The sequence below is a fragment of the Tenebrio molitor genome, chromosome 6, assembly GCF_963966145.1.
Source record: "Tenebrio molitor chromosome 6, icTenMoli1.1, whole genome shotgun sequence".
In the NCBI taxonomy this organism is placed as follows: Eukaryota; Metazoa; Arthropoda; class Insecta; order Coleoptera; family Tenebrionidae; genus Tenebrio; species Tenebrio molitor.
In genome coordinates, this window is record NC_091051.1 from 9,055,069 (window position 1) to 9,157,218 (window position 102,150).

At 32.1% G+C, this 102,150-nt stretch overlaps 10 protein-coding genes across 19 annotated transcripts; 5 read left to right on the forward strand and 5 right to left on the reverse strand.

Moving 5' to 3' along the window:
- Nucleotides 1-37,694: 37,694 nt before the first annotated feature.
- Nucleotides 37,695-38,566, reverse strand: LOC138133474 (uncharacterized). The gene is made up of 4 exons (XM_069051410.1): nucleotides 38,425-38,566; nucleotides 38,182-38,367; nucleotides 38,009-38,125; nucleotides 37,695-37,956 (listed from the first exon to the last, which is right to left on the reverse strand). The coding sequence occupies exons 1-4, from the start codon at nucleotides 38,477-38,479 to the stop codon at nucleotides 37,799-37,801; spliced, it is 516 nt and encodes a 171-aa protein (XP_068907511.1). The 5' UTR covers nucleotides 38,480-38,566; the 3' UTR covers nucleotides 37,695-37,798.
- A 5,615-nt stretch (nucleotides 38,567-44,181) lies between these two features.
- On the reverse strand, nucleotides 44,182-46,262 carry NO66 (Bifunctional lysine-specific demethylase and histidyl-hydroxylase NO66). Its single transcript, XM_069051671.1, has 3 exons — nucleotides 45,472-46,262; nucleotides 44,908-45,420; nucleotides 44,182-44,563 (listed from the first exon to the last, which is right to left on the reverse strand). The coding sequence occupies exons 1-3, from the start codon at nucleotides 46,260-46,262 to the stop codon at nucleotides 44,245-44,247; spliced, it is 1,623 nt and encodes a 540-aa protein (XP_068907772.1). The 3' UTR covers nucleotides 44,182-44,244.
- A 215-nt stretch (nucleotides 46,263-46,477) lies between these two features.
- On the forward strand, nucleotides 46,478-49,424 carry LOC138133721 (putative leucine-rich repeat-containing protein DDB_G0290503). Its single transcript, XM_069051661.1, has 12 exons — nucleotides 46,478-46,624; nucleotides 46,677-46,991; nucleotides 47,040-47,134; nucleotides 47,418-47,503; nucleotides 47,564-47,832; nucleotides 47,895-48,013; nucleotides 48,088-48,304; nucleotides 48,393-48,478; nucleotides 48,529-48,725; nucleotides 48,769-48,928; nucleotides 48,981-49,216; nucleotides 49,271-49,424. Exons 1-12 carry the CDS (start codon nucleotides 46,478-46,480, stop codon nucleotides 49,348-49,350), a joined length of 2,007 nt encoding a protein of 668 aa, XP_068907762.1. The 3' UTR covers nucleotides 49,351-49,424.
- Nucleotides 49,425-51,136: 1,712 nt separating this feature from the next.
- Nucleotides 51,137-52,363, forward strand: LOC138133730 (thioredoxin, mitochondrial). The gene is made up of 3 exons (XM_069051679.1): nucleotides 51,137-51,422; nucleotides 51,479-51,687; nucleotides 51,740-52,363. Exon 3 carries the CDS (start codon nucleotides 51,886-51,888, stop codon nucleotides 52,300-52,302), a length of 417 nt encoding a protein of 138 aa, XP_068907780.1. The 5' UTR covers nucleotides 51,137-51,422; nucleotides 51,479-51,687; nucleotides 51,740-51,885; the 3' UTR covers nucleotides 52,303-52,363.
- On the reverse strand, nucleotides 52,304-57,348 carry LOC138133727 (tRNA pseudouridine(38/39) synthase). Of its 4 annotated transcripts, XM_069051676.1 has the most exons (8): nucleotides 55,328-57,348; nucleotides 55,150-55,274; nucleotides 54,891-55,092; nucleotides 54,499-54,841; nucleotides 54,300-54,447; nucleotides 53,939-54,082; nucleotides 52,490-52,623; nucleotides 52,304-52,438 (listed from the first exon to the last, which is right to left on the reverse strand). In XM_069051676.1, exons 1-8 carry the CDS (start codon nucleotides 55,355-55,357, stop codon nucleotides 52,377-52,379), a joined length of 1,188 nt encoding a protein of 395 aa, XP_068907777.1. In that variant the 5' UTR covers nucleotides 55,358-57,348; the 3' UTR covers nucleotides 52,304-52,376. The 4 variants fall into 4 exon arrangements, with proteins under 4 accessions (XP_068907777.1, XP_068907774.1, XP_068907775.1 ...); XM_069051673.1 differs by having other exon boundaries at nucleotides 52,304-52,623; XM_069051674.1 differs by having other exon boundaries at nucleotides 54,300-54,841.
- Nucleotides 57,349-57,497: 149 nt separating this feature from the next.
- LOC138133723 (KIF-binding protein) lies at nucleotides 57,498-59,881 on the reverse strand. The gene is made up of 3 exons (XM_069051662.1): nucleotides 59,721-59,881; nucleotides 59,424-59,664; nucleotides 57,498-59,367 (listed from the first exon to the last, which is right to left on the reverse strand). The coding sequence occupies exons 2-3, from the start codon at nucleotides 59,629-59,631 to the stop codon at nucleotides 57,788-57,790; spliced, it is 1,788 nt and encodes a 595-aa protein (XP_068907763.1). The 5' UTR covers nucleotides 59,632-59,664; nucleotides 59,721-59,881; the 3' UTR covers nucleotides 57,498-57,787.
- A 512-nt stretch (nucleotides 59,882-60,393) lies between these two features.
- Nucleotides 60,394-72,587, forward strand: RhoGAP71E (Rho GTPase activating protein at 71E). Of its 7 annotated transcripts, none has more exons than XM_069051668.1 (11): nucleotides 60,394-60,469; nucleotides 60,655-60,840; nucleotides 64,260-64,531; nucleotides 64,959-65,160; nucleotides 67,327-67,546; nucleotides 68,789-68,863; nucleotides 69,182-69,342; nucleotides 69,395-69,538; nucleotides 69,601-69,766; nucleotides 69,818-69,959; nucleotides 70,013-72,587. In XM_069051668.1, the coding sequence occupies exons 2-11, from the start codon at nucleotides 60,676-60,678 to the stop codon at nucleotides 70,227-70,229; spliced, it is 1,764 nt and encodes a 587-aa protein (XP_068907769.1). In that variant the 5' UTR covers nucleotides 60,394-60,469; nucleotides 60,655-60,675; the 3' UTR covers nucleotides 70,230-72,587. The 7 variants fall into 7 exon arrangements, with proteins under 7 accessions (XP_068907769.1, XP_068907768.1, XP_068907764.1 ...); XM_069051667.1 differs by having other exon boundaries at nucleotides 60,399-60,536; XM_069051664.1 differs by having other exon boundaries at nucleotides 60,402-60,568; nucleotides 60,618-60,840.
- A 418-nt stretch (nucleotides 72,588-73,005) lies between these two features.
- Nucleotides 73,006-79,559, reverse strand: l(2)k09913 (lethal (2) k09913). Its single transcript, XM_069051677.1, has 6 exons — nucleotides 79,409-79,559; nucleotides 79,261-79,348; nucleotides 78,934-79,206; nucleotides 74,304-74,572; nucleotides 74,075-74,252; nucleotides 73,006-74,023 (listed from the first exon to the last, which is right to left on the reverse strand). Exons 2-6 carry the CDS (start codon nucleotides 79,345-79,347, stop codon nucleotides 73,874-73,876), a joined length of 957 nt encoding a protein of 318 aa, XP_068907778.1. The 5' UTR covers nucleotide 79,348; nucleotides 79,409-79,559; the 3' UTR covers nucleotides 73,006-73,873.
- Usf lies at nucleotides 78,938-83,265 on the forward strand. The gene is made up of 5 exons (XM_069051678.1): nucleotides 78,938-79,076; nucleotides 80,287-80,476; nucleotides 80,633-80,802; nucleotides 80,857-81,101; nucleotides 82,680-83,265. Exons 2-5 carry the CDS (start codon nucleotides 80,331-80,333, stop codon nucleotides 83,037-83,039), a joined length of 921 nt encoding a protein of 306 aa, XP_068907779.1. The 5' UTR covers nucleotides 78,938-79,076; nucleotides 80,287-80,330; the 3' UTR covers nucleotides 83,040-83,265.
- A 517-nt stretch (nucleotides 83,266-83,782) lies between these two features.
- On the forward strand, nucleotides 83,783-98,178 carry Cka (Connector of kinase to AP-1). Its single transcript, XM_069050224.1, has 8 exons — nucleotides 83,783-84,290; nucleotides 93,734-94,157; nucleotides 94,394-94,597; nucleotides 94,656-94,781; nucleotides 96,246-96,585; nucleotides 96,638-96,902; nucleotides 96,956-97,319; nucleotides 97,532-98,178. The coding sequence occupies exons 1-8, from the start codon at nucleotides 84,060-84,062 to the stop codon at nucleotides 97,702-97,704; spliced, it is 2,127 nt and encodes a 708-aa protein (XP_068906325.1). The 5' UTR covers nucleotides 83,783-84,059; the 3' UTR covers nucleotides 97,705-98,178.
- Nucleotides 98,179-102,150: the final 3,972 nt, after the last annotated feature.

Consider the following 102,150-nt stretch of genomic DNA (forward strand, 5'->3'; position numbering starts at 1 on the left):
TCAAATTTTGTCGGCCTTCGTAATTGTTCTCTATAATTCAGTGATTCTCTAATGGTACAAATAACTGCACCATCCGTCGGTTTCTTTGTTGATCACTGCTCAATCGTAATCTGATTGTGTTATGATAAGATTCAAGATCTATATAGATTTTATTTTTTCTGTGAATGTACACATAAGTAAATCAAAAACTAATCTATAAAATCTGGTATAAAAAAAATTAATTGTTTAATCCTATAGTAGAAAGATAAACTTTGTGAAGTTGATTTCATCTTTGACACATGATGTTCCTCGTATTTCATGTTTTTCCCTTTCATATTTGTGTTCAAAATAAAAAAAAAAAATGTTTTGCCTGCTAATCAGATCTAAGTGACGACAATTCGATTAGAAAATTACCATCTGTAGCTGCATATTCAGGTTTTCTTCTAAGAAATTCGCTTACCTTTCACCTTGACGCCTTACCTTTAAATTATCACTTGAAAAGCAAGTGCTGTTCTTATTCCTGAAAGTTATCAAGAATACAATATTCTTAATGAAAAATAAAATTTTTGGTGGCGCATTTTATAGATAGATAAGAAGAACTCGATTGAATTTTATTGTTGTGCCTTTCTCTTGAATATAATGAATTGTTGCAAACACAGAAAATCTAAATTATACCGGGTGATCGTTGGAAAGATTCGTTCATTTCTGATGACACATTTTAAATATTAGGACATAAATTAGGATATAGGAGAATGAAACTACTAGTTTAAAATAAAATTAATAATTTACGTCCTTTAATTTAAATATGTAATAATAATAATGATAATAATGTTATTCAGAAAAATACACCCTGGTGTTTGACTTCATCCACAAAGATACCATACCAGATACGATTACGATTACTTTAATAAATATTCTACTCTTTTAAAATGTGAATGGGCCCATGGAGCTGAATTAGTGCTCCCTGAATATGGCTCTTAAAATGGTAAATCAAGGATTTTCAGTTGTTGGCAATTCTTTATGTAAAATACATTCGTCTCATGTCTTGTGCACCTTTTTTCATTGAATCTCTCATACATGAAGACGTACTACACATGCCATGAAACTTGCATATTTCACAATGCAAGCTTCAGCATGTGTGATGCATTATCTTCAGCTTCAGTTAGTCGAATTTGAATTTGTCTGCGAACATCACAAAGTTCGGTGTAAAGATGTTCATGAATCACATTGATATAGTTTATTTGAAAAATACAAGTAGGTAGGTAGGTAGGTAAAGGAAGTGTGATGATGTGGAAAAATTCAGTAGTCTTTCGTTACTTATAGTTTTTACAGATAAACTGAACCAAAATTGAATTGCTTAAAAGATGAAATTGTAAGATAATGTAAATAAAAAATTAATAAAACACTATGTATTTCGAATTTCAATATGCAAACACGCAAAATAGAAAACATGAGCGATATATATTCAGGAACAAACTCTGCATTTGGAGAGATAATAATATCAACCCGTCTACTTCCCAGGTCTAGCTCACAGTAACTTTTGACAAAATGAAATGAAGGCCATTGTGATATGCAGTGGCGGTCATGTTATTATGTTTCTATAAAGGCGGTTTTTTAAATTTGGTATGGAAGTTGGTGTTGAAGAGTCGATTGTGAATGAACCAGTCGTCTTACAAACACTGATTTTTCAAATTGCAGATTTTAAAAACGCCAACAACGCAAAAAATGAGGTTAGATTTAAACAGCTGATCAACCCCTCGTTTAAAAAGACTGAATTTTCAAACTGTATATTAAAAACACGCAAAAAGTGAGGTTACATTTAAATAGCCGATTGTCAGAGTTGTAATCCGATGGTGCGTTCACAATCGAGTCTTCAACGCCAACTTCGACGCCAAATTAAAAAAAAAAACACCCGTTATGAGGACAATACATAATCAACTATCCTCAGACATTACTCGACCTGAAAAAAAATGAATTGAACAATTAATATTGAATATTCAAATAATATTAAATTGATATATGTATTTTACTGGGGTATTGATAACATCCCATAATAGTAAATAAACATTAAAAACAGTGACTACATTATTCAGTCTAATATTGCACGAGTGGAACATGGCTGTTGCAAAATTTATTGAGATATGTTGTTTTAGTTCAAATATAACGTATCATTTTGTCCACATAAAATAAAATGAACAAAGTTTAAAATTTCTACTTACTCTACAAATTATTACCACATCATGATTTGTAACTTTTACTTGAAGTAAAAAAAATTCTCTTGACTGACATAATTATGGATATTGAATCTTGACTTAGAGGCTTAGTAATAACAGTTAGCCCCTTAACGTTCCAACCATGTGTTGCGACTAGCATATAGGTAACATACGATAGTTTGCCCCGACTTTATACATAATCGTAAAGTTTCCTTTGGATACTTACCAGTCGCCAAACACGAAAGCAAGACCACAGGATGTCGGGGAAAACTTTCGAGGTTCCAGACACTCCCTCTTGGGAATTTCTATGGATCTATAAGCAATAATAATTATCTTGTTTTTAGGAGAAACTTCAAAGCTCCCGACATTAGCAACTGTTCAGACAACCTTAAAATGGTATTCTGCTCAGCATCTTTCACCGTTTTTAGTTTCCCTTACTACGGACAATATAATCCAAGAAAAAGTTTTAATTAAACTGAACATTTTTTGTGCGGTATGACATTAACGAACTGTAATTAAATTACGTCTGCAATGGCATAATTAAAAATCTGCGCAATAGAGAAAAAATTAAGTAAATGTCTGTAAAACAATAAGAAATGCTTAAAGAAATATTCCCGTGCCTCATTACAAAATTAAAAGCATCTCAAGTAGTTCAATTTAATTAAGCAAGCGAGCACTTGTCACAAGACACGGAGAACACGATGGAGAGTGAAAGAGGTAAATCGTTTCTTTTTAACTAAAGCAACTGTTCTATTTTTTCCTTGTTCCCACGATTTTATTATTAAAAGTAAAGTTTGTGGGTAACGTGACATAATGTTTTCGGAGAAATTAATTCTCTCCGTGCAGCAACTCTTACGTAAAATAAATGCAATAACAAAGTATAACATCTAATTACGTTCTGTTTTAAATAAACAAAACACAATTGTTTCAGTTTAAAAGTAATTTCTTACATAAAAATGAACAAAAGTTAGTAATAAAGAAGAATATTTATTTATTGCTATCACAGTAAACATTAAGATATAGCAAAAACTAGCAAATCAATAATTTTACATTTTAGCACCTATTACCATTTCCGCAAAACCTGAACACCGTGGGAGATTCTTATTCGCAATACTAACAAGTTAGTAAACATCTTCACAACATTGACACCTAACGTTTCTAATAAAATATTTTAATGAAATGCCTTTTTTCACATAAGCAAACTTGTAGGAGTTAACATATTCGCATCATTATTCGTCTATAAACAAGCTAAGTTAAAATAAATTACAACTTCAGCTGAACTTCCATTTTAGGTCTTTATTTTTAGTTCAATAATAGTATATTATGTTATTAGGAGCAAAAATGAAGTTTTAAATAAACCAGGCAAAGTATGTACATGAAATAATTTTTGCTCCGAATAACATATACATACTATTTTGCACACGGTTATAACAAATTATTTAAGGAATATTAGTAAACCAGATTGGGTAGACTGATAAATTAATGTAGCTTGTTTTGGAAAGCGTTTCTATGACTACCATACGTATATGTATAATATAAGTGAATGTTTACTTTATCTGCCGCTCGTCAGAGGAGATAATAACTTTGTCTGCCGCTCATCAGCTCGTCAGATGCGATGGGAATGAAGTGATACTTTAGCGTTATCAATCCAGCAATATAATATCACATTTTACTGACATCTGAAGAAAAAATATTTTAGCAGCATTAACTGATTTTTTAATCAATAATAAAATTGGAGTAAACTTGTGTTGAGTTGTGATAGAGCTCTCATGAGAGATCCGAGAAAATAAAATTCAAGTGTTGGTTGGTTTACAAATTGTAATAGTTTGTGTAATTAATGCTAACTCTGAGTTTCAGTGGAAGTTGCCCAAGTAGGTTTCGTCAATCCCCAGATTCTATAACTTGGTAACCACTGTGGTTATTTAACGACTCTCATTATCACTAAAGACATGTACTACGATCTACTTGAATTGTTGAACGTAAATAATTGTAATAATATTGTTAACGCAGGAAAGTTTCAGTAATTATTTTAATTTAACTTTTAAATACGTCTGTTTTTTTATTGTCAACGATCAATCTACTCCCATTGAAATATTTATACACACAAAACGTATTTGATCATAAATCAAAACGACTTTTCATATAATTTGATAGCAAAGGTCAATATCAATTTCCTGATTTTCTTGACTTCTAATAACCTCTGCGTCGGGCGATTTAAATTTCAAGAATAATATTTCATGTCGGTTGAGAAAAATTGTTGTATCGATTGTTGTTTCACAACTTGTGTCCGGCAGTGTCGCAATTTTTCATTTCATTAGAACAGCCAAAAAAGAGAATTATTGGCACACGTCGGTGTAAGCAAATTTAAGCTTTTTGGACGAAATTACACGTTGCTATTAAAGATTGCATAAAAAATAATTACAGTGACAAAAATGGAGCGAACTTATCGCACGATCGAAAATATCGAAGAAAATCTGAAAGTTTAATAATAAGCGTGCATAAATAATAAATATCTGCACATTTTAAACAATCACCCGGTCTTTACAATAGAAAGTGTGACACATACGTTATGGTTAAGGTCAAATAGTATTGCTGAAATGTATGAGTATGCATTTTTGCAAGAATTCGATAATAATAAGATTTATATCCATATTTTTTTCAGCTGTCGATAAAATTAAATTATCCGCTCAGGATGGGATAGTAAGGTCAAGTAAAACTTATATGAAAATATAAATCATGAATCGTAGTGTGCGGTGAGCTTCGATAGTGATCTAATAAATTTCAATCCATGTGGAATCTAATAATGTAAAGGCGAGCAAACCATATAATTATAGTGATATATCAATTCCTTCACTCGAGAATGCAATATGAGGAAACTCCATAAACCTGCCAACGTTCATTACTCCACTTTTAGTTTTCTGACTTTATAATTTAAACTTTTCCGAACAAAAAGCTCGATGCGCCATCCCGCAAGCGATGGACCCAAAAATTGACCCACATCCATTCAGGATAGACGCCTTCAATTTAACTTTGACTTTTTCCGAATAAAAAATTCGTTTCCCCTCTAACAAACCATAAAATACCGTCTTTTCTTATAACACTTAATTAACGCTCTCTTCGAACAAATAAATTGTGCAGGTGTCGAAAAAATTGCTGCATCTAAGCACGTAGGCGTACTCGACATAATTCATCACGCATATCTAGATGTAACAAAGGATTTATTTTACAAAAAGTTATAACCTCGTTCATGGTGCAATTTGAAAAAATTCGCCGACACATTTACATGAGACTGAGGATCGAGGAGGGCGTTGCGGTCATATAAATACCGTAATTATCATTCCTTTATGAGCTTTTTAATGTTTTTACAAGATATACAGCTGTAGTTAATGGCACAGGAAAAGATTTAGATGTCAACCGTCTGATAGAATTAGATCTCGATAAATTTATACGACTTATCTTGATTGCGATCGTGCATAAAGAATCTAACCATAAAGCCGGATGGCTGACTTTTGTAATCTTACAAGTCAAAACAAGAAAAGTTTGACAAGAAGTAACAATACAAATTCAGATTAAACCAAGAATTTTGTGTAAACGTTAAATTCCTAATTCTTCGTTAAAACTTGCTGGTTCTTACGAGTATGTAGGAATGAAAGGTCTTTTACTGTATTGACTACATCACCACCTGGATTGCTGCTGACCGTGTGGCCACGAAGAAGTATCGAGAATATCAAAGACAGCCGACCATAAACGTCACTTGAATGTGCAATTTATATTTATCACCTCCTTAATGAAGCGAGGTTTAGTAGATTGCGTTCGGAATTTGTGATTTCCTCTTCAGTTACAACAAGAAAGAGATGAGGAAGGCGACAAATGAAATAATTGTACTGTAATCTTCGTACGTATTTACCTAATTTTCATTTATTCCAGTCCCAACAGTAGGTAATTGTTTTCTCCTCAAAGTAGGCTTTCTAGAATGCACCGCGGCTTACAGATGACGGATCAGCAGTTTAAATCTAACCTCACTTTTTGCTTTGTTTGTGTTTTTACTCTGCAGCCTCTCCTTTAAGTTTTAAGATTGCCTTGTAATTAGAAAAGAATAATGTATTAAGCAAAAACAGTAATAATAATAATATCTAATAATAATTCCTAAGGAATTAAGGAGTTATTATATTTTATTAAAATGACGTCAGTGTTACAATTACAATAGTCAAGACAAGTTACTAAATAAAATGAAAACTACATATGTAATTAATTGGTTGTCTAACAATACAGCGACTACTCCTTTTGCATGAATTAATTAAGGACAAATCAGGATAGGATCCTTCGCCTCTCCATTCACTCCTAAACCCTGAATCGGCTAAACATTAAAGGAAAATAAAGTGAAAACACGAAGATAAGAAAACTGTTATTTATTTTATAGGTGTGCAATTAATTTTACGTCAAAACATTTAAATAAATAATGGAGAGTAACTCGTTCATGCGAGTAGTTCCTATAAATAAATGAGTAAATCCCCGGAGTGTTGTAATTATTTATTAAACGTGTGCATGGAGCGCAATTACGTCGCCAATTCAAGGTATCACATAGCAAAAACGGTTAAACGATTAAACCGCAGGTGACAAAAAAAAACACACTGCTTCATAAATAATGTTCAAAAATGACATAGACATCTTTATCGGAATTGTTGCATTCAATCACGTAGTATGAAGTAGATTTTTTGTTGTAAAATTTGTGATTTTGAGATAAGTAAGTACGTCAAAAGTTTCGCGTTCTTCTCAACTTAAGTAATTTTACAACTATTCTCGCTGACAAAATTATATCCTTTGAATAACCCGAGACAACAAAGGAGAACGTGATTGGAACGCGACACGTCTTTCGCGGGGCGAAATAGGCATACCTAATACACGTCAAATTTTTGTTACATTCTCTTTTTGGGGTGCGGCGTATTCTTAATGCGATATTGTGAGCCAAAATTATATGAGGTATCTAAGTAAAATTTAATCAAAAGAGCTAAGTGAAATTTAGGGCTTGCGAACGGCCTGAAGGCTCATATAAAATAGATTTTTATAGTTTCTCTACTACCCTTGTTAGCATATTTTTGCTCACGTGAGCAACCACGAGACGAGATTTTTTAGTTCGTGTCCCCATTTTAAAATTAACCCGGAAAATTAAAACAGATAAATTTACATAAAGTGCCAAAGAGTAACAGTGAATCTTTTATTAAGGTATTTTTAACCAACCTTCATCTGTTTAACAGTTTCTGTAGTTATCAGTAATGTGGACAATATACAAAAAATAAATTCTTCATTATCTAATTTTATTCCAGTTCACGTCACTGTCTACTTCTTATCCTTTCAATTTTCTTATCTTCTTTGCTTATTTTTTTAAATAGAGACCTACCTTTTATTGTCACCTCTTCTAGTCATTTCTTTTACTAATCAAGCTTACCCCTCATTTAGAGACACCTTCAACTTCACAATTTCTTAAGATTTTTTCAACAAGTTTTCATTTACACTTTTTTCTTTCTCTTTTGGTTGGTCTTAAGAATTTTTGTAGTTTTGTTTATTATTTTATTATAGATAATTCGTTGCTATACCTAATTATTACATTATTTGCATTCCAAATTCCACAACTATTCATGTTATTACCATTGTATCCGGTGTTCATTTAAATGTATCCTCAAAGTTGGCGCGCTGAAAAGTCGATTGTGAACGCACCACGGATTACGGATCACGGATCAGCTGTTTAAATCTAACCTCACTTTTTGCGTTGTTTGTGTTTTTGCTCTACCGACTGACGAGTGGTGCATTCACAATCGATTCTTCAACGCCAACTTTGAGGAGAAATTTAAATGAACACCCGATACATATTCGAAAAGTTGCGCTCCCTTTTCCATGTTTCAATCAGTTCAGCCTTTTTCCTAATATAGCGTATAATGTACCTACATACTAGCACTACAACACGTCAGACATAATTAAAATCTTGTTTCACCACTTTTTGCTAGAATCTAGAAGCCAGACAGACAACTGAGTCAAGAATTAGCGAGGTTTTACTGTTTCAATGTAATTGACTGCAGTTGAGTTTTTCATACAGGTAAGGTGTATGTTCATAAAGAGTTCAAGCAAAATGTGAAATTGCAGTGTATAAAATTATTAGTAGATAAAGAATAATTATCCATAGAGAAATAATATAGTTCCTAAATGAGGACGATGAGATACTTCAGATATCAGTGGTATATCTGAAACTTTAACACAAATAAGCCGGTCAAATCACCATTAAGCCATTCAAATAATGGACTTGAGATTACATATTATTGCAGTTGAACTACAGCAAAAGCCGTAGATTGATCAATGTAGACCGCATAAATCCAATTGTCATCCACAATAGATTAGTCTCATTGTCAGTAAAATTACGAGAATAGCTACATTGCATCTGAAGTAAAAATATTATGTCATAAATAATTTGCTCTCAAGGTATTTTACGCGACTTACGGATTGCAAAAACTTAAAAAAATATCATTTTTCCATGATCATTGGATTTTAGTGGTTTTTGCTCACTGAAAATAGTTAGCAAAGATGTCAATTGAATCACTAGTGAGGAAATAATATTTTCTCACTAGTGAGCAAAGTGAATGTTTTGAGAATTTGTAGATAGAGGGTGCCAAATACATATGTTATGTTGTACTGATGGTTTTTAAATCTGTTTTTAAAATACTTTCTGAATGTTAGTAACTAAAGCTTGTTTTTTTTTAACTTATTTAAATTTGTATCCTGTTATTTAGATTTCAATTGACGAAAAAACTGGGGTAAACCTCTCGAAAAATTCGTGCTAAATGCATTATGTGTTGGTATCACTAATTAAACTAAAATCAGTAAACCAATCACAAACACGCAAAGCCTAACAACATAACCTCCTTAGTTTGGAATAATCCAGCAGGTGAAAGCGATGATTTAAATACACTTACTGCAATTAACTCAAAATTCAAAAAGTGACAAAAAAATGCTGCCCGAACACGCATGAGCAAACGTGCATTTAATCACCGACACGGTTGGGGTTCTCGCCTTCGGCTCAGACGCCCAACTTCCGTACTCGTGATTAAATGCACTACTTTGCTCACTTGTATTGAAAATAGCTATTACACATTTATTCTTTTGTTTCTTTATCTTCCAGAAAAGTGCAACAACTATTTTGTCAACGAACTTTTTATGATTTTCTGTCCTTTCTTTGTGAATAAATTTAAATGAACACCCGATATAATACCCCAAAGTAAATTTTCGAAGGGAAAGGAGAGTTGTTGTCTAAAATTATTATCAGCTGGAATAAAAAATATGTTATGATAGAAACAAAAAGTTTAATTAATTATTTTTAGCTGACTCACCCCGTAAATGCTTATCTGACCTTAAACAATTACGAGAGTAAATTAGAATACAGTTACTTAATTCCATATATGTAGATAAATATTCTAAATATTTTGAAAAAAATTCAGCAAAAACGCGTATTTCTGTGTGCTTCGGATGTTTGCTCCGAGATTTTAGACTATCATGAGCTTCATTTAGAGGTGTAGTAGATTAATTATGTAAGGTTGCATAGTCATTCCGGGCTGGTGGAAGCCAGCGCAACTGAAAATTCTTCTGGAGCTAATTGTGCAAGTCGAGCATGCTCGTCTGCATAAGATACACACTTTGAAGCTGGAAAGAAATCGCTGTGCAAGACGAAACAGGATGTGGGTTGTGGATAAAGAGGGAATTTGTTGCCATCAGCACCGTATAAATCGAAAGTTCACAAAGGAAACTAGGTAAGGTTATAAGAGCTTTGAAGTTTAATGCAGAAACGGTTAGATCGCGATCTCTGTTCCAAACGGTTTGCATAAAACGTCATCTCGAACTTTATGGTGCGTATTGATTACAAGCGACTAAACTGCTCGAATTGGGATCAACCGACAATAAGTTCAGATCGTTATCGTGCAATTTGTTTAGTGTGTCATGTGTGTACAGAGACCACCTGCTGGCAGTTTCAAGTAGACAATTTGCGGGAATATTTCGCAATCGATCCTGCAAATTCCACTTTTATTTCTTGTGAACCGATAAAGATTAAGGATCGGTCCGTGTAATTTCCGCACGTCGAAAACGATTTAAATTATTGAATTTTTGCCGGCCGGCTTTTAGGGAAATTGCAAAATAAACGAAAAACAAACTGTTAAATAAATATCAGTGCGCCTCCCAGGAAGAGACACGAATATTTATTTACGCTCGCAAAATAAACACACAGCTTTAGGTAGCGTATTTATTAAACATTAAAACATAGCACGGCTCTCAAAGAAACGGAAATTCGCTGCAATTATTACACTAAATGCGTCTCTAACTGGATTTCATGCAAAATAAATATTTTTCCGCTGAAACGAAAAAAAACCTGAACGAAAACGCCGCCAAGTCGCGTAAATTACGCTCAATTTATTGTTATTATTTTTTTCATATAAGAGTCGAGCCGGTGTTGTCCATATATTTTTGTTGTGCATTTATTTCATCATGACATTTACTTTTTCCCATACGGCCGTTACAGATTCAATCAGTTTCGCATGTCAACTGAAAGCACGCAATGAAATTTTAATTACTGAAAAGTTATTACACTGTGAAAAACACTTTACCCGACATATTTTTTGAAAAGCTTCATAAAATTGATGATGCGATATTGCATGCAACCTATAATTATTTCATAATACCCATGACTCCGAGCGATATTTGAATATCTGAATTTTATTGCGGGATCATATAACTATTATTTGGAGACGATTCAAGTGGTATAATGCCAGAGGGTTAATCTCAAATCTAAATCTAAATAAGTTTTTTGCCCTAGTTGGTCCCGTTATAATCTCAAGTTTTTATCTGTCTTGTATGTTTTCTTGTCGTTTTATACGATCCTGTATGGCGCCACGATTTAGACATTCCGATAAAATTTAATTAAAGCAATAGCGAAATTTGTTTGCTCTGGTCCTAAATTGCCTCTAGTGGTGCAGGAAATGCTAATCGATTTAAAGTCGGTGTTTAAGATGCAAATTTGATATGCAATAACTATAAAACTCAACAAAGTAAGTAGATTTGAATTTCCCCAGTAAAACAATATTTCACAACTTTCCTTCAGCTTTAATGTTACCAACGTATTTTTCATTAAATGGTAAATATCATAAACTCGTACTATCAAGACAACAAGTGTCCACGCGCACATTTCTTGCATATCATTAATAAGAAAAGATTAATTTATTGATTTTGACAATGTTTAAAATTTAAAAAAATAGCGTGAGATCGAAAAAAAAATTAGAGTTGGCTACGACCAAGAATTTCAGATCAGATGTCAGTCTTAAAAGTTAGGTTAGTGAATTTGAGAACGTTGAAATCTTGATTTTCATAAAGGTGTGCATTATGTGTGACCTGTCGGTTGTAAAAGAAACATGAGGAGCACCAACCGTTTTTACGAACTAGAGTAAGTAGTTCGAAATGTCTGCCTTCAGCTTCCAAACATAATGTTACTCTCTTCGCTTTATGTTTTCAAATGACCTTCGCAAAGTCGGGACCGGGCGACATCAATTAAATTGCAGTTATCAGTAATTGCATTAATTCGGGAATTGTGCCAGGCCTGTTTTTGAACACGGTATGGAAAAACAAAATAATCAAGCCAAGTTGTTGATAAGTGCCTTGAAAGTTCGGAATGACAGTTACTATTGTAATTAATGACATCTGATGACATTTGAATTAAATTTTTACGTGCTGCCAACTGAAATGTATTAGTCATGGCCATCTCGATTTTTTTTTTCGATTGCACGGTACCAAATAGGACTATTTATGTTTATGAAGTGAAAACATCTTTAGGCTTACCACGACATTATTCCCGGGCAGTGAATTAGTTTCATCGTCACGCGTCAGGTCACACGCTCCGAGGTGAAAAGCTCATTCGAGTTAGTTCGGGGGAGCCGAGTTTAGCCGAGCGAGCATGAAACAGTTAGATTTTGAGTGGAGATTTTAATATCGATTTCTCGACAGAAAAATCAACGCCCTTTATTGATTTTTAAAAACAACGTTGGATTTAAATATGTCAAATGACTTTAACTGTTTTTTAAAAAGAAGGTGGTCGAAAATATGTTTTTTATTTACTTAAACTTGTGTCTTGATATAAGCTACAAATATTCTAAATTTAAGCAAGGCTATGATAGTGAATTCCATTATTAATTTTTTATTGGCTGATTTTATGTGGAATGACCGACTATAGAAATAAACTGCTCCTTTTAATACCATAAAGGTGCCACAGAGATAATTGCAACGAGCTTGGGAAGTGGTCCCCCAGGAGCAAGTAAAACACCTCACTTTAACCACGTGAATAGGAATATAAGCACATATTCCATTCTATCACGATATAATATAGAATATTCTATTCGGTCTTTTTGGTATTCCCTTTAGAAATTTTTAAAAAATTATCAAATCTTAAGGAAAAGCTGTTCACCCAGAATAAATAAGTACACGCAAAGAAACGCTTTTCATAAATTTGAATTGCAGGATAAATTTTAATAACACGAGATAATAATAGAAAATAAAGTTTTTGTCAAAATTCGTTCCAACATTTATTTTTTAGTATGAAGATTCCTAAACTTGTGGGTTTTCTACGTCAAGAGATATTATTTCAATTGCAGTTAATGAGTACTGTAATATTGTAAATATTTTTGGAAAATGTAAGATTGTTTCAAATTTTTTCAAATTAAAAATATTGCACAATTATTGTCAACAGTTGACTAAGCAGTGGCAGAATATTCTGAAAGAATATTTATCCAATGTCGTAGACATTGAATAAAATATAAACCGACGCCACCACATCAGAAAATAGTGCAGGTGGTAAAATACAAAGTATTCATGAAATTTACAAGAGCTAGAGTTTGTCAGAGAAATAAAAAATTTGATTTAAGTAATGCATGTTTTGATCATAAATGACAAATTCTGATGTCTTTTAAATGTGAAAAGCGATGTTTTAAATAATTTCTCTTAAGTATTTTTGAATTTGATAAATATAATTCTGACATTACAAATGTGTTAGAACTCATTAAAAAAGAAAAAAATCCTTTAGAGTGAAAGGTTACACAAATTGATGATAACAATCGTTAAAAAATTCTACATTCATCGCCAATTTTGAAATGAATATGCTGTAGTTATTAATTCATCTGACGACGAGACATTCAAGTAGAAATTTAATGTTCTGGATGAGTAAAGTTCAAGTTGTTTGAATTCAGAGGATTTGACTTTAGGGACTTCGGCGAACGTGACAGCGAGGATTCGGAGAGCACATGTCAGACCATAAAGATGCAAGAGAAATGAAATATGATCAACAAGACCACATATGTAACAAAAATGCACCTCACTTTATTAATATTAAATGCAACACTGATCGGTAACTAAAGATGAAGTAGTAGAGTATTCGGAAAACTAAAAAGTGCTAAAACCTGACAGGAATGAATTTACTATTTCAGAAAGTAATCAGAAGTAGAGAAGTTTGAATTAATATAATTTGTTTGTTTGTATCAAGCAAGCGAGAACAGAAAATTATTTAATAAAATATTTCTCCATGAACATAATTGTCTGCTTCCTTCCAACCACGGAAGTAAGCAATTTTTCCCCAGAACAGTAAAGTAGCACACTTATTTATCACTTCTATAAATATAAAGATTGCATTCATTGTTTAAATTACAGGGTCGTAATATGGGAGATTTATAGTTGAAAGTTTCAGAAGGAAGTCTTAAAAAAGCTATGCAAAAGTAAAGTTACTGCACGAGATAATTTTCATTCCAAGATAAAATAAAATAAAACACATCGTAATGACTACATCTAAGAATTGCCAATAAATAATGCAGCAAACCATAAGTTGTGTTTAAGCAAGCTCTAATATGAATAATATGACATTTATACTGCCATATTTTAGAACAACTGTAAATTTTTAAGAGTTTTTCTGAATTAGAACCCGTGGCTGTGTTATTACAATTCGCGTTTTACCTGGAAACAAGTTACAAGTGCTTTCATATATCAAGCTTTGTTTGAAATTCTCGATGGAAACAAATTATCAAACCACTAGAAACTTTTCTCTATTGATACAAAGTTTATCTACGAACCAAGCAGCACAGGCTTCATGTATTTACCTCATAACGAATACATCGGTAATTAAATTTCTTGTGATATTGTCAAAGTTTCCTTCCTAATAAATCAATTTCGAGCACCCCTCCTTGGTAACTTTAAAGAAATTTGATCGTCTTGCTTCGAGATATTTCGTCTCTAATAGCACGCCAAAACGGGGTTTCAGCTTCCACTATTTAAGATCGCGTTTCCGGTTAAAAACCCTCTAATTTTTTTCACATTTCCTAGCTAGTCGTTAATGATAAAACCTGAGCAAAAAAGATTACAGTATAACGAGTAAGCATATATAAAGCTTTGCAAATTGCATGCGGATACAATTACGCAACTAAAAAGGAGCGAGGGTGGAAGTGCACGAGTTGGATAGAGACGAAAAGAATAATTGCGATTTGTGTGTACCGTACCTAACATACTGTGGGGTTGTAATTCTTAAAACAAAAACAAAACCCGTTGTAAATTCCCCGGATTTGGAAAATATATGATATCTGGCTAGAAAATGTAATTATCATTAAATAAACACTGAATAAATTTTAAGGAAAACGAGCTTTTAATGAAAAGTGTTTAATTTTGTCCCGGTTTTTTGTTTCTCGGATATAAACAGCCCAACCAATACATCATGTTATTATGAAGATTTAATTTCAGCGGGCCATTTCCTGCACAACCACACAACCTGCTTGTTACTGAAAATTAATTTATTCGAGATGTATATTGTGTATAAAAATTTACTCTTTTTCAAATTTAAAACAAAAAGAAAAAACAAAAAAACAGCACCGCATATTTTCTAAGACCATAAGTTATTCATCATAGTCATCATGGCCTTATGAGCAACCATGAGAACACTTTATGTTTAGCTAAAGTGTTAGGTATAAACGTATAAGCTGGCAAATGAGAAGTCGTTGTGTTATAATAACAATGGTTGTTACGTTTCTTCATCCTTTAAGATCTCTTTATGCAAGTGAACAATTATTTGCCAGTTATGTTCAATTATTCATGATTTTTTTTAGTTAATCCTTTTACCTTGACTCTACAAACATCAAAACTCGTGGAAGCCTGAAGCAAAGATATTTATATTGCTAACACTTTCGAAAGTAAGAGTAGATGCATCATTAACTTACAACTGTTTGCCTTTTAGCAAAGTTACATTGCTTCATATGGAAAAAAATGGAAATAAAAAAAATTGAGTGTTCCATATCAATTTACAAGTATGGACTCGGTATAGTAAGTACAGTAAATTCAAAAAACTACTGGACTGTCAAAATTAAATTTTAAATAAACTGCTTGTTTTGACTGTACTTGGATATAAAAAAATTTCGCTAGAGTGTACCGACATCAAAATCTAGTTACAAAATATATTTAGGTTATGTTTTCATTTTTAATCATTGAACTAAAAATGTTTTGAATCATTCATTGCTTCGAACAATTGAAGTAAAATGCAGCAACTAAATGAATTAGAGCAATTTAATAAAGTTTATAAAAAAACACGCAACAAACTGAAAACAGGTAACAAATTAAACAATCAAAATCATCCAAAATAAACTAATCTGTTTCAATTATTCAGAAGAAAATTATTTAACACTTGATTAACACTTATCTCTCCAAAATTTTGATTTGTGAATCACAAGAACGAACACCAATTCTTAGTTAACAATACTGGAGCGGCTTTGGTACAAATTTGTAATTTCTTTCCGTTATTATCAGTTTTTTGTTTGTTCCTCATAATAATTTCTTATGACCCTCTTCTATCGCGCCAATAGAACCACCCTAGTTCGTTTTGAACTTTCCATTTAAACCTTTTTACAAAATACACTTAAATAATTTTGCAATTTATTTGACAATGTCAATTTAAACAAATGAATTGTTTGAAAAATTAAAAAATCATAGATAACAACTCGGCAATATGAAAATAACTAGTGATTTAACCAACATAACAACTGCAATTTTCATTTTGACAGTCCAGATGTTTATTGAATGGACTTTAGGTACATACAATGAAACAATTTTATACACAGCAGACAGCATAAAAATAGTAATAAAAAGTTTTATCCTAGAACATGAAACTAGAAAACCTTTAAGTGTATAAATTCGAATAAAATATTTATGATTAATCGAAGAAAAATTTCAAATGTCAATTATTTGACACTAATTTACTGAAATTTTAAATGTTGTATGTTGTATTTATCACAGTATAATATAGCGTTTTTTTTAAATTTGGCGTCGAAGTTGGCGTTGAAGAGTCGATTGTGAATGAACCACTCATCTTAAGAACACTGATTTTGCACATTGCAGAGTAAAAACACAAACAACTCAAAAAGTGAGGTTAGATTTAAACAGGTGATTAGAGTTATAATCGGGTGGTGCGCCCACAATTGACTCTTCAACGCCAACTTCGACGCCAAATTTTTAAATCATCCGTTACAATTAATACAAAAAATACAAGATCTGAAAAATAAAATAGGTATAATGTTTTTCGTCGAAACAGCCGCTGCTCGGCAATTGTTTTTTGAAATTGGAGCGCATTCTTTTGTTTTTCTAATTCATCCCATAGAAGTTTTCTGTGTTAGAGGCTTCCAATCCTTCCAGATATTTTTTACAAAGCTTAGAAGTGTGGTTATCTTTCATAAATATCTCTGGTTCAATTAATCTTAGATCGAATGAAATGAAAATGAAACTTTTTGACAGCCTACTTTTTTCGTTATTGAATCATTATGAACCAAATCAAAATCACCAACCTCTGCATTTAAAAAACAACCCCAAACCATGTACTGCTTGCTTCGACACTCCCTTGGAGCATACATCGAAAGATAATTAGTGACTTGCGAGAGGGATCACTAAATATTTTTTGGGATAAGAGATCTCTGTTTGCCTATCTACCTATCTACCTGTTCCAGATCGTCCTGTATCTCCCTAGCAGCTTCCACGAATTTCCTATCTCCCCCAGGTTTATTCCAAATGACCCGTATATCACATACAGCGTCTTACAGTTCCTTGAAAGAGGACTACTACGAGTACGTCAAAAATTATAGGAAGGTTCCTGTACACGTGCGCCAGAAAATTATTTCTGAAAGGAATGAATCAGTTCAAAGGTGAGTTTTATCCCACGGTCTGGTTTTATACAGGGTTAGTCAAAAGTATGGAATGGATGATTTATTTCCGTAAATATGAACTTTATAACAAAATGTCTTTAACAAAAGTTTTTTGACTAATTATTCTCCACTTTTTAGCCTACTTGTTCTTTTTGTGTGTCAACGCATTTCCATGGAAACGAAAAAAACATATTTTTTTAAATGGCAACCAAGTGATTTTTTATTGATTTTTATTCCTCATTTTTTTCTTCAAATGACTTGATAGTTTTTTCCTTTAATAACAAAATTTTAGAGAAAATGCTCCTAATACTTTATGCACTCAAATAAAACTTTGAAGAAAAAAAGGAGGAATAAAAATCAACAAAAAATCACTTGGTTGCCATTTAAAAAAAATTTTTTTCGTTTCCATGGAAATGCGTTGACACAAAAACCACGAGTAGGCTAAGAAGTGGAAAATAATTAGTAAAAAAGTTATAAAGTTCATATGTATTTACGGAAATCAATCGCTCATTCCATACTTTTAACTAATCCTGTATATATTTTTCCCATGGGGAAGAGAAAATTCCAGGAATATATGTTTCTTAAAACGAATTTTCAATCGATATGCATATACCTAGAATTTTTTTACACTTATCTCCTTGGATTTTCGCGTGTATACCAGTTGTTCACTTCTGAAGAAGTCAGATTTGAATTCATCCCACCAGGTTTCTCTAGTCTTCTATGGTTCGATTTTGGTGGTCTTCTTATTTAATTTCCTCTTCTCTTGTCCAATATTTTTCCTCGTCTTCTTTTACTATTAGCTGAATAGTCCTACCCTTGATAGTTATTTTCCGTTATAATCCTGATTCTTCTCGGTTGTGGTGACTTACCTTTTCCTTAATACATATTTATATTTGTATCTGCTACCCTTGATTTAAAATCTTTCAATTTTTCGTAATTCTGCTCACTGACTACCCTTCTTCACGGAGCGTTACCACCTAAACATACGTGATTTGACCAGTTTCATTATTTATCAACCTTTCATCTCACACTAATAAGTAACCATTTTCACCCTCTTGAAATCTCTCTTGAAATCATGCAACCCTGAGTTTCATTATGTGAATTTTCTAATAGTTTGAAAACGTAATTGCAAAGGAAAGTTTAAATTTGTTTCCCATTAGCGCAATTTAAATTTTATGAGAAACAGTACACAGGGTAATTGCCACCCTGCTAAGCGCCTATTAGCAATTTCCAATCTAACAAAACTTTTAAATGTTACTCTTACACTTCTTTCAGGGATAAATTGTGAATACAGCAAACAACTAGATATGCTTAATAATTATGTACTATAAAATTAGAAAAATTATTTTTTTATATGTAATGTAATTTTTTAACCTCTACAAAGAGTGTTATTCTAATTCAGATCTTCAATTAAATCAACAGTTTTATTGGAAATATTTTTTAGCGAATTTTAGATCTAAAAATTTCAATTTTTATAAATTCATCTTATCCACTATTGTAACTCCATAAATGAAGAAAATGTTCTTTACTTTTTTCCATTTGTCTACAATGCGTCACATGTGTGTTACATTTCTGTCAAATACATGAAAGAGGTTTGCGAAACAGTTATAATTTTTTTGATAAGCAATATTCCATTCTCGAATAAGTTGGACATATTTTTCTAAAATTAATTACTTCACAGACACCAGAACGAATTACCATTGACTACCTTGTATAGTGCAGACATTCTAATCTTTAGACATTATGGTATTAGTTCTACCTATCAGTCCATTTTAATTTTTTATGGAAAGTTTGCACGGATATTAAATTACATTATGCTAAATTCAATTTAATGTAAATAATTTGCATTCTATTACTGTAAATTCTAAAACGTAAGCTTGAAAAAGTCTTGTTATATCGCGATAATTAAAAAAGGAACACACCATTGGAAATTCAATAAAGACTAAATTTCCCTTATACTGTGCAAGTCATGTTAATGTAAAAAAACTATCATCGTGTACCTAGTTTCTGAAGTATTTACATTATAAATTGAAACAGAGCATGCAATAAAAGTAGATTGCATGTGATAAAATTATTGTAATAATGTTAAAAATAATGAATATCCCACATGTGAGGCGCGACAGCACAGTTATGAAAATACAAAAGAAAAGAACATAAATATCTACACACAAGAAGACTAACTTATTGTTAAAATCAACCTATGCAGCTCAGTTTTTATTTATAGTTAAAATTAAAATTCGTTCAAATATTCTGATATTGTTAAAAGTTTGATGTTCCAGACGATTTCATTCAAAATCGACAAAGTGATTTTCACAATGGCATTAGTATAGAGCCATAATCCTACAATGCAACGAGATAATATCAATATAATTATGTTGTTGCAGAGAGAGATAATAGTGAGACTTAAATCACCGTTTAAAATGACAATAGAGGTTTAAAGATAATGAAGGTAAAATGTTAGGTATTGAAGTGTTGTCATTATTTTGTATAACTTTATAGGGAAAATAGTGGCAACAGCTAATACTGTTGGCTTTCGATTCATCTGACGGGTCATCAATGTCACGCAACCGCCATAAATGCTTGATTTATTTTATGAATCGTGGGAGTCCAATAAAGGCCAAGACAGTGCACAAAGAATTCAACAACTGTATTTATTGTTCTCTGATTTACCCGCAAATGGCTATGGCAAGGTTTCAATTCTTGATCGATTTATCGATGATCTAGTTTAAAAAGAGCGAAGCGTCTCAAACAATAAATTGCAAATGTCTCACCGGGGCAAAAATAATAAATCCACGTGGTCGGTCCAAGGGGGTACGATAGTGAAGGACATAGTGCGAAATCGTGCTTTATCTTACTCACAGTTTCTTATTTCCGTGACATACCGTCCTCGTAAATTTCTAACTATCACATTCAGCAATCTTGCAGTGTTGTACTGATGGATGAGGTGGAAGGGTACTATTTGCTAATCCGTCGCGTCTGCCACCCTTAACATCCTTTTAAAAGTTATCAAGTTCCAGGTCGGCCTGATATAAAAGACCAACTATATTAAGTATAAACTCGCGAGAGTGTAACAGTTCCTATTCAAGTTTAAATGAGGTTTAAATTTATAACACGATGGTGACAAAAGGATTACAGTCTCCGAGACCGCTCTATAAATATGTCTTTACATTTGCAATGCTAATATAGCTTCATCTTGGTGCTCTCCAGGCACGCATATTGCTCGGCGAAATAGTAAACCCGTTGGGTGTCCTTTAAAATCTTATAGCCCCATCCTATTTTTCATATCGCAGGGATCAGAACTCTTATATGAATTCTTTTATAATCGGGAACTTCATTTTTCGCAGTCTTTGTATATTTTTTAAGAAAAAATGTCAAGGTTCGAATTTATATCTCGAGATACACCTTCCTTAAGGCAATTTTTTATATTTCATAAAACACCAAATACAAACTGTAGGTACCTTTTATATTTATAGCCGCCTACAACTTTATATACGCTTTTAAATGCTACGTGCCTTGTACTTTATCCGGGCGATTTTTTAACCCACATCAAATAAGCACCGTCATATTTCACCCCGTAATACTTAACATCAAATAAGAAGAAAATAATTACACCAATCCACGAGAAAGTGGTTTCACACTAATCCGACGCTAAATACAAATTCAATTTCGCGAACAGCCCTTTTTGCGCTCTTTAATTTTCTTTCCACTTAAAGTTTAACTTTTACCACCGTTCTACCTTCATATCAATCAATAACCACTGGAACATACTTAAATATAATTGAAAAATAAATTCATATCAGGAATTCATACACTTGCTTTGTCGGGTCCAGTTCTAAGGATAATTATATCTACATACCGCATATGTAGTATTTAATTATAAATTTACTAGTGGAACAAATAAGTTTTGCGTAACAAAAGAAAATAAACTAGCGTTAGAAATTCTATGTATTGTAACAACGCGGTAAGAATGATCGGGAAGCATCCAGAAGCAACACCTTTTCACAACCCGCTTCGATGAGCCATGATCGGTCCACTGCAAACCGCCGAGGCCTACCTGGAATGTTCGAGATAGGCATCGGGATAAAAAGGCACATCGAGTGTTTTTGCAAATTTTCAAATTTGTTGATAAAGATAATGCTCATTTAATTTGTTATTCTTTTCTACAACGAACTCTCATTCAGAGTGAACTTTACTATATCTTCACTTATTTCGATTTTGGCAGAGTAGAAGAAATCTTAGGCTACACACACTGGACTCTGTTATGACTTGAGGGCTTTTCGGACTAGAGACCGTTATTGAGCCCATATAACCCTGGTCCGATCACCGATGGAGACTCCTCGTTAAGAGAAGTCTCCCCCGGGTGAGAAACTGTCAAGTCAAAGTCAAATGCTTGAATGCGGCCACTGTAGCAGCATTCGCTTCCTGTGTATGAGTCCACAGGACTCGGTGAGGAAAACGTCTGAAAAAAACCTCTTCCGACTACAGTCCGGCCAGGGATTTGAACCCCGAACCTCCGGAATTTAAACCGGGCGCGCTTGTCACGCATCCACGGTGCTCGGCTACAAAAGTTCTTGGAATTAGACTTTAAAGGTTTTGATTGCTAAATTTATATCAAAAATTTTAGCACCAGACCATAACAGAGCGTAATAGGAAGATTTTATGCTAAATTTATTTCTAAAGTATGCCGCGCTAATTATGAAGAAGAAGCGAATTTAGGAGGAGAAAAATTGTTTTCGAAAATTAAAGGATCATCAAGAAATGTATGTTGATGTCCAGTCTAAAGGCTCAACGGATTCTTCATCTCAGTAGTATCTTCAACAAAATGAAAAAAAAAGTAAGTCTCACCGGAATAATTTGCTTTAACCGAAGGAAGAATCTACAATATATTTTTACTAGAATTAATTGCAACGGAGTCCTCACTTGTTACACACCCTTTCTTCTCCCACTTCATAAAATCCTACGTGATTTAATGGTATCTCAAACCAAATCACAGGTATCACAGTATCAGAACCATTTTCTTCTGGAAGCAGTTCAGCTGATAGCTTAACAACCCGACATTATACTGATGATGTCCTTAGCCTAATGTGTTGGTCTGTTCTTTGTAATGATTTTCAACCAACACTCGAACACATTCCAACCAGTAAATACGTTAAAAAAATAAAAAGTCGTAAAGTCAAATTGAAAAACATCTCGCGATGATCTTGACCGCGCCATAGTTAATAAACCCATCAACGAGGTCACTGCGGCAAGACGTATCTCAGAAATAAATTAAAAGCCTAATTGACTGACTTTGTTACAAGAGTTTATGTAATTGGCATTTTGTAATATCTGTAGGTATTAAGTACTAAAAAAAATTACAATTAACTATATGATAAAAAATAACGTTGTTAAATTATGAAATAATTAAAATACTGCCACATTTTTGAAGTGAAAACTTCTTTAGGCACATCACGACATTATTCCCGGGCAGTGAATTAGTTTCACCGTGACGCATCACGCGTCACGTCACACGCTCCGAGGTGAAAGGCTCAGTCGAGTGAGTTCGAGGGAGCCGATTTTAGCCCAGTCAGCGAGAAACAGTCAGATTTTGAGTGAAGATTTTAATATCGATTTCTTAGACAGAAAAATCAAAACCTTTAATAGATTTTTTAAAAACAGCAATGGATTTAAATAGTAGGTATGTATGTCAAATGCCCCAAAAGAGAGTACAACAAAATATAAACTATATTTTTGGATATTATTTATCATTTTTTTAAAATATTTTTGGATGTGAGAAAACATTTAATATATTAATTTATGCTTCAATTCCGGAAAGTTTTTGCAGCAACAGTAAAAGAAACAGCGTAGGTCGTTTGAATTTAAAATTTTATCAGAACGAGCCCTTCTGTGAAAACTCGTAGCCTCCTCGAACGTGGTGCAGTAAATTTTTATAACAGCGCACCGCCCTTTGTAATTCTTGACCAATTCCAGTCCTAATAACCCACTTCCGAGCGGCATCAGAAAGTAAACAGGACCATCAAGAGATAATCCAAGTAGTTATATAAATGCGAATGCCTATCCCCTGCCATCAATTTCCACATTTAGATTAGTTTCGGTAGGTTGGCCCATTTTACTAAGATGCGATTCTTGGAAAATGACCATTTTCATCAGCATGACGGGCAATATTGGGACAATTCTCGTTCTATCTCTCCTCCCTTGTCTTATTATTTTCCTCACGGACAATATGACCGGCTTACAATTGACGTCGTCGCGTGATAACAGACAGCCCGATCCAAGTGCAAATTCCTGGACGTCTCTCTTAAAGTGGACTAACACCATTAAGCTGGCAATTTCCTCACAAATTAGAGCACGTCTATGCAAATTTGACGATGTGTTGTATTCATTTGAGACCTCGATATTGGCTCCATATTATGGAAATAGATTTTAATGAGAAGTAAACTGTTTTTTGTCCTGCCCATATTACTCGTTTACTCACCCAACCTTCCATTATTCCCTTGAAAATACGGTTATGCGTTATTCAAGATGATATCTCTGAGTTCTTTCAATTGATGATTTAAACATATACGTGACGGTATTGAACTGCTGCACAAAAAGACATTGAAGGGATGATTGATTTACTGCAAGCTGTAAATCCGTCGATTCAGAAAGCAAGTAATCTCCCATTCGTCACATACATGTAATTGCAATTGTAATCATTAAACATCCCTCTAATTATATACATTCGCTTCTCTGTTCCTCTCGAGCATCATAAATTTGTCGTCATAATTTTACAATCTGAAACTTAATTAAACGGCCTTAATTAGTTACTGGTATAATCGTTAATTGAATGTAATTATCACTAATCACAATGTAATAAAAAATGATCAACACTTTGTTCTTTCAATGTTTCAGAAAAATAAATTAAGTGAATTAGCCCAAAATACCCCCCAAAGCGTAATTAGCCAAGCCACTTAGAGCGCCAGTAATTTGCATAACAATTATATCAAATTAGCTTCTGAAAAAGTTTTTTTTTAATTAAAATTAATTATCTAAATCCTTGACTATAATCACTTTGCGTATATTGCTTACCAAAGAAATGAAGAAAACTATTAATATGCAATACGAATGTCAAATTTATTTGTCATATTTAACGAAACAAAGAAGGTATCATTTAAATTTATCTTCAAAGTAGGTGTTGAAGAGTCGATTGTGAACGTCTGTGTTGTGAACGCATCACGGATACAGATTTACAGATTATGGATCAGCTGTTTAAATCTTCTAACCTCACTTTTTGCATTGTTTGTGTTTTTACTCTGCACAGTGACGAGAGGTCGGTAAGAATGAATCTTTTATTATTTAAATAATTACAATAATACGTTAAAAAGATGTGTATGCAGTATCAGAGCAATCTAAAAATTATTGTCGAGGAGAAGAAGGAACTGTCATTGATAAAATGTATTTTTTTATAAATACGAAGAATCTTCATAGGACAACATTTTTCATAAGTCTAAAACTTAAAGCATAAAGGTTAGCTTTGTAAAACTCCCCAAACATCTGAAAACCTTTCAAAGAAGTTTCCACGAGAGCAAAAAATAAAATTACTATCGCTGGCGTGTTCTTTCGTTGCATGACTAGATACACAATAAGCATCCGACGCCGAGATCACGACAAAACGTATCAAACTTAACAGCGATGAAGTTTGTGTAAATCCAGAAATTAAACTTTCGCAATAAAAGTCTGTTATTGTGTCGTCTCACATATCGACAGAAATTTCAATTAGAGCGCGGATGACAGTTCCAGATAGGAAACGGCAGAACCTCATTACACGATGTTTCCCTGGGATTTTATGGAAGTCGTGAGCGCCTTCTTGAATGCCGAGCGAAGTGTCGACAACGTGTCCGACTATGTTACATACAGAAGGGAACACAGCCAGAGGCCCCCTTCTAATGAACAAATTTGACCAGCAGGACTAACAATGTCGACGTCTTTCCTACTCCTGTAACGGCGCCGAAGAAAAAGCGAACAAAAGAGGCTCAACAAGTAAACCCAAAAGCTGGACTCGTCCGCCTCTCCGGAAACTCCAAAAATAATCAACTAACGGTCTTCCTCTTCGCTTCGCTCACGTACTACTTTGATTTGTTCGCCAAGTCGGACGAAATCCGCTTTTTCGTGATTATTTCTTTTATTATGAGCCTTCACTCGATATTACTATCATTGTCAGAGCCCACCCTTTATACTTCGAACGCGTGTTCCGTCATAAATCTTCCTTCCGCCCTCGAACAACACTAATTAAAATATATGGAGTCGACGAACACAATTGAAAAACGCAATCGCAATTTTATTAAGACGCTGAATCGTAGTAAGCATATTCCAAAAAAAAATCACTTTAATCTTGAATGTGATGAATAATTGAGTACCACACAAATGAAACAAAATGATAGCCATCTTGAGTTAGTAATCCCGTCAAGTATGCGTGACAACAGGCATTAGTCTCACGTTACAGAGTGTAGGTGGAAATAAACTAATAATTTAATCTAATACGTGACGGAAAGCTGTGAAAACACATCATTAACACCTGGAAATTCGCACAAAAAGCTTCCCACACCAATAAAGAAATCCGGAATTTTATGCCTCCAATGTGTCATAAAGTTTACAATTATGACGACAAAAACAATAAAATGCGGACTGGGTAATATCGCGTCTTGCTTGGGATCGTCCGATAATAAAGAACTTAACAATTGCTACTCCTGCTGTGAAGCAATAATGGAAAGGAACTGGAACAGATACATCTTCGCAACATCTTGTGAGACAATAGTAAAAATGGAGGCTTTATGGGGCTTCAATATGTCTACATGCAATGTCTTACCAGGGAATAAATTTAAAAAACAACTGATTGCATACCCATTATATCTAATACGTGACTCATCCCACATTGCGATGAAGCTCTCTCATACAAACAACCTTCATAATGTACGAAATTGCGCTTGCAACGAAAAGTAGGATTTTTAACTAGCGCTGCCAAAAAAGGAAACAATATGATCGTTACGAGCCTCTCTGTAATAATAAAGTAGGATTTTATGTAAACGATTTTTTTACGTCCCACATTTAGTGAATCCGTATAATCAAAGCAGATTGATCCAAGGACGACTCAGATCTTATCTTTTCCATCGAAGTCCTGGTCGAGGGGAAGTGACCGTCTTCGAAAACCTACAAGAGAGGTAACTTTGTAATAAACCTTTTTCGTTCAACAGAGATGATCTACGCATTTGAGATTTTTAAGGTTGTGAAGTTAGAAACGAGCCAAGGGTCAATTATTAAATGCTGATTCATTGCACTTAACACAAATCATAATTTATTCAAACGCAGTCTTTAAAAATAAAATTTTAATCAAAAAAGGTAAGTACTTTCTCTTTGTTAATTCATACAATATTCTAGATTCTGGGTAGAACATAAGAAGAGATAACCTTAAATAAATATACTTTTTGTGATATTAGACAAGACATTAAAAAAATGCCTCTAAAAAGCAAAATAACGAAATTATTATCCAATATTTAACCGGTGCCACTGTGATGTAACACGAGTCACTCATGTGCATGGATGACAAATGTCAAAATCAAAAATACCAAGATGGCCGTTCAACGTTAAAAAATAAACTTTAGACTTTAGTAGACTGTACTAATATTATTGAACCTTAAAGTACTAATAATGTTGCAACAAGAGAACTAGGAATCACTGGTGCCTTAAAATTTGAAAATTGTAAGTTTGGAAATTGTCATTTTACTGTAACTGCAGCAAAAGGAAATAAATAAGTTCGTGTCCGATTTTTTTTTTGTGATCAGCTTGAAGATAAAATAGTATAGGTACATATATCAGTCAGAGTAGATGGTGTTTTTGTGCTTCGGCCAGTTGGCAACCTCGACTTCGTCTCGGTCTTCAATCTCTGGGCTTAGCACAAAAACTCTCACTTCTACTCTTAATGATATAATCTACTATTCTACAAGCAAGTGTACAATTCTGGCAACTGTTTGTGCCATTTATATTTATGTTTAATAGTAGGCTGCAAATATTTATTAATTTCAAATTTCGGTACTGTCGCGAGCAAAAAAAAACTGGTCGTCGAAATCATGCTTTGACGCAATGGAAAATGCTCCATTGTAAAACGGTCGTAAATATCATGACCTATCATCATGTGGTATGACATTAATTGATACTGATTAATTAATTTTTTGACACTTTGTTGACCTGGGCATAATCAGGCAGGGACATTTTTTCATTTGTGACAATCTAACCAAATTTTGAAATGACATTGACGACCAGAATTTTTTGCTCGCGACAGTACTTTTGTCGAAGAGTGTAGGTGCAAACATCTAAAATAAGTATGTGTTAAATGCAGCACAATTTGCAAATCATATTTTAGCTATGTGCAACAGTTATTTATAAAAACCGCAACTTTAAATTATGCACTATTATAATACTTTTTACGGGTTCGTTGTTCTTTTTATCGCATATTGTATAATTTAAAAGATTCAAATCAGGCAGTTGAGAAGCTATTCATAATAGTCAAGATATGTGTCGTGCGGTTTACAAGGCAAACAAATGTAGGACACAATATAACACACAATTTAGGTAAAATAATGTTAATCAAGCTCTTTTCATCATACAGATTACTTTAGTTAATTAATTAATGTAGTCAGTAGTGACCAACATCTAAAGTGGTCCAGTAGATAAAAAGTAAGGTTGACATAGATATCTTTCGTACTTTCTGCTTTATACGGTTGGTAGCTTTGATCTTTGTCCGGAAAACATTTACCCAATTTTTATATGTTTGAGAGTTACTACAATTACATCTAAAGTTCATTCGCATTGGATTTTCCCTGTCAAATTGTTGTCACGTTGCAAACCTGCGCCTCCTTTCCTAGTAATTTTCACATTATCGTGAGTGTAACGTGTAAAATAAGTCACAGATTTTCCCTTGAAATTCTATTCCTAGCCTATTCCTGGGTAATTTTACCTTGGCGGAAAGAAAAAAGAAGATTTTGTTCACAGCTAATTTGAAAATTGCATTAATTAAATGTAACCAAGAACTGAAAATTAGTTGGGTATTGTAAATTGACATTTTTGACATTTGACACATTCAAAACACAACTTACCCCACCACCCCACTCGATTTTGTAAAATTTACACTTAGAAATGGATAAACAGTAAAAACCCCAGGTAAAGGTACAGTCAAATGCAAAAAAAGTAGACAAGAAGTTTTCGGCTGCTTGGTCCAGTCTTCCAGTTTTTCGATTTTGGTTGGCAGCTGACTACGACTGTATTCTTGGTTGCCTAGCCGAATGCAAAAAAAGTGAGAAGAAGTTTTCGGTATCAGAAAAGCCACATTTATACAATAACATTTTGAGGAAAAACAATTACAGGAAACTGTTTTTGTCTACTTTTTTTTGCATTCGACTGTGTAAAATAAATTTTACAAATTTTCGAAACACTGGAACTAAGATAGATAATTTTTGATAGATCAAAAAGTGTAGCAAAATGCAAATATTTAATTTAATTTTTTTTTAAACCTTGTGCTAATGATGTTATAAAAATGTAAATTTGATTTCGGCGCTAATTTAAAGAAGGAACTCAGTGCATAACCACTCAACAGAGTAAAGTGCATAAAAGTTTTATGAAAATTGTCGGTTTTATTGGAACAGTTAAGTTATAGTGCTCATCTCAAGTTTATGGAAACTAAGAGTTGCCCTCTTGCATCGCTGTAAATTAATGCCGTAAGGGATGTCAGGCCGTTTCCATAGCTTCATAAAATAAGGGAAGGATCAATGAACCCTCGTAACTTAATAGTATAGTTTTCAGTGCCCTTAGATGGCTTTAATCGAATATTAAATTACAACATTAGAGTTTCGTATATTGCGAAAATTTTTGCCCCCGCAACGAAGTTCGTGAACGATCCGAAGTTGAGTGCAAGAGTTTTAATGTCAATACATCAAAGCCCATTTAAGAGCAATTCCTGCTCTGCATTACAGTTTGATGTCAAAATAGAACTCGATGAGATCCGGACGGTCAAACTCCGAATTAATTGGCGCACGACTCTGGAGTTTGTTTTAATAAAAATTTTGTTTCGGAGTGACGGTGTTGAATACGGTGAAACATCATATGCAAATACGAATTTCACTGAATAACTCAGACTTATTATAAACGTTTGTGTGAAATTCTAACCGGTGTCTGAAATTAAGTCCCAGGAATGGGAGCTGAAAGAGTCACCCCAACCATGATTACGACATCTAAAAACGTATGTAAATCTCACTGCAAAATGGTATGCATATAGTGATATTATGCAAATAGCAGTAGTCTCCTGGCTCGTAGCACAATTTTCTGTATTCTTTGTGTGCTATAATAAGTGTGACTGCTATACATTCAACCTTAAGTTCATTAATTTAACGACGTCGTAGCAAAAATTAATTCACAAAAATAAATCTCAACCTGACTCAGGAACATAACAAAAGTTGAAAAAAGTTGAAGTTACTTAAGTGAAAAATTACGGAACCGATTTCCTGCTATTTCAGGAATTGTTGCCAGGATTTTCAACATAGATAAGCTCGAGAGGAACGGAATGAAATTTAAAACCGTAGCTCGTGTAATACTTCCAAAGGTAGGAAAGCTTAGAACAGACAATAGAAAATAATTTGCTTTCATCTGCCTTTGTTGTACTTAATACAAAATAATGTGACAATGACAATTTAAATCCGGAGATTACAAGAAATAAGCTATTTTGTTAAAACAGTTAAATTCACCCAATTTCCACTACTCTCGACTGAGCTTCTGCAATTCTAAATCAATTTTGTTCGTTCGCGAAGTAAGACGAAAGCCTTGGAATATTTAGATCCAACCACACACCAAAGACACGTCAATCACTTTAAATGTCTCTTTAAAAGAAAGACAAACGAAATTGCGGCAAGGTTCAAATTATCATGCCCATTGTTCATGTGGGACATCCAGTCGTGTGATGACATTTCACCAGAACCTTGATAAATCAGGTCGTGATGAAAACTCAGAATATTGATCTTCGATCACACTGTAATTACGATACGTCAGAATTACACCTTTGCAAAGACAATAATGATAGTGGTTGGGGTAAGATTTAAAATTTAAAAGTGATCTTAGGTGTGACCCAGGCTTGACGAGGTCGTTAAAACAATAACGCATATTAAAGGTTCACATGGTCTAATCATTATTCGATCTGCCTACAAGTGTGCCCGAAGGATAATCGAAAGGATCACCGCGACAAAAATTTGTGCACTAGGAAGTGTCATGTCTGGTGTCACGCTGACATCCTGCTGCTACTTAACGATTCAGCAGCGAATCAATTACCTCCTGTTGAAGCCAAACAAATAATAAAAGGTTCGGCCATTAATTTTAAAATATTGGAGCGGATTGCCCAACGCCGATAAGAAGCATTGCTCTATTTTGATTTATTTTTCACAAACTCCTTTCTATGCGACTATTTTTCTTTGTCCTTGGCAAGCTTTCTACAATGAATTAGTGCGATTTGCATTCTACAGCTGGTTGTAAATTATACGGTAAACTATAAACATGGGGGCAAAATCGTTAGGTAGTGGTGTGGTAGCTATTTAGGTTAAAAATTAACTGCAGAACAAAGCACGCGGACGTGTTTTCAATGACTTATCAATTATTGACACGATATTATGCGGACAATATTTTAATTTTTTTACAAGTCTACCTGTCAGCCTAGTGAGATTATGATAGTCATAAAGATAAATAACTCCCTCGAGTTCCATTCCACCCACATGATAATAAAGCGAATTACTGCGGACGTACACTAACAAGCAACACAAGAAGTGAAGACATGTTTTGTATCAGAACAAATTAACAAATTACTTGACCATGGCAACTTATTTTTTAACCGACGTTTTTAATAATAAAATGTACGATAAACACGCATTTCAAATTTAGAGACCTCCCTCTTAAAAAATTCTAATTCCGACAACTTCATCTCCTTTAATAATAAAGTTACGGGGATGAAATGTGACAGATATATTCTTGTATTTGATTAAAAAAAACTGTTGATATCATGCCTCTGCAACTTTTAATATTTAAAAACAGAATTAAATTTTAATTTATTTTTTATTACCGCAAAATTGGAAGAGGCGATTATAAGATTGAAAGCTCTTGAAGAAAGCGAATTTATTTCGAAGTCGCCATTCTCTTACATTTCTTTTTTTTTCAGAATTACACCGAAACCATCGTACTGCTGTGTTTCTACAAAGTGTCTATAAGAGAACGTATATCAAGAGTTCTCTGAAATTCTCTATTATTCTAATATTCTAATGTACAGGTGTCCCAGAGTTGCGAAAAAGCTCCATAACTTATTTGTTATTATAGATATAAAAACACTAAAGTTATGTTTTTTTAAACGGAATCTACCCAGTTTGATTTTATTTTTAAATTCTATGCTAAATTATGAATCAAATTTATACAGGTCGTTTTTACTTATTTGCCATCATTTTTGATCAGTGGCGCTTTTTTTTTACCAGAATTTCGAATTACAGGGGTCCCTTCGAAAATTCGTACCTTTCAAATCGTTGCACATAAATTAATTGACGCTGTTTGATTTCTGAATGTTTGCCGCATCTGCTAAGTGTTTACTCAACAACCTGCTCAGTCGCATATGCCTACTGCGATTTTTTAAACATAACGAACTAAAAATGTCAAAAACTCATTTTTTTCAAATGGTGCCCCGTATTTATTATTGCACTGGTCGAAAGCTTTTTTGACAAGCTTTTGAACAATAAGGTACCTGTTCCAAATATGGCCCGCTCGAAAATAAGGCCCACTAATGATATTGACTTAGTTATAGAAATCTCCAAATATACGACAACATAAGGGCTTCGTTTAGCATGAGTGCATAAAATTCGTACAAATGACCGTACCAGATATGTTCAAATTTCGCGGTAAAATAACATTGCAAAGTTCACCCACCAGTGTTGTTAAAAAGCGGGAAAAGTAAATGTAAGATTTTAAGGTATTTACAACAAATTTCTGTTTGAAAATAGCATTGCAGTATTCCTTGGAAAGTTCTTTTTCATTGCATGCATTTATTTCAAATCTGCTTTTAGCTTCTTTTCGTATCATATCTTATACCCTTTAATGTGAGTTGGTTTTAATAAGGCCCTGCAAAGGAGTGGGCCTTATTAACACCGTAGTGGGCTTTATTCTTGAATTATTATTTTGACAGAAAATCAAATAAGGGAAGTTGGTATCGTCCCTGATGTGACACCTGTGAAATGATAAGTATGCGTATGTGCAAGAATTGTTCCGTTTGGTACCACGAATCTTGTATAGGCCTAATAAAAGATAATCATTTGGATTATTTGTGTGGTTCATGCAAGTGAAAGTTGTTTTTATTTAAGTATTTATTCTAGAGGAAAATGATATTTTATTAACTTTTATCGAAAATTTAATGGGTGGGCCTTATTAAGCACCTCGTACGCAATAAAGCCCACAAACAATGTTTTTTTGAAAAAGGAATAACTTCTTTGTTATTTTTTTTTTTATATATATGTTTATGCTATTATGTTAGGAAAAAAATAAACTTTCATTTACAACCCGCATCCAAATTTCTTATTTGTTTTTACTAACCGATATTTGAAAACAAAAATTAGGTGGGCCTTATTTGGATCAGGTACCTTATAAGGTTTGTATAGTCGAATCTGAAAATCTAGGGTGCTATCCTAAAATCGATAAATTTTGTGCAATTTTTCCGTTAAAAAGACAATACAAAAATCTAGTAAGCCTAACAAAAGATAATCACACAATATGGTCACTCCATAAAGATGAATCTACCAACAAAACAGTGTTTAACAATGAAACATTTAATTATTTTAGTGATTTTTAGTGATTTTAAGATAGCACCCTAGATTTTCACATTGGACTATACAAACTCTATACCGTTGGAAAGCTTGTCAAAAAAGCTTTCGACCAGTGTAATAATAAATACTAGGTGCCATTTGAAAAAAATGAGTTTTTGACATTTTTAGTTTGTTATATATAAAAAATCGCAGTAGGCATATGCGACTAAGCACGTTATTGAGTAAACACTTAGCAGATGCGGCAAACATTCAGAAATTAAACAGTGTCAATTATTTTAATTTATGTGCAACTATTTGGAAGGTACGAATTTTCGAAGGGACCCCTGCAATTCGGATTTCTGGTAAAAAAAAGCGTAGCTATCATCTAGAAAAAAGAAAAAGTTGATATCTTTAATAACAAACAAGTTATGGAGCTTTTTCGCAACTCTGGGAGAACCTGTATTTGATTTTTGCCGTTCTGTAGCATATTGTGGTACCACATAGAAAAACAGGTTATGTAAGTCCATTAATGACAGGCTTTTCATAGACTGTTGTAAGATGAAAAGTATTAATTAGAATATAGGTACAAAACTGGAAATCACAAGCAAAACATCTAAGAATTCAACTCACAACTGACGCTAAGAATTAATAATTTGACATTTGACTTTTGACATCTGATTTGACGGCTTTAACGGCTCGACCTAGTTCTTCATAATAAAACTGTAGAGCCGCATAATTCCACAAGACTTTTGATATGCATACGTTCTTTTATAGACACTTTGTATTATTTGTACGGAGAATGGACATGTGTGACTTTTTTCTCTTTTAGGTTGTTACACTTGGTACCAATTTTTAATAATACATTTTTTGGTAAATTCAAATTTAGTTATGTACAGATGCTGCAAGCAGTTTTGCACTCACTGTACATCTCTAACAAGCAGTTTTCAACTTATTTCACTTTAAATTGGGCGAATGCCAAAACAAATATAAAAACAGAAAATTTAACTATACCTCTCGAATCGTTCTTGTACTGTTGTCAGAAAACTCGAAAACATCACAGTACAAGATTATCTTTAAACAGCCACCACATAACAGGTGTTCAATTGAAAATTTCATCAAATTGGCTTTGTCGCTATCTTTGTCTAAACAACTTAATTTACAATGTTGTTGTCTTTTTAAAAATAAAGTCAAAGCCAACTCGATGAACTTTTCAATTGAACACCTGTTATGTACGGTCCATTATTTTATTTTATTTTGTAATAACAATAATACATAAATGTTCATTAAAGAGTGATTTCTTTAAAAACGGATTGAGTTTTCAGTCATATTCAAACAACTTTAACCAGACATCACCTTTTAAACTGAATTCTAAAAATTTGCAGCAAATATGTTTATTCAACATAAACATTTATACATAAATAAAAATAAATATAAACCTTGTATTATATTTTACTTTATCTGTCAATAATCTATTTACAGCAGGAAATTTAATAGTAAATTCAGCATTTTACCTCTTAATATTTTATGGCTTAAATACCCCATCCTCTGCCATAAAAACTCTTACTGCTAGCATATTATTTGATAATATGAAGTTTCATTACTATTTTAAAACGTACATTTTATCTTTTACATTGATATTATCAGCTGCAAAAATATGTTATCGTCATATTTCTCTGTAAATAATAAATCAGATTAGATTTCACTTTTAAAAAGATAACAAGTATAACAAGCACATTCGAGACTATTGAAAAAATAATGACTCAAGTTAAATGTTTGCGTTTATGCTTTATTCATTATTATTGTTAATAAGTTATTCGAATTTTCTTTGATCTAATTATTAGTATTAAAGCTTCTACATTTCGATAATTACCATGGATACAATTTTCAGTCGCTTTTCAAAGCGATTTAATTTTTAATGACTTATTGTTTCCGAAGTTGACAAATTAAAATTTTATGCAATCTAAAACACGCAGCAATTCATTATTAATTTAAGGCTTCATCCAGTTGTACTTGCTACAGCACAAAATTTTAATTTGAAATAATTAAACAGCGCGTGAAATGCGAATTGTATACCAACTTGACGTTGCTTGTATACTCTAAGAACCAAAAAAAAAATCTGCAAAAACACATGTTGGCAACATTGATTTAATTATCACTAAAGACTAAAGACCGTTTTTTCCTTTAGAGTGCTAGAAAAATCCATTCCGATGCTTTTTCTAATGAGGGTTTGGAGTAAACGATGGTATTGGTAATGCAAGTATTAATTAAAAAATTGGGGATTTTTATGCAATTCTCTGCACCCACTTATTTCACCTGATCCTAGTCTCTTTGTTCTAGAATCTAAAAGAAAATCTTTTGGAAAAAAAATCAAGCTTTATTCGCTTTTAGAATAAATTTTGTAGAAGACCAAATCTCGTAATACAACAATGCAAGACACTTGGTTCTTTTTATCAGGCAGCGTACACAGATATTCACAGTTTCCATGATTGTGAATGTTTTTACAAGTTTATTACGTCAGCTGCCTGCAATTCCACTATTTAAATGACATCTGCAGTCTGTTTCAATTCTGAAATAACAGTAAGAATTAAGATCTGAAGAAACTTTGGAATATGTGGAAAGTGCAAGAATACGTCTTGTGGGAACACCAGCTGGGACTATTCTTGAATTTAATTAACTACCACAAATACGTGTTTTATCTCAACTAATAATTTTCACTTAAACTTTTTTCACCTTTACCTTTTTTTACCTTTTGACAACAAAATCAATTAGCACTTCATAATCAAGACATTTATTTTTCCAACAATTATGAAAATCATTTGTCGTCCTTTCTATTTTATTTCTTTGTATTCTGTGTCATGACAAATACGACAAAACATATTAGGTAATATAATTTCTTATTCGTCATTTATCACAGCTTACATATAAAAGTGTTATAGGTCTATTGAAGCGTAAATTGACTTATTAAAATAATTCTAAAGGACTTACCATACGCGACAGAAATATTTTTACTACCGCTGTCATTAAAATAAACTAAATTGGTATTTACCGATTATAAAGTAACAGAAATCAAACTAATAACTAAAGTCTAATTTACATTTTGTCAATGACAAAGTACAAGGTATCTAGAAATGTTTGTCAGGTCAAGCCAGCTTTGGAAAAAAATATTATTGTGCCGCTTTTTTGAAACAAATGCGCAATTTGAATGTTATATGTCACTTCTAACATTAACGGCGTTTTATTCGCGCTTTTCAATACAGTTTTCGTTCCTTATATTACTTTTATCACAGTTAATGAACAACCAAAAATCTGTATTTTTCAATACAAATTGCAAATACGTCGGGTTTTAGAGCTAAACAAAATTTGTGAGGCTAGGATTTACCCAACAACCTAATCTTAAAATTTGACTTCACAATTTACCTAATTTATCCTAGATATAAAGCGGCACATTTAAAATTTGACAAGTTTTCCTAGCAAGCTGGACCAGACAATCATTTATAGATACCCTATATAAAGCTGAGCTTATTACTATAGATTTGTCAACAAAAAATTACTCCCTAGGATTTGACAGTTACTGAAAGGTCCACAATAGTATATTAAAGACAACCCGTAGGGGAGTTTTGTATGGGACGAGTGCGCCAATGCCCTTATAAAACGAGTTGTTTGTGTTATTTTTTAGAATTTGCACCCTTGTTTTAATTTTTAAATAAAAAAATTAAATCTTCAAATTCTAGGGAATTTTGTATTAATTGGTAATGCAAGGTAACCGATGCAACTACATCTGCAACATATGTTAAAAAGTAGAGTTTGAACATTAATATTGGAAGTTTTTTTGGTGTAAATGACAATAATACACTGAAATATTGATAAAAATTTTCTTAGCCTTAAACCTTAACCTTAACATTGAACGACAGAGACGCAGATTTTAAAAATTAATTAAACGCAACTTGTACTTAATGGCGAAGTAGTAAATATTCTAGGGATATGGAGTTATTAAAAGAAAGCAGCATTAAGTCTATACGGATATTGACAAAAAATATGTACAAATGTATACATCGAAAAGTTGTTCGGCGAATGTATCAAAGCTGTAAAAAGAGAAAATTATATTATCTTATTTTGTTATTCATAGTCGTTCTTCGTCCATTAAAACTTGAGTCTCGCGGGCGTATTTTGCAAAATAAAAGAGCAGTATTTCTGTGGCCTCTACTACGGTTTGTATTCGCAACCGCGGTTTTAAGGGGGTGGCCGTACTCCCTCGGGTAAAGAGCTTCCACGCTTATCATGGAATATCAAAAAGCATGATTTCTAAAGGGAACTACTCACACGACTGATTGGGTTTATAAGCCGGCTTTTACACATTTTCCGTTCGCATGACTGCACAAGTAGAACCTTTAAAGATCTCATAAATGGAACATAAATAAAACAAATCAATTTACTCAAAAGATTCAAGCATAGAAATACTTAATATAATACAAATAAATAACCACAGACAATGATGATAGTGTTGCAGATGAAAATCTCTTCAGAATTTACCGTTGCAGGGTAGAGACAAACCATAATCAGACTTGCACACACACAAGTCGATATCGTAACCTTCCACGGATTGAGTGTAACATCCTGAGGTAATTGCTCCTGATCCCACTTCTTGCACTTTTGTGCACATATAAGTTGCGTTATTTACTGCGGAAGGTTTTGTAAATGTTTTGATTTGAAACGACTTCGAAGATCTCACCTACGCCAGCGTATTTGTAAGTGTAAGTTGCACAAACTTGGTTTTCGGTTCTTCTGCACAACACATTGGGCCTCTTATTTTCGAACATCCAATCAATATCAGGCGGAGTACCGTCCTCTGTGTTTCAGAATGATGACTAATGTTACAGTTCCTGTAATTACTTAGGTACTCACCTGATATTACTACGGGAGCACTACACGGGACGTTTGTGGCTCTTGATGAGTCTAGGTAATCCGCACAGGTACCATTATACATGTTTCCTTTTTCGTACTGAGGACCAAACCATGTGAATTCAAAACAATACGACCATTTTGGATCCAAGACTGTGTCGTTGGTCGCTGAGCTGTCAGTACTTTGAGCTATTACAAATATCTAGATTTAGTACACGTTCTGGTTTAATTACTCTTTGTACTTACAAATCACTAAAAAGAAGAAGGAGAAAGCAACTACTAAATTTAAAAGAACCCTCATGGTGCACGTCTGTGACTGTCACAACCGAAAATATGTCTGATTAGATAAACAATTTTAAAATTGTTAGCTATCAAGGAAATTGATAATGATCGAAGGAAATAGATAACATTTGATTAACTGGTGACGCAGTAGTACTGACAACTCTCTATTCACCTTTAAATAAAAATCTTTTACAAATTGGACTATTAAGTTAGTCAAGAATAAAATCTCCAGGTGTTAGCGTTTTGAAATTAAAAACGAAACGTCCACATCGTATAATGCACCGCTTATTACAGATGTGGGTGTTGTACAAGTTAATTTCACTTCTTATTACTCGGGATTTCTGTTTTAATAATACAAGCGAGCATGTGAAAATAAAATGTTGAAAAGAGATTTTCCTCCATATCTTTCATGTATTTAAAAATATTCAGTTTCTTACAAAATCCGTGGGTACAAAGTTTTTAAATATTCTGTTTACTAGTGGAAAAAATTTGCCTAAATGGAGTTTTATCAAATACCAATTCAATGCAAACACCTACAGCGTGACTTATCTTTTATAAATGTGTTTTTTAAATAGTAAACCAAGCAAAATACGTTGTCGCCTTGCTTCCGAATGTATAATTATATTTCGTGGATTAATGTATGAAAAGAAGAACATTTTATTTTGTTGTGAGAGATACATAATAATGAAGTGGCACAACAGAAGATTTGTTTTGTTTGTTGTAATCTTGAGAGAAAATAAATAAAACTTTTAATCGACAAATTGGCTTAGAATTGTCGTAAACGGGGTCGGCAATTATTTTATTACCAAATAATTGTGCCATTTATCGAAAAAAACACACTGTTTTCAAATTCTGACACAAAATATTAAAACAAACAAACATGCATATTTCCAATAACGCAACTGAATCCTGTGACAAAAAATCGAGATTAAATTCACTTAACAAGTGTCTCAGAAATGAGTACATTAATTTTAACCAGTGACAGATCTCGTCAAGAACAATACAATTGTTATGTAGGTACCATTTTTTCGAAATATAATTTTCATTTCAGTATTTTACCCCCCATAAATGTACAAGTTCTCTATTTTCTAGTTATTTGACTCAATGACAGAGACCGTTATATAATAGTTTTGTAAAATCAGAGGAAAACATTGTGTTTTTCGAATAAAGTTTTTTCGCTCTGCGGCCGAGGTAGAGAGGATTACATATTTAGTTAGTTTTATTCGACTCCAAAAAGCAGGTGTTTACGTGTTGCTTCTGTGATTTAAGCTAAAATTTTGTGAAAATCGCGAGTTTATTTTCGAATAGTGAATACATAGACATTGTGCAGTGTATGGTGAAGCGTGCGGGAGTGCTCCTCGAGTCCAGAAAATGTCCGTGAGACTTCTTCTTGTAGGTACATAAAAGACTTGGTATATTCGATCCCAATTGATACAATTGAAGTTTTAAGAGAACGGGTGGAAAATGCTGCCACAACAATTCGCAATAACAGAGGTACTGTCGCGAGCAATAAATTTTGGTCGTCAATGTCATTTCAAAATTTGGTTAGATTGTCACAAATTTAAAATATTTCCCTGCCTGATTATGCCCACGTCAACAAAGTGTCAAAAAATTGAGAAAAAAATTACAATTAATGTCATACAACATGATGATAGGTTATGATATTTACGACTGTTTTACAATGGAGCATTTTCAATTGTGTCAAAGAATGACCTTGACGACCAAAATTTATTGCTCGCGACTGTACATACATATGTAGAAATTTTCATTTAATATCTACCATATGATTCTCTTTTTTCTCTTCCACCCTTATCATTATAGGTCACAGAAACGGGCGCAGCAGTTAGCGGCTGTGCGTAAGTTAGCAAAAAACAAGTGAAAGTTTTCTTGCATTTGTTTTTTCTTCTTCGCTTATCAGCATCGGCGAAGCAAATAATCCTCACAGACGAAATTTGTGCCAAATCTTTCAATAATTTTAACTGGATAACTTTAAGATTTAGGAAAAAAATGTATCTAAAAATGTATATTGTTTCAATTAACGAGTGCTATTACCAGTTAAAATTAATGTACTTATTTCTGAGACACGTTGTATAATTAATAATTAAAATTACTTAACTATATTACTCGGAAGTCGGAACAATGTAATTTCCGCTAGATTTAAAAGGATTTAAATTCAGTGAACTTTACAGTGACTGTCACTATTCTGTCGCTGTGAATAGATGATACCTGAATGACTTTCATAAATTATGGGGTTGTTCGTCTTGACTAAACATAATACATAGCTGAATTTTTCATATGAACAGACGTATTTATAAATCAATCAAAATTTAGGATCATCATAATATATGGTTTGAGGTGATCGTCGAACAGTTTGCTTATTAGGAATCCACTTATTACATTAAACTAGTGTTTCCCAATAATGCAGTGCATTCTTCACGACGGCGACGTTATTATTAAAACAGAAAAGTTTTAAAATATCACATAAAAAGTAGAACACATTGGAACACACCTACGCAATTAGGAGAAGGATGAATATTTCTTTAAAAAAAATATATTTACGCTGCATGCGTTTGTAAATTTATATTTCTCTTATTTGCCAATCTGTCTTATAATGATCTGTAGCTCTGAGCATCATTATCTTGTATTGAATCAACTCAATTAGTGAATATTTACCCAAAGATTCACAAACGTCGGTTGTTAATTAAGAATCAACCTTTAACAAATATAAACCAAGGTTAATAGAAAATGAAAATTATTGTCCAGTTCTTGTTTTCCACCTTTTCCTAAAGCTTTCAAGATTCATTCGTTAAAGCAATCGAAAGGATCAGATAATAATATAATCTCACCGACTGGTGGCGCTACGTCCCTCGCAAAAGTTGCAACCGGTTACTGCTTACAGTAATCTGTAAAAGTTGTATTAAAAAATGGCTCATGTTACTTTCTTCTACGCTTTCTGTACTTTTCTCAATTCTTAATTATTTATTTCCATTTTGCAGTTAATAAAGAAAACTACACTGCACAGGAAATGGTCCGTTTATTTGAATCACAAAACGGCAGAAATATATTTCATCAATTAATATGTAAAAAAAATTAGAACAATCTTTTATTTAAAAAAGTAAAAAAAGAAGAATAGTTATTTTTATATTAAGTGCGCGAAGAGAGTGTTTTTTGTGCATGAAAAGGTCTTTTACGCCGAGACGAAGGTCGAGGCAGTATAAGCCTTTGAAACATCTTCGCGCACGAAATATAAACAATATTTTTTCTATAATTGATTCAAAAAATTGAAATTAAAAATTCAAATTTTTGAAGGAACTCTGAAGTTTCAATGCAGTGACCATGTTGCTAGGTAACTAATAAAAAACAGTGCGTGAAATGAAAAACAGAAAGTCGTATGCGTGAAATTGCATTTCACATACTGTTTTGTATGGTTTCTATCTTACTAACAATGCAAAAAAAAATACACGTCAGAAAATGACCCACTTCAGGCACAAGATAACTATGCGTGAATTTCAATTTTTTGAATCAATTATAGAAAAAATAATTTTTCCTAGGCTTTCGGTCTGAGTTGATATGATACCGGCCTAATGGCTTCCTTTGAAAAATCCTTGGGGATTCTTTCTGAAATTACTAATTTTTAAAAGGTGTTAAAATTGTTCCAAAACATCATACAACAAATACAAGGAAGAATTCGGTCCCTCATGTGACAAAACAAATTAAAAGCACGTACAATCGCGGCCATCCAAAAGTGAACGATAGCTTGCGAGAATTTCCGTATTTTTCGTTAGATTAAATCAGGCTGTATTCATTGGCGTTCGTGCAGCAGGCGTTACTATTTTAATAATAAAAAGTTGTAATAATAAAAATGAGACTCAGAAGTAATTAATACATTATTAAAGTGAAAGTAAACTTTAGTAAAGAAACCTTTCCAACACCTATTCGCATTGGCCTCTCAAGCCTGTTTTCTTGCCAACCCCTCTTTATATTGAAGATGCAAGTCTTACTGCAATGTTATTCTCTCGCCAAAGCAGCCAACGACCAATTTTCTTCTAGCTTTGCAATAGCCCTAGCGGTCTGCATCGGAGAGATGTGGCATTTAAAAAAAATAGTTTCAATACATTTTTTAAAGCTAGTGTCAAACTTTGACATTTCAGGACGCCTATGATTTAAAGTAAATATCAAACTATAAAAAAAAAAGTTCACTTTTGGATGGCCGCGATAGTACGTTTTATAAAATAAACTTTTTTTTAAATCCACATAATCAGTGCAAATGTAATGTTGGTTGCATCACAAATTTCGTTAAGCTCATTATTACTCGTAAATCACCCTGTTTTTTTTTACATATTCTTAATTTTTTTAAGGCCCGGTTTATTCACCTTCAAGTAAATTTATCTGGCTAGTAGTTGCTATGATTTAGAATCTGCTATTGGTGGATCCATGGTAATTACCGTTCAAATAAAGTTATTAGAAGGTGAATAAACCGGGCCTTAATCGAATAATATTTTCTACATTATTCTAATCCTTAATTTGACAAGTCCGCTCATGGGATGATCATCAATTGAAACGAAAGAGTGAATGAAAATGTTTTTGTGCGACAAAAACTTTACAGTTTTTTGAAGACAAAACGACCACTCTTCTAATATTAACAGTTTTTATTGTTTAACGTTCGAGTATTTTCATCGAGTAATTTTTTTTCGTGCTTCGTTATCAACGGATGTGTATACATATTATATTTATACATATTTGATTTTAACTTTCAGCAGCTCATAAACTCTTCAATTTAATTTTGTTAATAAAAATTATTGAGCACAGAGAAGAGATAAATCTAAAAAAAAACGCAATTAATTACAACGGGTGAGCACGCAAAAAGCTGAACGTTACAAATTTTAATGATGAATTATTAAATTTTACACTGACTTTAATTATTATTATAACCACGATATATTATAATCTAAATTATTTGGCAATAAATAGCATGACAAGTTATTAAAGTGTATCTTTTCATCTCGAAAGCACGCTTACTGCACGAGTGCAATAATTACACTAAAGACAAAAAAGCACTTTAGTCCCGTGATAGATACCCTATCGTGCGATCAACAATTACTTTAGATAAGGGGCAGCTACGATTTTGACAGTGTCAGATTTTTCGTATCTTTGCTAACTCAGCTAATAAACGTCACTATTAATCGAATTTTAACGCGAAAATGATTTTTACTTCAGAATCATCATTGAATCGTAATGGTGTTTTCAATAACGGAGAATGAACATACAGTGTTATTGCCTATTTGTCCGAATTTCGGCAAAAAATTCCAAAATTAAATTGAAACAGGTATATGCAACCAAAAATATTTCCATGCATTCAGAGCATCTGAAAGTTCGTCGAAATTTCAAAGGCTTCTTTGATCTAAATAATTATTGTTGCACGGTACTTTTTTCCCGATCAACTGTGTTTAATCGTGAAAAAAACTTATGTAACAAGACAGAAAGACTACAATAAAACTTTATATGTACAAAGATGGTGCAAAAAATAATTTGAACATGGCCCTACCTCCAAAAAAAATATTTTTGAAAGAATGAGCTTCCGGCTCATCTTGAAAGGACCACGACACAATGCAGCAAATTCAATTTTTGTACAAGGGGTTGCGACTACTCTGTGCGGACCTGGTTACACACTTATTTGTATAAAATAATATAATAGATGATTTTATCAATATGAAAAATACGAAAGCCTACGAATATTTATTCATTATTATATGTATGTTAGTTTTCACATTACAAAAAAAGACCTTAATCATCTATTGATTCTAAAGGCTCTTCAGAAACTAATAATCCGCGCTCCCACAAATCTGCAATAAGCTGCATTTTTACAGATTCATCTTCCATCGGCAACTTCTCCACTTCTATGTAACATGGATACGTATTTTGAAGCATGGAAATTGTAGGGATCATGCATGGATCTAATTCTAGCCACTGTTCTTCTTCTCCATGATAAACTGAGGCATTTTCTGTGTTGTAATACAATTTGGGCATTGCATATGATTCATTTACCACACGAATACAGTAATAGCGGAGTAAACGTATTCTAGTATCCGGGTTAATTTCCACTCTACAAAAATAAATGCGATATCAGCGAACAATATTCCGTCTGTCCCATTTACTTGAAAATAGTGTATGGTGTAACCATCAACAAAAAATACTCTACAGAAAAACTACCAGACAACATTATTTTAATTTTATGGAAATTTCTATTAAAAATGTTTTTTGGATGTTGTCATTATTTCATGTCATGTTAATTTAGACGATTACATAATAAAACTATATAACAAAAATTGTCTTTTTCATTTCTATACTATAGCATTTAAATGGAATAAATTAAAATCACAAACTGCAAAATTTAATTTGTGATATTAACACTGAATAATTAAAAAAATTAGGTATCAATGTTTTTACCTGTTAACAACTTTACCCTTATCCAAATATGGCCCATCTTCTTTTGAGGTACGCCCCATTTCACTCTTTGACAAGATAGGTGGCATGGAATCATACATAAATTTTCTACCTAACAGATCTGCTGCAATATCAATGTCCATATAGTTCACTAATGAACAAATCAAATCCTGAACCTTTCTTGTGACTAAATTTCTGCCTCTAGAACTGGTAGTAACTCCAAATTTTTTTAAATAATGAAGAGGCAACCCCTTCCTATATTCAACATTATTTTCAGCAGCTTTCTTTAATGCAGCTGGTAAAAGATTCTCAAGTAAATCAGCATATGCTGTTCTCTGATACACTGAGACTGTGATGTGTAAAGAATGAGAATTCTCATCTGTACAACCTTCATGTATTGTCCCCCTTGGGAAATACAATACTTCACCTGCTTCTAGAGTTAATTCCATAAATGGTTCACCAATATTTTTACGACGCAAATTGGGGCTTGAATATCTTGCTAAGACATCTTTCTCTCTAAAATAAAACAACTAAAATATGAATAAAACAGAAAACTAGGATTTGTACTTTGGCTGGTACAACTTCCAGTGTTTGCGCCCTTCTAGTTGTATAACAAAAGCTTCAATATCATCATAATGTGGAGCAAATCCTTGACTTCCTGGTGGTGTCAAATAAACATTTGAACCAACCATCGTGCCAAAATATTCTTGAAGTGTTGCCAACAGCAAATGAACCTTGTGGTTATAAGTCTGGGGATTCAATATGCGAATACTGCACCCATTAGCATAATAATCCCATAAAGCAGATGGTGTAGCTCGTCCTTCTTGATTGTGTACTTCCTTTACACCATTTTCATATGACACCACATCCACATTTTTTGTATAATATAAGTTATGATTTCTAAACATCTTATCTAATGCAGATGAATTTAATATGTGACTATAATAATTTCTGTTTGATCGTTTTATGTGGACTGGTTTTTCTTCCCAATATGTTTTAAAAAAAGATTCTGGCAGAAGCGGTGAGATCAACCATTTATATAATTTGACTGCATCTTGTATTGGGTCGTCACCCACACTCAGCTTTACTAAACCATCAGATTCTTCAATATTATTTGCATCAACAGAGTAATCAGCCACTATTTCCTCAGGAGAAACAGGTTCTTCAACTATTGATTTTTGTAAATTTTGCTTATTTGGTTTTAATACTTTAACACGTTTTTCTTTCTTTATTGATTTCAAGGCAGTTTCTTTTTTCGGCCTTAGTTTCTTTTTCTTAATAATTTGTTTATTTGTTGTCTTTTTGTACATTAAAAATGCAGAAATTGGTTTAACCCTGTCATGAAAATCTTTGGACATTGTTTATGTAATAAGTTTATTACAAATCTTCAATCGAAGTGAAATTATTTTTATTATTCTACTTTCTTAGTACTTAGACCTTAGACAAATAAAACACAATTAACCTTACTTTTCAACGCGTGGATACTAGTTTTTTTTTGTCTGTTGTAAACAAGAACTGACAAGTGTCAAGTATACGAAAATTGTAGGTTATGTAGAATGACGTTAGTCAAAAAATGAAAATGTCTAAACGCAGTATAATTTCAAAAAATGTACCTCCAAAAAAGCCGCGTTTGGACGAGCTCAATGATTTTTGGGACGACGATTTCGACGAAGATCTAATTGATGACTGTTTTGAAAGGGCGACTCAAGCTTTTAATGAAGTGAAATCATAATTTTATTTTATTCTTACAAATGTGCAATATAAACTTTTAGGAAAAGAATGGCCAAAATAATGATGTTACGTTATTAACGTCATACAGTATTTTTAAAGAACGAGAAGGGTTAGTTGCATCCACTCAAGTTGCTCAAAACTCTACTAACAACCCTGACAATTTACAAAGTAAAATAAAAGAATTACAGAATAAATGTGCAGAAAAAGAAGGGGAGGTTTCTATTTTAAGAACAAATTTACACAATTTAAGGGCATCATCACAAATAGATCAAGAGAAAAAACAGAAAGAATGGAAAGAAAAATTCAGTACTATTGAAAAGGAAAATAAAGGAGTTAAAAGTGAATTAGAATTTAAGGTGATGAACCAAATTTGTATTAGAGACAACTGAGTATTTTTTTTTTAGAATCTTGAAATTGCAAATCTAAAGCAGCAAATTGCAGAACTCTCAAAATTTGTTAAGGTAGAACAAAATGCAACACAAAAATCTGCAGTTGTAAAGTAAGTATTGGTCATCATCTGAAAGACTTACAATTAATATTTTAATATCTAGTCTGCATTACTGCATTCGAAGATTATATAATATATTCTTTCTGACAACAAAAAATTAGACTTCGTAAGATTCAAAAAAGATGAAAATGTTTTTTTATAACTTTTACTTGTTATATATTAGTGTCTGTCATAATTCCTCAGTGATAAATCAAATATAAGCAAAAAGGGCGTTTTTATGTTAACATAAAAATATTTTGTAATGATTAACTAATTGAATGAATTTTAATTTTAGTAAAACTTTAGGACTATCCTCTCCAGCAGAACATGCAAATGATCTTAGAAATGAGAATTTTAGAATCAATATAAGTTCCAAAAAATGTAATAATCTTCATTTACTTAAGTTGAATTTAAAAATAATTAAAAAATATTTGATTTTAGATTTCCCTCTAAAATATAAAGATTTTTCATTTTTATTTAAAATACCTCTAGAAAGTTACACAAATATTAATAAGCACAAATTATGTAAAAAACCGAATTCTTATTTATTCAAACAAGTTGTAAAAGAAGAAAATCTAACAACTGTCAATAAATCAATAACTGAAGAAAAACATGTTGACTTAGGTTCAGTTTATTCAGAAATATCGCATTTAATTAACTTATCCCAAGACGATTTAGATTCTGAAACATCAATTTTTGCTATAAATAAGGTAAGTTTGTTATTAGTTGATTTTTTTTTGTAGACCAGTCTCAACTTCTTTTTGTATTTAAGGTTTTATGTGCCTCAATGCAATTACTGAATGATTTTCACAGTTACATGAAACAAATTGAAAACAACATTCAGTTACAGGACGTGCAAGAATCAGATGCACTTTATTTACAAAATTCTAAGTGAGCTTTTCTTTAAATTTTTTTTTTTTTTTTTATTACTTTTATACAAGTGTTTATCAACATTCACATTTTAGTTGGAGTAGCCCAACAGAAATAGGGCTTGAGTGTAGCGAAATTCTTAGATTTCTTGCAGAAGTGTTACCATACAGCACATTCCTAAAAAAATATTTACTGCAAGACCAATCAAAAACAAATACAAAATGTTTATTACAAAAGATTGAAACAGAGACAACACCAAAACTTTATTATCTGACATTATTATTGAACATTGTTTCTGTTATTGGGAAAACGGTGAGTATCTTACATTGGCATCAGTCTATGAATTCATAGCCAATCATTTTAAAAAAAAATTACAAGTTTTTCTTCATCTTTTTTACAGAGGCGAGAACAGATATGCTCAAGGTTTCTGTCAGGAGTTATACAACTCTTATGTAGATTATTGAACAATGAAGACTTTTACTCTCTGTGAGTGGGATTATGTGTTTTGTTTGTTTTTATAGCTGTTGATGTTTCAGTGATGGTGATAACGTACCTTTTCAAATTGCGAAAGAACTTTTATTTTTGAGACCCGACTTTAATGTAATCGTGCAAATAACGTATTTTCTAAAGATAATTACGCGAAATCCCAGTTTTATCCATTTTATCTGTTCAAAACCAGTTGACATAATATTGAAAAAAAATGAAAGCAAAGGCGTTATATCGTTTAGTAAAGGTAATATTATGCTTTATTTCATTTTACTAACTTTGTATCTTAGATTTTTGTAGGTTTCACATGTTTGTTATTCTATTAGAAAATGTTTTATTGAAAACCGAAAACGAAATAGTACTTTCAAAGATCAGTTCAAACATTTTAAATTTTGTTTATAATATACTGAAACTAAATAATTCTTGGTTATATCAGCAGGAAGACAAGACGTAAGATTTGGATAGGTTGTTTTTCCAAATTACACTTCTTTAATTCTTGTAGGTGCGAATGTTTGTTTAAACTGTATAAGTTAGCTATCGGAATTATTTATAAAAATCTAAAACCACACAAGGACCTCGACAACAAAGACAGATTAATTTTCAAAAACAGCATAAAAATATTGAACTTGTTGACATTTAATTCTTACGATTTGACACAAAAATACGTCACAGAATTTGCCCAGTTCAAGGAAATTGTTCATACGTTAATTTACATATATGATATGGACCTTGAAAATCGTAAGTTATTTTTTTATTTTTAAAACGTATTGGTGATATTTTTTTAATTTGCAGTAAAAAATTTAGAGAAATTAAGTGTAGCAGAAGACTTTCCTGATGTGCCCAGTGAAAAATTTATTGGCCTTAATTTATAGGTAAAAAAGTTATTAATTTTTTTTATTAGGTTTGTTTATGAAATTATGGATATAATAAAAATAAGTCTTTACGAGTAAGTTTTTATGGTTTGTTTCCTATACCAGACAATCCTTTTTTTTCAAGCAGCCAAAAACGAAAAGTAAACCGTCGTTAAATACTATACTTGGCCCAACCAACAGATATAGTAATAAAAAAAGGGGGATGTGGCCTAGTTGCGTAGAACGATATACGCCGAAGTCTGTTTCACAATGAAGCAGGCTCTTTGCCATTTGTCATTCTTATAAGTCTTGAAAAAAAACTATTTTGTAATACAAATCGAAAAATGCCAAAAAAAACAAACAAAAATAAACACGTGGTCAAACTCCCGAAGCGAGGTTAAAACGAATGAGATGCCGGATGCCGTCAAGTAATTTTTGTGGATGTACATCAGGCTTTCGAAAATCTGGGCACGTTTTTAATAAGCCAATTGGAAGCTGCTATTTAAAATACGCGGGCACTAGGGGGCGGTTTTATTACTATATCTGGGGTGCGTTCAGAAATCGTACCCAGGTGCACCTAGGTCGCCATGCGCCGTTCGTAAATTGCCGGTAATGCAGACATGGTCATCTGTCATGCGTTCAGAATTGTTTGGGTGATTGCCTGACGGTGTTCCCAAGTTACCATGCTCCATGAGTGTGGGAAGAATTGCCGCACATGCGCAATAATAATAATAAACTGTCAATTCACCGTCATTTTGGCGCCTCAATAATAAGCTGGGGCTGGCTAAGTCGCTAAGGACTATGTATTGCCAATTTGCTGATTATATAGGTTGAACGGAGTAAAATAATGTAATATGTATTTGTTTTAAAAAGTTTATTTGATTTATATAATTTTCTTCAGTTTATATTTGTTTTAAAAGGCTTATCCAGTGACCGGCAAAAGTATGGAATAAATTCATTAAAAATGAAACAAAATTTTTTCAAAAAAATCTTTGGACAGGTCAATTTTAGTTTATAAAAATACATATTTTAATACAAAATAAAATTCCAAGCAGTCATTTGTTTCCGAGTTATGACATCATCGATAGTTTTTTTAAATGGAAACCCCCAATTTTTTTTCTTAATTCTGATAGCCCTTTTAATTGTCTAAACGCCAGTATAAAAATTTTGTTACCTTACATAAGGAAATTTTTGAGAAAAAAAAATAAAGTTGGAAAAAATAAATTTTATAACGAACAAAAACAAGTCAAGAACTGTGTTACTAAGTACTTAAAATAATAATACGAAAGTGTTGCTGGAATTGTTTTGCATTGTAATTGGACACAGTGTCTAAATAGTTCTGCACTCTTGCAGGTTTCGTTTTGTATTTTTTTCTCACAATGACAGTTGCTAATGTTGTTATTATTTCTTCATCATCATTACTACTTTCTTCTACGCTTTCAAATGCTAAATTTAAAATAAAGTCTGCAGCTAACGCAATTGACAATGTCCACATTTTATTTTATACGTATGTACAATTGTACATAACCACAAACCATAGACTAGAACAACTCCCACTCCTACCAGTACCACAAAATTGCAACAAACCGTTCACAAATGTGATGTTGCCGCGGCACATCTCGGCAATGACGTCATAATCCTTGGGTGTACCATTACCTTACCAGTACCTATTCCCACAGCACATTTCTGAACGCACCCCTGTTGGTTGGCCCAAGTATAAACGCTAAACGTCTAATTATTTTTGATCTCTTGTAACGAATGTTGTACGTAGTTGTAGTAGTAGTTATTTATTTTACAAATATCCATTGTGTTATAAGCGTGCACCTTTTTATCAATAAATTATTCATTGTTTAAAAATATTTGACGTTTCGCTCACGCAGTCACGCCATCTGATAGCCGTAATTTTCCCTAATGAGTTGTCACAAATGTTACACTTCCCAAAATAATTATTTATTTTTATTTTTGAATTATAATTAACTTGAACCGTTTTATATCATCATCTTTAACATTCATTTGACACCATGATTGCAGTTTTTCCCTTTGTACATCGAACAAACAAGTGAAATAATCAAAGGGATAATCACTAGTCAAAGGTAATTTATTTACATAAATATTTATTATAACCTCACTTTATACAAATAAAAAATAGTTGTAGTGATGATAGTTGGAAGCATTGGAGTGGGTCTCCTCGTCCTCATAATAGTGTGGATTTTGGCACTTATAATTTTTGTAGTTGGGATAAAATTTCAAAATAATGTTGCTTGGGTTTCTCTAAGTTCAGCAACAGTTTTGACAATATTATTGATTGTTATTCCTTTGGATACTCCTAGCAAAGTTGTTGAAGATAGTGATAACTTAGTATGTTTGTTATTAATAATTAATTCTTTACTTATCAGTTACGTATTTTTAGGAAAAGGACTACAGTTTCATACATCGTTTGATCCTCTTATCTTTCTTAATTTTAAGTGCCTTAATAGGTTTTATATTTTTCTTTATTTTACATTGCATAGAGCCTATTCGGCCTAGAAGAATTAAGGAATTTTATACATTGTAAACATGAATTTTATAAAATTAACTTCAAAAAATATTTTTTGTTCTTTCCTACAAAATTCTAGGAACATAAGTATTTCAAGTAGTTTAAGTAAATTAATTACCATTAAAAGTAATGATGAATTCTTGTCTAAAGTTATGAATTCAGAAAATCCTGTTATAGTCAACTTCCATGCAGAATGGTGTGAACCTTGCCACATTTTAACCCCAAAAATGAAAGAACTTGTGGAGAATAATGACAATATTGACTTAGCCATTGTAGATGTAGAGGATCATGCTGAATTAGTCCATACTTTTGAAGTAAAGGCTGTTCCTGCAGTTATAGCTGTAAGGAATGGACTAGTTGTTGATAAATTTATTGGCCTTGTTGATGCTGACATGATAGAAAATTTGATTAATAAATTAAGTACAAAAACACCATAAATAGCATTACACATAGATTCTTTATTATGTCTAGATCGTTTAATATATGTATTATAAAATATTTTAAGAGACCTTTAAATGTTACCCTTTCTTTTACGTTTCTTCATTGAATGTTTTATCCTATTTTCTAAACTCTCTAAAAGAACAATAACAAAAAACAGAAACTTATTATGACCATGAAACTTACCACATAACTGTCTTTTCATAACAGGAACGTAATTTCTAGATTTTACACCTTGTATAAGAAAATTACTTGGACAATATCTGTTTTCATCACTTTTTTTATCTACGTCTTGTATCATACTTTTGATCATGGCAGACCTAAAATTAGTTTAAAAAACATGAATATAATCTATTCAAAAACACTTTAGTTAAACTTCGTCCAGTGAGAGATTGGGAGATTTTAAATTGTTGACTTAATCCAACACTACAAAATGCACTAGAATACATTAATTAGAGCATACTTTCAGGGCAAAAATGTTGCTGCTTGAAGGGTATATTTCAAATTTTACGTGCGCTAAGTACTACTTTCTCTAAGTAGAATTTAGCGATGCTTAGGCTAGGGCCACACTACAGACTTTTCATCGGCCGACAGTTTAGTTGGTTGCTTAATAAGTATGAGGACTTATGTGAGTGCGCACACTAAAGCGATTGTAGTCGGCCGACAGATTGATCGAAAACAGTTTAGTTTACCTGGTGGGCGCAGAAGCTACCCAATAGGACTAAATTATCGGCCGATTATTTAGTCTGTAGTGTGGCCCTAGCCTTATGTCAACTAATCTCTCGCTGGACAAACTATACAGGTTGTTTTCGAAGTTGAGGCGTTCCTTTTAACATGTGATAGTATGCGTTGTTTTAAAGAGGTTTAGCCAAAATCACCTTAGTAAAATGTGTATGGCAATGAAGATACAATAAGTTAATTTTTTTAAAACCGGTCCTGCTCAAATTTGCGCTGATTTGTTAGAAATTAGAATTGACAAAAAAAATCAAATGAGCATGGACGTTAATCAAAAATACTGTCAGAGTTGTCACCTAATTAGTCGGAATGTCTTTATCATTACGAAAATAATGAGCTCACAGATATGTTGCTAATGTATATGGCAATCTTATCACGTTATCAGTATGCAGCTGCGGCGTCCAGAGAGTACGCAGAACGATTTCCAGAAAGACACCATCCTGGGCCACGTCACTACGTCAGTATTAGGGAACGTTTATGTTGGAGCTGTGAGGAGCGATACGAGCGACGATAAAAGCGAAGTACCTACCATGGTTTTCAAATGGCAGTTCGCTTTTATCGCCGCTCTTATCGCTCATCCCAGCTCCAACATAAACGTACCTTTAATTGAGTATAGCGGAGAAATAGACAGGACCGGACTCAAAATTTTAGAAAACAAAAATATACAATCAATTATCTCCGTTAATACAAACATTTTACTTAGACTCGGTCCCACAGACATCGTGAATGCCTTTATACATAACAGTATATCAGAGTGAATGAGTCAACATAAAGTGCACGTGAATTACTTGTAAACAAAACGTCTTTATTTTTGTTAATTTTTTTTTGTTCTGCAAAGTACATATAATTATAAACATTTAATAAATTATGATTTCATATCTATTACATAAAAGTACTTACTTTATTGTAAAAAATGTCCAAAATTTAGATAAATTTTTTGTTACATTATCCACTGTCTCCCTGTCATATATCCAACTTACATTCTCATATGAACAATCATACAGATTAAGAGGGATCTCACTGGCCATGAAATAATCTGGTTTTCTGCATGGAATATATAAAAGACAATTAAAAAATGATTAAAGAGAAAAAACAGAATTATAATAATCTGCGTGATACTTTATTTTTTTTACATTTTAGTCTTAGGTCTCTCAAGCTTCGCCATTGTAGACCTCAGATTTTAATAGTTTTCCTGCATCTTATTATTGACGTAGTTAGAATGCAAATTATACTTTCAATAAAAATATATACATTTACACACCTTGGATTATTTTCTATATCCAATAATTCTAATACAACTTCCGGGTTTTCCCTATTCTGACCAATCAGGATTAAAATTCCGACAATGCATCGAATCTGATGCCACAAAAAGGCATTACCTCTAATTGTCAAGATATAAATTGAGTAATCTGTAAAATATTTAATAAAAAGTGTTACAACTGTGAATTTAAAAAAATTACTGCAGTTTTCTTCTCCACGATAACAACTAATTTCAACACTTGAGATTGTTCTAAAAAATTCTGTGACACCATTGTTAACATCCATCTTACAAAAGTTCCTAAAATCGTGATTTCCAATTAAATATTTGGATGCTGTATTCATTTTTTCAATGTTTAAATTTCCCTTTGGAAAAAAATATTTATATGTTCGATTTTTACAATCAAAACGAGCGCTAAAATCTTTGTCAACAGGGCACCAAGCAATAAACTGAATATCATCAGGCAGCACTCTATTTAAAATTTTGCAGTAATTAAGTTCATTTTCAAGCTCATCAGAATTAGATCTTAAATCTATAGATATGACCTACAATTATTAAACTTTTATTAATGGATCACTTGGATGAGCAAATTACCTGTGAAAATGAACTGACACCTTTATCAGTCCGTCCACAGCGATGATAATTAGCAGTTGCACGACTCTCAATTAAACAAGTTTTTGTGAGAGCGTTAAATATGTGGTGTTCTATGGTGTTGGTAGTATCTTCTTGTGTAACGTACCCTTGATAATCCCATCCTAAGTACACAAATTTTAACAAAACATGTCGAAACTTACATCTGTAAATTATTACAATTTAACACTACACCGCAACAGATACACTTGTAAATATTTACTTTTCAAAATTGAAAGATCTTTTAATTTTGCTTTTGGGTCGTTTCGCGGATTCTGTGCTTTTAGCGATTATATTTTGTAACTGAGTGGTATGAGCTTTTAACGCCTTTATCTGCTCTATTAATTGCTAGAATATTACGTATATCAATGGGTTTTTTTTAACAAAAAAATTCAACTTACCTCTTTTGTGCAGTCACTTAAGTTATCCATTTCTTTATACAAATTTTTATTCAAATTTATACTTTATAACCACACTTTAAACCATGTCACGTTATAATTTACTTAAGGTCTTGTCTCTTGGACTCTTGTACAGATTGTATAAAAAATCCGTTCTTTGAATGTTGTCTCTTTTTACACCGAAATGTGTGCTGCATAATGCAAAACACAAATAGACTCCATGACGATTTTCTTCGACAGAATTCTGCTTTAAAGCTTCACTTGAAGCGTGAGAGGTTTTATTAATATTATACATTTATTCTAATATGCACAGTATCTTTCCCTATATCGAGATAAAATAAATACAGGGTAATTCACGAGTAAAAATGAGCCTAACGAAATTTGTGATGCAGTCAATATTACATTTGCATCGATTATCTGGACTTAAAAAAAGTTATTTTGATTGTATAAAACATAGTCAACACGCCCGACATTACATTTGTCAAATTTAATTAAAATGTAAAAAAATAATGGTCGACATGTATTGTTAGTTGCATCGCAAATTTTCTTGGGCTCATTATTGCTCGTGATTGTGAATCACCTTGTAGAATATCTCAATCAGTGTGGACACACGGGCAATATATTCAAATTTAAATCATAAATTTAATCAAGATTACTAAATGCAAAATATACAAAAATTAAATATTTGTGCAGTGCAAATTTTTGTCTCAAATTGACAAACTTTTGTTAATGTAAAAATAAGAAGATAGGTCATTCCAAGAAAAGAGAGGGAAACAGACATTTAGATGTCTTCAGATGCATTTGTAAAAATACGATTTTGAAGATTTGCAGGTGGAAAAAAAATCAAAAACCAAATTTTAATAACTCCAATTTTCAAAAGCCTATCGAAGTTGGAATTAAACGAGCTAACAAAGAAATGAAGATGTTAATAATAAAACATCAACGGATCTTATATTAAAGAGATTTAATTTTTATCTGAATCGGTTTATTGAAAAACGTACTTTAGCAAGGCGGTCTCAAGTTACAGGCCAGGACACTGGCTGTGTTTCCACATTCCCTGGTAGGCCATTCCATGACCTACGGTGTTACAAAAATTTTGAAACGAATTCGACATTTAAAATAAATTTTGACAAGTCCTTGGTCAAATTCGTCAAACTGAATTAAAAATGTCATTTAAGTGTTGCGTACCAAATTGCAACTGAAATTATGCGTCTTCTTCTTCAAATTACGTAGGTAGCTAAATACTTTTATTTAAGTTTCCATCAAATGAGGAAACGAAGCCAATTTGGAAAGAGATTTTAAAAATCGAAGAGTGAAGAATTCGCAAAAGTAGCCATGCTTGTGCTAAAGATTTTAGCGGGACAGTTTTCAATGGGGACAAAATGAAACGACTTGTGCCAAACGCGGTGCCAATAACTTCTAATTACGAAGAAATTACACTTTGGGAAGAAATAATCAAAATTAGTAATGACGATACAATCACTAGAGAAAATCTTTTGGTTTTAAAAACGAATATTGAAATGAGACTGTGAAGCAAGTTACAAGAAATGGGATGGGATTTAGGCAATGGGGAGAACAAATTGTTATATTTAAGTTGGAAATGCCCACCTCGCGTTACTTAATAACCAAACAGTTTCAATAGTCCGGAACACAGCAGAGCATCTGAAATATTATCAGTAATGAGCACCGTTATTTCTCTGTCCCTAAGGTGGTTTTAAACTATATGTTACAATGCGATTACGCATTTTTGAACTGTCGTAAAATTAGATCATTCATATTTGACAAAAATGTAAATACAATGACAGGTTTAGTGGATTTCGATTTTTTTTTCACTAAATGTTGGTGAAGCAATGTTGTCAGACTGTGGTAGGCCATTCCATAGCACACTGCCTTTGGTCAGTGTCATGGCCTGGTAAATGTAGATCGCCTTGACTTTAGACGAAAAAAAATTATCGTAAAATACTTTAGAGGAAAAAGTTAACAACAATTGCCGATTACATAGTTACTGCCCTTTTAGGTGCATAGCTTGGCGTTCCACTTTTTAGCAGCAAACAAAAACTTGTTTAAAAAACTTATAAAATCGGTGCAAATGTGAATAAAAGGGTTTTCTTTTTCTCTGACGACAAAAATTATGGTATACACACATTATTCAAATAATTACAAAATCCAATCATAGATTTAAACATTTTATTTTAAATATGTATCATATAAAATCAAATAACAATATAATCTGATTTAAATAAACTTGTTCCTTGCTTCATTGATAAGTATAATTTTCTATGAAGTCACTGTTAATATTATTGTATATAATCATTATGTAATATGGCAAATCGAGGCATTTATAAAAACACGAATTAGCATTTAATGTTAATTCAATGGATGATTCTAGTATGTAAACCAAGTCTAGTAACACAATGTATCATCAATAACAGGTTAACGTTCTGTTTTTTGGATTTTAAAAATTTAAGAAATCTCTTGTGTTAACTTCGCAATTTTAACCGGCAATAAGGTAACCATTTCTTTACAAATACCTAGCTCCATTGGAATTAGTTCTTTTACATTGTCATTTAGCTTCCAATAGTCAAAAATTTTCTTGTATGCATCATAACTGGACTCAACGTTCGCTAGTTGCGCTTTTTTATCCAAAGTTATGTATCTACTATTCAACGCACCGATATGAAAATATGCTTGAAGAAAAGCTTTCTCGAAATCACTATTAATTTTTTTCGGAAATTCTGTTTTACCTGCTTCCTTGAAAGATTCTATGAAACAATAAAAATTACTAATACTTTTTTCAATTAAGTGATTAATTTTATTCAAAACATGTGGTGAAGGTCTCTCATTTAACTCTCTCAATTTATCAGATTTAATATTAAGAATATCAGAGTAAGTTTGCGCTAACTCAAACCAAATTTGTCGACAGTATTGAAGGTAGTATTGTGGATTAATTTTCTTGATAATATTTTCGAGTAAATCAATCCGTCTCTTATGCAATTTTGCTTGATTTTCTGGATTATCCTCAAAAAATAATAAATTCAAGTATAACTGCGTCTGATCCTGTATTATCTCTATATGATCAGAAGCTAGAGTTTCTAGGGTATAGTAAGATTGTGCTTTTTGTAACCAAGTTTGTACATTTAAAAAGACAAGTCGCGCGTCTTGAATCGTAAGTATGAACTTGTAAGTAATCTGCGTTTCATAACTACTTAAATTTAGAGATACAAAATCTAAATTTTGTAACTCTTCTAATGTTACTGTAGGTTCTGAATCAAGACTCATGTTACTAAGATCAGATAACATTGAACAATTTGTATCAATATCATCAGTGTGATTTAATAATCTTTCTTTAGACTTGGCTAAGAGAAGCAGACCATATTTTGCCCAACACCTTGCAATGTCAGCTGATCTGTGTTTAAAAACTTCCATCTTAGCATCATAATCTTCATTTCTTTCAGTAATTGCATTCAATGTTTCCTCATATTTGTCTAAAATATATGAACTAGCAGCTAAATGGTGCCGCGCTTGTTTAAAACCATTTTTTTCCATGAAGAACTGAGATAACGTTGCAGCATTTAAAGCCCAATCTATAGGATCATAATCATTACTGTCCAGTTGTCTTTGTAATGTAATGTGACAGTAGACAGAACTTTTTAATGCATCCTTTAATGCCCCATAAATTTGAGCCAAATAATAAAGAGTGAATGTATGAACTTTCTCAAAATTTTTCCAAGCTAAATTAGTGTCTTTCTCTGCATTTTGACAAAACAAACTACTTATATCTACTGGTGGTGCTGACAAGGTTTTAAAATTTACATATAACTTTTCAGCTTTCTCAAGATACACTTTTGATTTTTCTGGATCTCTCTGTGACCACAAGATTCCAAACTGATTATACATGTTCAATGTTACCATTATCATGACAGGAGAATCAATATAGTCCTGAATAACATCTTCACATTTTTGCAAAAAATTTTCTCCATTTGATAATTCTTCAGTGTCAATAGATACCATTCCCAAATGGAAGTAAACAGTACCCAACATTGCTGAAAGTATTTTAACATTAGTTAATAAAACTCTTTCAAAATGACTTCAATTCCACCTATTAATTTTATTCTTTCAGCACTCTCAAGTGATTGATTTCGCAATAAATTTTCTAAACTTGCTTTCATACCAATTAAAATTTGCTTGGCTGCATATTTTGAAGTGTATGGTTCATTGTCTGGGTCAAATTTACTCTCATCTAGAAGCTTAACTACCTTGTTGTATTTTTCATGCAGATCAACAAACACTTCCTTTGTAATCGTCATGATAAAGACAAATTGGTTCCTTATCCCAATGCGCTACAACATGGACACCATATCAAATAATTCAATTAAATAAAATTAAACCAATCAACCTTTTAGTAATCTTGCAAATACACCCACAACTACAAGACTTGGATTTTCGAGAGGCTACTTAATATTTTGATCGCAGAATGACAAATGTATTGAATTACATTGACACATCGTTGACACAGGAAAAGTTAGGTTAGGTTGGATTGGGTTGGATTAGGTGGAAATATTTTGTAACTTTGTATTTTTTTTAAATATAAATAAAGTAGAAAAGCTTAACAATGTTTTTTTGGCTACTTATTTAACTTTTTTATTGTGTAAATATTATACATTTTTACTAATAAAATAAGTTTCAGTAGATGTTTATTGAGAGGCGTAGAGTTTTTTTCCAGTTTTCACACCATTAGGCAGTTTTTACAAAAGATATTTTCTTTTCATTTTACTTAGATTACAAAACTGAAAATTTAGCCTTAGGAAATTTTTATCTGCAATTTTTATTTATATTTTAAAAAGTCCAAAAAAATATAGATAGAATTCATTGAATCATTAACTTCTTTAACGAGGAATTTTAATATGTAGAGATTTAACAATACTGAATAATATTATAATCTAAAAAGTAAAAAAAATAATTATAAATCATAAAAATTTTAAATTAAATTAACGCGCCAAAACCGACCAATACCTAGGCTTCAATTTTGAAGATTACAAGATCCCGGTTGGCTCCCGGTCCCCTTCCATTGATTTTTGGTATATCAGAGTAAATGATCAGAGGCGGCATAGATCTGTCATCTGTGGCATAGATGTTGGAGGTGTGGTTAGTGTACATAAAATTACAGAAATTCCCACAAACACTGATGTGCTCAAAATGTCGAAAATAAATAGTAAATGTCGTGTTCGTTATAGTTCCATTTCTGTATGAGTGAACGTGTTTAGTTTGAAGATGTTTTGATGTTCCGTTTTAGTTAGGTTATGCTTGGATGATCAGTGCAATTATTCCAGACGGAGCTCTAAACGTTTGAGATGAGTAGTTGGGCAGCTAGGATGCACAGGCGAGCTGCCACATTTAGTAACGTGGTCACTTCTTGTGGCCACCCTTCAGGCCCATATCCTCGCAGATTGGAAAAAGTCAAGTTTGGGGTATCTCTTGAAGAAGTCTGTAAAAACGACATTCCGGGACCACTTCTTGTAAGTCTCTGCATAAGGGTGCTTGTCAGAAATGTCACATTTAATTGTTAATTTGTACTGTACAATTTTTTTTTATATGTCCTTTCTGCCACCCAAGTGTCTGTTCACTATATGTTTGTTTGTTGTAAATCTTAAACTATTGATTCAAAAGAAGATTTTTTAATTTATAAAACCACAATCCCAGTGCTTCATGTGCCCTATTGCACATCGTTAACGGTAGTGAAAATACCAGTTTTACCGCCATTTACAAATGTGTATCAGTTAAACAATTAATTCTCATACAGATTTTCTGGATACAATAATTTTTTTCATACATTTCTTGGTCAGATATGCGTATTCAGTGATCTAAGTTATTTTATTTCATCAAATCACTAACAGTTTAATTCTTTTAAAAACCGTTTATATCAGGCATCCTACTATAGATAAATCCTGTGTAGTTGTTAAATTTAAATTACCCAAATCACACCTTTCTTGACGTTATAATGTTTATTATTCTTATCATCTTATTAAAAAATAAATTGAATGTATTTGTTTTGTAAATGATGTTTGTTTAAAAGTTATTTGCACGACTCTAATAAATACAGGCAGATGTACAGTTTTAAGAATTATATTTAAAAAATATTTATGAACACCAATTCATGTGTCACAGTGATTTGTGCTGGGTGATTCAAATCTTTTGTACTTAAACTCCAAATGTTGCGTTATGAATATAAAAAGTTAGAGTTTGTATTGTTGCTGACAAATAACGACGAAGCTGTTTGATGTTTAACTTCTTCATTTAATTAATCACGATTTGGTTAGTTGGTTATTCAAATAATTTTGTTGTTTTATCATTTCATTATTAGTTTGCAACTCCGGCATGTTTTAAGGACGTGAAATAAGAGAGCAAATTATTTACAATTGTTATCATTATTCAGATGTTTGTTTAGAAGTTAATAACATATTTTTACCCACTTATGTGTCTGAATTAAACTTTTCCGGGTTAGACTGTGTTCGTTTTTTTCTGAGAATTTCTACGCTACAATTTTGTTATCGTCAGTATTAATGTAATCTTAACAACTTTGTAGTTGATTATAACTTCCTAAAAAATGATAAACGACGAATTTATTTTTATCATCACGAGATATCAATGTTACAATGTGTAGTCTGTTCCATGTAAAAATTAAATCTTATTTTCCTGTAAACAGTGACAGCAAATATATGATTTGTGATTTTGATTTTCTCTATTTGACTTGTATATTTTATCAAACGATACATAGAGAGGAAAGAAATGATATTACATAACAGAAATAAAATCAACAAAATACACACGTGTTTGCGAATTTATTAATATGTATAAAATGAACGTTTTGAGTTCTTTATGTTTTGTCAAGTTTCATTAAGTAATGCTGAAGTGTTATTCGTATTTTCTCAACGTTGGTGTTATGTACACATTGTTTTCTTTTATTTTTATACAGCAAATACAACAACAAACTTTCGCAATTGCAGAAGAAGAATGTAACTAAATGTGCTTTTTGAAATCTGAGTTAATTAACACTACGCATAATGAATCAGATGGTGGTGCAATTCTGTTTTGTAAACAATAATACAGCAAAGTTTTTTATTATCTAATACCTACAAGGAGAGTCACTCTTATGTTTTTGCGAATCCAACACTTAACCTACAGTAGTTTTTTGATTATTGCATAATAATGAATAAAACGATTCAGAATAAAATATAAGTTAGAATAATTTTCCTTTGCAAATTGTTATAGAATTGAACTATTATTTTTCTGGTTCACACTCACAAATCTACGAACTAAATAAAACTAGGGAAAAAATTACAGAAAATAATTTGATTTGTTGCTATATTGTGAAAATATATTCGTTATTGTTAATACATATACCCAAATATTTCAAGTAGCTGTTAAATTGATTCTTGGCAATGTTGAAATACATAATTATGTACTTAATTATTTTATAATTGACAAATCGTTTTAATTAACAATAATTTTAATTAAACTAATACTTGCAATAAAATTAACGAGAAACTACGGCTGTTCGTTACTCATTTCTTATTTCGTTTTCTTTATTTTTTTTATCTTATCAAGAGCTGAAATTTGTTTTATTGTTTACGTGGGAAATTTTTATTACGGTGATTTTAATTGTTACTTCTCATATAGAGACTAATCGGTTTTTTGGCCTTTGCATATACTAACAGAAAGATAAGAATCGTGTACAACATTAGAATTTATTCTACAGTTTTGCAAATATGTAATTGGCCCTAGCTACATATCAACTCTTCTCTGAGATTAAACCTTTAAATGTGCACCACATGCAATTACAAAAACATATTACATTCAGATGTGATGTAATATTGTCCCTACAATTTATGTTTAGTGAATTTTATTCAACGGCTGCTATTGTCTCGTCATTATGAAGATGTTGATACGGTTTTGTTGATTCTAAAATGAGTTGTCGTAAATGGCCGAAGGTAGAGAAGAATTAAAATCACTTAATTATAAATTGACTATCACATATTATGTTAAGCATTAATAGTGTCGAACTTTCGAGCATTTAATGTCCAATCCATTTGTCAACATTTGAAAATTTGAAATTGTTGTAAATAACCCTTATAATGACGTAGCCATAATATAAATTTAATTCTTATTTAAACAAGTGTACATTTTTCTTTGTTTGATACTTTTTAAATTACTGTGTAACTCATTTGTTTACACTTCTTTGACTCACTTGGTGGTTGTATTGAATGTGACCATGAACTAGAAGTTTTTATTGCAAAACTTGCACTATTTAAATGTTTATGAATATTAGTTATCTGATCAATAATTCTCACATAAACAAGTAATTGGTATGCATTGTTTTATCATATCTCATTTACGTGTAAAACCATACTGTTACTGAGTATTTTGGAATTCTTAGTCAACAACTTAGTCAGTCAAATGTTCTTTTATTTTTTTTTCTTTTGCAATTCAAAGTGCCTTGAACAAATTGTTTGCTTTAATAAGTACCTATTTAGTTTTATCAGTACATTATTTTTTTTAGAACAGTTTTTGTCTTGTTTATGTAAAAAAACAGTCTCTTGTATTTACAAACATGAAACTTATCTAACATTTGGCTAATTTTAGAAAAAATGCCAACAGTAGTTTTGTTTAATTAGCTCATGGAATAATAGATTTCGAATTCTAAACACATTTTGCGAACAAAGCCGCAATTCGGTTTTTAACCGTTACGTTATGATTCACTGCTGCATAAAAAGTAGCATACATTTTTTAAATTATTTCTTTTACAAATAGCTCCATAAATAAACTCTTTCCTCTAATTGACATCCGTGTTTTTTTTTTGTGTGTGTAGTATATTGTATCAGAATTTTTTGTCAATTCGCGACAAATGGAAATTTTGATTTTGTTTAATTGTTTGCAGGTATTGATTTTAAAATTAAATAAGGAAGCCCCATACCGCAAAGATGTGTTTAGGGCTCCAGGACATCAGGGTGCAATGAAGAAACTTATACACTTTCTACAGACTGGTAGATTAGTTAATATGGACAATTTTAGTGTGTACACTATTGCAAGTGTTTTAAAAAAATTTCTTCGCAAAATACCAGGTGGAATTTTCGGAAAAGATGTCGAACAAAAATTCTTTCAAGTTCTGGATATGCCAGACGATCGTGAACAACGAATGGAAATTGAAAAGTGAGTTGGTATTCTGTGAATAAACCTCGTGTTGCCTGATACGAAAGAATTGCTTAACGTTTAGCAACGGAACACATTCAGTTGACGTCAGTCTATTGTTTTATGAAATTCATTAATTCTACGTAGTTACAAAGATAGCGACTTTATCAATTATTATTTTTAGTGGAACGTATGGTAGCTTAAAATAGACGAAAACTGCATCAAAACGATAATTTTTAGATCCAAATTATTTCAAGTCGCTTTTGGATCACATTTTTAAAAATAGAATGAGATAGTAGAACATTGTAATGATGCCCTTCCACCCTTTTATTAATCAATAGAATTTAAAGGCGGCCTTACACCAAGGCAACATGTTGCCAATTGTTGCCTTGGTGTAAGGCCGCCTTAAGAGAACTTCGACAAAATTTAAATTTCTCCTTTTTTTCAGCATTATAACCTCTCTACCAATTTACACGCAAAGACTGCTAGTTTTGCTCTTTGGAACATTTAGAGTAATAGCGTGCAATAGTGAAAAGGCCGGTACTGGCATGACCAGTGAAGCTCTTGGTGTTAGTGTAGCTCCAAGTTTTTTTCATTCCTGTGTGAGTGATGGTAAAGCAGCCAGAATGGAAGATGTGATGAAATTTAAGGTATTTACTCATTTTCTCTTTTAAAAATACATTTTTTTTAAATTTGTTCAAATGATTTCAAAGACACCTTAAAAGATTATATATTTGTAATTATTAGTAGTAAAACATATTGACACAAATTTTTAATAACATTTTTGGTGCTTCTGCTGTACAATGCTTTCTTTTTGCAACAAGGCCGAAGTCAACGTAAGTTATATCGTTTTTTTTTATGTGTGAGTAGTGTGTTAGTACCGTTTGAAGTTTACTTAGCCTTTTTCTTATTTATTGTAACGCCGTACAAGGAATTTGTTAATCGTTAGATGCTACCTTCAAGAGATAACTAATTTTGTTTGATCTCAAAGTCTCTGATTAGAGTAGTTGCAAAAACTAATAGAAAAGCAATGCAGACTATGTTGACGAAGATATTTTCAGTAGACTAAAAATAAAACTCTTAATTAGTTATTCGTTTTTTTTAAACGTGATTTTCTAAAAGACTTACACACTGTATAGTAATTTTACTTATCTTAAGTGGAACGACAAGGCACTGACTTACACTAAGTAGAATTCTATTCAAAATGTCACAATCTATAATCTCTGATATAATAATTATTATGTATTATTTTTTCGGTGATATCCTCACACGTAGACTTAATTAATTTATCACTTACCTAAATCATAATACACCTCACAAGTACCATTAAATGTTTGATATGTTACAAATTCTTATCAATGACACATGGACAAATTTCATTTAATGACCTTGATATTGTTCAAAGTAAAACTAATGTTACAACGTTTATCGTGCAATTGTTCGGCTTTAATATTTATTTAATTGTTGATTAAAAATAATTAGCTCAACGAAAATATGAATCAAAGGAATATTACGTTTGCCGTCCATTTAGTAATTGTTTGGAGACTTATGTTTATGTAATTGTCAATTAAAAATAATTAACTCGTAGAAATTTTTAGAACTTTGGCATAAATTGCTTACAATGAACTTCTATTTTAAATTTATGTTTACAATAAATTTTTGAAGATATCGCAGAAAAAACACTGTTTTATGATTGAGAAGTACAGTCACAAATTAATTTATTATTTACAAATAGAAACCATAAATAAAGGAAGTGTTAACGGATCGATGCAGTTATCAGAAAAATACGTCATTTTCAAAGGAGAAAGACTAAATTTAGCAAAACTCAATTAATTCTACAAGATAAACACGTAAAAGCTTTACTGTTTTTATTAGAAACACTGCACACGAGATTTTTGACGGCCTTGTAAAAATACTGATTTGGAGTAAGCATTATAACGTACGTTTTTTGTGTACTAATATAGAAATTATCTCTGAGTTAATCCGAGTAATACAGGGTGACATACGGTACTTTTTGGTTATTTTCTAAAAATACAAACGTCTACTTAACGGTTTCAGGGTTGTCTGGTGGTGCGTGTACCACCTTATTTTTTTAAATGAATTAACAGTAACCAATTGAAGCTGAATTGTTGACATGTCAAATTAGTTTAAAAGTCGACATTCAATTTAAAAAATACTACAAAATAATTTTTTACTTCATAATTTCAATGCAATTTTCTAGTTTTCTGAATGTTAAACCTTGTAACACGCACGACAACCACCTGAGAATTTGAATTTTTTAATGGTGTAAAACTTAATTGTTAATAGTTTAATTAACAAGTTTCTTAAAAATAGATGTTGTGACAAATGACGCTTAGTTTATTCCTAATTCATTTTATGTATTTTATTATAATCATATGTAAATATGTGTAATAAAGCAAGAGCAGATTTGATTCAGACCAGAAGCTCAGTCCATTTATATGTAAAGATTATTTAAATATAATCATTTTTTGCAAATAGAAACATGGAGCGAATTTATATTTATCAAAACTTTAAGTAATCTTTCACTTTGTAGATATTTCAGTTTTGCTTTTTGTTGTTCACAAATTCATATAGATAGGTGTCTGTCAAGGGGATGACGTAGTAGAAACGATTTACTGTGTTGTGTGATTTTGTGGGTAGAAACAATATGACAGCTTTCATTTGATCATAGTAGTGTATTAGTAGAGCAGTAGTATTTTGAAAAATATTTCTAACGAGTTGCATGAAATTGTGTTTTAAATGTTGCAAACGTACCACTATAATTTATTTTTTGGTTTTGTTTTCCTAAATTCTAGGTAGCTTCGCGTGTTGTAAAACTTCTTATAGAACAATTTTCCACGTCGTATCTCTTCGGCAAAGACAATTACGAATTTTATTCTCGAGTGACCGGCCGTGTTTTAAGGGTACAAGGGGAATGGATTTGTTCATTTCAATATCCACCACCAGCCGCAAAGGGCTCCGTTCAGCAACAGATCTACAATAACGAATGTGGAACTTTGGAGCGATATCTTCTTGGTAAGTACCTTATAAATATTAAACATACTTTGCATGGTTTTGGAATACGTATCTTACACTGTTTGGCTTTACAACAGTAATCATACCTAATCTTTCCATTAAAAAATATTTTACTCAGAACAACGATAAATTACATAAACAGTTTCAAATGCCCATACCTGGAAAGTGTTCCAACTTCCTTCATTCGCTTTTTGTAATCATTATTATTTCGTATTTTTAATTTATTTTTTCAAATATCTTTGTTATTATTTTATTTATCACCAATTATGAAGATTCACATTCAGAACGATAACCTAATATATTGCAATCATATTTTTAGATACATAGAATGATTTGCTTGCACGTTTTCGCACATTTCGTTCATTATGGTGGATGCGCCGGACAACAATAAAATTCTATCGTTGAGAAAATTTCATATTGTCATCGTAAAGTACAACCTAATCACACATGTAATGTAATGTAATCTGATTAAGTTAGTGTAGGAAAATAATTTTAAAAAAGTTTGCGTTGCTAGAAGTTTTAACAGAAAGTTGGAACACTGGTCATTGTAAGTAACATGAAAATCAAGTGCAAAATTCTGTGATCTTTCACTTTTTCTCTTACTAACATGGTTTGCCCTGCATAACTTACTAAAAACGACACAGGCAACGTTAAATACAGTACAAAATGGGTTGGTTTCTGTTTATTTCTTTGCGTGCACGAAATGTAATCTTTAGGTTTTTCTTGGGATTTCCAGAGCACTGTTGACTTAGTATCATTTCACGTATATGATTAGATATTATAAAATCTATTTCCATAAATATTCAGTTACTTTCCTCTGTGAGTCACAATATTGTTCTAAATATTCTTTTTTATTTTGTTTCCTGGATGTTAAAATCATGATGTGTTTTTATTTGACTCGTTCACCGATTTCCTGTAATCGAGTCCCTCCTTCCGTAATGTAAATAATGAAAATGAAAAGATGAAAGAGACATTTTCATGTTTTTCTGTTTTTTTTTCCGTAAACCGGTCTCACTTGCGTAAATGTCGACAATTTATGTTTTCATTTAGTGTCGTTTGTCATGTTCATTTTCCCAGCATAGAGCTAATGGTTTAACTTGAATGAGGATTTTTTTTTTAGTCTAGAATAGGTACACGGGGTTATTTCTAATTTCGTCCATGTTAAGGAAAATCACTTTGAACGGTGATTGTTCTTATAAATTCCATCTGTTTACCGTTAGTGATTCTTGAAATTTCTTAAAGGTCATTTGTCTTTGGGAACAGAAACTTGGCTTCATTGTGAAAGTGACCGCTGGCACGCAAATTATGGTTTAGAAGGTAATACTGACGTTGTTTGTGCAAATAACACAGTCTAGTTTTCCTTTTTTTAAGTAAATGTAGCGTTTACAGTATTGTGTAATTTTTGAGTATTTTGTATGTTTGTAAGTAACGCTGTGATATTTTCATATACTTAAACATAAATAAATTTCTATTTCTTTCTAAGTTCTGTTTTATTTTGTGTCGTTTCCCTTTTTTATTTGTTGTTTTTTTTCACAATTTTATTAATTTCAGGTATGTAACTTAGTAAACACTATGCTCTAGCCGTTGAATTTAAGTGTTCATCTGTTTTTGTCATACAATTTTTGACGTTTCCAGCGATGGCACAAGTCGAAGAATGTCAGTCAACTCCAGCGTTATTGGAGTCAAGTATGCAGCCGCAAGTGAGTTCCACTTCTTTAGGAATGATAGCGGAACATAGTCTTTTAGAGTCTTGTACTCGCCTATCTATATCTTTAGAACAAAATGGCTTGTTTCAGGTACACAACCATTTGCCGCATTTATTTATGTTTAGCTTATTTTGTTTCGCAGGGAAATAATACATCACATTCATCGAGTGCTAGTCATTCTTCAAGAAATAGTCAAAATTATTCAGGACCAAAGATGACACTGGAAGAACTCAGAGCTGTAAATCGTTATGCAGAAAGTACGCGGAGTCTTAGTTATCTTCCTCAGGTTAGGGTTTTTTAAAATTTTATGGTGTTCCAATAGATACACGTGTATAAATAATTATGTAGGTGCATGAAAGACAAACAGAACGTATGAAAACTCGTTCTCAATGGTTTCTGGCTCCATCTGTCGAGTGTTCTAGTTGTGGTGGTTCCTTGGATTTACCACTGAATGAAGCAGACGTGTCGGCTTTAACGAACGCACTTCTGCGACGTTCGTCCTCAGGGACTATAGGTATAATCTGCAACTTCTCCAAACGTTGTGTCATTATAAAACGGCTTGCAGTTGGTATTGCTGGGCTTTCGCTCAGTGCAGAATCTGTTCAAAAAAGACCAAGTATTAGAAGATCGAATTCCCGTGATAAACGCCACTATCTTCACAGATCAGCTAGTCGAAGAAATAAAGAGAACGGTTCCAGGTCCAATAGGTATAAAAGTTGGTCCTCGTAAACAATTTTTTTTTCTGTATCTATGAATTTAGTTTTAAGGGTCGAAGCGATCGGAAAAGTTCGAATTCCCGTTCGGGCAGTTTTAAGATAAAGTATGAAAACATATCAAGATCGTGCAGTTTCAAGACCAAGACTGAGTTATGCACTTGCCCAGCAGGTGATGTTAAAGATGATAGTAAAGCTGGCATTCCTACTGCCAAAAAAAGTGAAACAATCTGTGTCACTTTGACGTATAAACCGCGTATTTAGATTGATTTTTCGTGCAGACTCATTTAAATGAATGGAAAAAAATCAATAAAATCCTACGCTTATTAAAATTTAAAGTAAATGTATTTTACGACGGATACAAGTTACAGTGCGTGTTGGACTGATTGACCAATTCCGGTTCACATTTCAGTTGAGATTTTTGTGGCCACTACCTACTGCTTTCTATGTCCGTTAATGTTTTCGATTTTCTATTGTTTTTAATTGTGAAGGTGGTTTGCGTCATTATCTACCACATTGAATCACCAAAATTCTCCTTTGTTAACAAATGATTGGATGAAATTGAACGGCTTAATTTACTGACCGCAGAACTACTACCACACGTTCTCGTTTATTTTATTTAGCTCACCTTTTAATTTTGTTTTAATAAATTTTATAAATATTTTATGCAATACATCGTGTCAAACGGCCTAAGAATTTTCTTATCTATTAGTAGTACTTAACTGAAAAATTGCCAATTGCGAAAGATAAGACTGTTACGTTTGAGACTAATTTTTAATGATTTATTAACACAAATATTTTAGTTTATATAATCTGAAAGCAAAAAACTCAGACAAGATAAAAATGAATCATAATTATTTTTTTGGTATGACCCTGATGTTGACATCATTCATTGTTTTGATAAGGTTTCATAACGTATTAATCTTTTTCATTAGCTAATTTTCGGAATAGAACGTAACGCATTTTATTGAAAAAAAACCTAATCTCGGATTTTTGTTGTCTATTTGTTGACTAAAATGCAGTTTTTTTATTTTATCTTTCTCTTCCACGTAAAATTCAATGCGTTGTTTCTTTTTTTGACACGATATTATTTTACTTAAATATCATTAACCACATCTGTTTTCATTATTATTAAAATTATATAGTTCGTCATTTTGGTGTTAATTCATATTTCATTTTAATGATTTAATGTGGTAGATCTAAAAAACTTAAAATAGCGCCGATTTTTATCTCACAACTTAGAAACATAAAATAATTTATTTTATTATACGCAACAGTTATTAAATGTTTAATTTGAACAATACGCGTGCATATTTATACCATAATTAGTTATTACTTTGAAGCAGTCATATTTGTATTACGTAGTCCAATGAGATTTTACGTTTCTAAGGTGAGATGTTTTTTTTACAAGATTTTAAATTTTGCACGATTGCAGTGAGCCAAATACGGTTCACAAAAACTTAATTGGCATTCGACATTTATTTACAGTGTAATAAGATATCTTTAAGCCTTAATGACTGAATTATGACGCTTACTGTTACAAATTTACATCACCGTGTTGTAGCTAAATAAACCCAAAATTATTAAAAGTACAAAGAAATGTTAATGTTAGGTATTTTTATGTATTATTAATTTGTGTGTATGTGTTACGTTTGTATGGATCATGTTAAGCTGGACATAAACTTACTACTACAAAACGGAGTATTCGGTAAAAGTACGTGTAAAGGACTGTCTTTTACGAAGGCTCTGCCACAGATCCGCATTATAGATTATAAGATTATTGACTTTTTTCTTTTTCCGAATCTCCGTGTGAATTAATGCACGTCCAGTTTTACGATCGACCAAATTGTTGTGTAAGATTTGCATTCCAACACTTTATATGCATTTAAATGATTTTTAAATTCAAGTATTTCAAGTATCTTTATGACTTATTGTAAAAAGAGACTTTATATACGATGTGAGTTGTTTTTGAGTTAGTTTTCTAAATTTATTTAATTTTAATAATGTCTAAACAATAACTTATTTGAGTATATAAAATTGACAGTATATTGTTTAAGGCTTTGAATATTTTATACGCTTTCACAACTGACATGGATAGCTATTGAATTTATTGAATGTTGATATGGTAGAACAGAGAAATAATATAGTCATTTGTTGTTTATAAACGTGTTAACAATACCCAATTATAATAAACACCAAACAGAGTTGGTAAACTCTCTAAAATAATAAATTTCCACAAGAGTTTAAAATGTCCCTTTAAAGTACAACATTATTTTAAATTAATATTTTTATATACACTATTGATTTTATACACATTTTGATATAGCTTTATCAGAGAAAATATAATGCGAGGTGAACTAAAAATTACGGTACCTGCACATTTTCTCTGTTAAGGATTTTGAAACCAAAGATTATAAATGTCGTATTGTAAATTAACTGACAGCCATGTCTACATTTATATCTTAAATTCAAGTACCAATTGCCAAAAGAATACCAAATTTTATACACGCATAATTATATAATGATCTCTTTTATCTTTTTGTGTTCAGGAAGTTGCACGCAGCACTTCATTCATGTTTTATGTATTTCCTTTTATATTAAATAAATAGGATGTATAATGAATGTGTATATTTACATAGAATTCCAGATCGGATATAACGAAACCTTTGTACTCTTGGCCAACATGCATGGTATTAGGACTATTAGGTGTATATTTTGACTAAAGAATTCAGAAATAATGCAAGAGTTTCTGTACTTATTGTGTAACCCATAATTCTTGCCACATGTTATGTGGGACATCGCTTAGCTGATATCGTATCAGTGTACATAATCAATTTACAAAAAAAATTAAAAAAAATAACCGCAAAAGAGAAAACTGTCGGCAAAATATTGACTGTTTTTGCTGAATAAATTTAAAAAGTTTAGTATTGTAAAAAGTAAAAATAATTCAATAGAAAATTGTACATTGATTTTTTTTAACCAACGATATTCTGAAAAAAAAGAAACCACATTGGTAAACTTTAGAAATCTAAACGACATGTAACGAAAACAATCTTTATTTGAATTGTACTATTTAAAACACCAACACTAAAAGCGACAGACCTCGTTTAATACATATAAAAAAATCTAATACGGTGTGATCAAGAATGACTCCATCTGTTGGTAACAATGAAATTTGTCAAATTTGAAATTTACCATCAAAGATTCATTTTGGTAATACGGGGTGATCAAGAAGGACTGTTTAAGTTGGTAACACTGGATCGTATATCATATAACAGGAGTAACTTCCGGTTGATGGTGGCTTGTCGTTGTTATTGCTATACCTATATCAGATATTTGTCAAATAAACCAACAAAACATATCCAGTTGCAGTGTTATAAATAACCCAATTAAAAAATTTTCTTAATTGTATTGCCAACTTAAACAGTCCTTCTTGATCACCCGGTAGCATAAACATAACCGGCATAACTAACAGTTATTTTCATATGAGTAGCGCTATCAGATTACAAATACCTGGAAACTGACAGCGCACGAATATTGAATAACATTTTTCGTGTTCGTTTGGGCAGTCTTAAAAAACATAAATTTTGAAGTTATCTTTGACAGATGTCAAGTTAGGTAAATAACCGGGAAAGTTTATAAATTTAGTTATATATCACTTTCCCGGTTATATCTCAAGAAACGAACACGAAACATGTTTTTAATGTCGTCTCATATTAAAAAATCCGGTCGGTGCCAATTACGAGACAAAACGCACCAGTACTTTTCAATTGTTTCATTGTAAACAGACTAGTCATTGTTGATGACGCTGTACAAAAATTGTTTTATCCAAAAATACTAGTGGACCGCTCACTAAAATAAAATCAAGCAAAACGTGAATTGAATATCAATTTTAATTTCGTATGTATTCACAATTTAGCTTTAGCTTGCGAAAGTTCACGACTTGCTGAAAATACCCCGATATTTTCGATGAATCTGCTCAACTCCGCCTTGTACTCTTCTGGGTGGCGGTGAAAATGACCCACATGTGGAGAGTTGTCCCAACATTTCCAGAACGTCTAAGAACGCAATGTCGGATTTCACGAGATCTTGAAGTTGTGTACCCTTACCTGAATTCCCATACTCTCCCAGCTTTCCCTGGCTCTCAAATTTGAACTTACAGACCCGATCGGATCTGTTTTGCTAAGAAAAAACAGAGCTGGTGCTGTGACGATGTTCGTATGGAACATTTGACTAGCTCTGACATAGTGACAAGTCGCGACTTTGTCGAAAGTTTTCAAGTGGTATCTGTAATTTAAACAATCAGGCTAGAGTTTACACAACTGACATGCAATTTACAATATGTATTGTTTTAATGCTGATTGCAAAACTTTGTTTCGAGGGAATACTGCGAAAGGGAATCCTGTGGGCAGTTCGGTGATATCGGCTGCACTGTCCCACACTTGGCCAACGATACGATCTAAAATATGTTGATAACGATTTTGTTCCGCTGCCAGTTGCACCAAGGCCTCTGACCAAACATAACCACCTACAGAAAATCCATGAATGATTATAGGGCCGTAGGATTTATTGCTGTCGAGAAATTTTAAGATGTCCACCGCCATTAGCTGCAAATTTTAATAGAATCACACTTATGACATAAAAAAATATTTGAAGGTCATTGTAAGACACGTTCGACTTTAATCTTAATTTCATTCACGCCTTCGCTTATACAGTTAACACAACTCTGTATCCGAACTCGTTGACATATTTTAAAAAAATCTATTCTACATCAATTAACAATTTTAGCATATATGTTTATCTCTTTATAATATTGATCAACATTTTGCGTTTTACATTGTTCTTAATTCATTCTCAACAGTTCTCAAAACCTCCATTGACGTTTTCAAGTCTGTATAATCATTTAAGTTACTAATTTTGGCTTAAATCTATTTTTAACCATTGTGAACCCGAGATACGTTATTTCAGTGAAAACCAAGGACTAAATATGACTCCATTATCAAATATGTTTTTTTGTTCGACACTGTCAGAATTTGAGAATTTTCTGCTATATATGTGAACGGATTTTGATAAATGTCATACCTTGTCAAAACGAAACGTCAAACTAATTTTAAAGATTTTAAGCGATTTGGAGCCTTTAAGGGACTCGTCGAACAAAAATCGTTGTATTCAACTCTTTCGTATGTAAATTGGGCTCTTTTTGGCACTCGTGGGCCTTTAAACTGGCCCACTCATGCCAAAAAAAGGCCATTTTAACTCGTTAAAAAAACTACTATTAGTGTACCGATTGTCTCACGCTTTAACGCCAGTCCTAAACTGCACAGATTAACTGTTTCTGCATAACACTGTAAGGAATAGTTAATAGGTACTATGGCGGACAATAAATTTAGGCCGGCCTGACATCAAAATGTAAAGCTGGCATTATGTTTAACTAACCCCTTTTCGATTTTTGTCATTCTTATCATCGTGACAGCGATAATTAAAATTGGGAAAAGAAGCGTGTAGAACTCCGTACTCTGATAGATTGCACGTTTTTTGACAGAAGACAGACACAGAAACTGGTTTGGCGGGAATTAATCTGCAGGGATACAACGGTTTTCTACATAACGTGAAACAATTGAGATGGAGAGTTTAGTATTTTTCACTGCTGTATGTTTTGGAACTAGAATTTAAAAACGTGCAATCTATTACCGTACGGAGTGTATATACCAGAGAGAAGTGCGTATACTACAAATCAGTTATGGTGGTGCGTCATGATCTGTAAGTTACGAAAAGAGCGAAGGAAACGCTAAACAGCTTGAAAAGTTGAAAACCTTCAGTTTGACAAACTAACACATCAGTCATAATGACAATAAATGGTCGCTTGCATTGAGTTTTTTGAAATGTCAGAAATTTGCCGGCCTAAATTTATTGTTCGCGATGGAACTGTTCCCTATCGTGTTTTATCTACGAACATCGAATAAAAGCAACTTTATTGATGTGAAAGCTCTAGTGTAAATTGTCATTTTATCCACCGACAAATTAAAAGAGAGCTCTTATTGGTTCCCAGCCATGGATAAAATTGACAAGATTGCAGGACTGCAGCAACCTAACAAAATATAAGAACGTAACCATGGTAACAAAAGGAACATTAAAATTTAAAAATTTCAAAGTATTGAACTAAGATTTTGTTTTATTATTTTTTTTTGTATATTTGATCGTAGATAAAGTATAGTGTTATACTCTCAAGTAAAGGTTTTTATCCACTTAAATGATTACAGCACGCGCCTTCGGCTTGTGCTGCAACTTTCATTTTCATGGATAAAAACCTCTAGTTGCTCATGTAATAATATACCATTATTTTATCTTTACTCAATATATAATTACAGCAGAAACTTGATAATTCGTCAGATCCGGGAAATTGACGAATTAGAGAAAATTCCAGGAAAAATAACTAAAACACATTTTTCACACCTTGTACAGTAATCAACTATATTACTACTATAATTGTACAGTACATAATAGGTTACTTTACAGCATAGCAACCATTACTGTACGATTTTGGGTAATATTCAACTTTTTTACGAACAAATTTTAATATTCTTAAAATGCGAAAAAACAGTAAATATAGGTAGGCTCCTCGTCAGAAAAGTGATTTTATGCGGACGCTCGTCATTGTTCAAAATGTAGGTGAATTTGTTGTTACCTAAGCGACCTTAAAGCTCTAGTGTTTTAAGGGCCCTTTTTCGCACGCATCTCTTAGTGTCAAAAACAGGGATTCTGAATCAGGTATAATAAAAAAAAAATTAAAACATCCAAGGAAAATTTTACAAAAATTCGTAACCAAGTGACCAGCGCAAGCGGGCAATTTGAATGTCTGATCGTTTTGTACTTAGTAAGTATGAATTTGATTAGCAAAGGTTTAAAAAGCGGTTGCAGAAAAAATAGTGTTTGTATTTTGTGCGCAAGATGATTGTTTTGTTGGCGCATTCGAATGAGTTTGAAGTCTCGACCAAAAACTCATTCTCATGCGCCAACAAAAAACAATCATTTTGCGCACTTAATACAAAAATAACTATTAATTGACGTAACTACATGCATAATTATGCATGTAGTATTTTGTCTTTTTTTCACTTTATTAACATCGAATTAATTATTTTTTGATTAATTTTGTTTTCACTCTATTAACATCGGTTATAATGAGGTGACGAATTACAGAACATGACGAATTATCGAGTTTCTACTCTATGTATTTGAAACACACTTTGTGAAAAAAAAAAACTAAGAACTGTACATGTAACTGGTGTTAACGTACAGATTTCATAAAGTTGATTTATTTTCACATAATCTAAATTTCAAAATAAACTAAAACCTTAATGTTTTTTGTTTTTATACTTTAAAAATTAGATAGGTTTAATTCAGGCTTGCTAGCAAATAGGTTAACTATGGTATGATGACATAAGACAAAAATGCCACGTGTGACACTTACAAACATTTGTTTGGCGGGCAGAACAGTATTTTTGCTAATGTTTAATGTATAATACCCTCCCCAAGGCGTCGTCTAATTAAGTAGGTGTTTTTGGAATTCAGTTAGATTCGGCATTACAGCTGACAATGTAACTGTCAACGGTGATTGAAAAAGTCAGTTTTATTTTTACTTTATCTTGACAATTAAAAGCCTGATGATAAGTACAAATGTAAGAAATTTTGAGTGTCCCAGTTTTTTTTGTCCACCAACCGTAGCTATGTCAATTTAAACGAAATACTTGAAAGTTTGGAGGCCACTATTTCAGAAATTTTCTATTTTAAACACATTTTTTTCCTTTTTATTTATTAATTATTACTTGACATAAAATTTCTAGATATGTACTACGTTCAAGCAAAATTTGATAAAAATCTAATGGCAAGTGGATAAAACATGCATAATATCAAGTTATGTGTCGTACCGTGTAATGCATATTCTCTGACGATCTTTAACAGATAATAAATCCAACATACAAACGAAGTAACAATGACGTTGTTCGAAATAATTCCCTGAACTAGTTTTGGGTTCCTAAAATTATCGAATCTCAACATACGCGATTGCATCTATTCCTTAATAAATATTGAACACAATTACTATTAATGTACTTTAGAAAACCAAACAAAGCAAAAAACACTATTACTCCATTTTGAATAATCATGAACTAGCTCTGATTATCATCTGAAAAATTGTACCTACCAGAAGGTGAACACATAGACATAATCGCGATTTTAAATAATGTGTTTTTCGGTATCTAATGAGAAATGGAACATTCTCCAAATTAGTATTGTTCAGTAAATTCTTTTTGCCAATACGCATTTTGAACTTACACACGTAAATACAGCAACTTGTATTTGCATGGTCCAAATACATGAGTGTGCTTTAAAAGCTTTACAAATTCTACATTGAAATTTATTTCATCATAATTTTTTTAGGTAGTAAAACCTGTTCTGGGTTTACATCATTACATACAAAAAATTCACCAATTCCGCCAATTTAGGCGAGATGGTATTCATTAAAAATAGGCGCAACAATAAATGAACTGATGTATTAAAATTGTTTATAATTGCAAAATACCATTAATAAGCATTTTACATACAATGTAGTTTTAATTAAATGCATTTATTAAATTATGCTGCAACAGGAAATTATCCAAGTATTCAATTTTAAACGGCATTTGTAATGACCAGAATGTAATACATATACATATTTTTTACATATTTTATCCAAGAAAAAAAAGTATGTATGTTCTTATGCTGATTCTCTAATAGAGGAATGATAGACAATAATCTTACTTAACTGGAAATATCTGACTTCATTCCTGAACTTTGGACTCTTCACTTAAGCATCAAACCACTGATTATTATAAATACACTGGTCCAATTAAACAGTATTACATTTTATCAACCTTAATTAGGCACTCATAAGGGTGATATCTATCAACTATTTTTGCAAGAACCTACCTACCTGTGTTCCTTTTAGCGGCCACAACAATTGCCAGGGTGTAACACTTATGTTCATCACATCAAAACCCTTAGAAATGTAAAAATCTGCATATTTGAAGATGTGTTTTCTTTTAGCCATTAGCCATGACAGCATTATCACTAAAGGTTTGTCCTCTTGATTTTCAAGTTTTAAATTAACAACTGCACCATTTTTCTTTTCATTTGAAAGTAATGTAATATTCTTTGTAACTTCTAATGAAGAAATATTTCTGATCCCTAGTACACATGCCATCATCTATAACATCAATTGATGTACAATTAATAATAAATTTAAGAAAAAAGATCTTACGTAAGGTTTCCGATTAATGCAAGTGGATTTTTGCAAAATTAAACCATTTAGTCTCACTGCCGCAAAAAACGGGCGTTGAAGTACCATCCTAATTAAATAATAATGATATAATCGCGTTGAAGAATATATTAATTGGGTTATTGAGTACTCATCTAACAGTTCTGTGCACTAAAATTCAAATAAACCGGGAAAGCAATTTCAAATTTATTTATTGTGTCCTTATCACATTAACACTACGTAAACTCATGTCATACGATCATACCATTCAATTTACTGATTATCGGTATGCATTGTTGCCATTTATCTATTGATATTGGCGCCATCTGACGATCAAACGCGTGCAGAAACGTATCAAGGCTCAAGGGTGTCAAGCACAGGACTCAAGTCCCATCAAGTCCCTCAAGTCTCAAGATGGTCTCAAGTTGTGTTTTTGACAATTGTGTCAAAAACTCCATGTTGCGATCACGTGATCACAATCATAGATTCGATGAAACACCGGTATTCATTTTAAAAAATTGATTATTGAATGTGGTACGCAATGCAATAAATTAAAATATACGGATATAAAATAAATTATTTGGACAACATACCTCAATTTAATAATTAATTATTAATTGTTACACGTTGATGTAGCAATTGACAATAAATCTTTAAAGCATCATTAAAATAGTTTCCCACTAGGAAACTACTTAAATTTCAAGCACGTGCGTATTGAATAGATACGAAATAACTTAACTTTAAGTGTGTAGAAAAATTTAGTCTGTGTTTAAAATTGTAACGTCTAACGATAACGATAAGAGTGAAGGAAATTCAAGAATGGATGAAATTCTTTCAAATTTATTTGTAATTACATATTCTTTGCTTTGTTTAAAAAGCTTGTGTTGGTTGTGACAATTACAACTGCCAAGGTTGCTGAATCAATGAATGAAAGAATATCCAATAAATAAATGTATATTAATGTATTATATTTATTTTGAACGTCGCCTATTTTGAAAAATCGCTAATTTGCAATGTCGTTGATTACAGTTTGGTTGTGATCTAAGCTAAATGGAAAACTACTGTTTTCGTGCATGCGCGTTGTCATTTGTCAAAAATTGGTGTCGCATCACATGACCCGATTTGTCCCCGTGACCAAAATTGAAGGAAAATTCAAAAAATCCAAATCAAATCACGTAATAAGACCCACCATGGATATGCTGGACCCTCTGGATTCGAGGTAACATTGCAGTTTCCTCTATAATTTTTAATTACTGGCCCCATTTGTTATGTAATAGTTCCATTGATGAGGACAAGGTCATTTTGGAATTAATAGATAGATAACTCATTTGTCTATTATTATAATTGCCTTTATTCATTATTTGAATAATTTTAGTGCAGAAGTCGACGAGGTCGAGTCCAAAGTTATATTGAATGACAACGTCATATCGAAACATTCAGTTGAAAGTGATGATGAACAAAATGTAGTTGATCATCTTTCACCCCAAACTCTTTTAGAAACACCCCCTGATAATGAGGTACAATATTCTTTAAGATCACCAGAAGGTAATTTAGTTTTTTAATAGTTTGCCATTCAATTTTGTTGTTTTGTGCCAACAGGTATGATAACATACCGAGTTTTGCAAGTAGAAGATGGTGTGGAATCAGTACCTCAGATTGTAACAGCTGGCAACAATTTCTCCAACACAAATGTTCAACAAGTGCTTACAAGTAATCTAAATGGACAAGTGTATGTTATTGGAAATCCAAATGAAGTTTTTGCAGCACAAGCTGGAGCTAGAGCTATAGCTCCAAGATCATCTATCATTGATAGTAATTCCTCAGTTGTGACCAACATAAAACGAGTAAGTGTGAATTCTGCACTCCATGACATTGTACATATTTACAAGTGTACTTGTTAATTAATTCTAGATCTATGTTTAATATTATTGTATGAAAAACAAAGTATCATCAATAGTCCACAAAAAAAAATATTTCTTTCTTTATTTTCAACAGTTTGTGTGAATGTAATCAAATTTATGGCTGAATCTCATTGTTAAAGAGTTAATAATAGTGTAAATATCAGCTGTGAGTCAAGTGCGTACCTCTAGCTTCCCAACAATAGATGGCGCTTCTAAAATCAAGATTCACATATGGATTAGCCGCCCTACTTAACCTGACTTACTAAATATCCAAAATAACTATTTATTTTATAGTTTAAACATGATCTTAATATCCATAATCAATATGTTTGAATCTTTGCAAGTAAACTAAAATTGATCAAAGCTAGACAAACAATCTTTAACCACAAAGTAAAAATATATTTATGCAGTAAATATTTTTTTTTAATGTGATTTCATCTATAATTGGCAGCATTATAATTTACTTTTTTCTGCTAACGTGCCTTGTACGTATTATTTGATAATCACGTGCCTAAAAACAGTTCTAGGCGTTGTTCAGTAAAACCGACAATTTAGTAGCAGTTTTGTGATTTTAAATAACTTTAACGAGTTATTACAATTGCTAATTTTTGGATGTTTATCATTAGAATTAGAATTTCCCATGAAAAAAACAAACTATCGATAAACTTTGAAAATAGAGTATTTATTGTGTTATACAGATTTTATTTATAAATTCTACAGATTAATATACACTTGTATTAATATTTAATCAGTAGATTAATTTTATCGTTAATATTTATTTTGTGCAAAGATGTTATTTTGATCTGATTCAGAGAATGTAGAATTTTTTAATAGTACATATTTATTTTGTTGTTACAGTAAAAGATTATTACGAAAATTTTGTCAGAAAATGTACCTATTAGAGAAGAACTTCAGAAAAATGTGTCAGCAAGGATTAATACACTTTGTTCGATAATGAAACAACATTTGAACGGACGGATCTACTTATCGTTATAATATGCATCATTACGTGCATTAAAAATCCACTCAAGTTTCACGCTTTAGATTAGATTAATAAAACATATTCGTGTTTCGCACATCATTGTATTTTTTCAATCGTTTAATTTGACGCTAATTTAAAAAATTAAATTGCAACAAATTCTTCCAAATCTGTTAGTAAATTTACTATATTGAATTCATTTATTAATGGCGTTTAAAAGAAAAGGAAATTTTTTGTTATCAGCAAAATTGATCTAAATCAGATATTAGTGATATTTAAAATTTTATTTAAAGTTAAAACTCCGTTTGAAACAGTGGAATTTCATAGAATGAGAATGTTTTTCTTTAATCATCATAAACAATGGATGATAACTTTTCGAAGTTTATACGTTTGCTGCACCATTTAGTTCATAAAAACATTTTTTGTAAATGTAGTAGCTCGCACTACTTGAAGAAAGACTTTGTTATCCAGAGTGAAACTAAAAAAATGTTTTTCAAATTTCTCACAGTTACAATTTGACTTCCATTGTCATTTTGTTGTAGCGCGATGAAAGACGAAGAGCAACACACAACGAGGTGGAAAGACGGAGAAGAGACAAAATTAACAACTGGATAACTAAATTGTCAAAAATAATTCCAGAAAATGCCCCGCCCGATATGAAAGGCAACGGCCATTACGACGGACAATCAAAAGGTGGAATTTTAGCAAAAGCGTGCGAATATATAATAGAATTGAGGGACAATGAACAGAAATGCGACCTTTACATGAAAGAAAATAAACAATTAAGTCAAACGGTAGACATGTTGAAACAGAAAAATGGGGCTTTAGAACAAGAAAACAGAACTTTACGAGAGATTTTGAAGAGGAACGGACTTGATGTACCAAATAGTATAATATCATAGGTTTAAGTTATAAGTTTAGTATAATATAAGGTCATAAACAAAATAAAATTACATTATTACGAATATTTTTGTTGTGTGTTACGATTTTTTGGAGTATTTATGCTTTGTTGCTGCAAAATAATTAAGTCGAGGAGTTTTTTGTTATTGTGTAGTTATACATATATATACTTATATGTAAAAACTGTAACTGTAAATAAATATGACAAATTTGTCTACTTTATTATCATTAATATCTTATTTTTTCAAGTCGCATTTAAATCCAAGTTTAAGTAACGTTTGTTCAGTGTTGTAATTTTTTTTTGTATTCAATCAATACAACAGGCGAAACGTTTTTTAAAATGAAATTTTAATCTGATATACGTAACTAACATTCAAAATTGTGAAAAGCTAAGAATTCAAAGGTAAAGTTTCAAATGTCAGATTATTTTCGCGCCAAATTCAATTCGGTGTGAAGCCAACATAACAAGTCCCATTACACTAACTAGTAGCTAGTAACCTTTCGAATTATAGGTTCGTTATTATCCTTTTTTGTGGAATGAGATGAAATGACTTACAAATAAACACGTTAAATACATTTGAAGTATAGAGAGATGTAATATTTAAATGAAAAAGTGTATAAAAATTTGGATAGCATTTTCAGTTGGCAGCATGATAGGGAACAAACCGTCTTTAAATCAATTATCCATAAAGTCTAAAATCGAAGACGACAGCGCGAAGAAATGTGCCTAACGCGGTGCAGCTTATTAAATGGGTCCGACAGAGAAGGTAGATGGTATACGTAGTAATTTTGAAGTGGAAGGAGGAAAAAGGAATTCTACCAGATGTGAAATGGTTGAATGAATGTGAAATTTCGTTTGAAAATCAATGTTTTTGTATGGTAGACAGCACTAAATCGCAATTAAATCCGTACCCTTGATGTTCACGACTAAACAAATGTGTTTCTGACAATGATTTCGTGACCAGTGAAATGACATTCGTGTGTTACGTTAAAATGGCGATGTGAAGAATAATGGTGGCTATATGAAATTTTCTGGTTTCGGCTCCGACATTATGGAAGACAACTCGTTAAATCATCAAAACGGGGCACAGATCGGCCCACAAACCGTCTCGGTAGCTAATAACAAACAAAACGAAGAAACAAATCCGAAAACACAATATTCTATACCCGGAATATTACATTTTATCCAGCACGAATGGGCTCGGTTCGAATTAGAAAGATCACAATGGGAAGTTGACAGAGCCGAATTACAAGTAAGTTATTCCATGTTGATATTTCCACAACGCCTATTTGTTTTGCAATACGTTGCTTATCGTTGCCTTCATGTCCGTGCAAGCTCAATGGATTGTGAGGAATCTCTTCCCCATTAATTTTATTCGATGCCTTGTCTCACCTAACCCACAATCGTTCAGTAAAATTTGACCAAAATAACGAAGTTCAAAGTCTAGCCAAAGCACAAAAATTGCGGCCAGTGTGATATTAATAATGCAAAGAATTTTATTATCCAAAAATGCGGCTATTTTAAGAAATTGGAAAAAGGTAATGTGGCATTTTTACACCAACAAATTCATTTTGGTCAAGGATTGTAAATTATACTCGAACAAGTGGAGTACGTTTTTAATTTGGGAATAAAAATTAATTGACAAACTTTTAAACGCAAACAATCAGCCAGTTACGAGAAGAGCACTTTGGCAATTTCAGTTAATTTATTTGCTCAAGTTTTAATAAATTTACACCGTTTACGCCTGACAACAAAAACTTCCCCTTTACCTTAAATTTACCCCAAAATTGCCTGTCACACCTAACGTAGACATTTTTTCCTACACATTACGGAAGTCCCACCTCCTAAAATAAACATTAAATAGTCTTAAATAAAAACTAGGAAATTCTTATATTCGCTATAATTTGAGTAACGTGTAATGTCTTTAATAATGTTTAATTGCCTCAAAATTAAGCGTCACGACTTAGAAACTTGGAGGAAAACAGATCTTTTCTACGGAAGTTGTGCGGTTTGCTGTTACGGTGTATAGTTATAGAGATTAGTGAAGACTCAAATGAAAACATAATTACATCACTAATGGATAGTTGGTAGCGTACTTTTGACGCTACAGTTTGCTACAAGTCATAATTTATGTAATGCAGCGGTGTAACGTTTCAGCAGGGCGTTAATAGCGATGCTATAAACTTCCAAACAAGCTGATTGAAATTCCGACAACAAAGATTGTAACAGGTATATAATAATTATTTTAGTGCAACCATGAATAATAGAACTAGTACTGTACAATCCATTAGAGCAGATAAGTCTGGCTGGGGCTCTGTAAATGTTTCAAATTTTATTTAAAGTCGAATTACAAAGGGACACATCATCCTTGGACTCTCCACAAGTTGTACCAACAGGTCACACTTTTATCTAGTTTTCACTCAGCTTGTTTAATTTAAAGACTACGATCAATAATGACAAGTTTTTGAAATATTTTTTGAATGTTCTGTTATGTTAAAAGAGATAATTTCGTAAGTGTAGCAAGAACCACGATTTATTATAAAGCATGGTAACCTATTCATGTCTATAATGTTGTGAAGATAAACAATTCAAATTTAATAATGACTATCACATAAGTTTCAACCACATTGAAATGTCTCGAAACATGTACATATATGTGTTCTAGTTCGATAAAATTTGCTTGGACTGTGACCATTGTTGATTCAATGATGTGTAAACTTACCATCATCACTTTTGTTGAAATTTTAATGTGCATCGAATAGTAATTTTTTTGTTTTGACTCGCAATTTGTATCCTTAAGATTTATCGTAGAAATGAACTTGGTAAATAATTAATTACTGTATAATTAAACATTCTCTTCTTCAGTAACGAAAAACTCATGAATCATATATCGTTGTTACTATTCTTTGGTTTTGTAATAGAGTGTAGAAGTTACACTTATTACAATGCAATAATTGTTGAAGCAAAGTACTTTACATTTTAATTATGGACATATAACTTAATTTTTGTCCAAGATAGTGTCTCTGGTGTTTTATTGAATGATTTTGTGAGTTTTTTGTTTAATTAAAATAGTCTAAATTAAATTACACTATTATTTTATGAATTATTCAATTCACAAAATAAAATTAAATAAATACTACAACTTAAAAATATATAACAGTTCGTAGTCGTTCGTATTGTTTTTTGTTTTAATGGAAAAATGACTACGTTTTTCAACGATTTAATATTATATTTACCTACTTGTCACGTGTGAATTTAAGATCTAATTGTGGTTTGTACGGCTTTGTTGTAAGTGTATAGTTTTCCTAATCGGATAAGATTATGAGGCTTGTGTAAACCTAATTGTCTGTAAATTGTTGTCTGCTACCTGCGAAGTCATTTCATTGGGTTGGAGATTAACCCCTTGGGTCCATGAATTAAAGAACTGATGAAGACACCTCAAATGTGTGCACAGTGGCTGCTTATTCCATTGGGAGTAGTATAAGTTGTAATTTTAAAACAGATAATATTTTTTCATCAATTTTCGTTAAAAAACATTTCATTAATTTAATACACGTAAACTTTTCTAAGAAAAAAAGATTAAAAATAAAATTTCTCGTTTGATTATAAATTATCGTATCTTTCGTTTTATTTGGTTTTTATACCAATCAACATTTAAAAATATGAAAGATGTGTAATGGCAATGGACGATATCTAGCAAAAAACCACGGTTTTTACCTAATATTCATTAACTTCAATTGTCATGCATTAGAATATTTGTACAATTGTTTTATAATTTTTGTTGAATGTACTAAAAGTTTCCTACGTCAAATTGGAGGTGAGTTAACTTTTATCATATCGTCAAATAAGTTCGTGATAGCAGGAGATTACAGTAAACAAGACGAGTCGTCTATAAAGGTGACAAATAGAATTCAATTTATTGTCGAGTGGAACAATCGGATACAGAAGTAACTTTGTCAGACTATCTCACAGTCTGTTGCCCAGCCGTCGAAAACACAAATAACTGGAAAGTACTAAAAGAAATTGCACAACTGGTGACTGCAAATGCACAGTAAATCAATTCCGACAGTTGTTTTTATGAGTAATGCATATAATTCAATCTTTGATATCACCCCACATTTATTGTTTTTGTTGAATTAAATTGAAACAAATATTTCGAATAAATGAAGTGTTGAAATCGTAAGAAGGCGTAAGGAATTCGACGATAAATCCAGTTCATCTTATCTCAGTAAAAATTTTACGATTTCGCTAAAGAGTTGCCTACTAACCATCGCTGTCATAACTGCGGTGATATTTACTTAATGAATAATTGAGATTGAACTAGAGTAAAACCTCCATCTAAATCTTTAAGATACCACTATTGCTATATTCACTGTCGTTTAAGTGAACGACTGTATTAATAAATGAAAATGAAGAATTTGCCAAGTTTCAAATAATAATAAGTCCAAATTTTATTGTCTCTGTATGATTTTAAAAACTTAATAAAATTGTAATGAACTTTGTGTGCACTTTGAAAACTTTCGAGTATTTCGAAAGTATACATTCTCTGATTCATGTTGATCTCTAAATGTGATTTATTGACCAAAGAAATATTTGCATTTTTATGTGTTTAAAATAACTTTCCTTTTGTCAAACTTTAAAAGATAAAAATATTAAAGTTGGTTCTTTTTCGGTGTCATGGCATATAAAGTCCATTCACGTTGGATTTTCCTAGTCAAGGTCAAATAATTCAATATTATGGCGGTGTGATTTTTACTTCAAAAATGCTTTAGCTGTGTATGTCACCAATACGGGCTGATAAAGTAACCAAGTCATTCGTAGACTGTAGAGGTTATGTTATTCGCTGTCAGCAAAGAAACAGTCATTTTTCAAATATTGTTTTTAGAGGATAACAGTAGGTAATAATACATCCATTTTGTTATCATTTGCACTAAAAATAGTGTCAGTTCTTAATCGGTATGATAGGATTAGGAACATACAATAGGTACCTAACTCCTACCTACTGGTGTTGTATTTTTCTGCTTGCGCTGTTGATTAAGTGAAAAAACCCTTAATGACTACAGTGATGACTGATGAGGAACCAGAATAAGTTATAGAAAATGAACCCAATAGAAAATTGTGTGAAGTTTCTTTCATTGGAAGCGATGGAAGTAAGGAATGCATCTAAATGATGGAACAAATTTGGCAATAAAATTTCAGTTATTCAGAAACACTTATACGTTTTGATTGTAGTTGTGACGTTTCAAGAATGTATTGTTACAATTGCACACCACAAAAGAAAGGTGTATTTTGATTTTTAATGATTTTTTTCTAATTTAAGTTTTTTCGATGTACACATTACCTTTAAAATAACGTTGTATTGTTAAAACTGCTCAATAAAGGTCGTAAATAGATTATAATCATGTTAATACATACAATACATTAAATATTAAAGGATTCTGACTAATTAATTTTCGAACTGAAGCTATTTTTTCTTGAGTCCGTATTAGCTTGCGGGTTTCGTCACATTACGTCAGTTGTGGAAGGTTAACGCAATTTTAAAATTAACCTTTTTTCTTTTCGCCATGGTAAAATCACCCAGGAATAGAATTTTATTTAAAAATCTGTGACTTTATTTCACACGTCAAACTAACATTCAAAATTAAAGACGTCAAATCGCTCTCAATCGCTCTATCACGAATAAAACACGATAATGTAAAATTTACTAGGAAAGGAGACGCAGGCTTGCAACGTGACAACAATTTGGCAGAGAAAATCCAACGTGAATGGACTTTACTATCCATTCACTAAACTCCCGCACTGTCAAAGTGTGTCAAAGTGTTTGCAAGTTGCCGCACTGCCGTTCTGAGACTACTAATTTTTACTTTAACGTTGGCGCAAAAATTGGAAATTTCAAATTTGAAGTTACGTTTAATAAATTCGCTTCCTTTCGTTCAAAGTATTACTTACACGAAGTGGGTAAACAAGAAGAACATGAAACGTAAAAGAATACTGTTAACGGCTATAGAGAAGCACGGTATTGTTAATTATTGTTTCCAAAGAAGAGAATTAACTCCATTAACATAACCAAACTTTTCTTGTTGACGTTTTTATAACTAGATTTTGTGTACAGGCAACTGAAAATGTATGTCACCATAGGTACACTCCAAAAAAAAGTAAAAAATTTGACACTGACAGTGCGGGAGTTTCATAAACGGATAAAAGGTACAGGGTGATTCCAAGTTTTACCAATTTTTTGAAACCATGGTAACAAATGTGTAAAGTTGTGTTTTTATTGAGCCATTTTTAACAAATGACAGGTGAATGGAATAGTCATTGAAAAATTATGTAAATTAATGTAGCGGTTATTGAATGAAAACAAAATCTTTACCTGTTTCATTAAAAATTTTGAAATGTTTACAGACTGTTCTACAGTGATACACAATCATTCCTGAATTTTTTGAGAATTTTAAATTGATTAGAAGTGGGTGTTTTCGCTCGGGCGGTAAAACTTCACTCACCCGGTATTTATACAGTGAGCGTCATCAAAAGTTTGAAGTAATGGTACATACAGGGTGGTCCAACACTTACCATTTTTGCGATTACGCGGTTTCTAATTATCGAAAAAAATTTACGCTTGGCTAGGATTCACATTCTGGAGCTATAAGCCTGTCCTATTATTTTATTTATTATCAATTGGATTTCGCGTCAAGAGGCGATAAAGTGAAATTCATCAAAATTCAAAAAAAAAATTTTTAATCAAAAAGGTTCAAACTAATACAGAAAACAGAAATCTGAAAATAAAAAAAATTAAAACGCATCACATTGCCGATTTACTCGTATTTGCAATTAAAGAAGGTGTCGCACAACTGACAGGAATTTATGACGCAGTTACACTAAGTGCCTAATCACAAACCAAACCAGAAGTAAGATTTACAATACCCCATTGCCAAACTGCAGGTACTTACCCTGTGAGGGCCGAACTCGATTATTTTACGCCTAGCAATTTCGGCAAACATTCTGAAGAAATTTTCAAATAAATTGCGTAATGAAGTTTAAATTATTCAATATTCAGTTTTCTAAAATATCTGTTTTTCATTTAAAGAAAAATCCTTTACTTGCTGCGAATCGTTTCTATCATAAACTGGAATTTCACCAATATTGACCTGAAAAATGGTTTCGGGGGAGCCGACAGCCCTGCGTCAAAATGATTTATTGTGGGGTCATCACATTACGAGCTGTCCTATTCAGCTCTACCATAAACGGTCTTGGATTCCAGCTTTCTTTAACTTGATATTTGATCGCAATTTTCACTATTACCTAATTATAATTCAAAGTCGGAAGTGGATCAATCAAAAAGGTGAGGAGTTCTGTAACTAGTAGAGAAAAAAAAGCTTTCAATATTTGGACCAATTTGATATTAAATCGCTATAAAGTTAGCTCCATCACAAAAATTTAATTGAAAAAAATTGATCATGCTCAATCATAGAATATTAATTGTAGATTCTGCCTACAGAGTTTCAGAATTTTTGGACAATTATTAAACGTGTAATCACAAAAATGGTAAGTGTTGGACCACTCTGTATACAGGGTGTATCTAAGATGCGTGTGTTAATTTTAACACGTAACAGAGCATGTTAAATGAAACGTACAGTCGCGGACAGAAAAAAGTAGGCAAAACATTTTGGAAAACTTTTGCGAATTTTGCAAAATGTTATAGGAAAAAGTTTCATACGTAAGTTGTCGAGTTCTTCTGGTTAAAATTAACACAGGTATTTTAGATACATTAGGTATATTCCTACTCCTTCAACTTTTGGAAAAAAAACTCGACTAGATCAATTTCCTTTTTGTGAAGTAAATATTTTCTGATAATTTTTCTTATTTCAGTCTCTTTCCGTTTCCACGCAATCATGTCATTACGTTTTTTTGATTAAAAGATACCCTTAATCTTTTTTACATACATATTTGGATAAGTTATTTAATTCTTAATTTAACATCTATAATTATGTATACCGGGTGTTATGCAAGTCCAAGTCCGTGTAATAAATTTAATCACCAATAGAACTCTTTAAAATAAACATTTTTTACATATTGATCTTTTTTTAATCGAATATTTTTTTTACATTTTTCTAACCCCTAATTTGACACTCCGCTCATGGGACAATCATCAATTGAAACGAAAAAGTGAAAATGTATGCGGTAAAAACTTCACAGTTTTTTGAAGAAAGAACTATCGCTATTTAATACTAACAGTTTTTACTGTTTTTCATTGGAGTATTTTATGGAGTACCTACGAGTACATAATTTTTTTCGTGCTTCGTTATCAATGGATGTGTAAACACATGAGCGGGTATGAATTTTAAGGTTCAAATTATATTTAATTTTAACTTTGTTTTGAAGAATTTGCGGAAAAGATGATAAACAAAAAAAAATGTTTATTTTAACGACTCCTGTTGGTGGTTAAATTTATTACGTGGACTTCCATAAATAAATATAAATAATTCATTAAAATTGGATTTTCACCACGACCCTGTTTGTACTTTTACAAATCGACAACTCAGGTACCATAAGTGCAAAGGTGGTACAGAGGCATTAATTAGAATTTAAAGTTGGGAGCTGCTATTAAAACAAAGCGCGCGATGACGTCATAGCACGAAAAAAGGCGGAAATGTTAAAATGATCGGAAAATGTTTCTTAAAAAAAATTGCTTGTTCGAGTTTTTTTCGAAAAGATAGGCGAGAAAGGAATTGCATATTTTCATTATTCTTAACTTTTAACGCTCATTGTATGTGGGATATTAATTTCGTCATAGACATTACACCATTACACTTCCCTTCAATTAAAATTTGTCTTAATTTAATCACAAATTAAATAATATAAAAAACAATGATGTTTTAAGTATCAGGTTTTAGTATTTTTTTTTATTGATTTCTAACTCGTAATTAATGTTTGTATGTAAGTTCTTCAGCTTATTTAATGAAAACGGTCCCAGCTTAATAGCTTCATTATAAGAAAATGGAAAAAATTAGGTGTTGTCAATAAGTAAGCAATGAATCATAAACCGCGAAGTAATACGTTGTTATGATGACACGTCGGATACATTAGATCTAAATCAATGGTTAAATCTTGTGTAACAATGGCTAAAACCTTCCCTATGGTGCATATGTATTTACAGAACTGATTTAGTTTTTATAAAATTTTATAAAATCACTTCTTCTGGCAAGTAGTGTCATATACTTCGTAACTGTTATCTCGTATTAGAAACATTCCCAAATCAGTTTTTAAGTACAGTTCAACGGCAGACAGGAAGATGAGTTTATATTCTTCGGCGTAAAATTCTAAAGCAATGAATTTTAATTTATGGATGAAAACTCTAAGCCAAAAGACGTTAAAACAAAATTAACACTCAGTTCAAAATGTTTATGGAAGTATCAAAATTGTAAACCTGTTTTTTAGGGTTTCTGTATAATAAATTCTTCTAACTTGCAAAATCGGGAAATTGTAACGAATTTAATTTTCCTCGTCTACAGTTAACACTGCCGTGTTTCACATTATGTACTTCCAAATACAAAATAACTTTAACACGATGAACATTGGAGTAGAATGGAAAAAATTTCGAGAGATTCTTGTTTAACTTTTGATTTTGTACCCTCAGATACACGATGATCTTCATTCTGATATTATTGCCACTCTTCTCATTTGTACTAAATTACAATGCCAGACAATTTATTAGTCAAAGATACGTGAATGGAATAATGTATAGTGGCGTTGTTAAAATAATTATTATATGCTTTATTGTCTAGAAATTGTTTGCCTTTCGTTATTATGAAGAAGCTTTTAGATGCTTGTTGCTTAAGAAAACAAGTTTTCTTTGTATGGAAATTTTAAACAAAATCGCTGTTTAATAATGAAAACATCCGCCCGGGAAATTACAACATGATGATCTTATACTAGCTGATTTTAACATTACCCATATCCTCAGGCTTTTTCAAAATTTCAAAACAAATGAGTGGCAAAGCAAATAGTCTAAGTGTAATCTCTAATGCATTTGTTTAGTAATTGACGATAAAAAAACAGTTTTTCATTGTGCAGTAAATTGTAGACATTTTTTCCGAACGGAAACTCCTAATTTTTATTTTATCTAGAAATAAATTTAAAATTTTGCATCTTAAAATGTTATACACAAGTTTCAGGACTTTTAACGCTTTCATCTTTGACAATGTGTTAATTAAATTTTACTCAACACAAATCTTTTTACTTATAGTACTTCTGTTTTACATAATACGAAAAGTATAAAACTCATCTTTCGTCGTTAAACAGAACGAATAAATTTGGTAATTATTATCAGTTAATTAGACTTAACAAAATTACCTTACAGTGATAAGAGAGCTATTAATATTTTATTTTTTATTATTTTCAACCACTTCGTAGAAAATACAATTTTTGGTTAGATATAATTTAGTTCGAAAGATATAACCCGAGAAACTCGGCAAATATTTTTCCTTGAAAATGTTGGTCCCCAAATTTGTTTTTTTATGGAATCGATATGATCGATCACGTTTAGATAAGCTAATTGTGTGTAATGAGTATGTTTGTAATTGAATGGAAGAATTATGTTAGGCGCCGATTACAATCGTGAAAACCTGTCAGGAGTTGTAATTTTATTAAATATAATTCCCTGCGTTGGCAGTTGCTCTTTATGCATTGTATTTTCAGGCTCGGATCGCTTTTCTTCAAGGCGAAAGGAAAGGCCAGGAAAATCTCAAGAACGATTTAGTTCGACGCATAAAAATGTTAGAATATGCTCTGAAGCAGGAACGAGGGAAATTTCATAAATTAAAATATGGCACAGAACTGCAACAAGGTGACATGAAACCTCCCATCATAGATGAAGCCTGCGAGTCTCAGATGGATATAGATCAGTCGTACGTCGCCGTATCTAATTCGACATGGAAACAGGGCCGACAATTACTTAGGCAGTATTTACAAGAAATCGGGTATACAGATAGAATTATCGATGTCAGATCGACACGTGTGAGGGCACTATTGGGTTTGAATAACAACACCGAACCTGAAGAAAATCACAATGGGAGTTCTGTTAACGGCAACGAATCCAATAAACGCGCCAGCGAAACACAGGGTAAGGTTTCATAACAGCAAGGTTGTATAATTTGTTATTTTCTATTAAAATTAGCAACTGAAATCCATTGGAAATTGCACTTTTTCAATATTCACAGTATCGTATTAAGTGATTACAGATATCTTATCTCATCATGTAATTGCTTATGTAGAATAATTTCTTGCCGATATCAAGTGCAAAGCTTATTTGCTGCAGTGTTCTGATATTAAAATGACGGAGTTTTTTTTTAATATCAGGTAGAAGAACACCGGCCAAAAAGCCTCAACCTAGCTCGCTAGCCGAAGCGATGATGTTGGACACCGAGGCTGCAGTCATGGCGAACTTGGATTTCCTGTCCAATGCAGATGTTGATATGGAAGACGATGACGACATGAGTGACGACGTCGATATTGAACCTACCGATGAACTGGACGACGATGTGAAAGTAGTCAAACGAAAAGGTAATTTGCATCGCTTTTGTCCCGTCCCGTTTGTTTACGATTTTATTTTTTTTGTTAGGAAAACTGGACAGTTTAGGTGATGATGTAGACGCCGAAGCTATGGAAGTTTTAAATGAGCTCAATCTGTTGTCTGAATCAGGAGAGAGACAAGAATTTAAGAATGAACATAGCGAGTGGAAAAAAGGTGGGTGATTTTTGTGCAGGTTCATGTTTCTTTTAACAAATTCTCGTCGTTACGTATAAATTAACGTAAAGCAATCCTAAGTATTCTCGAAACATATCAAAGGGAGGAGATTCGGATATGAAAATGTTGAAAATAAATATTTCAAATTTAAATTATCGTTCGCATTACCGTTGTACAAAGTGTCTCGTTCGATTTTGATTCAGGGATTACTTTATATGAAAGTTTCCTTTAAGGAAGTTCTGCGTAACAGGACTGACATACGTGTGGCGCACGTTGAATTATTGAAATATTGATTATCATATTTAACGTGTAGGAAGAGTTTGATTTTTAGTTTAATACGATGCTTTAATAAATATTTTTCGAAAAAAGAATCAGATTTTTACCTGTAAAGCTTGTTTGACACGATACTAAATTTTTGAGAAAATTTACTAGTAAATGAGAGAGGACCAATGAACGATCAGGATCTGACAAGACAGACTATGATCCTGATCGTTCATTGGTCCTGTCGAGGGTCTCTCTCATTTTCTAACAAATTTACTACGAAATTTAGCATCGTGTCAAACAAGCTTAAGAAACGAAAAAGTAAATTCGCTTTGGTAAAATTTATCAAAATATAAATACATAAACAGTTTTCTTAAAACTGTCAATCTGTTGATTACTTATTGTAAAAAAAAAACATTACATATATATATTTTTTTTAAATGATTATTTGTTTAAAATAATATTTCACCAAGGGCCATCTAATTATTTATTAATCTATCGCATTAAAACTTACTCTTAATAGTAGAAAATGTATAAAACTTTGTAATTTCCAATAGATACACTAGATAGTTGATTTCGACAATCTGTATTGAGTATAATCGAATCTTTTTTTATAGTACCTATATTATAAAAGTGTTTGTATATGTCGTGTAAGTTCCCCAATCTTCTAATAAATTTTTTTACAAGTGTCGTTATTTTCATTGGATTTGCAATTATGTAGGTACATTCGTTTCACCTTGTAATTTATTTTTACATATATTTTTTCTTTTTGGAAAGTAAATATATAATATTGATGTAATGTTAGAAATAAAGTGATGTGTGATAATCTATTAAATGTGTCACATTAATTATTTGAAAATTTTCTCCGTGGATAATAGGCGTTACACAACAAATAGTGAAACTGTCTCGACAGTTGTATGCATTCATACCTAGAGAATGATGACATGACAGTTTTCCACTGCTCTGTTTCTAAAACAAAACAACGAAGAAATTGTTCGTTTGCAAATTTTCACATTCTGCCTCTCAAATGTGTGACAGTTTGTTAACTTGGTTTAGGTGGTAGACAGGAGGTACCGATGATACTTTGAAACAATGAACCTTTTTTAATACCAATAACAATTACTTGTGTGGGAGATGCAGTTTATTAGTCATTCTGCAACGTTAAGAATTTGTCAGACATCTATTAACATGTGATGTTTTCAGGTTTCCAAAGCGGGGTGCCGAAGAGACCGCTCGGCTTAAACGACGATGATAACATCGATTCGGCATTAGGTCTAGGTGAATTAGCTCAGCTCACGGTTAACAATGATGCCGAGACCACGTACGACATAGCCAGTAGTAAAGAGGCATTTAGGAAAACGTGGAACGCCAAATACACGCTTAGGAGTCATTTTGACGGCGTTAGAGCATTAGCTTTCCATCCGAACGAACCCGTGCTCATCACAGCCAGCGAGGACCACACTTTGAAGCTGTGGAATCTACAGAAAACGGTGCCCGCCAAGAAATCGGCGTCTCTGGACGTCGAACCTTTGTATACTTTCAGGTAAGTTAAAAAATCCACCGCAGAAACATGCTAACAGTTATGAAACGTGCAGGAGTCACACTGGACCAGTGCTTTGTTTGGCGATTTCCGGAAGTGGCGAGCACTGCTACTCCGGTGGCTTAGACGGTGTGATAAACTGTTGGAACATACCCAATTCCAACATAGATCCTTACGATTTGTTTGAACCCGACGTTTTAAACACAGCATTGCAAGGACATTCTGATGCCGTTTGGGGGCTGTCTGTTTTAAATTCCAAACAGCACTTGCTATCCTGTTCAGCCGATGGGACAGTCAAGATGTGGGCACCGCACAGCAAGGTTTGTGTTTCGCCAATCGTCGATAATGTCGATTGTATTTTTTGTTTGTTCAGGTTCAATTGTTAAACACATTCACATCTGAACAGGATGGGATACCTTCTAGTGTAGATTTTGTCAGAGACGAACCAAATCGTATTGTGGCAGCATTTGCCAGTTCTCACTGTATAGTTTTTGATTCTGAAACTGCCAAGCCGATCATGCGGCTCGAATCCAGTCAAGAAAGTGTTAATCTTAATAATAAGCAGATAAATAAAATAGTTTGCCATCCGACTTTGCCGTTGACGATCACAGCACACGAGGACAGACACGTCAGATTCTGGGATAATCACACGGGAAAAATGGTCCATTCGATGGTTGCTCACTTGGATGCGGTCACGAGTTTGGCTGTAGATCCCAATGGATTGTATTTGTTATCAGGTATTGTTCATCAGCTTTTAATTATCAATTTAACGGAAACTTTTTCGCTAAAATTTGGTTTTTCAAAGTTGAATTAATTCATTTAGATCAACTATCTTTGGGTTCAAACCTGCACACTCAACTGCATCTCGATAATGTGAGGTGATTATAGAAGACAGTGATGGTTCAGGTTTGAATTGCAGGAGGTGTATTTACTACTGTCACTGTTTCAGGCTCACACGACTGTTCGATAAGGTTGTGGCACTTGGACAATAAAACGTGTGTCCAAGAGATAACTGCACACAGAAAGAAGTTCCACGAAAGCATTCTTGACGTCGCTTTCCATCCAACAAGACCATACATTGCTAGTGCGGGCGCAGATGGACTGGCTAAAGTGTTTGTGTGAAGTATAATTGGTAAAGAAATAAATTAAAAGGCATCACTTCAGCGTTAAATGAATTCTGTCAATCAATAATTTCACTGGCTTTACTATTTGTGTAGGTTAGGTGTACATAATGGTATTTCCGAATTGTTTGTATATATATTCAAAAATTTCGCTTACACAGACTGCTTTTTATTGTTTTTTTTAATGTACATATTATGTTTTTGTGTTTATTTATTTAATATTTTTCCATTACTTATATCTCGTAGGCACAAACCTAACTAGGTAAATAATGAATTAAAACAGTGATGAACGAAACTAATTGTTATGTACATTTCTCCTACACTTTGAGCATATTTCCGCTCATTGTGAAAGATGTTTGATGTCAGACTAGCGATTAATGAAAACAGTTAACGAAGAACGGTTTTGTTGAATCGTTAGTTGTAGGATAGTAATTGTTACAGACTGTAAGTTAATAAATTTTACTAGAAATCGCCACTTTCGTTGGAGAACTTTTTATTCAATTTCTAAAATTAAATATCGTGCCGTAATCGTGGTGCAATCTATGCTATGACAGCAGCTCTATATTGATAGGATTAATTGTTAAGATGGTGCAGAATAGTCGAATTGATTTTGACGTCGTGAGATGAACAACTGATGGGCGAAACAGACGTTTCAATTCTGACTCGGTAATTTTACGAGTTTTTACAGATGTGTCATGTATGAGACTTTCGTGATGCATGGCCAAGTGCAGGTGTAACAGCCTGATACTCTAGTATAATTGATTGATTGTCACATTAAACCACCGAAGTTTTGGAGCAATATTCCCAAAGTGTAAGGTAATACATTTTTATCCTCAATTTTTGTGATAATTAAGATTCAATTCCAATTTGATATTAAAATTGTCAGAATTTAACAGGATGAAGTTATCGGAGAACATTCGTTCCGTGGATATTATAGTTATACAACTTTTATATTAGTATTAATAATATATATAATTTTGTTTTATTATTTAAAACGAGTATAATTTATCACATGTATTTTAAGTTTAATATAGTCCTCAATACATATAGCTAAAGAAACGTAACGTTAGAGTAGCAGTTAACAATAGTAAGTGATAATAAATATAATTGTGAATGTATAAAAATGTATTTAAATTATATTATAGGGTAATATTTACAAAACTGGTCTCTCTATTAGTTTTCATTTGATTTTTCTAAAGTCAATAATGTATATATTAGCCGTAGCTGTAATCAGTTTTTGGTTTTGATAGCGAAATGTTCGTGTTTACGTGAAGTGTAATTTTTATAGCCAATACTATTTATTTTGTATACAAGTCTAAACTATTTTAAATGCTTCAAGGCAGTATGATCGATGTTGACTATTGTTTCTCCAACATTGTACAAACTCATGGGATCTATCTATACCTATAAACCATCATCTTGTTCTATTTTATAACGAAATTTCATGTTTGCTATGTAAAAATGACCTATATGGTTTATAAAACTTTTTTAAACTGGCTACAAACGGTATCGTTAAAGAAACCATGGAATCATGAGATATGAAGAGTGTATGACTTAATGTATAAAACAATAAATTGTAAATATTACAACTGTGTTTTCATATCCGATAATTCATCGACATTGTGCTAAACCAAAACACGCATCAAAGTTCACTCGTATTTTTTGTTATTAATTTACTATAGTTATGTTGGCAGTTTCATTTAACTGCGTAATCAACAAGTAATAAAGCGTAGATTGTTTGGATAACCATCAAATGGATCTCCAAATGTTTCATTAATGACTAATAATTTACATTTGGGTTTATTAATCAACCTTTGTCTTAATATGATATACAGGATGTTTTCGAAGTTGAAGCGTTCCTTTTAACATGTGATAGTATGCGTTGTTCTAAAGAGTTTTAGCCAAAATCACCTTAGTAAAATGTGTACGGCCATGAAGATACATACAATAAGTTAATTTTTTTGAAACAGGTCCTACTCAAATTTGCGCTGATTTGTTTGAAATTAGAATTGACTTAAAAAAATCAAATGAGCATGGACGTTAATCAAAAATACTGTCAGAGTTTGTCATCTAATTAGTCGGAATGGCTTTATCGTTACGAAAATAATGAGCTCACAAATATGTTGCTAATGTATGGGCAACGTTATCACGTTATTAGAATGCAGCTGCGGCGTCCAGAGAGTACGCAGAGCAATCTCCAGAAAGACACCATCCTGGGATTCCTGGGCCACGTCAGTTATTAATCTACGATTCTACGGGGTGATCAAGAAGGACTGTTTAAGTTGGTAACATTGGATCGTGTTTTAAATCGTATAACAGGAGTAACTTCCGGTTGTTGGTGGCTTGTCGTTATTAATGATAATGATATACCTATATCAGATATTTGTCAAATAAACCAATAAAACATATCCAGTTGCAGTGTTATAAATAACCGAATTAAAAAATTTTCTTAATTGTACTACCAACTTAAACAGTCCTTCTTGATCACCCGGTAGTACGGTCGGTGGACAAATAAAACTGGGACACTTAAAATTTAATCTATGTAAATCAGACCATTAAATTGTCAATATATTTGTCAGTATCTATAGAATATGTCATACGAAAGTTAACCTATTTGTGACAAAGCCGTATTTAAACGATGCAAATTTGTAAATTTTGACTTATGTGATTGTCATTTTTGTCCCAGTTTTATTTGTCCATCGACTGTACCACTCTAGTACAGTCGCGATCAATAAATTTTGGACACTAGTGTCATCGTGCTGTCATACATTCTAAAACGACCTTTATGTATTAATAACCTTAATTTTTATTGTGTCAATTTTGAAAATGTGAATGTCAGATTTACCGACAAAACATTCAAGAAGTTTTAAAAATCAGACAAATGGAATAGAACGAGATTTTAAATAGAAAATAAATAAATAAAAACTATAAACTTAATATTTTGTCATCGCTCATATTGACAAATTGTAGATAAATTTGACAACAATGTCATCATTCATGTGTGACAATTTCAATAAAGCAATATTTAGAGTAATTTTTTTATATGACAGAAAAATGATGTCCAAAATTTAATGAGCGCAATAGTACAGCGGAGAAATAGACACGACCGGACTCAAAATTTTAGAAATAAAAAATATACAGTCAATTATATCCGTTAATACAAACATTTTACTAAGAAGATTTAGTTAAGAATAATGTATAGTAAAGTCCATTCACGTTGGATTTTCCTCTCAAGAATTATGTAATCATGTTTTGTAAATAATGACATGCAGCTAACCAACATAATGTGATTTAGCAATGCTCAATCCAACCTATACGGTGTTTACCTACATTATTGTTTTGACCGGTATTCTTCCGGAAGATGACAAGGGGTAAGTAACTCTTTGTGAATTATTTCATTTATTCGAAAGAAAAAGTTACACCATACACGACAATGTAAATATGTCGCTAAAGGAACATTCGACTGACAAAACTAAAGATTCAAAACTTTCCTAGTCGTATTTAACAACCCGGCAAACTATGAAGATAAAACCGGAGCGTCTATAGAGTTCAAAAGTTCACCTCCAACTCGCTAAGATTCCCGAATTGTTGATCAATTTTAGAACAACGATTTCAATTTCAAATCAATTTTTTTCAAATAATACATTTTTTTCCCAAAATAGTTCTTTAAATGTTAGTTTACGTAAGAAATGGTGCCGCACAATTCTCACTTACGTAAGTAATTTTTATCCCGGCGAAAAATTGTACCTACGCAACTTTAGTGCTAAAGATGACATAAACACAAAACGTATAATTTTATTAAAAAAAATTAATTTGAAATTATTATGGACTTCATGAATTAAAACTTATAATAACAATAATCCCGACTACACATCATGGAGTTGATGTATTCTAAAATGTTAGATATTATACAGGTGTTCCAAAAAAAAAAGACGAGTCCATAGCTCCCTTGTTTATCGGAGGATTTTAATTATCTATACACCAAATTAAATGGTTGTTAATAGGCTACAAAACAGCTTAATAAATTCACGTATAGCTTCAAGGGCTTTAAGACTAAACTGTCAAAATATTTTTTTTCCAATGGGATTACATACTTTTTTTTAGTAATTCTGATAAGAGATTTTAATTCTGAAAACACCAATTGATCACAAGTATAACTTCACATAAAAAAATAACACTAACTTTTGAAACAAATGACGAGCAGTAAGCGAAAAGTTATCAAAATGCATTGCGTTACAATGTAATAACCAAATTAAGGTAGCTGGAAAAACAAATGACAAATAATAACATGTGGGATTGCGCAGATATGCCGCCAATGTTTAGCGCAAAATGGAACATAGACGATAGTAGCGTTTTTTTACATTTTTTTTCTGAATTTTTGGTATTTAAGTGTATACTTGTGATGCATTGTTGTTTTCAGTATAAAAATCTCTCAGAATTACTAAAA

Coding starts and splice junctions, on each gene's coding strand:
- LOC138133474 (XM_069051410.1), bottom strand. CDS start 38,479: ATGAGGGTTCTTTTAAATTTAGTAGTTGCTTTCTCCTTCTTCTTTTTA. Junction 38,368..38,424: donor CTTCTTCTTTTTAGTGATTT/GTAAGTACAAAG, acceptor TATTTGTAATAG/CTCAAAGTACTGACAGCTCA. Junction 38,126..38,181: donor TGCTCCCGTAGTAATATCAG/GTGAGTACCTAA, acceptor TCTGAAACACAG/AGGACGGTACTCCGCCTGAT.
- NO66 (XM_069051671.1), bottom strand. CDS start 46,262: ATGTCCAAAGATTTTCATGACAGGGTTAAACCAATTTCTGCATTTTTA. Junction 45,421..45,471: donor TGGAAGTTGTACCAGCCAAA/GTACAAATCCTA, acceptor GTTTTATTTTAG/AGAGAAAGATGTCTTAGCAA. Junction 44,564..44,907: donor AAGGGTAAAGTTGTTAACAG/GTAAAAACATTG, acceptor TTATTTTTGTAG/AGTGGAAATTAACCCGGATA.
- LOC138133721 (XM_069051661.1), top strand. CDS start 46,478: ATGAAAATGTCTAAACGCAGTATAATTTCAAAAAATGTACCTCCAAAA. Junction 47,504..47,563: donor CAATATAAGTTCCAAAAAAT/GTAATAATCTTC, acceptor ATTTGATTTTAG/ATTTCCCTCTAAAATATAAA. Junction 48,929..48,980: donor TATCAGCAGGAAGACAAGAC/GTAAGATTTGGA, acceptor TAATTCTTGTAG/GTGCGAATGTTTGTTTAAAC.
- LOC138133730 (XM_069051679.1), top strand. CDS start 51,886: ATGAATTTTATAAAATTAACTTCAAAAAATATTTTTTGTTCTTTCCTA.
- LOC138133727 (XM_069051672.1), bottom strand. CDS start 55,357: ATGGATAACTTAAGTGACTGCACAAAAGAG. Junction 55,275..55,327: donor TAAGTGACTGCACAAAAGAG/GTAAGTTGAATT, acceptor GTAATATTCTAG/CAATTAATAGAGCAGATAAA. Junction 52,624..53,938: donor TGGACATTTTTTACAATAAA/GTAAGTACTTTT, acceptor AACTAATTTTAG/GTCTGCCATGATCAAAAGTA.
- LOC138133723 (XM_069051662.1), bottom strand. CDS start 59,631: ATGACGATTACAAAGGAAGTGTTTGTTGATCTGCATGAAAAATACAAC. Junction 59,368..59,423: donor TGAAAGAATAAAATTAATAG/GTGGAATTGAAG, acceptor AAATACTTTCAG/CAATGTTGGGTACTGTTTAC.
- RhoGAP71E (XM_069051668.1), top strand. CDS start 60,676: ATGAGTAGTTGGGCAGCTAGGATGCACAGGCGAGCTGCCACATTTAGT. Junction 60,841..64,259: donor ACATTCCGGGACCACTTCTT/GTAAGTCTCTGC, acceptor AATTGTTTGCAG/GTATTGATTTTAAAATTAAA. Junction 69,539..69,600: donor GTCTTAGTTATCTTCCTCAG/GTTAGGGTTTTT, acceptor ATAATTATGTAG/GTGCATGAAAGACAAACAGA.
- Usf (XM_069051678.1), top strand. CDS start 80,331: ATGCGCGTTGTCATTTGTCAAAAATTGGTGTCGCATCACATGACCCGA. Junction 80,477..80,632: donor CTGGACCCTCTGGATTCGAG/GTAACATTGCAG, acceptor GAATAATTTTAG/TGCAGAAGTCGACGAGGTCG. Junction 81,102..82,679: donor TTGTGACCAACATAAAACGA/GTAAGTGTGAAT, acceptor ATTTTGTTGTAG/CGCGATGAAAGACGAAGAGC.
- Cka (XM_069050224.1), top strand. CDS start 84,060: ATGAAATTTTCTGGTTTCGGCTCCGACATTATGGAAGACAACTCGTTA. Junction 94,598..94,655: donor GAAAGTAGTCAAACGAAAAG/GTAATTTGCATC, acceptor TTTTTTTGTTAG/GAAAACTGGACAGTTTAGGT. Junction 97,320..97,531: donor TGGATTGTATTTGTTATCAG/GTATTGTTCATC, acceptor TCACTGTTTCAG/GCTCACACGACTGTTCGATA.